The sequence below is a fragment of the Amblyomma mixtum genome, chromosome 2 (genome assembly GCF_055824585.1).
Source record: "Amblyomma mixtum isolate Tamu chromosome 2, ASM5582458v1, whole genome shotgun sequence".
NCBI lineage: Eukaryota > Metazoa > Arthropoda > Arachnida > Ixodida > Ixodidae > Amblyomma > Amblyomma mixtum.
In genome coordinates, this window is record NC_143013.1 from 7,607,742 (window position 1) to 7,716,994 (window position 109,253).

At 47.7% G+C, this 109,253-nt stretch overlaps 3 protein-coding genes across 7 annotated transcripts; 1 reads left to right on the forward strand and 2 right to left on the reverse strand.

The window, feature by feature from the left end:
• Positions 1-3,384: 3,384 nt before the first annotated feature.
• Positions 3,385-24,985, reverse strand: Ate1 (arginyltransferase 1). 4 transcript variants are annotated; one of them, XM_089570362.1, is made up of 14 exons: positions 24,655-24,985; positions 24,496-24,559; positions 24,317-24,379; positions 24,130-24,229; positions 23,937-24,060; positions 22,249-22,386; positions 20,679-20,794; positions 19,139-19,237; positions 15,243-15,404; positions 12,455-12,616; positions 8,327-8,499; positions 6,855-6,954; positions 6,415-6,535; positions 3,385-3,707 (listed from the first exon to the last, which is right to left on the reverse strand). In XM_089570362.1, the coding sequence occupies exons 1-14, from the start codon at positions 24,746-24,748 to the stop codon at positions 3,529-3,531; spliced, it is 1,695 nt and encodes a 564-aa protein (XP_089426488.1). In that variant the 5' UTR covers positions 24,749-24,985; the 3' UTR covers positions 3,385-3,528. The 4 variants fall into 4 exon arrangements, with proteins under 4 accessions (XP_089426488.1, XP_089426486.1, XP_089426485.1 ...); XM_089570360.1 differs by lacking the exon at positions 12,455-12,616; XM_089570359.1 differs by lacking the exon at positions 15,243-15,404 and having other exon boundaries at positions 24,655-24,984.
• A 344-nt stretch (positions 24,986-25,329) lies between these two features.
• Positions 25,330-102,679, forward strand: LOC149358316 (transmembrane protein 135-like). Of its 2 annotated transcripts, XM_089570363.1 has the most exons (11): positions 25,330-25,755; positions 76,063-76,190; positions 82,693-82,785; positions 83,847-83,880; positions 84,652-84,717; positions 94,188-94,559; positions 95,573-95,740; positions 98,845-98,985; positions 99,771-99,869; positions 100,739-100,806; positions 101,186-102,679. In XM_089570363.1, exons 1-11 carry the CDS (start codon positions 25,594-25,596, stop codon positions 101,325-101,327), a joined length of 1,473 nt encoding a protein of 490 aa, XP_089426489.1. In that variant the 5' UTR covers positions 25,330-25,593; the 3' UTR covers positions 101,328-102,679. The 2 variants fall into 2 exon arrangements, with proteins under 2 accessions (XP_089426489.1, XP_089426490.1); XM_089570364.1 differs by lacking the exon at positions 84,652-84,717.
• LOC149358317 (uncharacterized) lies at positions 67,573-71,487 on the reverse strand. Its single transcript, XM_089575273.1, has 4 exons — positions 71,221-71,487; positions 70,126-70,275; positions 68,832-69,036; positions 67,573-68,600 (listed from the first exon to the last, which is right to left on the reverse strand). Exons 1-4 carry the CDS (start codon positions 71,485-71,487, stop codon positions 67,573-67,575), a joined length of 1,650 nt encoding a protein of 549 aa, XP_089431399.1.
• Positions 102,680-109,253: the final 6,574 nt, after the last annotated feature.

Sequence of the window (109,253 nt, forward strand, 5' to 3'; positions counted from 1 at the left end):
CGATGCTTCAGGAGCGCACATAGCAGCGGGCTCGTGGCGCCATCTGGCGACGTCAAGGAGATTTGCGCATGCATTGGCTGCGCCTCAGTGATGCATGGTTTTTCGGTTCCTGGTGTTGCTAGAACCATTCGTTCTAGCAACACTGCTTTGTTCTATGATCTCATCACGCTTGTACTTGCGAGTTTGGCCTGTGGCGGTGATACCTGTATTTTGGTTCTTGCTCTTTTCTACGTTACAAGAGCTTTGTTGCCAGTATGAGTGGCGTTTTTGTAATCAGGAGCTGGTATTCTGTCGATACAAGCCAACTTCAATTTCTCCTCAGTGTCCCTTTAAAAAGGGACTCTAAAGGGAAATACTAAATGATGCTAGGCCAATAGGTTAATGTCATTTGATAGCAAATACTGTCGTTTGTACTGATTAAATCTTTGAGAATGCAGATTGCATAAACATCAAGAACATGTTGCCATATCCCTCACAGTTTCTTCCAACTGCGCCTGATGAATTAATTCATCGGCCATGATTGTTTCGTCACTTTCGATGGGCAATTAGCACGGAGAATGAATCTAAGAGTGTGAAGAGTTTCGTAATCAAAACGATGAATAACAGAAAGATGGCACAGACACGAGCACAGAGTGCTTGGCCTGCATGTAGCCCCTGTAGGCAGCAAGTTCAAAACTGGCAGTTCTCGACAGCATTCGCGCTCAAAAGCAATGCCTCTGATTACACATAACATAATGAACTCTTCTCAAATTTGGGGGACCGTGAATGTTAGAGGATATCGGAAATCTCTAGTGGTTTTCAGAGTAATGCAGCCCCTTCCACACAGAAAGAACGTGGTTCAGTTCCTGAGGAATCTGCCTGTCCATTTAGTCTTGCTTAGTTTACTGTTTTCCTTTAGTGTGACTTTTCAAGTTAGCATGCTTGCTTGAAGAGCATTTTGGGCATTTTTTTTTTTATTTCATATGACTTTTTTCACTGGAAAAATTGGAGCTCAAATTTAACAAGGCCTGTCAAAGCTGTGGCTTGAGGTTGCGTGCATGCATTTGATTAAGACCCACATTCTGCAAAGACCGTAGCATCAAAGTTCCCAGTGGTCTGGAAATAGTGGAATTTTAAACTTGGATCACGTATAAACATTAGGGGAAAGATCTCAGAAAATCCAGCACTGAATATTTCACTTTTTAAAACATAAGGGAAAAATGGCAGAGATGGCAAAGACTGCATGTAACATAATTGGTGTGCGGAAGTAAGTGAAAATGTGCTCAGCCTGGTAGGATTTAGCTCTTAAAGGCATCATTTATCACTTTGATCCAAAATAAATATTTTTCTGCCTGAACAGTAAATCTGGCCTCTAGGCAGTTGATTCGTTACTTTTCCAATAAAACAAAAATGGTTAACTTCTACAGGCACATACAAAATTTTTTACAAACTGTAAAAACAGTTACAAATTTGTGAAATTAACACCACAGGGATTGTGGAATCAATTTTACAAACGGTAAAGGCAGTTGGAAATTGTGAAATTAACACCCTAAGATTTGTGGAACCATTTTCTTTTTCGAAGAATTGAGATTTATACTGGTGGCAAAATCTGCAAAAAAGTGACGGCGAACGTACTACCATGCTCACCATTTTATGAAATATTTGCCACGTTCACTAGTTGGTAAAAGACACCCTATCTGCAATATTAAGGATGTTATATTGGCCTGAGCTCAGTTTCATACATCAGGTACAACGCTGCAAAAGGTACAGAAGTAGTCAGCATGAAAAAAATGAAGGGAAGCGTGTTACTCCGAACTTGTTTTGTGGCCGAGTGGTCCAAGGCTTGAGAAAGTATCAGCATATCATCAGTAGTAAGAGTGCATTTAATCAAGGTTATGACAAACTGATTTAGCATTTATTATTTTTCACTTGCCACAAGGAACACACTATTTTTTGATCAGAGATGTAGACAGTGCAAACAACAGCGCTAGCTTTGACAGTGTTGCACCTGATGTATAAAATGAAACATAGGTAAAGCATATTTCGAGAGTTTGCAATGTACACAGTTGTGTACAAAGTGTCTAAGCGGTTTAGAGGGAAGGTGTAACATCACCGTAATTTTTGTGATAAAGGAACAGCTGAGCATTGAAGAGACTGCTTAAAACTAAGCACACATAGAAAGTAGCATAACATATTGATGCAATTGTGAGAATAGCAGAAAAGGGTACATTCAATTGCCTAACAAGCAATGTTTATAATGTAAATATGGTGAACTTTGCAGAGTTGCAGGCAACCTTTGATGCAGTAGCTGAATTACCATATTTACTTGTGGAATGAACGCATTCCCCTACTTTAGCTACTAAAAAATGCAGATTTTTTTTTCCTTTGCATAATAAATGCACCCTTTCCTTTGGTGCGCAGTCTAATGATGATGATAATGAATGCTAGAAGGCACCCTTGTTGAAACGCCAAAAGAACTACGCAGTGCTGTAAAGCACTATCTGTCGAATGTGAAGACTACCTATATACCTCACCCTACAGGAAGAAGGCCCAATAAGAATGGTTTCATGGAGAATCCGAGAACCAATGGAAACCATGCCTGGTCACCAAGGGTTCCTTGTTTGATCTCCCATACTAAGGATTGTGTAGCAACTTGCAGCTGAGCTTCGCACTGAATGCTGTGTGTTGGACTAGAGTGAGCCCTAGTTGCACTGTCTTTGAACAGCATTAGGGGCTGCTATACAGGTTACAAATGCGGGTTTAAGATAACAGATAAAGATCAAAGTTGACTATGTTTTCAAGCACGGAAACCATACTGAAGCAGGCGTTTTGTTTTATTTAGAAGCTCAACCATACCGGGTGAAGTATTTCTTTTGCCTGCCTGCTTTTTATTCTTTTACCATTTCAAATGTTTCCTGACTATTTTACCTTGCAACGAATGCACCCTGCAAATATTCAAAGATTTTAAATATCCAATTCTGACTGAGAAGTACAACTGGAATGATGAAATATCTATAATCTAGATTGCCATATCCATGCACACATGCATGCAATTTATAAAAACGGCACAGAGGCAACAGGTTAGAGGAGACCAACACGTCACATCCAATCTAGGTGCTCTTTTCAAAATGTGATTTCACACTAGCCAATCTCCAAACCATTCACACATTGAGTCCGGATAGTGGCATTCAGCGGTCACCAGTGGTTTCAGCGCTTTTAAAAAGTTGTTAGGGCATTCACATAATGTGCTCCAAGTTAGGAAGAGACGAGAACGTGTTCACGGTTTCAGTCACACGACCACGCGCTATGATACCATCCTTTCATGCGGAGGGTGACCCCAAGAATACAGGGGGAGTTGTAACAGCCAGCGCTGTAAAAAAAAAAATGCACCAGAGTGAGCATAAGTGACAAGAGCTCTAATATGTCTTTATTAACATGCTGTTGCTTCAACAGTTGTGCTTAAGCAAATTAAAAGAATTGTCCAAGTATACTATCACACGAGCAGAAGAGTGCACTGCACACTGGTTGCAGTGTATGCACTGGCAGCCATCACGACTTGCGGTAGAGGAAGAGTCGCTTGATGCACCTCTTGCCAACAAGGTTGGCATACTCCTTCACCTCGGCCCTGTCGATGTTTCCTTTTAGCCGGACATACTTCTTGTATGGGATCACCGTCCTGTTGTAGAGGATGGCAACTTCGTCCAGGTCATGCACTGCATTTTCATCACCTGCCCACCGAAAAGCAACAAAAAGTTTGAGGGGACACTTTAAGCTCCACCTTAAGGGTACAACGCGATAGCTAGTGAGTTACCGCCCATATATACACAATTGGTCTTTTTCTTTTTTTTAAACATTCACAGGTCCCTGGGAGAGTCTCATACCACTCCTGGTGCGGTGTTGCCGTGGTTGTTAAGCGATGAGTCACTGTCCTGGGATGGCAGGTGCTGGCACTGGTGCGACTTGTGCGATCCATGTCGCTCTTCCTGAGCAACCTCTCGCGACCAATCATTAATTTAACTGCCACCTGGCTCGGTGCCCAGTTTGCTCACAATCCAGTGGGCAACTTGTGATGACGCCACAAAGTCACGTTACCTTGGTGGCCCAGCTCCTAGGTTGCTTCTTTCGGGATTTTTCGTGGATTTTTCATTCACGGTAAGCGATGCTGATGCCGATGACTACAACGCCAATTTTCTGCGACACAAACTCCGTAATGCTATCACGTTAAAATGCCAAGTACAGACTCAAATGTTACTATATTTACAGTGGAACCTCGATTATACGTCCCCCGGTCATGCGACGACCCGCATTTTACGACGAATTTGTGCGGTCCCGGCAAAACCCCCATAGAGACAATGCATTAAAAACCTCGGTTATACGACGCAATTTTAGAAGGACCCCGCTTCGTACGACGGCTGGCTCGTACCGTCCGTCAAAAAAGGTCGTCAGCAAACGCAGGCCGGGATGTGCCGTATTTTCGCGATTCTAAGCACCCCCCTATTTTCGGAAAAAAATTTCTGAAAAAAAAAAGACTGCATGCGAATCTAAGCACCCCCGTTTTTGCGCGGAAGAGAGCGTTGCCGAGGCCGCCAAGTGCACTTGCTCTCTTTTTCGTCGAGCCTGTGCAGTCGGAGTCCCAAGGAGGCGCGGCCTGCGTGCTGTTGTTGCGACTGAGAGAAGGATGAAAAGGAAAGCGCACGGGCCCGCCTACTGGCGTGAGCCAAGCCACCACCGCTGCTGAGAGGAGAGTTAAAAGATCAGAGGAAAGATAAAGAGAAAAGATAAGACGCGCGTCGGTCGCAGCAACAGATGCGTCCGCAGGAGCCGACGCTGATGAAAAAACAGATAAGCGGGCGAGGCCGCGCTCGCCCAAGCGAGGACAGCGGCGTCCACGGCGCTTTTTGTAATGGAAGTAATGGATGCTTGTGCCCCACGATAAAACTTCCGACGAAGAGGAAGTGGACAACGATGCAGAGGTTTGCGCTCCCATTCCTAGTTACGCGGACGTGTTGCAGAGCGTCGACAACATCCGGCGCTTTGCTTGCGCGCGCGACGATGTTGGCGACCTACTGCCGGACGTGGCAGCCCTTGAAAGAAAGTTGATGCGCCGAGGTTGGGCAAAGGTGCAAAAAAAAAAATTACCGATTTTTTTTAAACGGTAATAAAGATTTTTTTGCAAATCTGTTTCAAATAAATGCTGGGTTTTGCCTTTTTTAATCTGATTGGCGTACTTGCCGCGGGCTTGAAGCCGGTCAACAGTTTTCGGCGCAAGGCCAAGCGCCACTGGCCGCATTCTTTGATTTTTGATTATACGACACCCGGATTATACGACGGTTTCGCGCGGTCCCCTGAACGTCGTATAATCGAGGTTCCACTGTAATGTGTCAAGAGACTGTCATAGCGGTTTCTTCGCAAAATCAAAATATGCATTCTTCATTCATGTCTGCAATATAAACTCAACTTCAATACGTCTTAGTTTGTAGCCTCCACCTCAGTAATTAAACGTAAATACCTGTACAGAGGCTCTGCTTTAAATCCAAAAACTTCATAGTTGAGGGCTTGCCCTGAGGTTTTTTATCGTGGTGCAGGTTACAGCATTAATTAAGAATCTGAAGAAATCTATTCCAAATTGGGGTCACTTGGTTCATTAAGGCTAGAAGAGCACCTTTGGTGAATTTCTAAAGGTTTCAAAAATATGGCAACTCAATGAGGTAACCGACAGTGGGCATGCTATCTTGCCTGGCAATAACATCCTGCTGAGTAAATGGTTTGGTTTGGTTTATGGGGTTTAACGTCCCAAAGCGACTCAGGCTATGAGAGACACCGTAGTGAAGGGCTCCGGAAATTTCGACCACCTGGGGTTCTTTAACGTGCACTGACATCGCACAGTACACGGGCCTCTAGAATTTCTCCTCCAAAGAAATTCAACCTCCGCGGCCGGGACCGAACCCGCGTCTTTTGGGTCAGCAGCCGAGCACCATAACCACTGAGCCACCGCGGCAGCCCTGCTGAGTAAATAAAATGAGCAATTCTGCTGCTGCTATCTCTAGCAGTTGTTTGGCTCCTTCCTTCAATAACTTGACACCAGTTTGCCCACCTGGTTACACTTGCTCTTCCAAAATTCACATCTAGAGTTAACAGCAACCATCCATTTTATACCCCCTCACCCCACGCCTCCAACCCTGCTGCTGAAACGACGACACTATTCTCCTCGGACCTGCCCAAACAATCGAAACTATGGCCACTCTGTAGAAGTCTTGCAGGTTACAAGTATTGGTGAAAACAACAGGATATAATGTCTGCACAGTAAGTGAAAACTAACAAGTCGGCCAGTAAAGAGAAAACTTATTTAATATGCCAACTCTCTCGCAGCACTCTGTGCCTGCAACCATTTCCAAAAAAAGCTGTAGCCATGCTGTAAAATTATCCAGAAAATACCTTTCTTAGGATCCTGTTCAAAGCGAGAGTACTTGCTAGCGTCCAGAAGAGGCTTGCACTTCTCAATGGGGTGCCAAGTGTAAGTTTCAGGACAGAGCAGTCGAGACGGTAAGAAGTTCCCCTGAAAAGGCCACATGCACGATTTCCGTGAGCCCCACGATCACTCTGTTAACAATGAAACTGTAATGCAGGGAAGATAAATTCCACTTTGTGTGCCTTTTTAAGATACTTTTTAAAGCCCACAGACTCGTGGTACTAGCTACGACAAAAATGTAGCCATGTATAAATCCCAGAGGCTTTTGACTTTTTGCTAGAACACAACACATTACATGAAATTTACATTACATTAAATTACATCACATGTTTGACCATAATACACCAGTTGCAGTCAGATAAATACCACTTGGCGCTGGCACCAAACTGCTAGTGTATATGCCTACCTTGTATCTCATCTTGGGACAGGTGTGGATGTAGAAGCCCATGCAGTAGTCCTTGATGCTCGGACACACTTTGTGCAGCTCTCTTGCATAAGCTATCTCCCTGTAAGGCGGAAAAGCAGGGGACTTTTACAGACAAAGCATTTATAGCTTTCGTTTAGCCATACAGCCCTGCATTCTATCGTGGAGCTACAGTGTGGGCTGTGAGTGTGAATTAATTTAATTTAGCTTAATTAATTTAATTAAATGGCCACCAGCTGTGGCCGGTAAGCTTACCACAACAAATTTTTTTTCGGACCAGCCAAGCTTAGTCCTAATTGCGTAGAGAAGATAGCGTAGGAGTTCCAGCAAGCAATTTAAAATAATTCACTCTCCTAATCAACCATGCACCAGCTATAACGCTACTGACCATTCAGCATTACGAAAAATTTGAGTGTATACAACAATGATCACAGCTGGTTCACATGCTAAGCCAAACCACATGCCGATTTTCTCAGGATGCGTCGGCAGTTAGTGCACCACAAGTGGGTTTTCACTAAAGGCTGGTTCACATGCAAGCGGCGCGTCGCAGCGAAAATTTCCAACTTGTTGAAACCTCACCGCTCATCGCAGCGACTCAAAACGGGCTTTTCCATCGCGGCGGCAGGATTCGCTAGCATTTTCGCTTGCATGTGAAACAAGCTTAATCTGTGCGCACGTGTTGTGAAAAGTCGCATAACCACACAGAAGAAACCATGATTCACTGGTAAACCACGTGCACCCCAGCACCATTGCACTGTCTGTAGTGAAAGTCTGGAGCCATCATCTCCAACCTATGCACTCTTCTTATCGGGCTCTTTTCATTAAAGACAACCTCAATATATGTGCATGCAAGCATTGCTGCTCTTTTGAGGGTGCTTCTGGGTAACTGCTTTCTTGCAACTGTTTTTGTAAGAACTTTAATCGAGCAGACAACAATCTTTTGGCAATCACTTGCACCAGCCCGTCAGGCATTTTTGGTCAACCTACTCAATCCATTCCACTCGATCCCTACTTGACCCAATTCAAGCCTTTCACCGATTTCTGACAAATATCTTGGCAGTGGTTACTGACAGCCAAAGCCTTACACCAACCTCCTATCTTATTTTGTTATGCACTCGCAGATTCAATGCATCCTCACAAGAAACATTAGCTCCTCCATGGAATACTGATACTCATTGAAAGCTGGCACTTGCTCACTGTCTAAATGACTGACTCTATAAAGCCGGTGCAATATCTCACAACACTTAAAAAGATCACTGCAACGTCCCACACTCCTTATTTACATGATGTTGTCATACTTTTCCTCTTTATCATAAAATTTAGTTCTGAAATGTCAATATGTTTCTCCAACTTTTACCAAAATGACACAAAAAAAAAAAGTTGGGGGCTGCCTCTCAGCAGGAGTTTTATTTTCGCATCTGCATGGCCAATTTCTTGCGTTAGTGCAAGCTCACCTGAGTGATGCGTATGTCCCCAGAGACAGGAAACTGTAGTCTGGATCATAGTAGAGGTACACAGAGGAGAGGCACGTGGGCAAGATGTCAATGACGCCAACAGCAATCAGATTTCCGTCAAGCCAGTATTGCTGGTGGAATGAGCCCAGGCTGTAAGGGCCCTGGGGATCATACTGCATCAGTCGTTAGAAACAACCATACTTGATGTCACTGCGAAGCCTGGCCAGCACTATGTAAAAAATGCAGCGCTGCAGAAAAGTAACTTCATAGAAGCGAGCCCCTCAGTCACAAGATGCTTCTGCAAGCAGAGATTTGCTAGGGCAGGCTGCAGTTGGTAACGGTTAGAAGTCTGGCGACGGGCTCAAATACTCATTAGGCAGGCAGCATTTGAATGACCACAACATGCAACGGTACCAATTTACACAGACCATGAAAAGCAGTAGATAAGGTTTTATGATTTGACCTGAACGACCAAACAGTACCTCATCTGCATCAATAAGCTTCATACAGTATGTGGCCTATGCACAGCAGTGAGCTCAGTACACAATTATAATAAGCATTTGTTCAGGTCATGCCCTGCTCTCCACATATCATAGAACATATGATGTCATATCTGGCATGTGACTCCACAGAATCTATGCAATTAAGCATTCCTAGCAATACGACACTGTGCATGTTGCCGACTTACCAGGCAGCTCTAGTATGACCTTTAGATATGACTTAGCGCTAACATGAAAAGAAACTTGCCGACTTAGCAGGCGGCTCTAGTATGACCTTTAGATATGACTTAGCGCTAACATGAAAAGAAACACACGAAAGTGTTCAAGTAGTATGTCCTTCTTGTTGGCTTTCATGACTGTGCTAAATTCCTTTTTATCCAGGTCAACAGACAATAAACCTCAAGCCTGCAAAATATATCACGCGTAAGTTTGTGATATTATGAGGCTTTCAAATGCCACTTATCAACATGAAAACGCGCATATACACAGATCATGCTTGAGTTTCTGGTATTACACTATAAGACCTTTAAAGGTCACTAACACAGAGAATCACACGGGAGCATGCCCGAGTAAGTTCTCCTTCCTTTGCCTTTATGCCTGTGCAAAGATCCAACCGACACGTACTGTCTGATAGGCAGCAAAGTGCTCCCACACTGCACAAGAACCTTATTTAAGACAAGCAATGCAACACACTTGATCGCAATGTAAAACTCACCAACAATGTGCAGCCACAACAGCTACAGAAAAGGAGTCAACAACAAGCGTTAGAGAAGAACAGCCAACCTAAAAGCTGCTGTTAAAAAATTTAACAAAGCCAAGTTGTTCATGTATGAGTAGGGGAGGGACACTCTTTAACAGTGCTGCCAATTGCTTGTAATGCAGTTGAAAACCAGATGTATTGATTTAAAATGGGGCTGCAAAGCAGCTAGGTACATCAATAATTTGATACATCAACACTTCATGATGCAAGAGATAATTGCATGCTTTTGGCACCCCTGATGACTTCCTGCCTCAGCCATGGATTAAAAATTGCCTATTACTGGATGACAGATTCATCACCATCATCATTAGCCTGACTATGCCCACTGCAGGGCAAAGGCCTCTCCCATGTCTCTCCAATTAACCCTGTCCTTTGCCTGTTGCCACCATATCCCGCAAACTTCTTTATCTCATCTGCCCCCTGCTATGTTTGCCTTCTCTTGGAATACACTCCGTTACCCTTAAGGACCAGTGGTTATCTTGCCCAAGGTTCGAATCCCGGTGCCACGTCATTCTCCACCAGGTTTAAAAAAATAAAAAACTCCGCGTGTCGACGGAACTGCATAACCAAGCCTGGAGTGCGGCCTGATCTCGGTGACCAGAACCGACAACGCGCTTCCTCACCAGAACAGGATTTGGCCAACCTGGTGTAGTAACTTGGCCACAACCTTCTATGAACAAATCAAGAGACAGATTCACAAGGTATTTACTACTGTTGTCCATGTATTCAGAACACTTGCAGTAGTCACCACATGGCAAAAGTGAAAGCACTCTTCAGAGAATAAAAAGTACATACACAGCCGATCTGCAGAAATACTATACTATGAAAGCGCATCTTGTAGGGCTGTAGCATGGCACATTGTTTGATGAATTAAACGAGGCAGTGAATAAAAGTTCGGTATAGGTGTACAGTGCTCCTGTACTTTCATGCGGACTTTCGAGACAAAATTTATCACCGTTTCATGGAGACAACAATATGAAACATCCAGCTTCACTATCAATAGACTCAACTGCACTCAATGCGGTGATCACTGCGGTAGAGCACTGCACGGGCCTCAATCTGGGGCCCGAGCCCGGCCCGGGCCCGAGACCTGAAGCCCGAGCCCGGCCCAGGCCCGCTGCTTCAAGCCCGGGCCCGGCCCAGGCCCGCTAAATTATCGCTCCAGAGAGCCCGGCCCGGCCCGTGAATCCCGCAATGAAGCCCAGCCCGGGCCCGGCCCGGCCAGTTTCACAGTAACGCTTGAGGTACAGTGCTCACTCTGAGCAAGTAGACTGCTTCTATACCGATAAGGAACTGGCCGACAAAGGTTCTGAAACCACAGTTTGGTTTGCAGGAAGTTGGTTCTTTTTAACCCAGAAGGAAATGACTAAGAGTCGTGCTCGCCAGGCCCTCTTTTGGACAGTGATCTCGTGTAGGTGCGCAAAGATATACTCGGAAGTTCCGAAAGCGAAATAAAAAGGGCTGCATACGCGCGTAATAGACTACTTTGCATTCCCCCATGATTTTAATCGGTTATATTTTGCCGCCCCGTAGAATAAACAATAAAGCTGCTTAGCAAGCAGTGGGATGCCATTTTTTTAGTGAACGCGATCTCACAGGTTGAAATCGTAGCCGAACTGGTCGCCTTTCAGCAGAAACGAAAAGCTAAAAGACTTGAGTATTTCATGGTGTGTGTTTTGAAGACTATAAGCGTCCTAAACTTTGGGATGACGAATGATCAATGGCCAATTAAGACCGGTTGAATTTTACTCTTACTGGTGGAGCAGAAGATAACGTGCGAACGACGTGATAACAGGGCAAAACCCTTGTCATGACAACCAGGCTGAAGAAGGGAGGAGAGATAGATGTGCTTAATCGATGAGATTTACAAACTCTCGCGAGCTTTTGTGGCTATTTGCGAGTTTTGTGGCATTTACGAGACGTTCCGGACAGCTCATCAAAAAGAAAACGAAACGCGCTTTAGTCTGTGAATTTTCTCACATGAGAAAAATATAGCTATAAAATTAAAGCTATGTTTTTGGGGCTGAAGGGCCCAAGGGGAGTCAGGCTGTGAGAGATACCGAAGCAAAGGGCTCCGGATGATTTCGACCGCCTGGGTTTCCTCAACGAGCAATAATACTACAAAGTACATGGCTGTCATGCTTGCCGCCTAAATAGAAATGCAGCCGCTGAGGATAGGAGCAAACCCTGGTTCCCCGGCTCAGTAATCAAGCGCCTTGACCACTAAGCCACCACGGCGTGGAAATAAGGAAATAAATAAGTCAATGAATAAAGTTTAGTTTTTTCTCAGCGTGTACTATAACCCATAGCTCATCCGTGTCGCTGCTCCAATGTCGCAGTTATGTACTTCACTCTGCAATAGTGAATGAATAGTCGGACACCAGCCGTTTCTGCACGGACCCAAGCCCCACTCGCGTCCGCAGCTTTAAGCCCGGGCCCGGCCCGGGCCCGCAACTTCAGGCCCGGGCCCGGCCCAGGCCCGGCAAAACAGATCATGTCTCGGCCCGGCCCGGGCTTTCGGGCCGGCCCGAGCCCGTGCAGTGCACTACACTGCGGTAGTACTACCGTTACCCATCAGGAGCACCACGTACGATGTAGACCACCCCTTAATCGCCCATTACCGTCACTGAGATAGTTTCGAGATGCCGTGCCTATCCAATTCAAGGCAACTGACAAATGCCATAATAGGCTTGCACTGTGTGGCCGTGTCCTCACCGCTCAGTGCTCGAATGTCCGTCCCCTACAGCCACAATGCCACCACCGCACCCTTCACCAAGGCATGAACCACACACCAAGTAGCAAAAGGAGCAGAATGAGAGAGAGAGAGCACAGCTGTTGCAGCAAGCCACAGTTCTTTGGCTCCTTTACCTGCAGTGGCGAATTCACCAGAAACTGGCGATAGGACTGCCTGTCACACTGGCTGGCTGGCTCCTGGTGCACTTGCATCTGGTAGCGCTCGAAAAGCTTCCACGACATCCCAAAGGTCACCTCAAACTCTGGTGAGTGCCCGTTGGACAGAACTGTCTTCACCTTGCCATGCAACAACATGCAGATGGTTGACATACTAGTTCAGTAATGAACATAGGTGCAAAAGCATGTTCAATGATGCTGCCTGCTGTGTAGCTCACCAATCCTCTGTGGTGCAATCAAAGCTGAGCCACAAGAAAAAGTGGGTAATATCGGAGATGTGCAGAAACACTGCAGCAAAAGCAGGCCATGCTAAAGGCCTCACATCATCCGAAATGAATACATCCACATGTACCAGCCTGGCTGGACAAAGTTGAACACACCCATTACCACTGTACAGGAATCATGATGGCATGAGAAATGTGTTTTATTTCCTTCGGACTCCACTCTGACAGCGAGATTTAGATGTTTTTATGCAGCCGTGGCCACCTCCTGGGGAAGCAGCATGACATAAAGCACCTCCTTTCACAATGATACCCATATTTCTGTGTAATGTGAAAATGAATGAACGCGTATTCTCGCTCAGTGATAATGGATAAACTTCCCACTAACTTACTTGCTTCTATTCTTTATTAACCTGTTTATACAGTAGAACCCCACTATAGTAAAGTGACTCAGACCAGCAAAAATCTTTACTGTATCAAGGTCTTTACTAAATCAGTTGTTGGTGATGGAATGGCTCTACAGCTCATGCAGTACCGCCGCTTTCCTGTGCTTCACGCTTCCGTGCTGCGAATGTTCGCCCTTTTCCTCCCTTCAATTCATTTTTATTGTCTTTCCTTTCTAGCGACCCGCGCCTCCTCCTTTCTGCGTTCACAGCCTACTTTAATTTTTGTTTTGTTTTTCGTGCGCGCCTCGCGCTTTGCCGCACAGCACCATGGACTTCAAGAAGTTGGCTTCTCCTCACGGCTTTTAAGCTTAATGGTGAAGCTATCTCAAAAAAAAAAAAAAAACACCGGTTTATTGTTTTTGGTATGCATTTACCCCGCGCGGGTCGCGTTGTCATCATTCCGCCGGAGGTACGTCGCCATGGCCAGACCCTGTTTACTATAGCCGTTTTGTTTGAAAACAATCTTTACCATAACCAAACAAACGTAGTTATCTATGAGAGGTGAAGTGGGACCGTAGTTTCTTTTCTATATCCGAGTTTACTATAGTGGGGTTCTACTGCATTAGCTTCTGATCAGAAAGAGATGGTAATTTCAATGCTTTACATATTCCTTACTGTACCACAAAGCTCACCATGCTTTTGTGCCACAACCAAGTATGCAAATGTCCTTGGATTCTGCCAAAGCCTTTTTTTGCAAAAATTTTGTAAAATGAAATAAATGTATGCATGAACAAGATGTAAGCTACGTCTTGCAGCAAAATAAATGAGTGTACTGGAGGGTCCTGCAGTTACACTATTGACAGATCTTGCACTTATGAATAAGTTTCTGTCAAATGAAAGAATTGCGTGATAAGAGCTCAAAGCCGCTACTGGCTTTACTTCATCTTGTCATATACTACCGTCACAAAGATAGCTATAGTAGATGAAAATACAGCAAAACACTGTCCATGCTCCCCACAATTCCAAGCTGACTCTGCTGATGAAACTTGGAGACTAACAAAAAGTTCCTACAAGACACTAAGTTTGCTCACGCCTCTTTAAGAACAGCTCCTTACTACCTAGACCACAGGCTAGACGACAAAATTATGTCGCCATTCTATGCTGCTGAGGTATGAAAGAAAATGCTCTATTCAGTTAAATCATTAGCATTTATTGGTGAGTGCTGCAAAAATCAATACAATATATTTTTGCCAGCCAATGATACAACAAAACTGATTTATGTCTACTTGTTTGTTCACTGCACTTCTTCCTCTGTGAGATTTGTTACGATGAAGCTTTCATCACCTCCAAGAGTATCCCCACCAAAGTTGATGATGTTTCCATTCCTGACATTTTTTTTATCACAAGACTTCTCTTAACTGTTTCCAGAGTTCCTTCTGCATATATTCTTTCAAATGTTTGTCTTGAATAAATCCTGCTGTCTTCTGTATATTTCTCTCTCCTGCCTGTAAAGGATTGTCTTTGTAATGTCTAACAGGCTGAGCATTTTCGACTGACACAGACTACTACCTCTTCTGGTGAAACCCTTTCTCGGCACTACTGCTATTGCTACTGGCTGCAAATGTTTGTGAACTACAAGAGCCACGAAAATGCTCAATTACGTCATGGTGTAGGCAGGCAGCCTTAAACCCAGAAATTCAATCAGCAGATACGTTTGCTATCGATGCAATGCACCTCTCAATTCTTAAAGCTTTTCTCACGCAGCCTTAAACCCAGAAATTCAATCAGCAGATACGTTTGCTATCGATGCAATGCACCTCTCAATTCTTAAAGCTTTTCTCACGTCTCCCGCGACCTCTCAACTTTTGCAACTAACTGCATGTTCCCAAGCAAGACTGACATGACTTTGGGAAATAATGAGCATGAAAACAGCAGCAACAGCATTTGGAGAGAAACCAGTTCATTGGAAACATGCTACACCTGTTAGAGTAGTGCCTGCAAGGCCCCATGGAATGACAGTACGGGCGTGGTAAATCAAATGGTGCCACAGTTCACCTGTGGCTGGCTGTGCCAGCAGTGCTCTCTCTCTTGCACTAATTCAGGAGCAATGGCAGGCGAGCAGTGAATGAAAGTGACTACCTGGATTGGGCTATTGACTAGGAAGCGCCGGTAGCGCCTCTCGGTTAGTTTTTCCGGAGGGTCCTTGTGAATTTGCTGCTGGTATCGGAAGTAGAGGGCTAAGGTAGAACCAAAGGAGTTTGCAAACTCGGGACAATCGGGGCTACTCCGCACCAGGCGAACCTACACACATACACATACACAAACATGTGCACAGACAAGGCTAGGTGTGGATCGGCAAGCGCTTAATGAAACAGTGAAATGGCTCCCTGGGTGGTCACAAGAAAAAAAAGGCTTCCGATTGAACATGTGAATGCAATCACCAATAGCAAATAGGTTTACTCTATGCTACACACAAAATGCCCACATCGAATACAAATATACTGCCAAATACGAAAGTCTTTTCGAACCTTCAGTGCTGTTTCTGTTGTTGTGATGGTAATGTTTCTAGAAACATAATTGCCTACATAAATCTTGTAGGAGAGTAATCTGAAGAAGCGTGAAGTACTATTAGTTCCAATAGTTTTCTGTGGCACACAAGCACCAGAGAGGTTTCCAAGATATCATGTTTTATGTATTTTTTTGTAGTGAATGACAACAACTACACATTCGTGTTCAAGTGATGAGGATTTTTCCATAACACATTAGTCTACCAACGATAATTTGTAAACGCAGCAGTTGCAAAGTGTAAAAATGCCTTCTCTGGGGCAAAGAAAGCAAGTTTTTTTTTCTCCTAGAAAGAAACTTGCTGTGAAATGGTTACCGTATATTGTTGCATATAAGTAGACATTTTTTTTCCAGAAACAGCCATCTGAAATCGAGCAGTTGAGCTATACGCGGAGTCAACTCAACTGCAGTGTCTAGAGCAGTTTCGGCCGGGCCGTGTGCACGCGCCTCATGCCAGTGCTCACTCTTGGCCGAATGAATGCATGATGCACCACATGTCAAAAAAAAAAAAAAATGTTAATTGTGTCACTTTGACTGCGCTACGCAAATTTCAACTGCACGCCATTTACCAGCCTCGCCCACGGCGGTGGCCACTTTTCCCGATGAGCGATAGACAGCGTGCGAGCTAACTTCTGGTAGCCTCCAGAGCATATGGAGCATGATCCGGAGCGCATGCATTATGCCAGAATCCAAAACTGCAGAACCTTATGCAGTTTGATTTGCTGCTACTCAGCCGGTTGCATGCAAGCATGGAAGGCAGGATGGCGGGCAGTTACGTCGCCTTTGTTCATCTGCCTCCGGCTACTGGCCTTGCGACTGCATTGTTGCGCGTTTCTTGCCTTGAGCTGTGCATGCGCCACGACGGAAGGCGGGGTAAGCGCAGACTTAAGTCAACTTTTAAAAAATCTGCGAGGGCTGTGAGTTGGGGGGTCGACTTATATTCCGAGTCGATTTGCACGCGCCAATATACGGTACATGTCCTGAAACGTAGATTAGCATTTAGTAATCATACATTCAATGCGCATTTTGCAATGCGGATCACAGGAACAAGGTGTGGAAAGAGCAGGTACGTATCAAATTTGGCTACATACTACGCAGCTTGTATTTACCTTGAGAAGGTTTCAGTAGGTTCAAAATACGCTGTAGCCATTAAGTCTCAGAAAAAAAAAAAGAAACTACTACATCAACAAATGTAAGCATCAAACGCTTAGAGACAGAACTCTGAAGGTCCTGAAGAGCACATTATAAACTAAACTGAAACAATATTACCTGAGGAACTAAGAAAACTATCAACTTCAAAGGCTGAGGGCTGTGGAGTAGAAAATTTATGCACTGCAAGTTGGCTCAGAGAACTGAGCAGCTGAAGAAGCTTTAGCATGACAATGATGTCAGCTATAACCAGTGTTGTCGGTAACGCGTTACAAGTAACGGCGTTACCGGTAACACATTACTTTTTTCGGTAACCTAGTAATGTACTTGTTACCATTTCGGAACTGTAACGGGTAACATACTTACGTTAACATCTTCCGGTAACATGAGGTGTCACGTTACTAGTTACTTTTCATTTCAATTGTTCCCCTCCGCCTCTTTTTCAGAAAAAAAAAATGCCGAAAATGATGTTGCAAATAAACAAAATCTACAGGTGCTCTAGACGACCCTTGTTGCGGCTCGCATGCATGCCAGAAAACACCTGCCCTTGACGACGCTCTCAACTAAAAAAAAAAGTCAAGAACACGCATTCACACACTTGTCCACCCCCAAACCACTTACACACACAACTCTCTAAAGAGTGGACGCATGCTGAGCCACGAATGGACCATTTGCAGAAATCTGTAAGTCAGTTTCTCCGTAAGCTTGTTTTCCAGCCAAAAGATTTCGTTCCCAGGCGACACTCTCGCATTGTTTGTGGAAGCAGTTCCCTATTCTGAGTAAACTCAGGAATGTCGCCACTTTACTTCAAGATGGCCCCAAGAGAGCCGTCGAGAGAGTACAATAGTACAGCACAGAAAAGGGGATTGCAGTCAACCGGCTGTAGCACCGAAGTAGAGGAAAAAAGGAAATTGGCCTTTGTGCCTGTGCCGGCAGTAGTGAGCTACCTCATACTAAACTATCTAAAAATTTTCTGCTCAACTGCTCAACACTGGTGCTCTAACTTTCTCCCGTCATACACCCCCCCCCCCCCCCCCCCCGTTCTCCCCTAGCCAGAACAAGGAACAACGCACTCCCCACAGCACTGTGACAAAAGACGGCCTCCCTCCTTTTCCTGCCTAGACTCTGTGGCAAGCATAGTGCGACCATCCGGAGTTTCCATTCGCTTGAAGAATATGAGCATGTCGTCAGGGTTTAAGATCTTTTGGTTGGAAAACAAGCCTTGCACAAAAAAACGAGTTATAGGTTACAGTTACAGTGAAGACGCACTGATTAAAATTTATGGCCATGGAGTAACGGCAAAGTAACGTGCGATACTTATTTTCAGTAACGGTAACAATAACGCGTTACCTTTTTTTGTAGGTAACATAGGGTGGTAATGCATTTTTCTTTTAGCGTAATGAGTAACGCATTTAGTTTATTTTTTTCGGTAACGCCTACAACACTGGATATAACCTTCATTTCATACTTAGCTGAAATTGCTAAGCTAATGGGCATGTTTATCATTTTTGCCTCCTGGGTTATAACGACTAGTTAAGCAATGGAAGTGAAAGAAGCTACAATGAAAAAAAAAAAATCTGAAATAGCCTCTTCCCCAGCAGAACAATATTTTTCAAGGTACTAGTCCCCACCAGAAGTGACACACTTCCACCACCACAACACTATTATGTGCATGCCAACAGCTGAATGGAGCACTAGTCCCCATGTACCGTCACAGATGAACGAGGGCAGCTGTTTTGCTTTTTACAGCCCGGATCTTGTACCAATGAGCTTCTGGCCATTTTCAAGAATGATGAACCATCTGAAAAGTGTGCACTACACATTTTTTTTGAAGCAGTGTGCACTGCGACAGGTATGCACACAACAGTGCACCACTAGATTGCCAACAGCTGCCCCGATTCTCTTACGATGCCATGTTGAGATTATACATGAGAGTTGTCTACCTCCAAGAAAGAGGCCACTCCTAAATTTCATTTGAACAGAACATTTTTCAGATGCATCAGTAGAAATCACGCTGCAAGCACCTCAGGAGGCAACACTTAGTGAACAACTTTTGTAAAAAACTGCAGGTGCTTTACAATAGCAACTGCTGCTGGTACTAACAGTGCCTGGTGTTTTGCACATGGCCCAAAATAGCCACGTGCTTTCAAAGAGCACTGAGAGAACCCATGGGAGTTGTCTAGGCTCTATCAAGCACACCAGAAAAAAAAAGAATGAGTTTGTAAATAACACTTTACAGGACAAGAAATTCACTGGCCAGCAGTTTAGTGTTTGTGCTGTCACTTCCCTGAGTGAATTTGGCCCGGAGAATTAGTACTCACCTCGAGCTTGTGGGCAGCGTCTGGGGGAAGTGGTTCAAATAGGAAATCTTCCAAGGATTTTGGCTCATTCTTTGGTTTCTTTGAACACAACAGGGCAGCCTGTGGAAACAAAAAAACATCTTTGGCAAAACCAACTGCAGACTGAGCTCAAATCTGGTCTAAATAAAGATTTTCATTCAGCATAGCAATGTGTCACTGCCAATACAGGGCTACTGTTTAGAAATTTCTCAGAATATTATTTCACGATAGATTATTATGTGCCACAGAAATGGAAATGACTAATATATATTTGACTTCAACAAGGGAACAGTCCTAATTAGAACCTGTACCCATAGTCAGTAATGTTCCATTTAGAGAATTCTCCTTTTTCAGCGAATTTTCAATCTAAAATTGGACCTATAGGGAAAAAAGAACCTTCACGAGTTTGCAGGGAATTTTAAGAATAGAGAAATTAGGAAAATTTTTCTTGCTAAAGATACTAAGAGATCAAAATAAAGATCAAGGCCAGGGCAGGGTGCAAACCAGGCTACAAACGCAGAAAAGAAAGGGAGAGCATGGCGCAGTCAATGCTAGTGTAGAAAGTCTTTCCTCAATGCCATCTTCAACCATTTTTAAAAGTACGACAGTCGCTATCGCTGCTACTAAGTAAAGGTTTTACACGCTACCTTTTATAAAAGAGCCGTAAAAAACTATTCAAGATAAGGCCAATAAGCCAATCAGCACTGAGCCCCACCACGCTCTCGCCTCATCGATGGCACATTCACACTATCATCGCTTCGTTGTTTAATAAGTTACTTCCGTTAAATGTACAACCCTAGATGACACCAGAGAGGCTCAGGTTGTTGGCAGGACGTGAATAGAATGAAAAGAAGGCATTTTCCTGTCACTTCCCTCGTACTCCTACCATAACGCATCCTTATGTGCCACTTTGCCCTGGGTGCAGCATTATCTTGGCCATTGGGAGGCACATCACCTTAATCACATGTGGGTGGCTCAAGATTTTGTTGGACGACCTATCACTCTAACCCCAACTTTATTTTTTCTAACTGCCGAAGTCAATGTGTCAACCAGCAGTTCAGAACTGCCAATCTGGTAGTAAATACAACAGGTTGAGCTGACACCAGCTAGAGTTTTAAAAGTCCCATACGAGACATGAGTTCATGCTAGACGTATACCTATTTATTTCCTTTGCTTCCAGTAAGAAGTGCAATCTGACTATTCAGTCAGAATGCACTTCCTACTGGATGTATGAAAATGTTTTCTTATAACATGTAGCTTTAGTTGCTGGTCATGACAAATTTTTTCCATGGTTGCCCCTAATCGTACTACCAACAAGTAACACTAAATAAATTCCTACACTTTGGCCCTCATTCACAGAGACGAATAGCATGGATTATTGAACAAAAAGTACTATAACATAAAGCGAGAAAAAATGCTAGGATTTTTCACACTGTTTCAGGAAAAAAATGCTCAAAATAAGGACTTTTTTGGGCCTAAGCGAGGGATTTTTTTTTGTTATGACATGGAAACTGCCCATCACCTGAGCAGTGTCAGAGTTGAGTTCGTTGCCAGCTTTGCTCTGTTTTAAAAGCCATCTTTCGCGGCGGATGTCACGAGCTTTCCGGCACATTGGTTTGTTAGGGTCAGCGCCTAAACCTGGAAGAAAAACAGAAGGTGACAGGAATCCTTCACATCTCAATTGTAAGAGCTTTATAATTGCTCACGAACATTTGCTGTGCCATGCATTGCCATTCCGCTGTACATACACTACAACATACACAAAATGTTTTGTACAGTATGCTTTTCAGGAAGAACAAAGAACAGTTATCTGTAATTAATTCCAGAAAGATACACATTTTTGTGCACGAAAGATCATGAAATAGTAAAGCAATGGTGTTAGTCTGTTAAACATCAATTATACTAACACTTCACTGCAAACAAATTGGACATAACAAAAACTTTATGCCCACAAATCTGCATTCAAATGAAAACATTTGTTTGAATCATAAAACCTTTCTTTTCTGTTCAGTTTGGTATTGTAAGTAAGAAGTTTAAAGTTAACACATAAGAAGATCTCCCTAATTATATCTAAAAGAAATCTGGTCAAGGGAAATCACCATGATTTATTGGTTTAAGTGTCCGTAAACGCAATGTGTTTTGCATGACTTGAAGTAATGCATCTCGTCAAACTGCAACTATCATCCTGAAATTATCAGCGATCTTACTATCAACGTTCTATCAAAGACATCCTTTCCAAAATCTAACTGAACACCACTATAAAGACACTCTGTCAACTGCTTAGCTCCTTATGCGCTCACAAATTCACGCACGTATCTGCCACCCATGCGTGTTTTCATGCTGCTAACCTAAATACAAATTGCAATAACAAAACACAATAAGATTCAGATGAAATATTTCACCAAATCCAGGTTACAGGTTGGAAAGCCTGCTCATGAGTCACTCACCCAGCTAACTTTGATTCAAACTCAGCCACAAATCCAACCTGCAGTGGCAGATCAGTGTCTATGGTATTCCAGTAATGAGCACGAAGTCACAGGTTCAAACCTGACTACACCAGTCATATTTCAATGGAGACGAAACATAATAGCATGTAAGTACAGAACATGTTTAAGAACCCCAGGTGGTTAATAACAGAGTCCTCCACTACAGAATGCCTAACAGCACATAGCGCTGCCTTGACAAGCAAGAACCCACTCATCATTTTGTGCATGATTCAAAGTGAATTTTAGGCACGTAAGCCTGAATCCAAATGAGCCCGTGTGTGCCTAAACCCGTGTGAGTGCATTAGAGCGAGCCAAAAGAGTCAGAGTTAGTGTAAATCCACTGGGCCCTTGCAAATCCATTGCTTGGATCTTGCTTGGACCTGTTATAGCAGCATGACATGAAGCATGAACAAGACAACTGAAACATGAACAGCAAGGTACTTACCCAGTTGACCTTCACTTCAGAAAGGAAAAGATCACTCTTTAGTAGTGCTAATGAGCCTCGCATGTAATTCCGCTCCAGGAACTAATATGTTTATGTCTTTACATTCAGATTTCAATTGTCCTGCCTGTGTTTTATCTGACGCTGATGGCACATACACACACCTTTCTTTGGCACATGAGCTTCCTTCTTGGAACTGCTGTCCGTTTCTTCTTTGGGCAACTCAGGTGGGCCCCCTGGCTGCTGGTCCATAGGCTCACAGATGACAGTTTCTTTATTTTGAAGACTTGCCGCGGTTTCTTCTAGAATTTGAAAACACTTATCTGCAGGCTTTGCACACCAGTGGAGGACAACAAAGCTGTCTTCAAATTCGTTCAATCAAAACAATGCAACAGAGCTGCTGTAACAAACCACATGCTTTTATAACTATTCAAAGATATACCTTGAATGGTAATGCTAACATGTCCAACTACTAATTCTAGAGATACTAACAGATACTAAGGAAAACTAGGACGCCCAAACCATACTTTACATGACAAAGATAAAAGTTGACATACTATGGTCAACGCTCCTTACAGATATAAGCAGCATAGCAGTAAACAGTATGTAACAGTGCAACAAATTTTACACGCATGGACTTTACGGAAACATTTCGGGCATCCCTGCAGACAATCTACGTAATTTAACATATTTTAACATTTTGTTCTTCACTTTAACTATAGCCGCCGCGGTGGCTCAGCGGTTATGGTGCTCGGCTGCTGACCCAAAAGACGCGGGTTCGATCCCGGCCGTGGCGGCTGGAATTTCTTTGGAGGAGAAATTCTAGAGACCCGTGCACTGTGCGATGTCAGTACACGTTAAAGAACCCCAGGTGGTCGAAATTTCCGGAGCCCTCCACTACGGCGTCTCTCATAGCCTTAGTCGCTTTGGGACGTTAAACCCCATAAACCAAACCAACCACTTTAACTCTATTTTTTTGGCTGCATCGGACCATGTAAAAGCCAAAATGGGTAAGCTACAGCACTTGTCTACTGGTCAAACATACACTGTCTGCTGGATGTTACAATATATGCTTCACACAAAAGACTAAAAATGGCAGCCATGCTTCTTTGAGACATCACAAACAGCACTTACATGATGGCAAAGATGTAGTTCACTTAACTGTATTTTGCACAAAAAGCTATATGCACGAGCAGTACGTTCTTTGTTCTTTGTACGATAAACATCAGACTGAAAATCCATAAATCAAAAGTACATTAACCTCCGAGATTTTGGGACTAACTGCTGTCATTCTGCTGGTCAATTTGAACAGTTTTGATGCTCTCTTATTTTTCAAATTCCTAAAGCATTCAGCCTTGAAGTCATGTTAAACATGACTTCAAGGCTGGATGCCTGCAGTATGTGTTTATACAAACAAAGTGCATCATGAACACTGTAGTAGCTAGAATACTGAAAAAAAAAAAAAAAACAGTTTTAATGTGCACGCCAGACCTATTAACATTTTCTTCACTGGACTACTGAATACACAGATTAACTTAAGAATCTGTAGCAGACATAAGAGATTACAAGGGCACAAGCATACATTTTGCTTTTCATGACAACACAATTTCACCTACTGTTGCACTGTATTTTGCCACAGTAAGTTTTCAGCACTTCATAGGCTTAATATCTGGTTCACGACTCCATTCATTTGACACTACATTTCGCGCATTGTCAAATCTGCGTAAAGGTGAACATAAATCAGACCAATTGGGTAAGTGCAACAACAAACAAAAGGTGTGCTATCGCTGTCATCATATCAACTTTGGAAACCTGGTTAAGAGAAGTACCAGTAAGAGTAAAAACCAACTACCTGTGGACTTTAGGTCGCAGGCCTCTAGGTCAATTTGAACATTCGACTTCTTGTGCGAAAAGTCGGGCATTTCCATAACCCTGTCTCCTGATGACTCGGTGCAAAAATCGCCTTTCTCACCCGGCTAGAATAAACAAAACAGAAACGCCAGTTAACTACGCAGACACCGTATTGACGATGAAGGTGTCGTTACCTTATCACTTTCATTCCTTTTACCAGTAGCCAGAAACTTGTGCACCCTTTTCAAGAGCTTCTTCTGCGACTTCGACAGTTGGAAGTTTTCAACATCCAGCCTGAGTTGAGAAGACGAAAAACTATAGCAAACCAGCAATTTGCTCGTAACGGCAGCGCTTGCTAGTGAGGGAATTGACGAGCCTTACTTTATGGGGTACTGGCAGCAGCAGGTCTTTTGCATTATTGGTTTGTAACAGTACTCGCCCGACCTTCATGAAACAAATCAGAGAAAGTAGCACAAGCTCACGAGAGTGCAAGAGCATCACAGTCGGCACAAGTGGCCAGAACAGCACAATTAATGCTGATGATTCAAATAAATACCAACCTCCTCCAACCTCGGTTAAGAAGATCGTCATAAATTCCTGCTGTCAATCGATGAGCCCACATACCTGCATGAGGAACAGATCGTCAAAACCGGCTAAGCGAACACAAACTGGTCGCTGACGCAAGCGACAAAGACAGCTTATCTGGTTAAAGCACGTACCGCAACTTAGGCTTGTCGATTCCGATTTGCAGTAGCCGCACCTGTGGCTAGTGTGATCGTAAAAATATTCCACAATTCCATAGTCGTCATCCATGGACGCTGTTCGTAGTTCCTAGTCCCACCCAGTCAAAAACGCCGCGACGATGCGCTTTCGTTGGCGATCACTTGGCAAAGGAGCGCTCGAAAGGGTTCGCAACAAGGTACGGTATCTGTGTCGCGTCTGTGATAACAGTGGACAACGATAGCGGCGGTGTAAACTCGCTGCTATTTACGGAAGAGTAGAAAAACAACAGGACGCTGCCATCTTGTATTTTGCCATGTGACGCAACTGGCAGTAAAAGAAGTAGAAATCGTCACTTTCTTGATAAATAACACACGTACATAATATCAAAGTAAGAAATAATTGGTACTACGAATAGCATTGATGCTAATTAGTTATTCTATTTAACAACATTTCAAAAAACGTTGCTGACAGCCAAACAAAAACATATAATGGCGCTGTCTACACTCCTACTTCATATGTGTCGTTAGATTACTGACATCTACCATTCGTCCACCTTATTCGCTAAAACATTAAAAACGCAAAGCAAAACAGCGTGATGTCATCGCAGACGTCATTTTATAAAGACTAGCCAGCGCCCAATCAGATCGCCCCCTCCTCCTGTCACGCGCGCGCTCTCGCCGAGGAGCGGAACCCGACAGACGGCCGGCTGTTTTTCTCGCCGTTCGCGCCTGTAAAGCCGGCTGCGCTCGTCACCCGCTCCCTGCAGCAGCATCACTGCCGCACTTCGGAGCTCGGCGGCGAAGGTGCACTTACTAACTGTTCCTTTTCTCTTTTTTTCTTCATTGCGCTCTCGCCTGCCGCGGCGGCCGCGCTGCTCCTCCAAATGGTGCCGCGGCTATTTTGACTCGGAAGCAGCAGCGCGCGTCCGCAACGGCATGTCTGTGCTCAGCAAGTACGCTCCGCTCCTGGACTACCACCTGCCCTATAACTGCTACGAGATCGGCCACACGTGGACGCCGTACTGCGCCGAGGCCTCTGTTTACGTCGGCCTGCACGCGTTCAAGGAGTCGCTCAAGATCTACCTGCCTCTGTATGCGGTGAGTCGTTGACCCGGAAGACCCCCTCACATCCCGGGACCGATTGGTCGGTAGGTCGATCGGTCGGCGGATCTCGGTTATTATTGCCGGACGACTCTAGCCCTCCAGCGCGCGGGCGTGCGTCAGCTTCGGTCGCGCGTTCTTTTTATGCACCAGCTAGAACACGGCAGCAGTAAACGCACCACGCGCCGTATATCGAGCGGTGTCTGCCTCTTATTTCTTTGCGGTTGTGTCGTTTCGTCCACGAGCGTAACGCCGGTAGCAGCAGCAGCGCAGTGTCACGCCCCTGGCCCGGTGAGGTTGTCGACGAGAAAGCAGTATCTGGTTTGGGCGTTCGCGCGCCCTACTTTCTTCTTATTTTGAGAGGCGCGTGCGTGCGCGCGCGCGCACCGTGTTCATTGCGGTTCCCCTAATGGTCCTTTCTGGGGCGAGCCGCGCGTGAATGAACGCGTTTATTCAGCTAGAACATGCGTGTGGCTTGCTTTATTTTTCTTTTTTCGCCGCCTTCTTACTTTCTTTTCTTATTCTAGCGGATCTCTAGGGCGCTAAAAATGACCCCTATCGGAAACCTCTTGCATGACCTATGGCGCAGTTCGAAGCGCTCTCTTAAATGTGATATAGGCCAACATTACAAGTACTGAGTTATACTTACTTCGCCGATGTATCTCACTGTGATGAAAATCGAGCGTAGAAACGATCTGGAAAAGCTCGAATCAATTATATATTATCGCAGGTTAATAGGAGCGGGGGATCGGCTTCTATGCTAAAGCAAGAGTTTATTGCTCCGAGAGATTTAAAAAAATTGCTAGGGTATGGTAGACGCGGCTGGCACAGGAGATTATACTCATTGCAGGCAACAGGGAAAAACCGTAGGGGACTCAATCTTGCTCTTGATCATTATTTATCTTGATATTTATTTACCTAACCCTGCGATGTTCTTGTTTCAGTACAAAAATTTGCAAAAAAAAACAAAAAATCTAATGGCAGGATAAATCCTTCTCTGTTCGTACCTCTCACTCTGTGATGTATATATTCTGATAAGTTGTTGCTTATCACATAAAAGAGAAAAAGGCTTAAGCGCTCTAAAATACTAACGTCCATGTTACACAGAGGAGAAAACTTGGTTTGGTTTGGTTTATGGGGTTTAACGTCCCAAAGCGACTGAGGCTATGAGAGACGCCGTAGTGGAGGGCTCCGGAAATTTCGACCACCTGGGATTCTTTAACGTGCACTGACATCGCACAGTACACGGGCCTCTAGAATTTCTCCTTCAAAGAAATTCTAGCCGCCGCGGCCGGGATCGAACCCGCGTCTTTTGGGTCAGCAGCCGAGCACCATAACCACTGAGCCACCGCGGCGGCAGGAGAAAACTTGCGACCACTTGTAGTTTTGATAACGCGTATGCGGCGTCCTCCATCTTTTGTTTTCTTGAAGCCAGCGGTAGCGCAGCGGAAACGTGAAACGGGCATAATATATTATTAGTTCGTGGTCTTCACAGAACGTGCATACCGCACCACTCTGCCATTGTATTCGAACGGGCAGTTATTTTCTCGCGCTCTCCCGCCTGAGAAAGGGAACTTTTTGTCCTCTAAATAGCTGCCGTACGCGTCCCCATAAACAACGCCTGAACGGCTTCAGTTCGCGTAACAAGAGCACATATACGCGTTGAGTGTACTTACGCAACCACCACGTAGATGATCGACCTCCGACCTCTTCGGACAATAGAAACTCTTAGTTTTTCCTTCTTTCGTCAAGAATGGCGGGCAGATAAAATTATAAACAGCCGTTGGTGCTATTCTCACGAAGATGAAACAGTGGTATTTGTACAGTGTTAAAGTACAGTGGTGTTTGTGAACAATGTTTGGTTTGGTTTGGTTTGGTTTATGGGGTTTAACGTCCCAAAGCGACTAAGGCTATGAGAGACGCCGTAGTGGAGGGCTCCGGAAATTTCGACCACCTGGGGTTCTTTAACGTGCACTGACATCGCACAGTACACGGGCCTCTAGAATTTCTCCTCCAAAGAAATTCTAGCCGCCGCGGCCGGGATCGAACCCACGTCTTTCGGGTCAGCAGCCGAGCACCATAGCCACTGAGCCACCGCGGCGGCAATGTTCGTTCATTCTTCCCTCAGGAAAGACTAAGTGTGGTGAATAAGGTGCCTCCAATTAAATGCAGGAGGTGAAATGCGCGTAGGTATACAGGTCGTTGCTTGCATGAAGTCCCTGCATTTATTGTGAAAGATCGCGACCACCTAAACCTTCTGTCATTGCGAGGCTGTGGAAGGCCGAGAAATTAGCGAGAAATATATATATATATATATAGTAGTTGCAGGAGGTCTTGTCGTTCAATGGGCCAGGAAGACTTGTAGAAGAAGGGGTCACAACCTTGCAATTATCTTAATTTAATACCGACAGTTTCGGACGGAGGACCGTCCTTCCTCAGGGTATACACAGGGTATACACCCTGAGGAAGGACGGTCCTCCGTCCGAAACTGTCGGTATTAAATTAAGATAATTGCAAGGTTGTGACCCCTTCTTCTACATATATATATATATATATATATATATATATATATATATATATATATATATATATATATATATATATATATATATATATATATATATGGCTGGGCTTCGAGGAGGCGCTAGTGGAAGTCAACATATGTGAGGTAACACATTCTATGCGTACATTGTTTCAGTCGCGTGTGACGTCGATGGGGATGAAAACATTTTAATAGAACTAGGGGTGTGCGAATATTCGAAATTTTCGAATATAATTCGAATATCAGATTTTTGCTATTCGTATTCGATTCGAAATGTAAGTATTCGTGTTGTTTCGATTATTCGATCCCATGTGAATATTCGTATTTAGCCGAATATTTTATTGCGAGCACCGGCGTACATTTCGGTGCGCAAGTCCAGTCGACATAGGCATAACAACATGGCGACGTCCAGAGCCATGCGTAATGTTGGGCCATGCCGTAGCTGACTGTGCTTGTGAGCTTCTTTGTTGCTATACCTGCGAAGCTGGTATAGTCAAAGCTGTGCACGAAGTACCTCGCAATACCTGCCACTTCAGTGTCATGTGAGAGGGAATTACCTGTCTCTGGAGAAGTCGTTTCAGCTAGAAGGGAACGATGATGATGATGATGTCCTCAGGCTTAATGCCTGACCATGTGGAGCAGCTGGTTTTCCTTCACAACAACCTTTAATGCTCATCCCAGCAACGCGCTTTTGCGCTGATGGCATGCTAGATTCAATTAGCGCTGTGTACTATTTTGTGTGAAAATTCTACTCTTCTAAGAATAATGTTCTAGACTTCGATACATTCTGTGCAGGCACACACACCTTTTGTGTTCATTTACTTATTGATAGTTGAGCTGTGATGTTCTTTGATGCTCAAATAAATGTTTTGCAGTGGTTAAATGCGTCTTTCCTTGATTATTCGATATTCGATTCGATATTAGGAACTAAGTATTCGTATTCGATTCGTATTCGAAAAATTTGATATTCGCACACCCCTAAATGGAACTGATACTGGCGCGTGACCGATTCGGGAGCGGTCAGGCAGTATGCCTGCCTGTCTGAGGGCCGTATTCGCCAATGGTTTCCCGGATCTGGGTGAACCAAACACGTAATTAAATTAATAATAAAGTTTATTCTCTCTCTCTCCTTTCAGTTTTTTTTTTTTTTTTGCACGCCAGCGTACTGAGAACAGGGTAAAGCGTTGACGCGGTATGTAATTGGCGCTAGCAAACTCCGTGTCCGGAAATATCTTTTTATATTTTTCCTACCTTTTTATTTCGGTATAATGTTACTTTATTTATTTATTTTTTATTTTTGCTATCGATGAGGAAACCCACTTTTAAAGTTCCATGTTATGCATCTGTATACGCCAGAACAGAACAAGAAAAAAGAAAAAGAACTGCACATCAGAGACTGCACTCGGCTGAGTTAATAAGTGGAGTTGAGCGCTATCGCTGTAGCGACAGTGCTCAGTCTGCATCGTCGACCAGCAGAGCAGTTCATTCGAGCGAGAGCGATCAGAGCTCGGATGCCTCACATACAGGCGCTCGTTTGAGCATGCGCGAACTCGCCACGCAGTCGAGGCATGTCCGCAGGCTGTGACGCGAGGAATTCCACATCTCGCGATGTGCTTTGTCGCACGCGCTCCGTGTCAAAACGTTCTCTTTTATGTTTTTAGTATTTCGGTATTTAATTTCCATGTATCTAAAGCTGTTTAACAACTTGATTATCATATTTGACTGACTAATTATATTGGCAAATGATGCATTTAGGAAAAAAGTTGTAATATTCCTGTGTGCTCGAGGTTACCAGCAGCGATAACATTTCGGTTTCATTTCGGCAAGACGCATCATTTTTTTTTTGGTACAAAAATGAAACAGCTTGAGAAGCTAACTGTCACGTTGGGAACTTTGGCGTTTAAGAAAAATGAAAAATCTTTTAGATTTTAACACCAAAATAGGCACTTGACCCTGTGTTTGTAGCATGTTGGCCTACGTTGCTCATGCACCGTAACATCCAACACACCAATCTGTACGAACATTTCTCTCTCATCTGCCAGCTTAGCATGAAGCAGTCACTGCAGATTTACCCGCTCTACCCTCCGCTTAATAAAGCAGCTGCGGGCCATGCAGCTGTAAACCTTCCATATGCGCTTGTGAAACAGCCTTTCCTGCTATAGCACAGCCACAGGCGTGCGCAGGTCTCGCCATAAGGGCAGGCCAAAGTTTATGGTAGCGCTCGTTCACGTCTTGTGGGAAAATTTTCGCCCCCCCTTCCCGTTGTCTATTAAAAAAACTACTGCCCCCCCCCCCCCCCTTCCCTTTGCGCACGCCTATCACCACAGGTATACGATCCCCTTATTACACCAACCTCCCTCCTGCCCTTCTGCGGATGGGATTGTAGTTGATGGCCATCGCTTGCCAGTTGGCCACAGTCCCGGCGAAGGCTTGGCCTGAAAGCCATTTCTCCCTCTCCTGTTCAAAACGCGTACAACTCAAGAACGCAGCGGCTTTTCCTCTTCAAAGGACCTTCCAGGCCAATGGCGTCGGCCGATTCTCATGAACCTCCTAGCGTGCACAATGCTGGGAGTGGCAGATGAAATGGGATAGTCATCTACCCGCATTATCGGAGGATAGGCCCCTCCAGGCTACCCACTCTAGCAGGTTCTTGAGAATTGGCCGACGCCATTGGCTGGAAGGGGGTCCTTTGTCGGGGAAAAGCCACTGCGTTCTTGAGTTGTTGTATCTCACTAGGAAGGAATCGCGTTGCAGAGTGGCTTCGTCTCTGCAGGCAGAGGCACACAACCATGGAAATGTCTATGCGCAGTCGCGAGATGTTTCCGCAAACGCGTACGTACGTCCTTAAATAGCAGCTCCAGAAAGAAGCATTTTGAAGTGCGTGTCTATACGACGCCTCCTTTTCCTTGCTTATTATTTTGCAGAGGTGGAAAAAGTCGGCGTACATTTTAAAGAGGCCACGGCTTGCCTGACGGGGCGCTCTCGAACCGCGCGCTGTGTCGCGAAATCTCTGTGCGGTGGCTTCCGTTTGTGTCATGACGCACATCTGATAGTGAAGAGTCAAGTTGCGCGGCAGTTTTTGGGGCCGTCTATACTGTGACACAGTGCATAGTGCTGCGATTAAATGAAATAATGCTGATCAGTTAATCCCCTGTTATCCCTCACTGTGGGTGGGGAAAGCCCGAAGTACTACAGAGTTAACATTGCTGTCACGCTCTTACTCTCTCCCCCCCCCCCCCCCCCCCCTGGGATAAAGAAGGCACTGCAGAAAAGGGACATTACAAAAGTGTCGCCGCACGAGCCTTTCCTCTGAACATCCCGTTCCCGGTGCGATACGTCTGGCGCATTCCGCTCAAGAGAGAGAATGAAATCTATTGAAAAACTGGGGTTGAGAGTTGCTTGGCGATCAGATGGGTGGGCGTCCTCATTCCAGGACTCCAGCGGTCCGAGCTGCTTCACGAACCTTGTAGATGAGCTTTAGCTGATCTTCCAAGGATACGCTAGTCACTTGAGCCATCCACTGGTATGTGTCGTCTTAAAGGTTCAGGCTTGCCCGCACACCCCTACGAAACGTGGAAAAGTGTGGGACTTGCGTCGCACCAGGGGCAGACGTCAGGGTATTGAGTAGGATACATTTCGTTACATTTATTAATAGGTTTCGAAATGAGTTTGTATTTGGCGACAGGCTACAGCATCTGCCGTGATTAGCTTTTTGTGTGGTGGAGGGTATTTCCTGTGGTTAAGACGTAATGTTTCTAGTCGTTCGCCATATGTGGACGGAAGGGGTGTGAGGTGGGGATGGGAAGGACCCGGTAGGTTTATTAGCGCTCGAGCTAGGTTACGAGCCGCCTCGTTGCCCTCCAACCCAGGATGGCCCGGTGTCCAAGTAATTCGGTGATGTTCTTGCAAAGGGGTAGCAGCAAAGAGTTCTACTGCTATTTTGTGGGGTATACCGGCTGTATAATCACGGCAGGCTTGATGTGAGTCTGTGATAACGTGGGCCGTTTTACCGAGTCTGTCTTCGTGTTTAATAGCCATATGGCCACGGCTATGGCTTCAGCTGTGGCAGGGCTTTCTGCCCTAATGGAGGCTGCTACTGTAGTATGTAGGTTGTAAAAGTTGTCGACCGCGGCTATCACGAATACGCCCCCATCCTGATGCGGGTATCGCCTGTTTCTTTGTGCTCCCGCGTAAGAACAATTCAACTGCACGTTGGGAACAGCATATTCAAATTACCGTTTATATTTTATAGTGTCGCCGATCATCTGGTGCACCCGATCGTCTGGTGCCCCCCAGAATCTGGTGCTACGTGCCTCTGAATATTTAGTACCGTCCGGAGCCATCTTCACGTGCAATGGTGGCGGTTTGAGTAAACACTATGCTAATAGCAAGGCTGACGGTGGCTTGCCATTATAAACCGAATCACGTGATGTTCCACTACATCAAGCATGTTCTCCATCAATCTCCCTCCGATGCATTAGTATCAGCTCAGGTGCGGACATTTAAGCTTCCGTACCATGTCCTCTTGGAGCCGCTATGGAGGTAACGCTCGGCTCGAGTGGCGCATGAAAGCGCGCTGTCCGCGCGTTCTTTCACCCACGCCGTGACTCGGTCAGGTTGCGCAGCAGCGTTTTCCTAATGACCGCCTTATCTCGGGTCAGTCCGCACACACGCGAACTTCACTGGAGCGTTCATTTGAAAGTATGATATGACGGGGAGAAAGCGACCGCGCTGCCCGTGAAAACGCATGGCGTTGCGTAACGCGCCGTTACGTAATAACAGTGGTGGCAGGAAGGAGAATGTAATCGCATTACACATCCCGCATCGTTCGCCGTCCGAGCGCCTCGCTCGCGGTGAAATGTTTCGTGCAGTTGAGTTCGAGAGAGCGTCCTCGATCTCCCCGCCAGCCCTTATTCTTGTCCGCGCCTGCATCATTCCTGTACGACCTTTGTTATTGATTTACTTGGTTGCTTGAATTCATTCACGTCGGTGTGACCGGTGAAAGTAAGAGTACTTTTTTCAACAGCGCATGCTACACAAGGACACAAGACGAGGAAACACACACGCGAGCGCTGAACTGCAACTTTATTTGAGAAAAGGCGCCAACCCCTACATATATACCCTCAAGGAACCGCCCACTAGGTAAAACCTAAAATCACTGCACGTGTCAAGCTACAAGCAAGAAAAAATATTCAAGAGTTAAGCATACAATACAAGGGTGACCAAGACCGCAAAAAAGAAGAAAGATTACAAGAAGCAGCGAGAAGAAATGATTTCACTTGCCCTTTTTTTGCGTAACAAACAGTGGGCAGAAATCGTTCGTAAAAGTGGTAAAAGCACAAATCGCGGTAACTAAGCATGATGATGACCGAGGCGAAAAAACATCTGAAGTGCATGAGGGCCAACAACTAACACGGCTAAAAAAGTGGTCACAAATGAGATATAAAAAGTGCTAACACGAAGACTAAAAGAGATAAAACAGAGGTACAAAAAGGAGGGTAAAGACAAAAGTAAAAACGAAGGAAGAACTACCGGAAAAAACCAGGTCAAAATCACATAAAACCAGACAGGAACGCTATCTCTTTGTTTGACAGAGAAACAGAAGGCGTACTAACGCATTCACTCTTGAGGTTACAAATCTTGGCTGCTTCTATTATTTCTCGAGTCAGCTGGTAGGGGCATTTCTTCAGAATGGTTGTTCTTTTGAACATAGGGGTGCATTGTTCATTAGAACCTAGTTTAAGTTTGCAATTCTTGCAGTGCACTGGCAAGTTCCTGAGTGATGAACCAGATAGATCCCTACGATGTTCCATTAATCTTTCATTAATACATCGGCCTGTTTGGCCGATGTACGCCTTCCCACAAGAAAGAGGGATCGAGTAGACTACACCCTCAGCGCACGTGACCAAGGGATCTCTGTGCCGCGTGGTACAGGGTATATATGTAGGGGTTGGCGCCTTTTCTCAAATAAAGTTGCAGTTCAGCGCTCGTGTGTGTGTTTCCTCGTCTTGTGTCCTTGTGTAGCATGCGCTGTTGAAAAAAGTATTATGAATAACCAACTAGCCCGTGAGCTCACCCTGTGAAAGTAAGAGGCCTTGATGTTGACGGTACGTCTCAGGACGCACACAGTACGCGTCGTTGAACCGACTGGACTGACATCCTCGCGGACACAGTCTCTATATTTTCCATTTTCTGAAGGGCTCTTTCGTCTTTTTCGCGCAGAATTTGGTGCCGTGTATTTCCTACTCCCCCCCCACCCACCTTCTTTATTTTTTTGTTTAGGCAGCATGCTACGAGGTGCAGCCAATTAGTTTTGCCTATTGGGAGGCAACTAGAATTTAATTTCATTCATTTCAATTTAATAGTAGCTTGCTAACCGCGGCAGGTGGAAAAGTGGAGAGGAAAATTCTCTTCACGTTTAAGGGAGAGAAGGATAAGGTAAGTGCGAGAGAGGATGGGAGTCAACGGGGGGGCCCGACCAGATTTCGCTGATTCGCATGAGCACGGCTGGGCTTTCTCTTACAGCTGACGATGTAGATTCTACGGCTAAATGCGGGGATAAGTGGTTGTATACCAAAGGTATAACAGATTTGGCTGATTAATGCGCTAAGCCGGTAAGCAATTGGCTCTACAAATTCTTCAGTCAACGATGTCAGTCGAAACGAGAGCTTGCAATGTCCCCTTTACCAGAAGCACATCGCTTTTTGACGTTGTCCCAACCGGCTGTGATGCAGTTCTGACACCTGTGCACTAGATCCTGCGTGCCGTCCTAGAAAAATGAGGGCGGGTGCTGACGACCTCGACGGCTCCGTCGTGCGCGAAGAGCGTACTCGTCCTTTCCCAATGGTCATTGAAACTCCCTTGGACATTCCATGGACGTCCGAAACGTCCACAGGACATCCTAGGGAGTTTATTGCCCACTGAGTTCAACCTTGGAAACGGCTGTAATTCCAACGAGGCGAGGTCCGGGCTGTGAGGTCCGGACTTCTATTCCAAACAAAGGGAACGTCCAAACTTTCACTTGAACGGAACTTATTTCGATTCGATTGCTTCATAAAAAAAGTCACGGCCATGGGAGCTAACTCACTGAACACCCCTGATACCTGTATATGAGATCGTGTATATGCTACGGTGCCTTCTGTTTTCTGCAAGAACGATTCCGGGAACTGTTGCGCACTTTTTTTTTTTTTTATTGAAATGGAAATGGTGATATGGTGATACACCAGACAATACTTTTCTGAGCAAGCCGTTGTGAACGGCGCACGCATATTTCTCCGGTTTATACCCCCTTTATTTTCGTTTTCCCGCTCGAAATATCTATTCACACCCATGAATGAAAGTTTGTTGGATGCTGGTTCGCGGAAAAAAAAAAAATTCTAACGTTGCCTCGCTAGCCATTCAGGTGGGTACCCATTCCTGCGGATGGTGCACAATTGTCCCCTCACGCACATATACGCGCTTTTCACTGGCCTGCTTTGTATGATCGCGCTGAGATGCATTTTTACCACGAACCCCGAATCCCGCAAACTTTTGTCTATGATTGTACGTGCACGCTTGTATTTCTCGTACTGATGTGTGTATACTGTGTTCATGCTTTGTACTGCATGGAAAGAGTGTACACATAATCTGGCTGTCTTTTTTATTTTTTTTTTCTTCAAATTTAATCACGCCCTTTATAGCGCTGGGTAACGTCGGAACAAGTGCGCAAGTCCTCGAAAAAAAACACACAAATAATGCGCACTCATATGCGTAGAAAACATGTGTCGTGGAAACGGTCGAACAAACGCAAACGGACGCCGCTCGGGCACTTTTATACGCTTTGTATTTGAAGCCGTCGGGCGGCCCATTTCTAGGCTGGAGAAACGACACCCAACCATTTTGCTTTTGTGGGCTATTTTTGGAGCAGCCTTTCATAATAGCCACCTCTTACATCGTTCCGTTCCAAGTGTAATGGACGAGAAGCGGCACGCGGCTGACCCGCGCAAACGGAAGTATTCGTTACAGAGAGGAAATACGTACGCGCAGCTATACTAATGACCTCCCTTAGTTCTTTTTGTCTATTTATTCACCGTGATTCACGCTATGGAGGTTCACCTAAGCGTCGTCTTGTGTCAGAGGATGGAGAAAGCTTTCCTTATTTTGCCTTCACGAGAGAGGCCTATCCGGGAAAAACGGGTTAAGTGACCTGCTGTTTTGCCATCGAATGTGTACTTCGAAGACGTCGCAATTACCGAGGTCGCGCCGCACCCTGCAGGCTTTAAGGAGTTTGAGCGGGCGGCAGTGGGTAGTCTCTTATCATAGGACGTACGCATCTAGAAGCAACCTTTTAGGGCCTATCGTTTTCGGATAAAACCCAAATTTACTCGATTATGGCATCCCGAACATATTTCTTTAAAAAATCGGGTTGAACTTGATTTCTCCCCTAAAGTGAGCCTTCTAGATGATGTTTGTTTTCCAGTCCACAAAGCTGAAGGCACCGGAATAAAATTTGCGGATGTCTAGTGCTTGTTCCAGGGGAGTGTCTTCGGTCAATTAGGTATCTTAACACTTGTTTTCATGAGGGGTGAATTTGACGATAAGTTCGAAAAGGGCAATTTAGGTGTTAGAGGAGACAAAACATGCCTACCGATAAGACATTATCGGACTCTGATCCAAGGGCCTTCGCTATTTAAAATCATAGCTGTCATGTTGAATGTTTTTGCAGTGTGCAAATAAAGGCAAGTGGCGGTATTTCTAAGACGCACGAGTTCTTCGTAGAAGGCTGGTAAAGTGCGCGATGAAATATTTGTTACAGAAGAGGGAAAAAAAAAATCTTAATTGGTACACAATCTTTTTTAGTAGAACCTACGATTCTCATGTTGCTTATGAAATAATGAGCAAAAAATAAGGTTTTATGCCTAGCAGAAAAACGAACTATTATGGTAATGTCGTGTGCTGCAAAAAACGACCCGAAAAAAAAAAACACTCGTTCTATGGAATTTTTTTTTATAAATAGCCCGATTTTTACCCCCCCCCCCCCCCCCCCCCCCCCCGGAATCCGAGCACGAAAAATATCGCCCGGTTTTTACCACCCACTTACCGAAAAAATAAAACCCCGATATCATCAGCCTGACTACTTCCACTTCCACTTAGAATGTACCGAGTCCAGGACAGCCGTCCACCAGGACCCTTAACCGGGCTGACCTCCTGAGCGCCTGTCTGTCGCGGTACCTCCGCGAAATTTCGGTGCCACGCTGGGGCACGCGGAAGGAAGCAGCCGGTTTTTCATGCCGGGGGACTCTGCATGACCTGTCCACGGTGGCTCAATGAGCGCCTGCTGGTGTGTGTGGAAGCGAGAGAGGGAAGAGGAGTTTAAATGTTGTGTGCGCCTCGCTCTCTATGTGCGGTGTTTGCGGTCACTTGCTAAAACTTTGAGATCACTGCGGAGACCCGCATTGGAGCAATGCGAGAGCAAAGCTCCGACATACTATATCGACGTCCGTGGCTGTTCTGACGCCCATGTACTGTATCGACGTCCACGGCTATTTTGACGTCTAAGTGCATTTTTTTCGCGTTTTTATTAATCGACTAATTGCGCCTCATCGATGAAATTTTTCCCGCAGCAACATTTATCACATACTATCTGTCGCAATCACACTTTCACACCTTTATCTTCAGAGAACGACGTAATCGTGCGGACACGTTTTGCGGACGCTCTTTGCCGATGCGACAGAGCCGTATAATGCTCTCGCATTAATAAGTCGGCTGGACGGGCTCCGCACCGTGTTATCTTTGAGCGCGAATCTAAATCTCCCGAGTGTCAGACTGAATAAACGCTTCTACTTTCGTCGACTGACGTCTTCGGGTTAACGGACGCGTCTCGACGAGCCCATGGCGCGCTTGGATTACTCGTTTCGGAAACTATAGCTGTATACGAAAGCTGAGCCGCGGCTGCACGGGACCCGATCTCCTGGGTTGTAAAACGAGAAGACGTCATCTTGACCACCTCGCCACTGCTTGTCCATCGGGGTAGCTGACCTTTTCGGATATATCGCTCCGCGGAATATGAACAAAACATGGGCTGATAGACGAAGGCTGCATGCAGTATGGACAAAGACATCTGTATCTCGCATCATCACCATCATTCACGCCTAGGAACATTCCATGTAAGCGAATTCCTCGAGAGAGAGAGGAGAGAGAAATAACTTTCAGTCCGTCATGTGTGCCATAACGAGTACCTCTTTTCCCTTCACTTGTATGCTTTATTGACCACGGGACTTGGGACGCGTAAGTCCCTGGGTCCGCGCATGACCCCATTGCACTAAATGTCCATGAATTCATGGAGTTCCATGACGTGGGCGGCCCTGTCAGTGGTGATCTTCTACCTGGCCGGGTTAGTGTACATGCAAATCCCTGCTGCCGAAGGCGCGGTCACAACGAGTCACCAGTGTTCAAAGACCGTCTCCCAAAACCAAATGGTTCTGCCGTCTTCTTCCACCTTCTCATTCGTTCGGAACAGCAGTTACGGCCATGTCACCTTTGTCGGGAACACAAAACTTCGCATGTTCAAGGTCATCTCAAAAACTGTGAGTGTGAAGCATTTAAGTGAAGAATGCGTAAAGGTGCTTTTGTCTGTGTTAGACCGCTGTCCCTATGGAACCTTGTCCCCATTCGCTGGCTTGAGGACCTTCGAGCCTCCGCAGTATGCCCTCTTGACTCCTCTCTAGTCCTCGTGGGGTTTCTCTCGAGAGGTTTCCCTCTCCAACGCCCAAGGGGATCAGGCGAGGGTGGTGTTGGCGTAAATCGTTCAACTGTTCGACCGCCCTCTCTCCCAAAAGGGTAGTGGTCACAATTGGCTACCCACGCCCAGCCATACGGTTGCAGCGCAAATATACTCAGCTTTACATGTGAAAGCTCAGTCACCCAAACGGGATCACCCAAGCTCGTTGCCCTCTCGGTCAGCCGAGTACCTTTGCCAGCTGAAAAGCAGGTTGCGCTTCCGCTAACAAAAATTGCGCAACGTTGACACTCCCTGATAACGCAATCATTGATCTAATTTCACTCCACCGAGCTTCCCTGGAAGAGCCAGGAGTCTCAAATGCGTGGCCCGCCGGTCCTCCAGTTTGTATATTTTATTCCGAAAGCTCAAGCCAGCTTCACAAGTTCATCATTTCATCATTATTTATTTTACCCTTAAAGGCCTCTGTTGAGGCATTGCATAGGGGGGGCAAAGCAAATACAACTGAGAATAATACGTTAATACAACAAAACATAATGCAATACAATAAAATGAAAAACAATACATCACAATCAACGTTGGTCAATAATGAATGGCGAAAGGCTGAATTAGGCGGTAACAACAACAACAAGAAAAAGAATAAGTGTAACTGGGTGAAGTTTGAGACAAATGGGCAGTATCTTTTATTCAGTACAGTGATTAATTAATACCTGTCGAAATTTAGTAGCGTCGCGCTCGTTAACAATGTAGTCGGGTAGCAGGTTCCAATTTTCTATTGCAGTTGGAAGAAAAGATTTATTAAATGCCAAGGTCGATCCATGTATACGTTGAATGCTGAGGAGGTTAAACAGGCGGCGCGATGCTCTGATGAGAGCTAGTAATAATGTGTCACGAAGATCAGGAAAATTGTAGTATAAATTATGATAGAGGCAGAGTCGTGCGATTTTCCGTCGGAGTTCTAGTGGCTGGATGTTAAGTGCAGATTTAATCCTGGTGATACTGTTGTGTCTATTGTAATTTGAGGATATAAAACGGGCTGCTCGGTTTTTAATGGCTTCTAAGGTGTTAATTAAGTATTCTTGGTGAGGATTCCATATAGCCGCCGCATAATCAAGTATATGGCACAGGTGAATGTTTCGTATGCTAATTTTCGAACAGAACGAGGGGCTAGGCACAGGGATCTTCGGATGAGGCCAAGCGATTTTGATGCTCTAGATGCTAGATATAGGATGTGTTCCGACCAGGTTAATTTGCTGGAGATAGTGATTCCAAGGTACCGATATGTTTGGACTTGGGTTACCGTGTTTGACAGGAGTGAATGTGCGAATCTGATGTTGGAACGTTTTCGAGATACTTGCATGAATTGGCACTTTGAGACATTCAGCTTCATAAGCCAGTCGGAACACCACCGTTCTATTATGTGTAAGTTACTTTCACTACCACTCTTGCTTTCCAAATGAAACCGGCCAGAAAGTTACGTTCGCAGGTGGCGCTAAACCGCTAAACCGCTAAGCCCCTAAACCGAAAAACTAACCCACGGCACAGGGACAAAGGTCGTCCTCCGTCCCTTTCCTGCGTATATACCTTCGCTTCAGAGCGACCGAAAGTTGTCCGGGAGTGGACAGTTTCCACACCAGAGTCCGGAAGCTACTGCCTGCCTGCAGAGGTAGGAAGTTACTGCCTTTATTCTTCACTTTGAGTCATCAAGGTAGCAGTTTGGGCTTGTTGGTAACACATGTCAAACACATGTCAAACAAAGACAGTTTCGCGATGCACTAGTCACCTAGGCTAGCTATGGTTTCTGCTTCAACGATTTCACGGGTAAGTTTGCTAGGGTTCTTGGTGATGAGATTGCATGCTTCACAGATAGGCACACAATGTTCACATTTTCTGCAGTGTACATCAAGAAAACCACCTCTTTTTTCTGTTACGTTGTAACAATGCTTGCGAAGACGCTCGTTCCGGCACCTTCCACTCTGACCTATATATTTCTTTCCGCATGTCATCAACTTTCGTCTTGTACGATGCGAAAGTGTTGAGGTGGGAACAAAAGGCACGGACGGTGCACTTCCCGGTAGCCACGGCACAGGTAATCTCTAAAATGACCCATTACCCGTCTACCGGGGCGCTCCAGCAACAATGCTGTTTTTTTGAAATCGGTGAAATCGCATTCCGAATACGAAACTATCAACTACAGGCGTCTAATGAAAGATCTGAAGACGCTGAGGGCACACCTCGGATTGCACACAAAGCACGCCTGTATGTGTTCAGGCCGGAAGAGTTGCGTGTTATTTTTTGGCCGCGTTTATCGGGTTAGAATTGGCCGATGCTATTGGCTGGAAGGGGAGTCCTTTGACGGGGAAAAGCCGCTTGGCTCTTGAGTTGCACCCGAGTATAATACATAGCAGCGCAAGCGGGCGAACGCGAAGACAAAAATAAATGCATTCGTCGCGCGGAAATCTGAGGGGCGCTCCGTGAGAAACGCGAAACGCAATCAAGGACGCACCGAAAACGGCAACAACTGCATTACCATGATGCGTTGTGACGCACGCAAGACTTCTCAGAGGAAGGAGGCTATGTCGGACGCCCCGTTCTTTCTGTTTCCTTGGCCGCGAAACCTGTTCTGCGCGCGTAGTGTGTACTACATCTGCCTTTCTGACGCGTGCACGAGCGGCCTGTCAATCATCGGAGGTACGCACGGGGTCGCCGCGAACGGGCACACGTAATGCCGTACAAGCGCGGTCTGATATGGCAGATATGCGGGCGCAGGCTAGACGTACGAAGGCCCCGCTTCGTCTGGCAGACTCGAACAGGGTTGTGCGGCACACGTTCTTTGACGACCCGGAAGGAAATAGAGGGGCTGAGGCCTTCTTGGGAATCTCGGGACTGTCATCGTGTACCGACTGCCCTTCAACTTGCTTTTGAAACTATATGCGTTCGCCGAAAGAGCGCACTGAGCTAACTGCGACAAACTTCCGGGTCACAGTGTCATTCGTGTAAAAAAAAAAAAAGGAAGCTGGCTTTTGACTATGTGCTATTCCTTTAGAGGCAACAACAGCAACAACAATACCACGTGGCGCGATGAAACCTGTCACGACTTCATGTGGGGAGTTAAGGTTACGAAAATCGCTGGGATACGGTTTCTGCAGCTGGCCCAGGACAGGGATAATTGGAGACAATTGGGAGGTGCCCTTGTTCTGCATTGAACGTAGGCGGGTTGATGATGATAGTCGTGATAACGATGACAACGATGATATGGGATCGAACTCGTAATGAGTGCAACCCAAGAGCGAAGCTGCAAATGCCCCACAAAGGATGCCCTCCAACGAATGGCGTTGGTCTATGTCATGACGTCACGCTCCGTCGCCAAGTAAAATGCTGCATTAGAAGACGCAGAGGCGGTTGGCATTGACGTCATAACAATATAGGTCCACTTGCCTCCTTTGAGGGGCACCCGCCGCTTTGTTCTTGAATTGCATATTGGAGCAGAGTGGTTCTTCGTGCTAGCCTGATGCTTTTACGCTTTGAAAGAACGGAGTGCTGAGAGAAAGCAGGCAAAAATGCGTTTCTTGCTTGCGGTCTTTCATGGGCTGTTGTGTAGGAATTGTGGTTGTCGAGAGCAAAAAAAAAAAAAAACACAAAGCGCTAAGGCATAAAACGCATCGAGTCAACGTACGATTCGCAAAAGCGCTCTGGGGGGGGACGTTGGACTGACCACACGGAAACGCATGTGACGTCGCGCAGCCCCATTCTGGGAGAAGCGTGAATCCTTTCCATTTACTCCGCTGTCATTGAGGCGTTCGCTCAGTACCGAGTACGCATTTTTTCTATCAATTAATTTTTTTCAAAGAAGGTTGTGCAAACGGTGCAGTGCAAATTGAGAATCTCGTCGCTCGCGAAACAAGGAAGCCTTGCACGGAGCTCCGCTTCGCGCACGCGCGTCCTTTCGCGAAAAAGCAAAAAAAAAAAGGGGGGAAAAAAAACTCTCAAAGCCAAAGAAGAAACGTTCTTAACCGTGCGAGCAGAACGTATGCGTGCAAGCCTGTGTACTCTACTACTCAAACAAACGCCGGTCGTACCACGGTCTTCGTCTGCTCTCGCGCACCGTCTGCTCTTGGCTTCGTCTGCGCCTGGCTTCTCTGAGGGCGGCATCCTCCTTTCGCGCCGAGAGGCCGCGGAGCACGGAGTACAAGAAAAAGGAAAAGACAAGACAGGTGCGACCTCGACTTGAACGAACGCTTGACGCGCGGAGCGGTTCTGTTTGGCGCGTGGCGTTGCTGTTGCTTCAGCGTCGTGAGTGAGCGAGGCGGAGGCTTGCAGCTATATGAACGTTCCGCGACCGGCCTCCGTCACCGCATACAGCGCCCGCTAACCCAAACGAAGCCCGGGCCAACGTACTGGAACCGGCCGTTCCATGTGTGTCGGTTGACCCGGCACACCGCGTGTCGTCGTCTCCTCGGAGCTGCATGATGATGACGACGGCGCGTGCGAGAAAGGGCACCAGGCCGAGAGGCACCGGTCGGGGGCGGACACGCTTCGGTATTGTGTATGCCGGGCGTGTAGCTTGGCTTGACCTAGCTTGGTTCGTGCACCTCTCTCGTAGCGACGCGGTCAGATGGCTCAGGCCAGGTTCGTTGGGGTTGCGTGCTGACGCGGGCTGCGGGATTAAATGGGATCAGGACTGCTCGTGGCGCCCAATCACAGCTCGTTGTTATGGGAGGGTTCTAAGGGGTGAACTTCATTCTAAAAGTTGCTCGCCGTATTTTCCTGCAAAGCTTTGGGGGCAACGATTAGAGACAGAAGACGCGTCAGTCAATGCGAGCTAGGCATTTCCGGGTCTGACTGTCATGTTCAGGAGATCCGCAAAAGAAAAAGAACCTGACAAGCTCGATCTCGATGGAACTGCCGCCTACAGCTGCGCAGAAAAAAAAAAAAATTCAGGGGGCACTTTGACTGTCTAAAGTGGGTAGAGGCGGAAGCGTTTTCCGCACCACCTTCGCTGTTTCTGTGGCACTGGTTGGGCGTCACATATATTTGAGTACTAATTACTAAGTCATGGCAAATCACTAATTAATTGTTAATTACTGATTAATGCCTGAATGCTGATTAACTGCTAATTAATGACGCTTAAGCTTCGCATTTAGGAGTGGAACGCGACAGCGCGTTGTAGCGCTGCCAGGGAGTCCACGGAACGCCACCACCCGTTCGGGGCGCGATGCCTTGCCCTTTGAACGCAACGCTTTTTGAGGAAAGGAAATGGCGCAGTAATTCTCTGTCATCTCAGTGGACAACTGAACCGCACCGTTAGAGGAAGGGAGGTGGGAGTGAAAGAAGATAGATAAAGAGGAGCCGTAATGAAGAAAATGAAAATTGTATTTGAGGAAAGGAAATTACGCAGTAACTGTCTCACATATCTCGGTGGACACCAGTCAAAATTCAGTGGGGGGGGGGGGGGGGGGGGGGCACTTTTTTGACCTAAAGTGTGGTCACTGATGTGTGGTTAAGATGTTAAGCTTCGCCCCTAAGAGTGGAACGCGACAGCGTCTTGCAACGCTGCCAAGGAGTCCATAGAACGCCATCGCCCATTCGGTTCTATGCCTCGCTCGTCGGTAAATTGGTTTTTGAGGAAAGGAAATGTATCTGTCTCTCATTTGTCGGTGGACACCTAAACCTCGCTGGAAGGGAATGGAGGAGTATGAGAGTGAGTGAAGACACCGTATTCACTAGACGCGCCTTTGTTCATTCCAAATCATCGAGCTGGCATGGCGGAGTGGATAGCGTGCTCGTCTCTCACGCCGAAGACCGGGGTTCGATTCCTGAGCTCGACCAATTTCTTAATCGCTTTTATTTATTTATATGGCCTGACTAGTAAAGCTAATTAGGCTAATTGGGTAATTAAGCAATTAACTAAGCTCTGTCCCACTTACTTGGAGCATCACTATACGATCCCTTCTATTGGTTGTATAGTTACTAGCCAAAGTGCAATTGGCCCCGTTTGAAATTCGCGCACTGTGACGTCACGACCGTTTCCACCAATTGAAAAGCGTGACATTTTCTGTCGACAACTGCTGCTTACAACGATGAGACATTAAAGGCTTCCGCCTTAAAAGACGTTCTCATGATAGGCATGTGGGAAATACACGGATTTCCGTCAAACATGTTGAGAGTACCAGCGGAAGTTGACTCTCGCTTCGGGTCCAGCTATTCTTGTCTGGCACAGTAAACGAGCGGCTTTGTGACGCGACGCCCACGGGCGTTAGCTCGATGGAATGGAGAGCCGCGACATAACTAGAGGCACTATAGCGACTGTTGTCGTGGCGCTGGATCAAGGTATCAAGTAAATGGGCTGAGGCTCAACGGTCAGTCTCTGGCCCTGTTGTGCTCATGGGCTTATCCTCTGCACAGATGTGCCCATGGGAACACCTGACGTCGTTAAACTGGCCGGCTTCCCTGATATGGATAGCGGCGTAATAATGCGGAGACAACGATGTAAAACGCTCAGAGGACTTGCACTGTCAAGCCTCACCGTTAACCGCTTCGCCGGTCGCGGCGTACACGACCATCTGAGAGTTGAAGCTGAAATTATCCTCACCCTGTTGAAATTCGAAATCCGTACACGTAGGACCGCACGGCTACACCTGCCCGGTATAAGTTTTTTCCTCTCGCCAGTGCAGTTTTCCACCGTTGAACGAAAGTAATTTTTTTTTTCTTTTGACCACGAGTCAGAAGCATGAGCCTAACCATATAGCAAACCCTGGCGGCATTATTTCCGTTCATTTCGGTTGTTCGAAACAGCGATCGCCCTGTGTCGGCCAACCTAGAACTGAAGGAAACCTGCGCCCCCGAGTGAATGAGAGCATTTGCGATCCAGCTGATCTCGGCTCCTCGTAGAATGGCTTGCCCGCAGGTACAGATGGTGCGACGGGCGTAGAGAAAGCTCGGGCGTGCGGGAGACGAAAGTGTGTCGGGCGGACGGAACCAGCGCTCCGTTTCCGGCGGTGGCGGAAAAAGTGAGCTGCTGCAGGTTTCTGTACGCACAATAGGAGACTCGCGTCAGCAGGATGTAGGGTCTTAGACAAGCGCTCTATGGTGCTCTATCCGGACAACGCTAACGTAACATTAAGCACAAGTCACTCTTATCAGGAGCCCGTTTTTGTTCTTGCTTTTGGCTCTTTGATATTCGTGACACGCGAGAGACAAAGGCGGCGTAGACCCTTAAAAGGGATAGCGAAAAAATTCGCAATGGCTTCGCTCGGCTATGCCAGGATATACGTAGCGAAAGCTAAGTCAACCCTCCGACATGTTATCAGGCATGCGACACGGCTGGCGAAGCGAGCGGAGGCGAGTGCGACGACGAGGCAAGCGGTGTGACGTCATACCATACGGCGGTGACGGCTCCGCGGCGAGGCGCGCGGTGTGACGTCATGCCAGATGGCGCGACGAGCGCGCGGCGTCCGCCAGCTGCGGCGGTTGCTAGGCAACGGCTCAAGGTCGGTCTCTGTGCCTCCTCGGAGCACCGCCGCAGCGAAATCGCAAGTTCGTGGCGAATGTAGCTTTCGCTACAAAAAAGGGTTTAGTCCACTTACGTCTGTATACTATTTTTATTTAACGTGCTCTCTGCGGTTATGACTATAGCGGTGCCAGCTTCACGGTATGCTTCACGCCGTCACGATGCACTGTAGCAGGCGCTGTGCAAATATACCAGCGTATGCTCTCGTAATTTTTCCCGCGAGCGTTGCTCCTTACGTGAAACCCCCGTATTCTCTTATCAATTCTTTAGAGACGAAATTCAAATGATGTCACTGCGTAAAATCACGACAGCGGTCTTTATTCAGTGATGCTGGTATCGTCACTGAATATAGCAAGTTTCGACCTGCAGGGAGCTTCCACCGATTAAGGAAATAAACGTTATCGCACGTAGCTCGTAACATGTTTCCCATTTTTGATGTATTCGGTAACGTTCGTTGAGGAAAGATCGCTGACTGTCGCGGCTTTCCAAATCCGAGCCGTCTTTGATTTTTTTTTTGCACAGCGCATTCGTTTAGTTGCGTATTATGCGTCAACTAGGTTTAGTCCCCGTTACAGTGAACTAGTTTGAGAGCTGAGGGAGATTTAACCATTTATGCTGATACCCCCAAGTTCTAGGCGGCATGGAGGGCTGAAATCTGTTCTTTTTCGGATCCAACCTTACCATGGAAAACGAATGTGTCGAGCAATGGAGTCTAGTCGGTCGAGCCCGTTGAAGCTGTTGAAGCTCGGACAGGTTCTGCGTCGTCGGCGAAGTCCACCAGAACCTAGCACCGGCGGTGGAAGAAACTGTTAGGTGTTTTCACGCCGGCTCACTATAAAGCATGTGCCATAATTTCCGGAATACAATCCTCGGAATACAGGTGGGAGATATATTTTACACTATTTTGCTTTTGAGGACTGACCGCTGTAACCTGGCTATATAAGGTGTGCGGACTGTAGTCCTGAAATTCCGGTATTTCAATCGAATAATGGTGGACAAATAAAGAGGGGATATGCATTTCAAACGGTGACGAGTACGCGTATTGTTAAACACTTCCTTCGGGACTTTGTGCCAGTCTTGCAGGGAATAACGGAAAATCAAGTTACAATAAGTTAGAGAATATGGCATAAAGGACATAAAGAAACGTATGGCGCGGAATGACAAACGTGTGCAGCTCGTAGGTGTACGCTGCCTTCAGATTGCGCATATCCAACGCTCTCCGTTCTGCCGCTACTGCTTGTGTTCGTCGAAGACCTGCTGTCCAACATGCTTCTCGGAAATGCGAGCCTTAAGTCTTGACATTTACAGAATTTAATGCTGTCCTGCTGCTGTGTTACATGCATCAGTGCTCGGGCAATATCTTTACGTCAACTACTTTTTATAATTCTGCATACTTAACATACGCGTCCGCGCCTATGACATGATCCCAAAGGTGCACAATCGCAGCCTCTTTTCAGTGTGAAATTATCGTTTTCAAGAGCCGTTCTAGCGGATTCAGTTCCAAAGGAGTGTTCCAGAAAGAGGGTAGCTTTGTCAGCCCGTTACTGACGGCGGTGCCGTAAACTCGATAAAAGTGCGCTGAGGACCATTTTTCAAGCCCTGGAGACTTCTCTCGCAATAAGTAGGTAAAATCCGTGTGCACCACCCGCGATACGTTAGTGGTGCGGGAGACTCCCAACCTAGGGTCTCACTCTACTGTCCGTCTGTCCCTTTCCACTCTGAATTTGAGTTATTTTGCAGTCCAGGCTTGCGCGTAAAATGCCGCTTTATGAAAGTGAAATGATGCCAAGCAAGAACCGAAAGGCGCAGAATTGGTCATTAAAACTCGTATTCGATGACGAACAGTGAAAGGTGATTTGCCACATGTGTGCCATGGTAAGCCTATTTCCGCTCCCGCTATCTCGGAGTCTGCAGAGTACGACGCCGGCTCATATAACGGCTCCTGTGCATGTCGAATCGGAGAAGTTGGCAAATTCTATAAGTAAGTGCAAAGAAAAGACTCTTAGCATGTTTTTTACTGCAAAGACTCACAAAGAGGAGGTTCCGTTCCGGTGTATTGTTAGTGAGCGCTACACTTACCAAAGGCTTATTAGCCAATACCTGTTAAGGCATTTAAACTCGCTTGTCGTTGATGATCCCTTCTCTACGAAGAACTCGACGGAAATTATTGCTTTCTTTCAATCCTGCAAAGGCATTGGAAGTGTGTTTTCGGTAGATGCCAAGGACCTTTTCTATTCCATTCCACACAAAGAGTTGTTCTCAGCTGTTCAGACTTGCATTGAAAAGAAAGGTGTGTTGTTTCAAAATTCAGCGGGTATTTCAATGGAGAGTTTTCTTTCTTTGTTGGAATTCTACCTTAGTGCTACTGTGGTCGAGTTTGACAATCAGGTGTACATACAGAAGAAAGGAATTTGTATAGGGTCCTGTGTAGCGCCAGTGTTGAGTAATATTTTTCTCGCAGCAGTTGACAAAAATCTGGACGATAGGTTCGACAAAAGCAAAGTATTAAAGGTTTTCAGGTATGTCGACGATTTTTTAGTTGTATTAACCAAGCAAGACGCACCAGCTTACAGAGCCACTGTAAATGAAATTCTAGATGCATTTAATGAACTGAGCCATGGTTTGGAATTCACTTGTGAATTTCCACAAAACAACAAGTTACAGTTTTTGGACTTGGAACTCTCCTTGGAACGAGATAGATTCTGTTGGATGTACAAGCCTCGAAGTCAAAAAGAGCTGTTGTCCTACGAGTCAGCTCACTCAAAAACAGTTGAAAGAGCCATAGCCACATCAGGATTAGGATCTGCACTAAAAAAATCATGCGAGCATTGCATGCAAGAGAGCTTCCAACTGCAGACCGCACGGTTAATACAGGGAGGTTTTCCGCAGACTGTGATTTCGGCAGTGACTGAAGCTCTGCTTCAGAAAGTTAAAGGCAAGAAGAAAAACGTTACTCAGGAAAGCAATAGGAGGGTGAGGCCTGCCGTTATCCCGTATTCCCACCGGGTAGCACATAATTTGAAAAAGGTTGCAAATAAATATGAGATTCCCGTAGTCTTTTCTGCCCCTTGCAAGCTAGCTACGTTGTGTCACAGGATAAATAATGAAAAGCCAAGACAGCAAACCTGTGGCGTAAAGCATGCCAACATGTTCGTCAGGTGTAGGGAAGGTGTGATTTACCAGGTTCCGCTTACATGCGACAAAGTTTATATTGGTCAAACCGGAAGGTGCCTGAACGAACGTTTAAGGGAACATGAGCGCTCACTTGAAAAAGGCACTGGCTCTAATCTAGCGCTTCATTGCAAAGATTGTAAATGCATGCCTCGATTACGCGACACTATTGTTCTTGATAGGAGTAGAGACAGCGTAGCCCGGGAGTTGAAGGAGGCTTTCTTTATAAAAAGAAAGGGCTTGGAATGTGTCAGGGACGCGTCAAAATCATTGTACAGGAGTGAACGTGCCTTTTTGGAACAACATTGCTAAATTTTTATTGTTGACTACGCGTGTTTCAATCGTTGAGTGTCACTGTTTCATCGTTTTATTGTTAAGGTCTGTGCATGTTTTTAGCCATACGTTGTTACATTCAGTTAGTTTTTATTCTTTCCACAATTCCATTTCGTCATTTTTTATCGGTTTTACCCTTGTTACCTGCTATGGATGTTTTATCGGTTTTTATGGCTCTTTACACCTTGTGACATCAACTGTTTAAGTGATCATGTATTTTTTGTTACCATCCCCTTGATATTCTGCTGACTTTTAGCCTTTTCACCCTGTTATGTTTTTATCGCTTTTATGGCTCTTTACACCATTAACTGTGTATAGTCATTGAGTATAGTTTTCATTTTGTTACCATCCCTTTTGATATTCAGTTCACTGTTAGCTTTTTCACCTTGTTTTGTTTTTATCGCTTTTATGGCTCTTTGCACCATGTGATGTTGACTGCATCTGACTATCTTTGGCACTGCCTTCCTATATATTGCGCGAGTTTCGCTCAATAAATTCAGTTGTCAGTAAAATAGCGCTCTTTCCTGTCACTTCCTCGTTTCGCCTTCGGGCTTCTTCTTTCGCGCTGTTTTCACCAATGTCGAATCGATTCAGATGGGCGTTGACCGTGTCGGTTTTCGGAGTTTTCGGAGCTCTCTCATGAGCTCTAAAGGAAGTGAACAGAGACGTCTACAGTTGTCTTTGTAACTTTTTCGCACCGGAGGGGGAAGAAAAGATATTCTTTTTTCCTCTGAGGAACCTTCTTTCCGTCGAACCGTTGCTCCTTTGTATATGCCATAAAACCTGCACATCCGCTTCGCTAAACATCAACCCTATTCTCTCAAGCGTGCGCTCTGCCTATACCGGAAGGAAGTACTCATGAGGCATAAGGCGATTCAACTTATGCCTAATGGCACACTTCTCGAATAATAATAAAAAATAATACTCGAGAGTGTCCCTGTGGTACTGATCACTGATCGCGTCGATTGTTTTCCCAAATACTCCACAGGTGGCGCTACAATCATCGCACCGGACATCGACCTCGCCCCGGCGCTTTTTTCGCGCGGAGTGATAGAAAACGCCGAATATTCGCACGCGCGCTCGCGTGACCCGGTCGAGTACCAGAGAGGCGCCAAGGGGCTGCTGACCGGCGAGCGTGCGATAGGAAGCAGCAGCTCGGCTTCCGGGCCTACCAAGCGGGTCACTGAGATTGTTGGGAGCGCGCGTCGTTGCTTCGCGGCCCGGTAAGAAGGCGGTCGCGGCCCCTTCGGCGTGTTGGTCCACATCCGACCAGCGCCGCCCGCTGCCGATAGAGCGCGCGGCGGGCGTTTGCCGCGGAATATCTGGGCTAAGTGGCGCCGCCGCGGCTACCTGCTGCCGCGGGAGTCTCTCGCTGGTTCCAGGCTGCAGATGTGCTTGCGTGAGCTGATCGATGGCCGGCCACTGGGGGGCGACACTTTCACATTGGACCCTCCCGCTGGCGTGACCGCGACGACGCAGTGCGGACGTTGTGATTAAGACGATGTGCAGTTCCCGCCACAGTTAATGGGAACACGCACGATATTTTTCGAGTTCCGTCAAAGAGTCGGTTGGAGTTGGTCTATAATGATGGATTACCGCTCTCTTATGACGAAGGGGCTGATTTCGGAGAGGAAGGAAATTGCCGGAGCTATTATTAGCGAGAAAAGAGCGAAAAATTGAAGACCGATGTCTTCTTATTGCGACATCGTTAAAGGCCCTGTTCACCAGAAAATCCAGTGTTGGCGTTGTGAGCGAAAAATCACGGGCATGGCTTTGGCAGGTGGTCCCCAGAAAGCAGCCTAGGGGGCAGGTGTGCCACCTACATCATCCCGACCTGCCCAACAGATAGTGAATAAACTGCCCATCGTGGCAGGTGGCAGTTAAATTAAATATTGGTCACTCGGGAAACGCAACCTGGCCCTCGCAAGACCCACCGCTGGGAGCACCTGCCATCGCAGGGAAGTGGCGCATCGCTTAACCGCTGCACCACTGCGCCAGGAGGGGTGTGAGGATTCCCGAGAGATCTATGAACGTAAAGTAGAGAATGCCCTTCCGCATATATGGGAATTAACCCATCACACTATGACATCATAACCTTAAAGCGGAGCTTAAGGTGTCCCCTCCAAATTTTTTTTTGTAACTGTTGTAATCGATAAGCACAGTAATGAAGGACGCCACGGACTGTGACCTGTATTACCAAGTGCTGTTTCTTTTTTTTCTTTTTTTTTCAGGTTGTATCTACGAGTTTAGATCTCCGTTCAGTGATCGAGCTAGCGGTCTCGTGTTTTGTAGCAAAACCATAGCTGCTGTGCAGTGGAGACTACTGGCATTATAAAAATGTTTTTAGCCTATTTCAGCTTAATTTTTTTTTTGCATTCCCCTTTAAATCTCTAAATGTATTTTCACCCTAATGATATGGCATCTGATTATGAAGGAACACAGCCCTCCTCTCCTGTCCCGTTCTTTTGCACTGTGTTCCTTCATAATGTTCAATCAACAACCCGTCCAACAACGTGCGTTAATATGGCGTTTTTTTTTCGCGTTTATTTTCTTTACGATTTTTTGCGCTATTCTTTTTGTCGCCATCCTTCTCTTCCTAAACCCTAGCACTGCAACTACATTTTCTTTTTTAACTAAGAAGGCCAATCTTCCTCCCTCTCTTACGCTCGCTTGTTTTGAACTTAAGCAAGGACTCAGGCAGCTCAACCGCGCAACTTTAGTACGCACAGTTCCCTTACAATGTCTGCCATTATCATTAGCTGCGTAGCAGCGCGTTCCACTGAATGCAAAATTTCAAATTATTGCTCACCTTACAGCCCACTTTATAACATGAAATGGGTAGGTGAATTTAAAAAAAAAAATGTGACAGCAAGTGGCAGTGATACCATAGACTTATATTACCCTTTATTGTAAAACTCTCAAGAAATACATAAAAAATTCTAAACAAATAAATCTGAGAGAAAGCCCGCACCGACCCAGAGGTTACCGCAGGCAAAACCAATTAAAAAGAAAAGGGCCAACGCCCAAGAGAAAAATTTAAGAAAAGCCAGTTAGAAGAAGAAAAAAAAAAGGCACAAGGGCCGGGCAAAGGTGGTTTGTAGGGCAGAGAGGCCCCAAAAGGATTAATAATTATGAATGAGGAAAATAAGTGTGGTTGGAACCAGCGTGCCCAAGATCTTCAGACGTGCTCGCAGGTGCCGAGGAGGAGGGAATGGGCCGGGATCTGTAGGAAGGAAGGAAAAACGAGAACCTGAAACTCCTCAGAACGAGTGCGCTCGGCGCGAGCTCCTCGCTCTACAAGCAGGAAGTGCCTGACGAGCTCTCTCGCATCGGGCATTGACAGTGTAGTACAGGCACCTGTCATCGTACGCCTGAGGCTGCGTCTGAATCGGCCGTGACGGATGTGAATGACGTAACGAGGAGTGCGTGCCAATACTCTACGCACAGCCTTCGGGCTCGTCTCTAGATGAGTGCTCTATAGCAAGACTTCGACGTACAGCTGTGTAGTGCGCCATGCCTGTTCGACATCTAGTTATCGGCAGAAGCAGGACCGCCTACCTTTGCAGTCGCTTTTTTGAACGCGTGTGATGGTGGCGGCAAAATTGATGGCGTACGACAAGAATATGAGCCTTGTGTAGTGATACCAACTGGTTGCCGAATTTTGTGTATGTTCCATTTGACTTTCACTAACTTTTTTTGTTTGTGTGTGGTACGTAAAATACTTTTTTTGCTGCATTGAGAGCTGTTCTTGTCGAGCCTGACCCTGTGACTGCACCACCTCCGCTCATTTCTCGCGCCATCAGCTGAGAGATTTCGGTATACGTGACACATGATATGAAGCATGTTTTGGCGGTCATCCAGAAAAGTAGAACTAAATAAAAAAAAACTCAATCTGTTTTTCTGTTTTCACTTAATTCCGTGCACGGGGCATGGTACGATCCTTTCTCTTTATTTCCTTTAACCGTTAAGTTTACCTTCGTTCGCAGACGCGCCTGTATAGCCAATGGTCCAACTTGTTTATTGTCCTTGTGCCATCCTTGTTCATCAGCGTCGGCATCAACGACAACAACAGCTGCAGAATCAGGCGTACACGAGAAGGCGAGCTACTCAGATGGGAACGGTGTCGTTTTGAGTAGTGTCTTCACTGCTTCAAGATCATCCGTTCTCTCGACAGACGGGATTTTCCCTTTATCGGACTCCGATCCTCGACGACGGCACTCCTCGGCCGTCCGGCTTTCCACATACCGACGCTTATCGCATTCTGCGCAGCGTCCGCGACCAGGCTGATCGCTATAAGCGCCCGAGTTCAATCGCCCGTCTATTACACACACGAGGTCGCATGGATAGCACGGACATCGTATGCCGTTCTGTCAATGCTTCAGTGGTCTGTAAACGGCTCGGTGATGCGCCGCTTGACTGCACTGCCGCTCGGCCGTGCAAGTCCTGGGTCAGTCGCTCTGCGGACTGACATATGTGCCCTCCATTGTGGATCTCCGCCGGGCTTCTGTGACGCTCGGTACCTGTCATGGACTCCTGCATATAGCGACGGTCTAATTCTGCGCGCATTCGCTCCCTGACGCATACGATAAGAGGGGGACTGGATAGCCATTATGTGGACCCCTCTTCGGTCGTAATGAATGGCGCTAGCTTTGACAGAGGATTGGATGGAAAACTGGATCGGACGTACAGTGCGTACTTGCAATATATAGCTTGCTTTCGTGCACGAGAATGCCCTGCACTGTAATCGCGGCGCGCAGGCGGGCATGTCACATGGTATTTACTTTTGTAGTTTGCGGGCATCTGCAGTGAGCGAAAAAAATCCAATACCTAATAGACCGAAAGTCAGAAAGTATTCAATCGGACGTTTTGTGGACCCTTCTATAGCCTTCTCATTAGAACTTTTCGCCTATCTTATAGTTGCTTGCGAATTTTGTTAATTAATCTCGAATAATTATGAAATTAAGCGCAATAGAAAGATAGTGTGACTTGCTCCATACAGTAGCCAGCATTATGCATTTGGCCGCGTCGTCACAGAGTGCCGCGGCATATTTTTAAAACCTAGCTAAAGTTAGCTGGGACGCCCTGTGCGTGCGTGTGCGTGCGTTGCGATACCATGTAACTAGGAGAAGGCGTAACGGTTGCTACTTTGGCGCTTTCTCCTTCAGTTTCTTCATGGATGAGGCGCGGGCCGGGCCGGGCCGAGTTTGTCAACTCTTCGGGCCCGTTCACACCTGCCCAGAAATCCGGCGAGCGGAGCGGATTCGGCCGCTCTTGACGCCGACCAAGGCGGAAAGCGGCGCGGCGAGGTCGATCGGTCAGGACTGATTTCTGCTGCCAGAAAAATTCCGCGGCGACAAACATGGCGACTCCCTTCGAAACAGGACTCCTCGCCTCGATCTGAATTCGTCGTTGTTGCGACCTTTTCCAATGCGTTCACCGTCATAAATGGGGCACCGGTCTTTCACTTCGTCTCACCCCACCGATAAGGAAACGTATAAGTGATCAATTTGCTTTATCTTTTTATTTTGAGTGAAAATTCTGCCGCCACTAAGCTTAAAAGATATGTCGGTTTGATGACAACAGTGCTTCCGGTCCTGGCAAGCAGATGTTACCACTAGAAGAACTGCAGATTGGGCTAGTTGGTGTAGGTTCATAGTGATGGTGTCTGTGTGTGTTTGCGCTGTTGAACCATCACTATGTTACCACTAGGCTGGGCTTATCATTGAGTATCGGTACGAAACTACGAATACGCTGAACTAAGTGTGAATGTACCTCCGTTTAACTATGGTTTAACGAACGTAAGTGTGCACACCCTTATGGTACACAGACAGCGTCGAGATATGATCTTTTGTAACCATAACTGTTGTACGCCTTGAGCGATGTCGGGTGTGTGGAAAAGGATGAAACAGTAGCGGCGCGACGGTTCCGCCTCGCCCGGGCGTCAACAGATGGGAACAGGTCCTAGTTTTTCCGGCCAGCGAGTCCGCTTCGCTCTCCGAATTGCGGGATAAATGTGAACGAGCCCTTCGGCGTCGCCGTCAAGCCGCGTCCGATCATCCAGTCGATATAGCTTGCCGAGAGTGTGTACTGCGGAGGACGGGAGCTAACCCAGGTAGCACCGAAACGTTGCGATAATGTTACATTTTTGTTATGCTCAAATGTTATTTCGATGTACTTCATGTCCTTTTTTTCTAATGTTTTTGTAATGTTACATATAAATGTTCGAATAACCTTCCCCAAACATTCATGAAACATGTAAACAACATAAATGGAACTTTCTCGAAAATGATAAAGCAGCCCCGCACAAGCATGCAGGCCTGCCTGTGGTGACGGCACAGAACTTACAACACTTTGCAAGAACCAACAACAAGAGCGACACCTTCTCCACTACACTACAGCACAACATGCAACTCGTATTCACTCACCTCCAAACGGATATCATGCCGTCGAGCTTATATACTCGCTACTATACTCGCTACTGCGGGATGTACCACGAGTGATATAGTGGATAATGGGCAATAACTAAAGTTTTGTGACAAAATAATGGGGCTCTTCAGGTCATCTATGGCGAGTACTAGCTAAGAGACGTGGTTACAAGGTACTGTTAGTTGAAAAACATCTTTACTGTAAGAACAGTGAGAAAATGTCTGGAAATCCGTGCTCAAAATATAATTGCAATGCTGTTTTATAGTTGCGACTCTAACATTATAATAAAATTTAGAATATTACATTAAAACAATGTTTGTTTAGAACGTGAAAGTAACGTTTCCTATATAACTTTTAACGTTATATGTTAATTTTTAATGTTAATGTAAAGTTACAATGGAACATGTAACATTACTCCAACTTACATAACATTTTTATAACAGTATTCTAATGTTCGGTGCTACATGGGAAGCAAGCCGCGGAAACCGAGGTGCAACGAAAAGCTAGACTTGCGAAGCAACGGAAGTGAGACCGGGAGAGAAAGGCCACACGGTTAGCGACGGAGGCTGCCGCTGCTCAAGACTTAGTTCACCAAGCCATGCCGAGCTCTCGCTCTGTGTAACTAGGTTTAGCAGAGTTTAACCTCATCAATTTTTTTTTTCTGTTCGTGTCAGCTGTCCCATGTCTTGCTGCTGCTAGCTGAATAAGCTATGACGAAATCTCTGAGGATAATTACATTTCACATTGCGACAAAAGGTTTCGAACAAACATTTAACATGGCTGTAAACAAGACCATATAGAGGCCTATGTACGCTTTGACAGCTTCAGTGTATGAAAAGGGTAAATGAAATGGGAGAACGAGAGACAGAGAAGCGGGTAGCGGAAACAATACGAAAACGAGCTTTCCATCGTACTTCGCGGGTTTCGTTGCTTCAGCTGCGCTTCAGGTTCTAGAAAAGCAAAGAAAAAAAAAGTAGGACTGCCGGGCTGTTATTACACGCACCATATGCACGGACTCGAGCAGTTTTCAAAGCACGCAATGCGGGCATGGCTTGGCCGCCGTTCAGTTGTAGGTTGCGCGCACAGAGAGTTCGTGTGATGTAGATGCTGTCCCTCCCACCTCTCTCTCTCTCTTCGTCTCTCTCGCTCATCTTATTATTTTTTCTTTTTTCACCGTAGACGACCGTTGAGAGAAACAAAAAAAAAAAAAGAAACGGAAAGACAGCGGAAATCCTCGAAACGAGAGTAAACCGTAACAAGATGAACGCGCACGGAGTTCGCAGTTAGGGGCGAGGGTGTAAAGGCAAGTGGAATGCATGCGAAAGACTCCCTCTCTACCATTCTTTTTTTTTTTCTCTCTCTATGTATGCCGGCCGAGATTTCCTCGGCCCACTGCGCACGGCCTGTCGTGTACTGGAAGGCGGAGACGCTTCCCGCTTTCTGCGCACGGCTTGAGCGAGCTGTTTCGCTTTCTACAAGCCCCCTTCGCGAGATTTCCGCGTAAAAAAAAACACCCACAAAAAGGGGGTTTCGCGCCTGCACGCTTGCCTGCATATCTGCCAGGCTGAGCGCTGGCGACACGGGTGCGCGCAAAGGGTGTTCCTGTTGCCTTTTCGCGCTCGTGTGCTGTACAGGTCTTCCCCCTTCTCTCTCTCTCTCTCTCCGTCTGTGGGCTTTAGCGCTTCAGGGTCACTCTAGCGTAAATAATGTTCCCCCGGAGTACGAAGGCAGCGCGCCGGTTATCGTCAAACATGCCGCATATAGCGTCGTGTTATGTGTGCCCAGGAGCGTTGCTCATAACCTATAGGCCGAGGATTAAGCTTGCCTTTGTTTGTACAATGCTTTAGCGAATCCTGCTTTTAGATGGAATGCATGCGAAGGAATTAAACGAGGGAATAGCTGTATCAGTACTTCTGCCTTACTTTTTCTTGGGTCACAGGAGGAGGTTTCGGCAGAGTGTGCGGAGTTTAAACTACAGCTGGGACTTACTTACTGCGGTGAAAATTGATAAGTCTGTGACGTTTTGTGGGCAGGCGCATATTTTAGAGCGTGTGCTGCAGAACGTGAGCTATACACCGCTCACGTACGGCTCATGGAAGGCCGGAGAACGCTGAGTTAGCAGTGTTTATCCATTCGTCGATTTCACTTTCACTGACGTGTTACTCTCACCTCGTCGACTATGCCATCGACGAGCCTAAACCTGCAGGTGTAGCAGGGGCGTGGTCTCCGGCGACCCCTTGGACACGCCTGCCCTGTATATTGTGTATAACCGTGTTGCTAAACATGTGCGTCAATAATTAAAAAAGAAATAATGCCCAGGCTTAGCTTGGTTAAGCCAAGAATGCGTTGCATATTGCGCGGTCTTTTTGCGCGAGGTATTGCTTGGCGACACTCGATTTGCGTGTGGTGTGGGGGCTACGCCACAACGTACCACGCCACCTGGGGCTGCGAAAAAAGCCCTTTACTACCAAAGGTAAATAGCCCTAGTCTAGAGCAGTGGGAGGCCCTCCTGGCTGACTCCGACCCGAGCACACAGCTCATTCTGGTGACGAGGGCCAAGGCAGCGGCGGAGGCCAACGGGATCCTGGACTAGGGAAGACCGACCACTGTAGCTCCACATCTATCTATCCCCATCCCCCTACTCCCTAACTCTTCCTTTTGAAAAAAAAAATAAATAAATGTTTTTACTACTACTACTACTTCTCAGCAGCTTTTCCTCCGTGACGTATGGATGGATGGATGGATGGATAGGAGCGCCCCCTTTGAAACTGGGCGGTGGCAACCGCCACCATGCTCAGCCGTCCTTTTTTCATTATTTTTTCTTTTTTTCTGTTCTTTTTTTCGTGGTTTGGTGGCGTCACCAAACCACGTGACGTCACGTCACGTGGTTTTGTGGCTGCACGGCCGCGCCCAAGGGCTGAACTGAGTGATTGCAATATGCTACGCATACAAAAAGCGACGAGTAGAAAGGAACACCGTTTTCAAGCGCAGTTATGCGCCCAGGCGGACATAAAGTGAAACAATACTTGTTCCCGTTTACTTAACAAAAAAATCTCTGCCTCTCCCGTAACCGAGAGTAGAGTAAGCATGAAATGTTTACGGGCCTAATGTCATCTCGGTGGACACCTGAACCGCACCGTACAGGAAGGGAGGAACGCCACCACCCGTTCAGCGCGATGCCTTGCCATTTGAACGCAAGGTTTTTTGAGGAAAGGAAATGGCGCAGTAATTCTCTGCCATCTCGGTGGACACCCGAACCGCACCGTAAAGGAAGGGAGGAACGCCACCATCCGTTCGGCGCGATGCCTTGCCCTTTGAACGCAGCGCTTCTCCCCCGGGCCGCTGTGCGCCTGCGCGGCTTTGCTTCGATGCGCGATGCCCCTAAGAGATCACGTATGACAACGAAGTGTATCGTGGCATTTATGTGCTTTTTGCACGCGTTATTAGAAATCGGAATTTATAATTCCGTGCATTGTCAAACGCACAGCGACTGATATCTTGATAAACATTGAGAAGGCACTGGCAGCAGTTATTTTTTGTGACTCCTTTGGAGATAAACCGGCGGTTGCATGCCGGTCGCGTAGGAGGGCTTAGAGAGTCGTTAAATCTCGTTAAGCCTCGTACGGTGCCCGGATGTTCTCGTTTTAGAGCCCGGTTGACTGGAATTCAGTGCCCGGATGATGGCTCTCGGTCTCGGCGTGACGTCACCACACTGCCGACAACGGGGGCTAAAAGCATTTCATGCTTAAAAAAAGACGCTTTAGTCTGTGCTATTTGCGTGTAAGGGACGTCGCCATCTTGGACTATTCCTTTGAATGAAATTCTAATAACTGCACCCCGCTTCCGAGATGTCCTCCCAAATTGTAGCTCGATAGCATTAAGGCTGCCATTCCGCAGAGAATTCGGCGTCGTCGTCGGTGTTGTGAGCGAAAAATACCCGCCGAATCAACCTAGGCGGGTCACTTTGGTCACGTGACCTTGTGGCGTCATCACAAGCTGCCCACCGGATTGTGAGCAAACTGACCACAGTGGCAGGTGGCAGTTAAATTAATAGGTTGCTCGAGAAGAGCAAACTTACTCGAGCAACCGGGGTAGCACAAGCCCCACCGGTGGCAGCACCTGCCATCGCAGGGCAGGGGCGCATCGCTCAACCGCTGCACCACTGTGACAGGAGGGGTATATGAGGACTATCTATGAATGACTAAGGACTAGGATCTATGGATCTATGAATGTAAAGAGTAATTCCGCACATATGGCCGTTAACCCATTAACGCTACCGCACCATACCCTTAAGGCGGAGATTGTCTCCTTCAATATTTCAACTGTAATTACTTATATATATATATATATATATATATATATATATATATATATATATATATATATATATATATATATATATATATATATATATATATATATATATATATATATATATATATATATATATATATATATATATATATATATATATATATATATATATATATATTGTGACGAAGCTGGCAGTGGCGCGGGACGGAGCGCTCGCGCTAGGCCAGCGGCCATTAAAATCATCTCTTCCATCGTTCACCACGCCTCATTCTTCAGCTGGCCGCCACGTTACATTTGGTGTGAGGTGCTGGGGTCCCTTCATCGCCATCCTGGTCCCGGAGCTTCGGTGTCCTGCGCCTGCCGTGGACGTCGGCCGTGAGTGCCTGGTCCGCGCCGCCCGGCCGTGCCCCAGCCCGCCCGACCTGAACCGACCTCGCCGCTCACCCCAGCCCCGTCCCCCGCCCGGACCACAAGACCCGACCGACCCGAGACCCGACCGACCCGAGACCCGACCGACCCGAGACCCGACCGACCCGAGACCCGACCGACCCAAGACCCACACGTGATGACACCGCCCCCCTGCCCCTGCCGTCCGGTGCGTCCACGGACCTCGGCCGTCAGCTCCTGGCACCCTCCGGCCTGGATGCTTCGTGGACCGGGACTCATCCTTCGACCATCTCATCCACTGTGGCGGCCAGCACCTCACCATTTTCTCCTTTCCGTCCCACCATCCTCTGAAGCTCATCACCATTTTGCGCGTCTCTGTCACCGATCGGGACGATCGCTCGCTGGCCCTGGGAAGTGTGACGAAGACGACGAAGCTGGCAGTGACGCGGGACGGAGCGCTCGCGCTAGGCCAGCGGCCATTAAATCATCTCTTATCCATCGTTCATCACGCATCATTCTTCTGCTGGCCGCCACGCAACAATTATACATATATAAACAAAAAAAAACAAGCACAGGCCGCCGGTGGGAACCCACCGGCGGCGTGTGCTTGTTTTTCCTTCTGCTTTTCTAATCAATTATCTTTAGGCGATGAAATCTTGAGTAATATACTCCATTGATCAACACCACAAAATAAATAAATATAAAAAATCCCCTGTGTTCCTTGGTGCCTGTAGCTGTTGGCTCCTACGTAGAGGTTACATGTGGCGTATCATCTGGCAATGGTTTATAAAACAGCAGGTAAAACTTGGTAACGATTCCGCTCTTACGCCTATCGAAACTGCATAAACGCCGATCGCAACAGCTGCGTTACCGGGCGAAATTTTTGCACCGCTTGTACAATATGTGGATTCAGATCGAACTTAGTAGACAGATATCTCAAAATTTTCGCCCGGTCTACCAGTATTCTCCCGAAAGGAATAGCTAGATACATGCAAAATAACTGTATTATACGGAAAATTTAATGAGTTTAAAACCTTTCTTTAGCCTTCAAGGTTAAAGCCGTATAATGTACTTCAAAAAAAAAATTGTAAACTAATTGTAAACTCATCACTAATAAACATGATTAGTTTTCTTGTACCAATAACACTCTTCGGTTTCCCTATTTTCCGCAGTTTGCACGCGAACGGAATGAACTATACATCCGCGCATTATTGCGCAGCCAACGCCTGACAAATTTGTAGAACTTTCAGAGAAAACAGTTAATTCTTTTACTCGTTGTCGATAATGTTGCGTCTCTGCAGTTGTTTATGCTACTGCCCTTACGTATTTTTGTTGTCACAGATGTTGTTGCCTTGATGTTTTGTTGTCATAGAACTCTCAAATCACTCCTGCAATAACCCCTCTGGAAATAGCAAATTTTAAACCGTGTTATTACACAGTTGTAACCTGCAAATTACACTACGTCACCTTGATAAATAAATGCACAGTGGCTCATGTCAGCACAAGGGATATCCCGCACGCCTCCTGCACGAAGAAATAAGTCGTTTTGACAGACGTAGGTGAGGGTGAAGTCTAGGCGAAGAGTGTCATTAGGCCATCTTACGGTTTCAAGGTCGTTCCTATTCGTTAGGCCTGTCCGAAACAAGTCCCGCTGTGAAAGCATTATTAGTTGTCGTCACACCAAAACCCCGCCGATGTCCGAGATGAATTTCTCTGATTGGTCGAGATAGGTCGCGTGACCTTGAGCTGTCATTACAACCTGCCCATCGGAGTGTGGTCAAGCTAGTTTCTAGACAGAAGCCTAGAATCTAAAATTGCAAAGAAACTGACGAAAACACACACACAAGTTGCAACAGAAGCTGAGACAAATGTGAAGTCTAATGCTATCGAATCCGATTCTTAACCCCTTACTACATTATTTTTATTTTTTTCGCTAAAAAATTTAGTGAGCTCAATTTAGGCCGAAAGGACGCATATCAACCTTAGTTTTCCAAAAAATTATCTGGCTGCTGCGTTTCAGTAAAATATTGTCACGTATCATATATGATACTTACGCCATGCAGTTAGCGGTACTTTTTGTGAAAATATAAAACTTGATTTAAACAGCCATAGGTGTACAAGAATTACAATAATAAACCACACAATGTTTATTTTTTTAAAGAAAAGTAATTTTTCGAGATATCCAGCCAAACTAGCCCCTGAAACGCATGACTTTAACACTTGTGGTGCCCCTATGGCATTTGTTGCAATGCGCTTGCTCGTCCTATAGTCAAACCTAATCACGCGGCCACTGAAGGGCAAAAGCACAGACTCATGGGCGTGGTCTGCGGCGCACAGCGAATTCTTTTCACTAGGCGAAAGGGCAGATGGTCTCGTTGTCTAAGCCGGCCTTCAAAACCGGCAGTGGAACCAAGGGAGCAATGCGGTCGGTTACCTTGATGAGCACTCAGAGTTGATTAGTGCTGCTCGCTTTCTCTCATCGCATATTCATAGAGAAAGAACGGCGTATTCCGTTTCCACCTTGTCGAGGAATAGGCTCACGCAGATGGTTTGTTTTCTTGGCGCACCGTGTTTCAAGAGCGTGTCAGCTCTTACTACTTACGTTTGTCAAGGACGCGTCTGTCTGCAATGAATTGACCGAAACAGTAATCACGTGACCACACTATATCACATAGCACGCATAGCGCCTATATTGATACCTGTACTTTCGATCCGTTATATATGTGCCAGTACAGCGGCGATCGAAGTGGGACCCCCACCCCGGGACCACCATTTGCATAAAATTTGGGGGTCACCCGTTTGACGCAGAATGTTCGAAGTCGTGTCAAATGACTTGGCATGTTTCTGAGGATAAAATTACTAATTGAGATGAAGCCCCCAAAATATCTGTGGGATTCGCAACTACGATCTTTCTGCCCCCAAACCATGCATTCCGAAGACCTTCAGACGGCCATTACGGCAGATTCGTTTGTCGCAGGGTGTTCCGGATGTCGTCAAACGATTGGCCGTGTTGCTATGAACACGTTTACAAAATTTATTAAGTGACATAACGAGAAAATATACCGCATATAGCGAAGGTGGCTGTAAATCGCAATAGTAGTGCAAAATCCATGAGATAGATGGCGCTGCTTGCGTCTTAAAAGCGATCGATGATGTCTGGAAAGGAAACATCCGTCGATGTTTGGATTTGCTCTCCTCCGCGTTAACTGAGCACACCGATGTACATACGTGAAGCTGCCGTAGCTAACGCTCTTAAGTGGAACGCTAAGAAAGTGTTGGCGGAGAATTTTTTCCCGCGAAAATTTCTCGTTGTCTTACCTTCGATCGTCTTTGTCCTTACTCTGCAACGACCATGCACGTTCTGTCGCTCTTTACGTTACGTTACGCTTACGCTACGTGAACTTCAGAAAGTAATAATATAAGAAGGAAACGGTGGCATATGGAGGTCGAAAACACATCAAAGAGAGTGGGATGGTTGACGTTTTTACGCAGCGAAAGTAAAAGAGTGTAATGGTTATCCCGACCCTGCCCTCGTGTGTGGGAAGTAAGTCTCGATTTTCCTCTTGAGTAAGCGCGCCTCGCTACCGGAAAGTGATGACCCGATGAAGGAAATAAATGTGTTTACTGCTGGCAGGCGGAAACGAAATCTCCACTAGCGCTGCTACAAGGCAGAATAATCGTCGGGAGCATTGCGAGCCTTAATTACAGTGACATGGTGCAGCCTTCGTCGAAGGACGCCCGTGTTCGCTTGGCTTATGAACACCGCGTAGACGGAGGCATCTTTTATGCCTAATCCTTCCCTCTTGTCCACCGGCCACAGGGAAGACAAGTGGACGTGCGTGTCTACTAAGCTATGCGGTCATGAGAAAGTAACCCCACGCGAGAGAGAGAGAGGAAAACGAGGAGAAATTGCCTCCGTCAAACATCTCCTGGAGCTAAGGCAGTTAAAAAGCTGCATACGTCGTCGTCGCATTGTCCGCCGGTAACAATAGGCAGACGACAACGTCATGAATCAAGTGGAACTGAGTGTCATACCGAGTTTTTCAAGGCTTCCCTATGTGATAATATTGCATGACTCCCCCCCCCCCCCCCCCCCCCCCCCCCTGGAGAACCTGGGCCGCGGGGGAGGCGTAAATCGAGGCAGTTGTGTGAGGGCTATTTTCTTCTCCCCCCCTCCCCCCCCCCCCTCCCCTCCTTGGGAAGTACCGTCAGTGGGCACGCTGTACGAGACCTCGTTGGTCTTCGCAGTGGTCGCTGGCCAGCTTATCTTCCCATTGCTCCTCACTAAGGTTTTTTTATTATTGGTACTGCGTCTATTTTCTGGCACCCCCATGTTCTGTTATACATCGTGGGTCCGTCCCCACACCGCGGGCATGCGTTCCGGTATACCGTCGAGCTGATGATATGCCTTATATATAGATTCGGGTATGTTCAAGTTTGGAGTCTTCTACATATACCCGTTTCTTTGCTTAATTCTCTGTGTGCTGGGGCTTATCTTCTCGTAGTCCCTCTGTAGTGTTCGAGGACTACCTCGTACTCGCACGATACCGCGGCATAGGTTCCACGAGGCGGGCGCTCGGTATTTTACGTTCCTCGAGCTACCCGGTCTGCTTATTGGTTTCCTGTCATCCCCGCGTGTCCTGGCACCCATACTGTCCTATGCAGCGGAAACAATTGGAGCCCTGGAATTAGGGCACCAACGAGAGCTGCAGACACCAAAGAAGACGGAGTAAACCGCTAAAAAGAATATCAACCTTTAGAACAATAAAGTTACTCCACTGCACCTTCAGTGGGTCGTATTCAGGCGTGTTGGCTGGACATGGATGGTTCCTAAAAAAAAAATTGTAGCAGAAAATAAATTGTGCGTAGGAACAGTCTTGCGAGCAGCAACTTTGTAGTGCTTATTAATTTGCTAGATGCGAACTGCGAAGGCTGGATCTGGGCTAATCTGCTTAATAGGCTTGTCAGCTTGGGATTATGCAGTGCTGCGTAGTTCCATTGAGACAGATCTAGTGTGGCTTGTCCGGGTTTACTGCACTTACAGTAAGATACAACTTAAAAAGAAAAGCAGAATTTGGTGACGGTGGGTCTTGGTCCGCGGCGTCCTGTATTACTCCGCTGACAAATCACAGCAGTGCACGAATTCAGCAGTTTACTGTTTGACTATGTCAAACAATCCCTAGGCAACAAAATTTCTCAGCTTGGTTAGCTTGTATTTTAGAAAAACGATGGACTGCTTTCTTTTCGCGGGAGAATGCTATGCGGCTGTCCTGAATGTGGGCTGAGCTTCACTGCAGACTTAATTTGTATCCGACTGCAGTCCAGGTCACACGAGATGAGAAAGGAAGCAAAAAAAAAAAAACGCCGCTATATATAGCCTAAATTTGAAACACCTAAGGCACTCCGAGTATGAGTTGCCGTACCGTGACGTGTGGTGGCGCTGACGGCGCTAGCGCGCTAATGTTGTTGTCAGACGGGCACCGCCTCTATTATGCCGCTAAATAAAGGGAGCGGCTGGCGTCTACAAAAAACATACTTTTCCTGGATAGTCACACGGTGGCCAGACTTTTCGAGGTTCCAGCTTCAGGGCGTTTCTTTTTCCTTCTGTAATAAAACAAAAAATTAACAGAAAGGTTGAGAGAGGCCTATGTGCATGTACGCAGCTCTGCTGTCGGTCGACGGTCGCTGAAGGAGCACCATCGAGGCCTTGACAATCTGTTCGAGGTGAAGCCTCGTGGTATACGGTTTGGTCATTAGCTCAGGAAGATAAGCAACAAAAAGTCAGGTTACATTAAAAAAAGAAAGAGAGATCAAGTTGTTACATCCCCGTCCCGCCCGAGTGACATAAGGAAGTCGAAACGGAGCGGAGAGGGAAGCTTGCCTAGGAGTCCCACCCCTGTTCAATTATCCGCCCTCCGTCAGCGCTCTCAGATACGAGTTTTTTTGTTTTTTTCCAAATACTGTTAGCCCTTGCGGGCTGTTACAGGGTGGGAATGGTATAGTTAGTCAGTACAACACAGTTCCAGCTCTTTGCAAAAGTTTCAAGTGAACAAGTTTTGTTGAATACGTGTCGGTCAAGATTATTCAATTCTATAATTGTTTTAGGCAGAAACGAAAACTTATACACATCAACTCTCGGCAGTGCGGTTAATAAGAAAGTTCGCCGAGGAATACTGACGCGGGACGAAAAAGCTTCTCGCAATATTTGTATCCGCGTTGGAAAGAACGTGGCAACAGCATGATGTCCAGAACAAGAAGAACGTGTGTTTATTGAAGCGTGCCGATTATATAGCCCGCTAGTGATAACAGGCAGCTCGCACCGCGCATGTCAGCGACAGAGACGCACCGTCATATACATGCCTGATACATCTTTTCGCGGGAACAAACAAAAACAGTTGCAGCCACAGGGATTAGTTAAGCGCACTGATTAAATTCCTCGTCATAGCAAAGGCGTTGCGGGGCCCTCCTGTTCCGGTACGATCTCCTTAATGCTGGTGGCTGCACGGCACCCGGAGGCGAGCTTCCCGCTGTATTGGCAGCGCACGGCGGTTCCCCAGCAGTCCTTTGTGGCCCTCCCGAGGCCTGCGATGCGAGGCAGGTACCAGGCGACGAAGGCGAGGCAGGTACCCGGGGGTTATCGATTGGCCCACTTGTGTCGCCACCGTCGTCACTGCTCGTCTCGGCATACCGCTCTCGCGTCTCTGCGAGATGTCGCCGGTTACGTCGCAGAATTCTTCCATCTTCCGTTAGAAGCTGGTACGACCTTGGAGCCGGAGCGCTTACTACCCTCGCCTTCCGGGCCCACGTTGTAGTTCCTCGCAGCCTTACCACGTCGCCTCGAGAAAGCTTCGGCAACGGTTTGCCCTGCGTTTTCTGGCGATGCTTCTCTACCTTGCTGCGCGGCACTTCTTCAAAGTCGGGAAGGTTGGCTCGCAGGCGTCTCCCTTGCAAAAGTTCCCCCGGGGATCGGCCGTCTTCGAGTGGTGTTGATCGATAGGCCAACAGGCCTTGCCAGAAATCGTCCCCGGAATCCTGGGTTTTCTTCAAGATGCGTTTGACCACCTGCACACCTTTTTCAGCCAAACCATTTGACTGAGGGTAATGGGGACTCGAAGTCACATGTGTAAAGTCATAGTTCTGTGCAAACACGGCAAACTCGTGGCTCGAAAATTGAGGACCATTGTCCGTGCACACTTCTAGTGGCACGCCATATCTTGCGAAGATAGCGCTGAGTGCAGCAATTGTAGCCCTTGCACTAGTGTCCTGAAGTTGCTGCACCTCTGGGAAGTTAGAAAATGCATCGTAAGCAACCAGGTACGAGTCTGCAGCAAAGAAAAAGATGTCCACTCCCACCCGGTACCATGCACATCGAGGAGTTGGCCGCATGAGGAGCGGTTCTTTTGCGTGCGCGTAAGCGAATTTCCTGCAGGTTGGACAGCTAGCTGCCAGAGAAACAATCTCACTGTTAAGGCCCGGCCAGAAAACAAGACGACGTGCCCTCTCTTTACATTTTTGCATGCCAAGGTGTCCCGCATGAATTCTAGACAGAATTTTCTTTCGCATGCTCTTTGGTACGACCACTTTGGAGCCTTTAAAAACTATTCCATTAACCACAGAAAGGTCTTGTGTAAAAGGCTTGAGTTCACCCTCCACTGGTTGGCCCCTTGACAGACTTTGCACCACGGCTTGCAGACAGTCGTCGCACGCCGTTTCTCTCTGCAGTTCGCGCTGCGTCGTTGGCGTCACCATATAACCCAGGGATTCGACTGCGTGAATTTCCACTTCATTCATGCCAGTGTCTTGGCGGCTGCTGCTGTTGCCATCAGCCGTGGATCGTGATAACATATCTGCTAGAACCAAGTTCTTGCCGGGAATGTACTGCAAACAGAAGTCATACATAAACAAGCGCAAAAAAAATCTTTGCAGTCGAGGTGGCATGTCATCGATTGCCTTTTCCGCAATTGATAAGAGTGGCTTATGGTCAGTTTCTATTAGCAGTTGTCGCCCGTAGACAAACTGATGGAACTTTTCGCAACCAAAGCAAATGCCAAGGGCCTCCTTTTCAATTTGAGCATACCTCTGCTCTGCTTGTGTTAAAACACGGGACGCGTATGCCACGGGTCGCCATTCATCAGAATGACGTTGCAGAAGGGCCGCCCCTACCCCGTTCCGCGAAGCGTCGCATGTAATCTTTGTGTCCCTTCGAGCATCAAAGATTGCGAGCACGGGAGCGGTAGTCAAAACTTGCGTTACGCTTTTCCACTCTCTAGCGTGGTTTTCAGTCCATTGAAAATCGGAGCGACATTTGATAAGATCCCTTAATAACGCCGTTCTTTCCGACAGCCGCGGCACGAATTTCCCAAAATAGTTGAGGACACCCAGCATACGTTGAACCTCCACTTTGCTTGTTGGTTCTGGCATGTCAATCATTGTTTTAACGAGCTGTGCGTCAGGAGATATGCCATTTCCGGTTATTATGTCACCGAGGAACTTTACTTCGGTCACATTGAACTTGCACTTCTGCGCATTGAAAGTCAACCCCGCTTCTTCGACCGCTTTCAGGACAGCTACTAGTCTGTCATCGTGCTCTTGGCTCGTTGAGCCCCACACCAGAATGTCATCAATATATACTAGCACGCCTGGCAGCCTGTCTAGAACTTGCGTCATTGTTTGGTGAAACACTTCCGGTGCAGATGATATTCCAAACGGCAACCGCAAAAATCGGTACCTCCCAAAAGGTGACGAGAAAGTACATATCTTTGATGTTTCTTCGTCTAGCGGTATTTGGTGGTACCCCGAGTTAGCATCCAAGCAACTGAAGTACTTCGCGCCCGCCAACTTAGCTTCCAAGTCTTCTCGTCTCGGGAGGGGAAAATGCTGCCTCTTAATGTGCCGATTGATCTGCCTGGGATCCAAACAAACTCGCAAGCCGCCATCTTTTTTCTTGACGACAACCAGTGGACTTACCCAGTCAGTAGGCTCATTCACTTTCACAATGATGTTGGCTCGTTCCATTCTTTCGAGTTCCTTTTTGAGAGGCTCCTCCAGCGCCAAAGGCACCCGGCGGGCTGGCTGCACGACCGGTACTGCTCCAGGTTCCAGGACCATGTGATATGGCTGCTTCAAGCAACCAAGTCCTTCGAAAATATGCCTATAATTCTTGAAAGAACCATGTTTAGGAGGCGTATTTATAACATTCACGGCACGCTGAACCAGTCCCAAAGCTTCACTGGCGTCCAGTCCGAGTATAGGCTGACGACCGTTTTTCACAATGAAAAGCTTCACTACCGCGTGGGAATTTCCAACGCGTACAGTTGCCGACACTGTCCCAAAGCACGTAATAATGCCGCCGTTATATGCCCGTAGTACTGTGCTCGTCGGAGTTAGTGCTCCCGCTGATGGCAGTTTTCGATAGACTGAAAACGGTAAGAGGCTCGCTTGCGCCCCTGTGTCTATTTTGAAGGCAATTTCCTGACCGCCGACTTCAGCATTTACAGTCCACTCATTCGTGCCACTTTTAATTCCTACGTCTAGTACGTCAAAGTCGTTCTCCGGAAGTGTGTCGACTTCGCTCACTTCTTTTGACTTCCTACAGCAGACAGCAAAGTGGTGAAACCTACCACACACGTAGCACCTTTTACCAAATGCTGGGCATTGCTTCGGTTTGTGCTTGCGATTACACTTTCTACACTGCCATTGCTCCCCGTCGCATTTGGGCTCTTTACTCTGTGCATGCTGCAAGTCTGTGCGCCGCCTTGAAACAAAATCCACACAACTCTCTTCTTTACGCCACACCTCTTTTTGTTTTGCTACTGATTCTGCAATTTTGCACATCTCCTCCGCTTTTGCTAGCGTCAATACTTTCTCTTGAAGCATCTTCTCCCGTAATCTAGGACTGTTGGTACCAAAGACGATCTGGTCTCTTACCATTGAGTCGTGTAACGTCCCAAAGTTACATTGTGAAGCTTGCTTCTTCAGGTCACGTAAAAATTTTTCGAATGGCTCTCCTTCCGCTTGGTTCCTCGTGCGAAAAAGGTACCGCTCATGCACCTCGTTGCTCACCTCTGCGCAGTAGGCGTCGAACTTTCCTATCAAGGTGCTGTAGTCATCCTTGTTCTCGCCCGACTCGAACTTAAAATTGTTGAACACATCGGGTGCCTCGTCACCGGCGATGCTCAGCAGGAGCGCAGCTTTCGAAGCCTCACTTCTCGGTTGGTCCTTGACTGCCGACGCTTGCAGGAAAATCTCAAATTTCTGCTTGAAACGCTTCCATGATGCCGAGACACTCCCTGCCAGACGCAGCGGTTCCGGTGCGACCAGCCGTTCCATGCTTCGTCCGCCGTCGGTGTAGCTAGATCGTCTTAGCCACTTCTGACACCATGTATCCGCGTTGGAAAGAACGTGGCAACAGCATGATGTCCAGAACAAGAAGAACGTGTGTTTATTGAAGCGTGCCGATTATATAGCCCGCTAGTGATAACAGGCAGCTCGCACCGCGCATGTCAGCGACAGAGACGCACCGTCATATACATGCCTGATACAATATTAAGAAAAAGAAACGAGGAATAGTGAATTAGCAGTTTGATTTGTTGTTAGAAAGCTTAGTTAACGGAAGAGGGAGACGTGGTTACACAAAGTAAAACTTGTACGGAAAGGTTGTAAACACGGAGAAGGATCACTGGGATAACGCTCGAATCTGAACTGATTACATTTCGACCGACTTTCAGCTGGTTATATTTTCGCGATATTCTCCAAAATGTTTAGTCAGTCGAAAGTCCGGCGTCGTCGTGTGCTTTTCTCTGTTCGAGATCCTCCCGCTAGGTTTATTGTGAGTGGCTCATATTTCGGTGAATGACTTGAAGCGCTTCGCGTTGAAGCGCGCTAAGCATGCGTTCTAGTCCAGTGTCTTTAGGTGGTGCATGTTTTATTTTTTGAGGGAGTAATTAGTCATCAGTATCCACCTGAACGCAGCCGTTCGGCTGCGTTCTGTAAAAACCATTCGGTTTTTCCGAATACGGGGTTTCCGTAAAAACCATTCGGTTTTTCCGAATACGGGGTTTTCGAAAAAATAATTCGGATTTAAAAAAAAAACCATTCCATAAAAACCATTCGGTTTTTACGGAAACTTCGGGATTGAAGAAGGATTGGTCCTGTGTACCGTGCCGTGCATCTTTATCGTAGCTACTCAGATTTTCTCGCCTCAACCTCTGGCTCGTTTGCGATCAAGCTGCGTGCGCAGCTTGCAAATTGCGGTAACCTTTGCCTCGTTGTAAGTTTGAAAATGATGCTCGGTTCAGCCGCGCATAAGCCCATAATCGTCTGCGCCTCTGCAGACGACAAATTGCTAAAAGTCGCTGCGATAACTACGCACAGCTTAGTATACTACCCTGAGCATACAGTGATGCTTTCAACAAAACTGCCTCCCCCTGGAGTCTGCGCAGCCCCCGCCCCTCGCAAAAGACGTAATCTTTCATTTCGGATTCTTCTTTACATCTTTAAACGGTCAGCTCCAATTAAAAAAAAAAAAAAACTTCGATATCACTGAGGCGACCCGCATTGCAGCATTGCGAAAGCAAAACGTCCATATGCTATATCGACGTCTGGGGCTGTTCTGACGTCCATGTACTATATCGACATCCGTGGCTGTTATGACGATCATGTACTATATCGACGTCCGTGGCTGTTATGACGTCCATGTACTATATCGACGCCCACGGCTATTTTGACGTCTAAGAGTATTTGTCACGTTTTTTTAGCGTTTAATTAATAGAGTAACCTCATCAACAAAATTTTTCCCACGGCCACATTTTATCGCACACTGTCACAATCACACTTTCACACATGTATCTTCAAGAGAACGACGTGCGGACGAAATTTGCGGACACTGTTTGCTGACGCGACAGAGCAATATAATGCTCTCGCACTAAAGAGAGGGAGAAGGGAAACTCTCGGAAGGAAAAGAGCCAAGTGCGCACCAAAGACGTGAGCGACGCTGCGTGCACTCGCTAGCTCGTCAAGACGCCGCGCTGACAAGGCACGCACATGCTTCTCCATAAGTCGTTTCTTCCTTCCGCTCGTGCGTGTGGAAGTGTCGAAAGCGGAAAAAGAAGCGGCCGCACAAGGAGAAGCGAAGGCGACGCCTCCACGTACACGAGCGAGCGAGCGTAGCTGCGTGCTCACTCGTGTGTGGGTGCGAATACACGCGCGCCCGTTCTCGCCAGCGAAGGTGCCGAGCTTTCTGCACCGAGTGCTCCGGGCTGATTATACGCAAGCCGTGCGGAAAGTGCGGCGCTTCGGGGGAACGTGCGCCTTTTCCCGCGCCGAAGCAGGGGTTTCGGGCACTTCCTTCGCCCATCACTTCCGCCAGTTCCTCCCCTCTATGCGGCGGAGGCGGGTGATGTATGCCAGCGGTGGAAGTAGTGTTCAGCCGTCCGAGATGGGAATAACAATTGACGAAAGGCAGTGAGGTGCTGCCAATTGTATAGATGTGGGGCCGAGTGGTGTTAGGATACATACGGGGTGTTTCAGCGAACACTTTCAAAAATTTTCAATGAATAGGCTTTTTGGGGTAAAAATATGGCTTTTGCGGCAGAGTACTACCAGTTTCGGCGGACACCAAAACCGGTGGACCGTCTTAAGTAGTAGGCTGGTTAACTAATTTTTATTAACTAACCTTTTAACTAGTAGAGTTGGGCGCCTAGTTGCAATATATGGCTTTTGCGGCAGAGTATTAGCAATGTTGGCGGACACCGAAACCGGTGGACCGTCTTAAGTAGTAAGCTGGTTGACTAATTTTATTAACTTTTTAACTAGTAGAGTTGGGCGCCTAGTTGCAATATATGGCTTTTGTGGCAGAGTATTACCAATGTTGGCGGACACCAAAACCGGGAGACCGTCTTTAGTAATAAGCGGGTTAACTAATTTTTGATAACTTTTTAACTAGTAGAGTTAGGCGCCTATAGTTGCAATTAGAGATTTGTAGCCGGTCGCTAGTAACAACCGTATCAGTCTATAGAATTTCGAAAACGCGGTTACCTTCGTCGCTGTGGCTCGACAAAATTTGGCTGCATCGTGCGAGAATACATGCGCTTTCGAAAGCGTACAGGCAATGCAACCCCTCCATTGCACGTAGCTAGTCCAAAAAGCGAAATTTCTAGCTTTTACTCTGCCAGGCACAGCGCCCAGGTGTGGTGCACGGGTGTTTTGGTCTGGAAACTTTTTTTCTACAAATGGTAGCAACTTGCCTACAGGCTTCCATACCTTAACGCACTGCGGTACTTAATGTTTGCCTCACCTACGCGTATCGCTTTTTCCAGCTCCTTCGCTTTCGCTTTCGCATAGCGCTTTCGCAATAACTTTTTTCGTGTTCATTTTCGGTCGGCAGCTTTCCTCAAGTAAACGTTGGCCACTGTGTGGTGTCTTGACGATAGTTACGTGGCCGTGCGCTTTGCACTGAGTGCGCTAATGACTTAGATCTGTTTTTCGTCTTTTGTCACTCTATCTCTCCTCTTCACGTTTTCACGATCCGCTGAAATCTGTTTCTGCCATCACTCCAGTGTTTCTTCATTCTCCTCTGTGTAACAATTGCTCTTGCTCTCCTATTCCATACCTCTCAAGTGTCAATTATCTCGGTGTCCATTTCGATTCAAACATGTCCTGGAACACTCATTTGGCTAACGTTTGTGAAAGGCTGCGCAAAATAGCCTGCCTGCTATATTCTATTAAATCACTATGCCCAATTTACATAAGGAAAACAATAGCACATGCATTGGCGTACAGTGTGCTGCGATATGGAATCTGTTCTTTTTATTTCTGTTCAGTGTTTTGGCGCAACAAAGTTAATTCTTTACTAAAATCTATAATTCGGGCTGTGATGTATGGTGCGCACATTACTGATGATTCCAATCTTTTTTCATGCTCGCACATACCTTCGTTCAGGCTATTATTCAAAGAAACTATAATCCTTATGTATATATGGAACAATAACTTCTGCCTCCCGTATGTCCCCGCCAGAGCATACGTCCACGCGACCGCTTTACCTTGCCCAGAGTACGGACAAGATATGGTAAACGTGTCCGTGCCTTTTATGTACCAGATGTGTTGAACGACCTGCCAGATAATGTTTTATCTTTCAGCACTCGGAAAGAAGTCAAATCTGCTATCTTTGATTTGTATGTGTAATTTTGTTTGTCTTTTTATTTTCTCCTTTTTTTTTCTTCCCGTCCTTTCTTAATGCCTTTCCTTAGTTTTATTCTGATTCTGATTGACTGTGCCGTTCTCTGGATTGCTCCATTCTGCCGAGCACTGCCCCACAAGCTCATTGTTGGCTTGGGCAGGCTCGCATGTGTACAATGTAATTTTTCAAATAAATAATTTTTATTATTTATTGTTATTCCAATGATTGCGCTTGGAAAGAGTGCGTTCAATAGTTGTGGGCGTGCAATGTGATAACCGTCTCACGCGAATAGCCTTTTCCTTTTTTAAATTTTCACCAGTTGTGAAATAACGACAAGTCATTACAGCCTCTCCCATATTAGCGTCGTAGCTTCGAACTGACTCCTTGCCCTCAGTCTCTCCCCTCGTGCTGCAGGCAGACACGTTGTCCCTCGGTAAAGCAGAGGTGAACGTATGCTGTCGATTCAGACTCCACACTCTAAACAGAAATGGGTGAAAAGGGATTAAGGTCTCCTCTAGAGCACTCCCTTTTATAAAAGGGAGTGCTCTAGAGGAGACCTTAATTAATCTCTTTTTACACCCATATAGACGTATTCGTGTTTAGAATGCACCGGGGTCTATATTTATCCCGTACTAGATGTGGCGTTTTCGTGTGTATTTAACCGTATATGCGTGTTATTGCTTACACACAATTCCCCCCCCCCCTCCCCAAACCCTCTCTCATTGCAGGCCTCCCTGGTGTACAGCAAGCGCTACGATGGCACGAGCGTCAAGCGGACACTGCAGGCGGTGCTCATCTCCTCCTTCTTCCTGGGCTTCAACGCCTTCGCCTTCATCGCCGTCTTCTGCTCGCTCAGGTCGGTGGACCCAATTGAGCCGAAATTGGCGAAATTTATTTCTCTCCTGCACGTCGCTGACAGTATCTTTACGGAGTTAAAGGCCCTATAATTAGCCATGGTGAATTCAAGCGAACCCTATAAGGAGGACCGAGAGCCGTAAACGCAAGGGTTCCTTAATTTGTGAAGCCCAAGTGGCATCAAGGAGCCAAAGGGCAGTGAATACCCTGGATGCACTGTAATGACCAGGTGGCCTCTGATGGGCCCAAGGGCAGTGTAAACCATGCTTGCATTCTTAAGGCCCAAGTTACCTCTAAGGTGTCCTGACAAACCTGTGTTGTCCCCTCGTCTCTGAGGCTATTGTGCTGGCATCTACAGAAACATGCCCGTTGAGCACTGTAAACACGAGTACGCCTATATGAGAGTAAAGAGGGGGTAGGCTGTCCTCTAGCGCACTCCATCTTATAAGAGGGTGTTCGCTAGAGAAGATCTTACTCCCTTTTTACTCCTTTCTGTTCAGAGTGCTGCTCGTTAAACATTCGTCATTCTTGGCCAGCCATGCGTCAGCGCAGTTTCCATTTTTTTTCTCCCTATTTTCTCTTCGTACGCTAGGAAACATGCTCACCTTTATCTGTCTTGAAGTGGCCAAGTTGGCGCACTATTTTCGGTGAGGGTAGCAGAAGGACGAGTAAAGAAACACAGAAAGGGCCCAATAAGAGTGTATGCATGCATGAAGAGCGCATCCTGGACAATTTCGTGCTTCGTTGTTTCCGCTCGCTGTATACGGAACCCTGGGAGCTTGCGAAGACGTGTCCACTCGCTGATGCACAAAAAAAAAAAAAAGCAGCATTCACGACGTCACGATCGCCATTTTGGTGCGCAGCTTCAGCGCGGTGCAGGCTGGAGCTGGTGCTGATAAGCCGATTAGACATGGCGCGCTGCCTTTCGATGATATATCTATGTAAACCAGCACGGCGACCACTGAGGCTCGACTGTGTACCGATATGAAGTTGTTCAGCACTGTAGACAGAAAGGAGTAAAAAGTAGGTAAGCTGTCCTCTTGCACTTGTGCAGTGGAAGACAGCTTAATTGCCCCCTTTTGATTCCCATATTTATTTATTCACGTTGCCTCACAGGCTCCAAACATTGAGGGGTGGATTACATAAATAGGGGCAATAACAGGAGCATGAATGACATGATTATATAATGCTGATTGACTGTTAGTACTCATTAAACAATAAGAACATCATTAAACAATGCCAACTGACTGTTAGTACTCACCATAAAACAATAAGAATATCATTATACAATAGTTATTGGCGCGTCAGTAATTAGAAAAAATGGCTGTTATTTCGGTCCTAAAAGAAGCTGGATCACGAATATTGACGATGTGCTCCGGAAGACCATTCCAGTGAACAATAGCCTGCGGCAAAGCGGATGAATTGAATGCAACGGTTTTACCTGAAAGGCGTTGGAAGCTGAGATGGTTGTTTAAGCGGCGCGAGGTGCGGTGAGGTTGGGCAAGAGGGAGAGTCGAATGATTAGTGCTATAGACTATCTTGTGATATAAGCAGACAAAAGCAATTAATCTTCGTGATTGCAAGGTACAAAGAGAGAGCGATAATTTAATGTTTGTGACGCTTGAGTGACGGTCATAGTTTCTGGAGATGAAACGCGCAGCACGATTTTGGACTGATTCAAGGGAGTTGATTAAATAAGCCTGGTGAGGTGACCAAATGGATGATGCATACTCGAGTTGCGGACGAACAAATGTTTGATAGGCGAGCTTACGGGTAGTAGCAGGAGTTCCATGAAGATTCCGTTTTAGGTATCCTAAGGTCCGGGATGCTTTAGCTGTTATTTTCTGTATATTTTCTGCTGTTGTTTTCTGTATCCAGGCTCATTCGTATTTAGAGTGCGCCTGAAAAAAAACAAAGTTTGGAAGCTTCTGCGTCCAGAACGGCCATCTTCAGATATTACTGGCAGAAAAAGCAGAATGTGGGGAGGAAAGCGAGGTTGTCCGAAAGATCCATTGGCTCGAACGACTTTGACGCGTATTAGCGAAAAAGAAGAAACGTGGGGCTGTCGCAGTGGCAGTGTTTCGAAAAATTTTTACCCTCATAAGCGGACAGAAGGCAGCTTCGCCTCACGCACAAATACTCGGATAAGCGAAACACAGAGCGTATATTGCGAATTCGAAGCACCGTAACTGCTATACTGTTGAGCTTCACAGTAAAGGCAGGCTTACAGCATTAAAACTTCTAGGCGTTTTCGTTCGCTTTCTTACGTGTGAACCTGCTGCGCAACTCGGGGTATTTTTCGCTTCTGTGATTTTCACAATCTCACTATTCATTGCACCAGTTCGGGGCGTAGTACGCGAAAAAGTTAATGTAGATATTGTGGGGTTGAAATCGGGGAGATAAATCCGTTCTCCCCGTTTAACCGCGGCTGAGCCAGTTCAAAACCGCGCGGACCCCACCCCGTGGTCGCGTACGCTACCAGCGCACGCCGACCACGGCGGGCCTTGCTCTGCGGGAACAAAGGAACGACACACTGGCTCACACAAACAAGGCATTTATTGCTATAACAACAATAACGCCAGCTAACAACAAAATACACTGAGGAATCGAGGATGTCCGACTCACCAGCACGGCTACGAGCGAACGTTCGCCCACGGTAGGGCAAAGGGATCAACTCCGAGGCCCGACGGGACGGGCTCGGCGGGAGCAAGTTCCGACCAAGAGGCGCCCGTGGCGTAGAGCGGAGTCGCGAGCGAAACGTCCGCTTGCTTCCCGATCCCAGGGAGAAGAGAGTCAGCTATCCCCCGCGCGCGCGCAGCAAAACGCCATCCGTGGCGCTGGTGTCGCTGCGACGCGAGCGCCCTCCCCTGTTAGAGTAACCAAACTGAGAAGGGTGCGTTGCGGGAGAGAACTACAGGGAACTAGAGCGTTGAGGGAAAGCGAACGCAGGGGACGAAGGCGTCCCCACATCCCCCCAACCTTAAATAGACCCCCACGCCTGCAAGTTACATGCTATGGAGGAGTCTCCTGGTCTTCATGCACTTGAGGCAGGTCTTGCAGCGGAGGTCACGCCGACAGCGTGCACGCAGTCTTCCGCGGCATTCCGAAGGCGGCGTAAAGGTCTCCGCTGGGACGGCTCGCATGGCCCGCGGACTACGTGTCCGCAGGGCCGCGAAGAGTAGGGCCGGTTGACCACTGCAGGGCAGGATTCTGCAGTAGTCGCCAGGGTAACAGCAGCCAGAGGTGGCTGCTGTCTGGTCTCGCCACGGCTGCCCCGGATGGATGCGGCGAACAGGATACAAGCCGCTCCGTCGCAGCAGGCGGCAGCGAGACGATGTGCACACGACAGCAAGCCGGAGTGGCTCCACTGGATCTGCAAAATTTCCGAAACACACTCCGCATGCCTTTAACGTAGGTCACGGGAGGGGAAACGGCGTACACAAGGGCCTGGTGGCTCAATGCTCAACTCGCTAGCAAAACGTGTCGGGCGGCTGTGCAACGCAAAGTTCGAGTGAACAAAGCCCTTTCTTGAGTTGAACGAGAATGCTCAGTTCATGCGAGGTTAAAAAAAAACGGGCGGCCAGCAAAGTGCGCCCCCTCTCCGCACCACGGTCCGGTGGTCATGTCACTTTTGACAAGGTGCAGGCAGCTATGAATAGCCTTAAGGCCGGAATACATGGAGCGTTTTTACCGCGGCGAGTCGTCGATTTTCGCCCGACGGCGCAGATTTGACGCCCGGCGTCGAGAAAAACGCCCGCCGCCGCCGCCGAGATTTTGACGCGCGGCGTCCGGTGAGACCGGAAGCGGCGGCTGAAGCGAGCCAATAGCAGCGCAGTAAGCCCGCTCTTCCGGTCCTCTGCCTGCCGCCGCCAACATGGCCGCCATGGCCGTCGAGCTACGCCGTGTTTTCGGCACGGAAATGTTTTTATCGTGAAAATAAACGCTTCATCAGACTTGAAATGTCGCTTTTTTTGGAGAGCACGGCCGAATCTTGGATCGGAATACCTGCGCTCCCTCCCTGAAGCGAATGTGTCGAAGACAACCGCAGCCGCTGGTGTCCGCGGCCGAGCGGGCGTCCAAAGGTACGCAAAGGCATGCATTCGAGCACGCAAATCTTTATGGATACTTAAGCGCGCGTGCTAAAATTTGTACAGTGGTGTCGATGTGAAACTTTCCTGATTTTAACAGAATGGTTAGCGTCGCTGTTCTCACAGACCTCCTTACACAGTGGCGTTTGCCACTTGTTGATCACATTTGCTTTCGCGTCGAGGGATCGATACGCGGCGCCGCGCCGCCGCTTCAACGCTCCATGTATCTCCAGCCGGGCGTCGCGCCGCCGCGACGTTTTCTGCCGCGCGAATGTCGTCGAAAAAAGCGTCGCATGTATCCCGGCCTTTAGGCCTCACTACCATAGTGACGGTCGACGACCTCCAACAAAAGAAAGACCCGAAACGGGTTTCGTGCGCGCAGCCGCGAGGAGACATCAGCGTTGTGGGATGGTCCTCGCCGCTCACTGCACAAAGCAGCTTCTGAGCGATCGGCGCCCACCGTATCGGACGGTGTCGGAACGCCCGGTGCCGAGCTGCAATACCAGCGAGCTCGTCGCGGCACCCGTGGCTTCAGGCCACCCGGCTCCCGGAGCCGCGACTCCCAGAGTCGAAAAAGTGACAGCGAGAAAATATATACAGAAAACTCGGACCACCCACGCGGCTTCCGTACTCACTCGCTTCGGGCTCGGCAACTCCGCGGGCGCTAGGCCTCGCGCTCCCTCGATGCGGACCAAGTGGTTCTTGAAGAAACTCCAGGAAGAAAACTTCACAAAAAAAACATGCTGAGCATGTCGAAAAGTTCAAACATGCTGCAGCGCAATACACCTCGCACTCAAGAAAGCATGCCGCAGGTCCTAGCGATCAAAATTCACACTAGGCCTACCACTTGTCAAATCCGGACAAAGAGCGTTCCTCGAACCGAACAGACAGTCGTCCAATGTTCCAAAAGCAGGCCCCACGTTGGGCTGCCAGATGTGGGGTTGAAGTCGGGGAGATAAATCCGTTCTCCCCGTTTAACCGCGGCTGAGCCAGTTCAAAACCGCGCGGACCCCACCCCGTGGTCGCATACGCTACCGAGCGCACGCCGACCACGGCGGGCCTTGCTCTGCGGGAACAAAGGAACGACACACTGGCTGACACAAACAAGGCATTTATTGCTATAACAACAATAACGCCAGCTAGCAACAAAATACACTGAGGAATCGAGGATGTCCGACTCACCAGCACGGCTACGAGCGAACGTTCGCCCTCGGTAGGGCAAAGGGATAAACTCCGAGGCCCGACGGGACGGGCTCGGCGGGAGCAAGTTCCGACCAAGAGGCGCCCGCGGCGAAGAGCGGAGTCGCGAGCGAAACGTCCGCTTGCTTGCCGATCCCAGGGAGAAGAGAGCCAGCTATCCCCCGCGCGCGCGCAGCAAAACGCCATCCGTGGCGCTGGTGTCGCTGCGACGCGAGCGCCCTCCCCTGTTAATTAGAGTAACCAAACTGAGAAGGGTGCGTTGCGGGAGAGATAACTACAGGGAACTAGAGCGTTGAGGGAAAGCGAACGCAGGGGACGAAGGCGTCCCTACAATATGTACAAAAGAAACTTTGGCGCACTTTTGTCACGCTTCTTTCAACAAAGGGAGACCGTCGTTGTATGCGCGAAAACATATTAAAAAAAAAAAGCGGTTACATGGATGTCAACTTCACTGTGTCAGAATAAGCATGCAACCAATTTTCAGTTTTCAGTTGTTTTACGCGCATGTATACCACCGCATTAATGCAGACGAAGCAATGAGAGTCTAACGATGTCGACCATATTTATTGTTTAGTGTTAGCCACTGCACAGTCGCTGATTGATTGGATGAACACGTTATTGATTTGAAAGGTGATAAGGGGGTTAGAGGTTAGTCGCTGAGGTGCGACTTTTCGTCAACATGGCGCTTATTACTGGTTTTTGTAATGTCAGAACAGCAGGACAGCGTGGGAGCACCTAACGAATGCAAAAGACAAGGCGTTGCCGCCTGAAACGAACGCCTTGTTAGTCTAATACCTCCATTTCGTCCCCGCGATTGGCTTTGTTGTTCTCTCACAAGCTTTCACTGCACAGACGTCGCAAGCGTTCTGGTGAACATCTTCTGCCAGGAAAAAAAAAAAATGTCCGGACGTAGTCGCCTATAGGTTAGCGTCGTCAGTACGTGGTGGCTATATATAGTGTCATGCAAATCGTATATTCGGCTGTATTGCAAGAAGAGCCTCGTCCATACCGTGACGTCATATCGCCATCCGCGAGAGCAAGATTACGAGGAATCCTTCTCTCTTGTATAGTTGGACAAAACGCGGCCTTCAGGGTCTTCCGCTTGTAATCCGGAAGTTAGCTGTGAGGCAAAATCACGCCTGCAGCGCTTTTGAGTTGTTTTATCCTGGTCAGTATTAAACAAAATAAAATCCTCTTCGCTCCGTAACGACGCAGGAAGCTGGTGGGCCGGTTCAACTTCCTGAATGCGTCGTACCTGCCTGGCTTCCTGGCCAGCCTCATGGCCATCCTGCTGGAACGCAAAAGCAGGTGAGGCGGGCCGCGCCTTGGCGCCAATTTCAAGCGTAATCAGGGTAATTACGCGCCAATTATTGTGGCTTTATAATAAAAGGGTCTCTTCCTGGAGAGAAAGAGGAAAGGCGGAGAAGTTAACCGTATGAGGATTCCAGTTGACCGCTATGGACTGGGAAGAGAGGCGGATCATGTAAGGATGAAAAAAACTTGGGGCCTTCATAACCACATTCTTAATGAAGAAAATGCGATAGCATTTGAAAGTTCTCCCACCTCCAAATACCCCAAAGTACCCCCCCCCCCCCGCCCTATTAGATTTGGAAATAGGCCCACTCCAGAAAATGGATTAGGGTGTATAAGTGGGGATTGCTGGGTAGATTAAGCTGGAAGAGTGGGTGGAGTTGATATAATCCCATATGGTAATCCAATAGAAGGTAGTCGAACATTCTAGTCCTCAGATTTTCAAATTTGAGGGTGCCGATGACGACGCGACCCTCTGAATCAATCGGGCAATTTTGTTACAGAGAAACCGGGTGTTTTTTAAAAGACGACAACCTTAATGCTATCATGTAAACGGCGGGCTGTGAGGAGCGCGCATCACTGTCACAACACGTCGCTCGTGCACTACGACCGATCTTCGGGTCTGGTGTCCTCTCACCGTCCGAGCTCTCACTGCCGGAGTCTGATCGTGGCTTTGAGTGGGCAGTCAGTCTCCTGGCCCTAGGCAGAAGTATAATCTTAGCTGGGGGAATAATAACTCGACAAAACGCGAAAGAAATTGAAATGCATACTATTCTTTGTTTTTGTTTTCTTTACGTGTGTGCGTGCGCAGGGAGGTGGAGGGTGGAGGAGGTTTTGTAAAACTTCCCTCATGCGAAGCTTCCACGTGTAGGTATGGTGGTTTACGTAGCGAAAGACGTCCCTGCCCACCTTCCATCTGCCTGCCATAGCGTGTGTTTATATATCTTACTAATACACTGTGGAGGTACGAGTGATACCTCGATAGGCGAGGTTGATGATTTTGACAGTTAACCCGTTGACAAACTGCACTGATCTCATTTCATCGCTCTCTATCGCAGGAGACAAGCGCTGGCCATTTACGTCTGCAACATTGTGAGTAAAAGACTCTTGCAAACTTGGCTCTTCGTATCGTGCTAACACTGTGATTCAAGTGGACTAACCAAGCCGTGCTGGCATTCATTCAGAAGTTGTCGCTCACTTTTGCAGCTTTCTTTAAATATTCAGTGCATGTTCGTGTGAGGCGCAGAAACGTTGCCGAAGTCTAAAAAATGGTTTCCCTCCTCATGGTTATTAAACTTAGATGCTATGAGTTTTAATAACAATGCACTTATCGTTTGTATGTGACTCGGATGCCTACTACCGGGCACTGTCTCTCTCAAGTTTTTCACTTGCTGAGGCAGGCCCGTAAAGGGGACAAGAATTCCCCTACTGAAAAGTCCCATATGAGCCGCTCATATGGAATTATGGGAATACGGAGTCCATATGATCTGGAGATGTATATGGAAATCTATATGTTTGTTTTCCATTTGGTGTTTATAAACTTTCTATACCTTTTCTATATGATTTCCATACAGTGAGCATTACGTCATACTTAGTCCATATGTTTTCATACGCGCTGCCCATGAAGACTCCATGCGCCTTTTACGGACTCCGTATTAACTCATATGGAATATATACGGAATTATGGGACTCATCTTATTGGAAGTTGCAGCACGGTAATACGCACTTATCTTAGAAGTACCGCCTCAAGGTCATTTATGGCTAAAGCTTCCTCACGGGCCTCAAAGTGTCCAGTCGCGAACCTCCGGCTTGTCGTGCCAACGCCAGGGCGTCTCGTTCTCACGCCCCTCTCGTCTTACGCAGGCCTCGGAGACCATTTTCCGCATGAGGGTCTCCCGCAACGAGCTGCGGCCAGTCAAGCATGGCGAGGTGAGTGTCATCCGCCCGGGTCCCGTCGCTGATTGCCGCCGCTGTTGTTTCTCGGTGCGCCGCGATACATGGCTCGGGTCGGACACAAAGTGACCTGTCAGCCAATCAAGAAGCGGCATCCACTCGCCATGCATAGTGTATACGCTCAACGGGAGGGTGGGTGGCTGGGGATTAACGAATCTGCCGGAGGGGACGGTATGCAAAGAATGAAATAATAGGGCAAGGCACCCGGCTCGGTGCGATACGGCTTCGAACCATTAAGCGTCCATGGCCTCTCATTTGATTGCATTTTTGTTTCATCCTCAAAAGGCCGGCAGACAGCACAGCAAATCGGCCCAGTATTGGAAATGGATGGTCTCACTCTGGCCCTTTGCATACGCCCAGCCTTTGCCAGTACATTTCCAACATTGGGCCTTTGCTGCTTGGGGGGCCTTCTCAGGTACGTTGCTTGAGGAATGGTTAGAAAGTGCCAAGAAAACAGTAGCCATATTTTATTTCTTCTTTTGTAGATTTATTTATTTGTTTGTTATACTACCTTACACAGCCAGAAACGACAGTGAGTAAGGAGGACAAAAGAGTGAGAGGTGCACGCTTCGCGTTTGATGATGATGTCATACCGAAGCAGCGAGCCTTTGGCGTATCCAAAACTGCAATCATTCTCGAAAGACGACACGAAGATACGATACTGTACACAACCCGCTACGGAAGTGCATCGGCAAAACAAAACATTAAAACTACATATTCGACAAAACGCTTCAACAATACGTCTTTCAGTTCTATCGCATAACACACACAAGAAAAAAAAAAGCTTACGAGGCGACTCATTGAACACTCAAGCGACCGCGAAAGAAAGTAGCTTACACAATATACAATAGCACAGCAGTGTTTTACAACGGCCTAACGTATATCGACGACGTTGCTCCCCTCGTGCGGGGGGGGAGGGGGGGGGGGGGGGAGGGGCTTGATGGTACTTTATTTCCAGTGACGTAACTAGGGCCATCCTTGTGGAACAATTAAAAGCCGAAAAAGAATGCAGCCAACTGAAATGATCGAACGCATGAAGAGGTGAAGAACAGAGAGAGAGAGAGAGAACTTAATTGCGATGCAGCACTGTGTCGAGGATATCCTGTGCCAGTATATCACCAAGACCAGCTGGTCCGAGGCTAGCCAGGCAGGGGCCGCATTGATGGAAAGCAGTATGGTTACAGGTCAACTGCACCACTTTTTATAATTTCGCGATGTTCAAGGATTGACATCTATATAAGCTGTAGGTAAAGCATGCCCAGTCTTTTTGCACTAGCATTTAAAATGCTGATGTAATCGGCGATTGAATTTTTCGCTTCTTTTCAAAGCACCGGAGGAGTGCGGGGAAGTTGAGCGTGACGTCACGGAAGGTATGATTTTAAATTACCGCTGCCGTCAGCCACAGCCTGCCGTGCCTTGTTGGAAGCTGCCAAACAACGTTCGGCGGGCTTCGGTTTCTTTCTTTCAAAGCAGGCGTTTCTGCGTTAGAAATGTACCGATACCTTCGATGACGTCATCATACCCCCCCCCCCCCCACTTGGCGTTGTGCGCTGCGGAGAAACTTGAAGGCCGTCGCGATTTTAATAAGCGATTACGTCACAATTTAAAATGCTAGCCCAAAACAACTTCGCATGCTTTACCTGCAAGTTTCACACATCCAACCCTTTTAAGCTCGTCGATTTCTAAAACATATGCAGTTTCCCTTTAAGGGGGATAGGATGGCAACAGATAAGGATGCAAGGGGATGTTCCGGGTTAGCAAAGGGCACTGAGCAATCGAGGCATATAAGAGAATGACAACAGAGGAAAACACGGGTTGTAGTGAGGAGTGCATTGAAGTGGATTCCTTGGTCACGTTGTTATCTCAGACCATGAGGTGGTCCATCGTTTCGCCCGCGAACTTCAACTTCGGGCGTTCGGGATCCCCTTGCCGTATGCACCAAAGTGGGACACCAGTATTCAGTATAAACACGAAATACGACTGCTGTAATGGAGATAGGCAGAAATGCGCGGCCGTTCGTTGTTGTTGTTGTTGTCCTTTAAATAATGGCGCGTACCCACTGCGGGGGATTGGCTGTTCGTTCGAACAACTTGCTTTGATCTGCACGTTCTTCGTCGTCTTCCTTTGCTACTGCGCGTCCTCTTCGTCTTTTTAATTACTGATCCACACTCGGCCACCACTGCGACCTGAAAAAAAAAAAAAAAACAGGCGCCACCACATCAGTCTTGCCGGCGGACGACCCTTTCCTTTAAACCTGACGTATGCACAGCGGAATTGTTTCTCCTCCGTATGTCGGAGCCTGCCTGAAATTACGAAGTACCTACACACATGCACCCAGGTAGCTCACAACATCGGGCCAAGATTAGAAATCCGCTGGCAAAGCGGGGTCCTAAGTTGGCCCAGGATTGCCAATGTGTATCTGATATTGGCTGTGGGTGATATTGGCACTCATTAACACGTCCAGTGTTGGCCTGAACGCTCGGGTGACAACACTTGCACGTGTTGTCGCCCAAGCGTTCGCTGACAACGTAAGGCCCCTCGAATTTCGCGGTCATTCATGCCCCGGCGACTGGAGGCCCTGCTGCATTCAGACCTCGTCTCTCAACTTCGTAGCAAGGTGCTGGTTGAAGTGAGAGGTCGAAGTTACGCTTCTGCGCCTCCCGCGCACGACTCTATCCTAGGTTCATTGCTACGAGGCAGCGCGCAGAGACAACGGACAAGAAAAGACACACAGCAAGGCGCTAACTATCAACTGAATTTTATTCGGAAAAACATCTCTTAAATATCGCTCTTCTGCACGTCAAGCGATTGCACATCACGTGCAACTTCACGTGCAGCTTTCCGTCCGGAAAGCTGCCTGTCGTGGCACCGGGGTTCCCACGTTAATAGATGTTTCTAAGTTGCACACAACTGCAAATTGAGGCTGTGGACCATACATGAATTTATAAGGCGTTGCTTCAGCAGAACTTTGCAGGGAAGTGTTGACTGCTACTACCCGAAGATGCGCTGGTCTCAGTCCACCTCGCCATGTTTGTTATTGGTGCAGTGTAGGGAGCCAGTCGGGATTGAATTGTTTGATTCGTCCGCTCCGTGAGGCCATTCGCTTGCTGCTGGTACGAGGACGGAGAGTGGTGCTCAACTCCAGCCCGGCGTAGGTAGGCACGGAGTTGGCGACTCCGGAAGGTGGTTAAACGGTCCGATATTAAATTTCGGGGAAGGCCGTGTTTCCATTCGAAGCGATCTTGCAAAAAGTCGACGACGTACTTAGCAGCTAGAGAGGGCACGGTAGCAACCTCCGCAAATTTCGGAAGACAATCAACAGCCAGCAATATATACCGGTTGCCGGCTGCAGATGTAAATACAGTTCCGGGCAACGGAATGGGCGTGAGAAGAGCAGGCTGGCACCCCGGAAGTCGTTTTGCTGGCAGACTTCGCAGTTTGCAACGTACGCACGTACGCTGCTACCTATCTTGGACCACCAGAAGCGCTCCTGCGCCTTTCGCAACGTTGCTCGCTGACCGACGTGCCCTCGTGGATGGCGTAAGGACTTGCCCGCGCAGCGAAGCAGCTTCCTGCTTCTCTGCGCGGGCAGGTACCACCCCCCCCCCCCCCCCCCTCCCCGTTGCTCCCCGCGTCTGCGAGGGAAGCCACGATAAAAGACAAATCTCTCTGGACCTAGTTCGAGAGCAGCCGTCACCACTCGAGTTTCGTTACAATTCATTAGCAATGCGGTTAAGAGCACAGGCCCGGTGGCGGACATCATATGTATATTCTTGGAGCCGCATTATCTAATAGCGAGCGAACTTGTGCTTCAGATGGTGTTTTGTGAGCATCCTGGCGATGACGGAATTATCGGTTATGATGGTGAATTTCTGCTTGAAGAGATCGTGACGAAATTTGTCATCAGCACTCCATACTACCGCGAGGCATTCTAACTCGTTGGAGTGGTGTAACGGCTTTCGGCAGATGAGTTTGCGGCGATGTGTCCTGCGCCCTGTGGGCCGCGCTGGAGTAGAGACGCCCAGAGGCTGACCTGGCTGGCACCTGTGTGTGCAATTCCGTGTGCACGCAAGTGGGCGACAAATTTTGCGCAAATATAGGAAGCCATGCCAAGAAACGTCTCCAGCGGGATAGTTCGTGACAGCCGCTATATATCCGCTCCGGAAGCGGGTGAATGCCCTCTGAAGAAGTCTTCTAACCGAGATAAGAGATAAGAGGCCAAATTGACATTTCTCGTGGTTCAGCCGCGAGCCGGCTTTGAATAATCTTCCGAGGACGTTGTCTAGATTCCGGAGATGGTCATCCTCGTTCTCGTTGATGACTATAATATCATCCAGTTGTATTTAAGCACCACTTTCATGGAACGCTGGAAGGTTCTGAGTGCAGTGTGTGCAGCTCGAAAAGCATGCGCCTGAACTCGTATACAGCCCAGAAGGAGTGCGAAAAACCGTTTTTTTTTGTTTATCTTTTTCGGCGACGTCTGCCAGTATCTGCCAATATCCGATGTGTCAATATCCGTATAGCGCAGGTGAAAAGACGAAAAGAATTTGGCGTGTCGGACGGTGTCAATTTCCGTCGTCGATACGGGGAAGCGGGTCTGGAATCTTGTGCCGGCGTTCGTCGACTGCGACACTGTATAATGGAGATAAGCACAAACGCGCCCGCTCGTTCGAACACCTTGCTTTAACCTGCACGCTCTTCGTCGGCTTCCTTTGTTCCTGCATGTCCGCAATTCCTGCTGCCCACTGCGCTGCATGACAGCATCAGAGAATCTCTTCGTACCCTTGCCGTTCCTAACAAACCTCTCATCACCACCCAGCTATATGCGTTCTTCGGCGCGTCCATAGCGTTTCAGTGGTTGGCAGGGTACCGAAAATTACTTCGGTTTATGCAGAGTTCGAATTAAAGAACGCCTGATCGTGTTTAGTGCATGGCATGTTGGCTCTAAATCGTCACATCGAAAATTGCGAGGACACTTTGGCAACTAAAGTGTTGAGAGGCGAAAGCCGAGGACACTATGCCGTGACTACTTCCGGTGGATGTGACGTCACACCGTTCCCGTGGCTATATCTATACCTAGATTATACATCTTTCGGGAATCTTAAAAGTTAATTACGCTTAATTACACATTTTTCCATCTAATTTGACACAAATCCGACGTTTTTCCTGCCATTCGTTGACAATTTTCGCTATGCCGTGGCTACTTCTGGTGGAAGTGACGTTACACTGTTCGCGTGGCTATATCGAAGTCCGCGCTATTTTGACACAATTTCGACATTTTTGCGTATAATTAACTAATTATTCTACAGTCATCAAACTTGGCTTCTAGGTTCATTTTTTCCTCCTCTATCTGAAGTGACCATTGGTTTTATTCGATCTTTTTTTAGTTCCCGAGTTAAACGCGTGTGCCACGCTTTGTTAACGGACGGACGACAGTGTGAGCCATTAAAGGCTTAGCGGAAGTTCAAATAAACGAGATTCCACTAGCTATGTATTGATTGATTGCAAAACATTTTATTCGCCGGAAAGAGCTTGGTAAGAGGTCGCGTTAAGTGGTCGAGAGTACGCAGCCCTCGACGACTTTGTCAGCCCACTCCACCGCCAAAACTTGCGTTCTGGGGTTAGAGCTAGCCAGCACGGTCTCCCACCGCTCGAGATAAGGAGCGGTAACTAGATCACCCGGAGGTGGCTCTTTTTTGCAGTCCCACAGGATGTGATCATAGGTGGCTCGTTGGCCACAGTGTTTACAATTTGGGTTGTAAGTAACGAAAGGTGCACGCTCCAATCCATATTCTCCCGCGAGTGCACGCAGCCGCTTCGTGGCGTTTCAGTGACGTCACCGCGTGCGTGAAAATAACAGCGCAGCCCGCTTTCGGAGCCCGTCGTGGGCAACCATGTCATCTATCGAGCATGAAGGTGAGGCGTAAACACTCATCAGCGTCCAGAAATAAGGTGTGTACAGGAAGCGACGGTCGGGCCCCACACAAGAGATAAACTGCAGCGCTTACCGGCCCGCATTGAGATCGGCAATAGAACAACGGCAATGAAATATGGTGCCGGGAGCTTTTTGTGTCCATCGGCCACGTCGTTATAACGGGACTATTCCTCTTGCTGACCACTTTTCTTGCCACAGTGGCGCATTCCGACGCACCTGTGTACGCCGCGTGATGACCGTGCTGATTGCAGGGTGTACGGAAAACTCGGGATAATGTCCTCCGTCAGAGGGCGGGAGTAGTTCCCGATCAGGCGGTTAGATGATAGCCGTTCGTGCTCCCGTGGTAGGCGGTTAGATGATAGCCTGTTCGTGCTTACCCAATGCATAGAAATAGCTAAGGCGGAAAATAGACCTCTGTTTATAGCCTTTCTAGACATAAGCGGTGCATACGATAACGTGAACAGGGAACTCCTGTGGAGCATATTGAAAGATTTAGGTATTGGTGATGAGGTAATTGATTTTCTACAGGAAATCTACCGAGATAATGAAGTTGAAATTACATGGGAAGGGAAAAAAAGTACCACAACTGTAGGGGTGCACAAAGGATTAAGGCAAGGTTGCCCTCTATCACCGCTGCTGTTCATGCTTTACGTGATAAATATGGAAAGAAGGCTAGAAGAAAGTAATCTGGGTTATAATCTATCGTACAGATTAGGCGGAAATGTAGTTGAGCAGCGACTCCCGGGTTTAATGTATGCGGACGATATTGTACTGTTAGCAGATAGCCAGGAAGATTTACAAACTTTGGTTAATTGCTGTGGAGACGAAGGAGACGCTCTAGGATTCAGTTTTAGCGCAACTAAATCAGGTGTGATGATTTTTAACGATACAACTGATCAGGTGCTTACAATACAAGGCCACGAAATACCCAAAGTGGCCGAATACAAATACCTCGGGATATGGCTAAACGAAGGGCAGATATACACGGAAAAGCATGAACAGGCTCTTAGGGCAAAAGGACGAAGAGACGCCGGGATAATGAAACATAGGGCATTATGGGGGTACAACAAATATGAAGTACTAAGAGGTATTTGGAAAGGAATAATGGTGCCGGGACTTACTTTCGGCAATGCGGTTCTGTGCTTAAGGGCAGAAGTTCAGTCGAGATTAGACGTAAATCAGAGAGCTGTTGGAAGATTAGCACTAGGTGCCCACGGCAAAACCACAAACGAGGCAGTACAAGGGGATATGGGTTGGGCATCATTCGAGGCACGGGAAGCTAAGAGTAAAATACTATATGAGGAACGCCTGAGGAAATTGGACGATAACAGATGGGCAGCTAAGGTATTTAAATATTTATACAGAAAGAACGTTGACTCACAGTGGCGGAAAAGAACTAGAAAACTAACCAGTAAGTATGCCGGTCATGAGGACGGAGAAAGAAAGAGCATTAAACGACAGGTTAAAAACGCGGAAGTTAAAAATTGGATGAATTCAATGGAAAAGAAACATAGTGTAGAACTATATCGATTCTGGAAAAGGCAGATCAGGAAAGAATTTTTCTATGATAACTCAAGAGGCAGTGCCCTACTTTTTGAAGCTAGATCAGGGTGTCTTAGAACGCGCAGCTACAAAAAGAAATTTAACGAAGAAGATGACACATGTGCAGTGTGTGGTAGATCTGTGGAAACAATTGAACACCTCATAATCAAATGTGATGGTATCCATCCGGATGTCGATGCAGGCACAGTCACTCTTTCTGAGGCCCTAGGGTTTAAAGATAACAATGGTCATGTAAATAAATCTGCAGTGGAAGTCAGCAAAAAGCGATTGGAGGATTGGTGGCTGAAAAGCAGAGATGTGGCATAAGGTTAGAATAGTAGGAAACCGTAGGCAAAGTTGATGGAGAATCTTAATGAGAATTGCCAACACAGTAAACAAAAAAATAATAAATAAAGAAAAGCTGAGCATGGTGGCAATTGCCACCACCCCGTTTCAAAGGGGGCGCTCCTATCCATCCATCCATCCATCCACGAAGCGCTTCCATTCAAAGCGATCGGCTCCTTACCGCGTCGCCGCCGTTCGGGAATGGCGCTAAATTAAAGAACGAATTGAGTGTGTAACGACGACGATGCCGTTCATCCGCGTCGGAACTACAGAGTGTAGGGACGCCCTTCAGTGGCGTAAATGGACGGAATTCGCCAGGCTTTATTACATCGCAGTTTTTGCAGTTGATGCCATCGGGAGCGGACACAACCTGCACTACATATTTGATCCGAAGTCGACCGTTAGTCGACTTTCGCAACTGTAGAAGTATTCAGGGCTGTTTTACAGAATTTGTTCTGCTTCGGAAGCCCGTGGGAGATTCGGGCTTGGTGAGCCGCAAAGCGCGCACTTGTTTCGGTGGGGCACAGGTTTGAAACTATCTGGGTCAGTAGAAGCTGCTTACCTGGATTACGGTAAATGCGACCTCAATCAAAAATACTTCACCTCGGGAGCAACGAATTTCGTCTATTGGTGAACGCAGGTCAGAGATAACAGATTGACTGGAGCTTTTCAGGATCGGTCTGATGACGCACGGCAGTTAAAATGCACAGTGACCATAACCCTGTGCATAGCTATCATAGGCCTAAACATGTGGACCGAGAGAATACTAATCGGGGAATACGTAGGGCAAGGTGACACAATCTTTCCACTGATATTCGCTGACTTTTTTACTAGGGGCAATAAGAAGCTAGGTTTCGGGAGTTATAGGCATCAGTTTTGAGAAGAGCCAAACGTATGAGAGCGCTTTTAGAGGCATCCCAATGAAGAACCTTCTCCATGGTTAGACGGTGTCGATTTCAGCATAATTACGTAGTTATATGAGTGGGCGAGGGAACAAACGCGTGTTAGTGACATCCCAGTCGAAACCAAGAGGAAGAAGTGGGCTTGGGCAGGGCATGTGCTGCGAAGGCAAGTTAACCGCTGGTCCGCAACGGAGTGGATTCCAAGAGAAGGCAAGCCTAGCAGGGGGTTACGTGGGTGAATGAGATCAATAAGTTTGCGGGGATACGGTGACCGCAGCTGGCAAAGGACAAGGTTAATTGGAGAGACAGTGGGAGAGGCCTTTCCCCTGCAGTGGTCGTAGTGAGGCTGATTATTCATGATCCGTAAATTATTTCTCTCTGCGAACTCGACTAATAACCCTCCCCTTGCTATTCCTGGATCATGCCATAGTCGCCTACCGCCTGGCCTCCGGCCTGCTTCTTGCCTACCTTCGCCTTGAAGTCGCCGATTAATACAGTGTAATCTGACTTTAATTTGTCCATTGCCGATTCCACGTCTTCATAGAAGCTTTCTACAATATGGTCATCATGTCTTGATGTAGGCATGTAGGCCCGCACCACCTTTAGCCTGTCCCTCTTATTAAGCCTAATCATGATAGCTGCCACCCTCTCGATGTCGTAACCGCATTCAACAACTGCCGACCGGCGAGAATGCATCATCCGGGAGCCTCTCGCACGCGCAGGTGGTGCTGTTCAGCGTGGCCTCGGCGCTCTTCTTGTACGTGATCCGGCGCAGCGGCTTCTCCAACGACCCCGTGAGCCGGGCCTTCCAGTTCATCGTGGGTCGCGAGGAAGTGCTGGCGCCCAGCTCGTCCCCGCACACGCCCAGCTCGGCGGGCAGCTCGCCCACGCCGCCCGTGCTGCGGGACTGCGCGCCCGAGGAGCTCCAGCGGCAGCGCGAGGCCCAGGAGAAGGCCTGGCAGCTGGTCGACTACGCCTCCCGGCTGCTCGACGACCAGGGCTCATGGCTGCAGAAGAGGCTCGCCGCGCTGGGCCTCAACGCCCGTCACTGGTCCTGCGGACACAAGCGAGGATGCGTGACGCACGTCTTACAGGTGCGCTCTGTGTTTGTATAAAGCAGCCGGCAGTGAAGCGGCAAGTCATACAACCTAGCGGCTCGGTGATGAGGTTGCTATTTAGTCGCCTGTGGCGATGTCATAACACTTAGTATCAAGAGTGTTTGCTCGAAAACAGATTAAAGTCTACAGCTCACTACTTCAACTAGCGCTGAAATATTTCTGCACTTCTAAAGTTAGAACGTTGCAGGTCTTATTTTTTGCGAGTAGCAATTCCGTTGCAAAATCACTCATGATGGTACCAGTTAGAATCTCGCGGTCCGGAAAGATAGATGCTGCCAGCGCCCTCTGTTAGGTCCGCGTAGTAACAGTGGGCTGTCTAGAGGTGTTACCCCGTGATTTTTGCCGCCACTATTAACAAAAATACGGAGAGGGTGTGACTGAGAGGGCGGCTTCCACCGCTTTCACTCCTGTTAACCTTGTGGCGAACAGAAAATATTGCCTTGAGCAGAACGCGTGGCCGTTTTTAACGCCTTCCAGGCAGTGCATCGAGATATGCAGTGCCAGGATCCGCGATGTGCGAAGCCATACGTAGCGCACCTCCTACCAGTGTGGCCCTTGGCGTGGGCACTCTCCTACAGGGTAGGAGGTCGATGAGGTGTCGCTGTCCCTTCCCTGGTGTGCGGGCTAGGCATTTTTATTTTTATTTTGGGGAGAGCCCACCCTATATGTCCCTTCTCTCCCCATGGGAGGGAGCCATTTTTGCTTGAGGAGACATTTTTCTAGCGCTGAAGTGACGATACAGAGACAGAGGCAGGGCTTTCCATCAATTCCGTCATTCTAGCTCTAGAAAAAAAAAATGTACTTTGACGCCATTAACTAACTATATCAGCTGTCTGCGTTATCCTCTCTTCGTGGATTTCACGTTCTTCGAACTTTTCGTGTCGAGTGAACACGTTTTTAGCGAAGCATCCCACCAGGAGAGACATGCGAAGCAGACTCAGTAACAGTGTGCTCTCCCCACACATGCCTCGCTATACGTGGTGCTGCAGGGTTTTCTACGCCCCTTCCTGCTGGGTTGCGGCCTACGCGCGCTGTTCCGACTAGTGGCGGCACGGCGGCGACTGGCCCAGGACCTGAGCCGTGTCTATCCACTGCTGCTCCGGCGGGACAACCTCTGGCTGGGCGCCTTCCTCGGCTCATTCGCCGGCATCTACAGGGTAAGGTCGTGTCACTGGGTGGCACGTTCACACTCACAGCACACCCGAGATGAAAAGAATCTCGGCCACCTGGAATCCTTTAACTTTTCGCACAGCATACGGACGCCTTTGCATTTCGCTTCCACCTAAACGCGGCTGCCGCGGCCGGGATTTGATACCGCGTCCGCACTCAACCGAACGCTGCAACTACTATAATGATGGTAATAATATAGTCAGATACAACTCAAGACCGAAGCGGCAAATGCCCCTCAAAGAGGTCCCTCCAGAAAATGGGCTCGACCGATTTTTCCCTTTCACCGATTCTCCCCCTTTTCCCACTGACCGATCCCCTTGTGCTGGCTGGCCTGAAATCGCGGGGCGTGACAGATGAATCAGGAATGAGTGCTGCTTAATCGGCTTAACCGCGGCGTCATGAAAGTAGGTCGACGCTTTTAGCTGTAGGGCTGAGGGCCATCGGATGCATCGCTGTTGAGTTGCATCCGACTATAATAATGTTTATTGCCAACAGAGAATATAAATAAAATATACTGCGGGCCAGTCAATGCCTACATGCGCTTGTGTGACTAGGTCCGGAAACACCAGAAACTTGCTGGAACTTGGCTACGCTGTTCCAACTGTACATAAGCACCTACTGCAAAACTGCTTGCTAAGACACAATAGGATATTACGCATTTTCAGAACGTTACCGCATTAAAGAGCATAAAATTTAATTATCTTGCTCTCCGTCCAAGTGATTGCAAGCACCGAATGCTGTGTCGCTTAGACAGGGGAATGCTTCCGTCGGCTAAACCGCTGGTCTGCTCGCGCTCTAAGCAGGGTTCACCTCCACAGAACCGCAGAGACGAGATACCGTCAGCAAGGAAACGGCACGGCGCGGTCTACTGAGCCTAAGGATGCGGCTAAAAATTATCTGTTCGCGACAGTGCAATTTTTCCTGCAGAGATGGCTGTGGTTACAGCGTTCGGCTTCTGAAAAAAAAAAAATGGCAGTGGTTTAGCTCAGCTAGGCCAGGATATACTTAGCGAAAGCAGTTTCGTCTACTGGCATTTCGGTAGCGACGTCGCATTTCGGCTGGCGAAGCGAGCGGAGGCGAGCGCAGTGACGAGGCAAGCGGTGTGACGTCATACCAAACGGCAGCGGTGGCTCCGCGGCGAGGTGCGCGGTGTGACGTCATGTCAGATGGCGCTCGCTAGGCAACGGCTCAAGGTCGGCCTCTGTGCCTCCTCGGAGCACCGCCACAGCGAAATCGCTAGTTCGTAGCCAATGAAGCTTTCGGTACAAAAAAAAAAAAAAATGACGGTCGATTTGCGTAATTAGGCCAAATGCGAATTAGGTGCGCCAGCACTTCGGTTTTCACTTCGGTTGCGGTGTTCCGGTCCATTGTTCGCGGATGGAAGTTGTTCGTATAGCGTTAATGGGATAATGCCCATGTATACAGAATTGGTCATCCTCTCATTCATAGGTTTCTGGGAGTGTTCATACCACTACTGGCCCAGTGGTGTAGCGGTTAAGCGTCGTGCCATTGCCCTGCGATGGCAGGTGCTGCCACCGGTTGGGATTGTGAGACCCAGAGCAACCTGTCGCGCCCAAACAGTACCTTAGCTGCCACCTACCGTGATGGTCAGTTCGCTCACAATCCGGTGGGCAGGTTGTGGTGGCGCCACAAGGTCACGTGACCAAGGTGGCCCAACTTTGCAGCCGCAGCGGCCGGAGAAAACGGTCGCCAACGCCGGTCAGTTTTTTTCCCAAATGGGGATACCAACGCTCTCGCGTTAAAATGATTGGTTATCAGGAAATTAAAGGCGCGGTAACGGTCTTTCTTCTCGGTGGACACCCCTACCACGCCGTGAGGGAAGGGGAGAAGGTGGGAGTGAAAGAAAACAGAAAGAGGCGCCGTAGTGGAGGGCTCCGGAATAATTTCGACGACTTGGGGATCTTCAACGTGCACTGACATCGCACAGCACATGGGCGCCGCGTCCGGTTTCGCCTCCATCTAAACACTGCCGCCGCTGCCGGTTTCGCGAGTTTCGAAGTCCGAAATAGAGCTCGATAACTTGACAGCGCCGTGAGGGAAGGGGTGAAGATGGAAGAGAAAGAAGGAAGAGAGAAATAGGCGCCGTAGTGGAAGGCTGCGGGAAGAATGCGAAACGCAGGAGGCGCTCGTGTGCTGTGTGGTGTCAGTGCACGCGTAAGATCCGATCCCTAGGTGGTCAAATTTATTCCGGAGCCCTCTACTACGGCACCTTTTTGTCTTTCTTCTTTCACTCCCACTTTCCTTCCCTCACGGCGCGGTTGAGGCGTCTACCATGAAGTGATGCAGTTGCTGCTCATCTGTGGCCCTTTGGCGTGCACTGACATCGCACAGCACTCGGGCCCGTTTTTGTGTTTCGCCTTCATCGAAACGTGACTGCCATAGCCGGGACTGTATATCCGCGTCCTTGGGCTCAGCAGATCGCGCCGTCCCGTTTTCCTGCGAGCGCTATCCCGTCTCGATGGCTCCGTGCAGGTGAAGGCGCAGCCCTTCGGTACGAACTTTGAGCGCGAGCGATCCAGCGGTTTGGCCAAGGGAATCATTTTTGTCCAAGGGCGTCCGCAGAACTTTTTCCAGGGGGGTGCACCCGATGGCCGGTTATGGGGGAGGCGGTAGGTTCCAAAAAGGAACTATTTGTGTTTTAAACTGCGCACATGAAACGAAAATTAGAAGCAGCAAATTAGTGCTAGGCTTGGAGAACAAACATTAGAATTTATTAATTAACAAAGAATTGAACTCAATAAGCAAAATCCGATAAATTAATGTCACCTAAGCGTGCTAATCAAGCTGCGGAGTTGTTTTCTACTAGCGCATAAATAACATCCGTAATTCAAGGGGGGGGGGGGGGGGGGCAAGGACCCCCCCCCCCTCCCCCCCCCTTCCGGACGCTCATGTTTTTGGCGCCTCTCCGCGCAGCAATCGGCACTTTGCAATCGCTTGGGCGTAGCGACTATGAAAAGTAACGAAAACTGCCGCGTAGTACACACCGGTGCTAACACAGACGGACGAGTGCGTTTGCGTGGTAAGACCTCTGTTTTATTTCAGTGAAGGACATGCCGGCCGTTCTTTGCAGTTGGTGAGCTGCCTGCTACGCTGGAGCGGAGACGGCCGCAGTGACTGGCACGCCCTTCCTGCCGGCCTGTTGGCGGGACTCTCCATGTTCTGGTACCCCAGTCCCAGCATGGCCCTTTACCTAGTCTGGAAACTCGTCGAGGTGAGCTATCAGACGCTGCTGTGGCTGTGGGGACTGTGTTGCTTTGCGGCGATCGCGACGAGTGAGAAAAATTGTGGAGGGCACTTAAGATCGCTTACGTGCTTGAAGGGGAGCGCATTAAATTTTTAATTAATATTTTTCCTTACTTTCTAATAACACACTTACTCATTAGCATACATAAATTAGTGTGGGCAGAAAAAGAAAGAAAAATAAAATTTCTCAGCCTGCACCGCATGAAGCACATCATTGACATACAGTCGTAAGGATAGCGATCGATCAAGAAAGTTGGGCTAGTTGGTGCTGGGACACTGTCTGCGACATGTTAACTAGCTCGAATAAAACAGCGGACAGAGGCAGAGAAACAGACGGGGCACACGCTATGTGAGTAGGCTGGGAGAGCTGCGAAGTTTCTTTTTATTTTTAGGGTGGGGGAAGGGGAGGGGGCGTAGTGCCGGCAGCCCTTAAGTTCTCACCTCCTTACTGGAAGGAGGACAAAGGATGCCCATCTACCATTTATTTCTTGCCGGATCAAGCCAAGGTGAGAAAGGCTACAAGTATGGAGGGCTGCACAGCTGGTGGAGATGATTATCTACTGGTTTTAACAATTGGAAATCAAGGAATTCCAGGGAAGTGTTAAGGCTGTAGTGCTAAGCGCTTGCTGAGTATAAGTGCCTTTGAAACAATGTTGCAGCGGCTTCGCATGTGATGTTCGAATAAAAATAATGTACTTAGGAACTTGCCTTGTTTTAGCTTTCTTTGTTTGACTTATTTCTCTCCCCCCTTAGAACGTCTACATGGCCGGGATGGACAAGGGGGTCCTTCCGTGCATCCCCAACTCTCCCGTTCTCCTCTACTCAGTCTCGTGCGCAGTGCTCTTCTACGCGGTAAGTGCGCTTGTTTAAATGCTCTCATTAGGGTATGTTACAGAAGGCCGGGTTGAGTAACGAGGATGATTTCTTGGGATTGCAAATCGTGAAGGCGGCACAAGGGAAATCGCAAAAGGTGTGAAACCGTTTATAAATGCTTAACAGAAGAGGGCGAGAAACGTTTTGTTTCTACCTTGGCCAAAAAAAGTGTAAAAATACAAGGGTGCACTGATTTCCTGTAAAAATGTTCACGGGTGTATTCTACATTCCTACTTAGAACCTGGTAAAATGCAATAAACTCAAAAGGTGTGTTTTTTCACCCAGTGCACGAAGGGTGTACCTTTACTCCTTTGGTTGCATGCCTTTTAAATCGGGTTAGAGTAAGAATAAACTCCTAAACTCCACCCCCCTTCGGGGTGAAGAAGTGACCATAGCTGTGCCGCTCCCCTTCGCCCACTTCACGAAGGCTCCCACACATTGGCCAGCCCCACCTGGACCACGTGACCTATACTTGGTACTTTTCTGTAATGCTCTCGAGGGAGCAAACGGGGGAGTTTTCAGCGGCGTATGTATCGCCGCTGAAGACGGGGGCATTTTCTACCCGGGCTGAATTCCCATATGCAGTTGCTGCTGTATAAAGCGGACATGATAAGTTTACCCAGTCTTTTAATCTATCGATATACGGCTTTTGTTCGTTGCGTGCACCATGTTTTACCGTGCTCAACTATTTTCTATATTGAGCAGTCAAATTAAGCAACATGGAATTGACTCTGCACGTACTGCTTTTATGGTAATTACCTCGCCGTTGCAATTTTGTCTCCTCTAGTGCCATAAAAGTTCTGTGTAAGTTGACCTAGCCATAAATATTTTTTTTTTCTCCTCCGCAGGCTGTGTTCGAACCTCACAACCTCAGGCCAACCTACTGGGCTTTCCTCAACAGGATCTCGTCCGACAGGTACGCATGTCCGAAGCATAGCTGCCCATCTTCTAAACTTGAATTCGCGTTTTGCTTTGTGTTTTGTGGGTTTTGCTGCGAAATCTAAAGGCATAAATATTCTATTCTGTTTCAAGCTGTACATATGGTGCACGAAAAGGTATATGCGGGAGTGAAATTCAGAGCATTGGTCCTTAGGGAAGTCTCTAAGCAGGCTTCCAAATTGGAATCGGAAGTACTATAGTATAAATCGAGCTTCAGTCATTTCCACATGGATGGCACGCGAGCGATAATGAAAGAATTGTTTCACGTGAACTTCCCCGTAATGACAAAGGTATACAGTTCCCCTTATTTTGATGGTTCTCAGTAACTTCACAGATTTGTCTTTTTCGCACTGCAGGTTCTCTCTTCTGAACCGCCATGTGTACGACATGTTCGGCGTGCACTCGTCCAAGCTATTCGACGACTTCTGGCCGAAACTGGACCTCAAGTTCACGACGCGCAAATTTCAGGAGTCTGTACTCGTGTGGGTGCCGTTCTGACATTCGCAGAAAGCGCGTCTAGAGATAACAGTGTCATAAAAAAGCAGTTTCAGCTGGACCTGTATAGCAGCAAAATGACAGGTCGCCACAGGCTGCGTCTCCGTCGCCACTGATTGATGGAACGAAATAACATCCGTCCCACAATATAAAGTTGAGCGTTCCCGCCAAATTCCTACGGCTGTTAGCGTTTCGACAGCCAAGTGTGAGTTTTTGCATTTTTTTTTTCTTTGATGTTGGGTCGCTCAGCGTTGTGATGGTGCCAATAAAACGCATGCTCGCGCCTATACGCTGCTGGAGGCTTTTTGAATGGTTTTAAATGGCGCCTTCAGTGCTACCTTCTGAGGTGGCACTATTATCCGTTCCAAAGCCGCGAAGAAAGTGACCTGCGCTGCCGATTATTACTTCCAGAGTACCCCTCAACCGCAACTCAACACTCGCCTGAAAGCGACGAGATGGCGCTGCTGTAGCTTTTCTGGAAGCCTCAGGTCAAGAACCGTCCCTAATATATGTCAGTATCCCTCAAGCACGCACCCAATGCGTATTAGAACAGAGATGCCTTTTCTTGGGTGAGCTGCTTGTCACACAGTGAGCACTTGTGAACAGCGCACGGAGCTCAATTGCGGTTTGAGCGGCTCGGTTGTAATAGGCTTAACCCATGATGAGAAAGACTACCGTGGCTGTCACACAGTGAGCACTTGTGGATGCAGTGGACAGCGTACGGAGCTCAATTGTGGTTTGAACGGCTCGGTTGTAATAGGCTTAACCCATCATGAGAGAGACTACCGTGGCTGTCACACAGTGAGCACTTGTGGATGCAGTGGACAACGTACGGAGCTCAATTGTGGTTTGAACGGCTCGGTTGTAACAGGCTTAACCCATCATGAGAGACTACCGTGGCTGTCACACAGTGAGCACTTGTGGATGCAGTGGACATCGTACGGAGCTCAAATGCGGTTTGGACGGCTCGGTTGTAATAGGCTTAACCCGAGAAAGACTACCGTGGCTGTCACACAGTGAGCACTTGTGGATGCAGTGGACAGCGTACGGAGCTCAATTGTGGTTTGAACGGCTCGGTTGTAATAGGCTTAACCCATCATGAGAAAGACTACCGTGGCTGTCACACAGTGAGCACTTGTGGATGCAGTGGACAGCGCACGGAGCTCAATTCTGGTTTGAACGGCTCGGTTGTAACAGGCTTAACCCATCGTGAGCAAGACGACTGTCTTAAAACGGCAAGTGGAGAAGGAAGGGAAGTCTGGATGTAGAATACGGGTGGCTGTGTACATATATATTTTTATTGTTCAAGTTGAGACTATTGCTGATGCTGGAATAAATTGCTTTGATGTACAGTTGTTTCTTGTTGTGCGTTTAGAATTTTGTGTTTATGTGCTACCTTCGCCAACTACCTTGTTTTCGGTGCACGAGCCTGTACATATGTTCCTGCACTAAGAGGTTTGCAGTCGTCAAAAATGACTGCAGTTGCACAGGACTGCAGTCGGATACAACTCAAGAGCGAAGCGGCGAATGCCTTTCAAAGGAGGCCTTCGAGCCAATGGCGTCGACCGATTTTCATGATATCGACAGTAATCCTCTTGGACCATGCTAGTGTGGCATTGCAGGGTGCGGCAGATGAAAGGGGATTAAAGGTGCACTAAAGTGGATTCTGAGCTCGTCTTTTTACCACCGGAACTCGATCTACACGCTCCAAGCATTCTTAGAAATTGGAATTGTTGTCCTGTGCTTAAGATTTCCTTATTATATCGAATTAAACGTCCTTGCTCCCGCCATTTTTTTAACTGTCCTCCGAAAGTAGGAGGAGTTAACCAACGCGTGGAGTGCTTCTCAGCCAGTCGCGTGGCGGCTTGCCGCTCTGCCATCGGTGCAGTGATGCGTAAAGCAAATAATCCACGCGTATATTTATTTTCGTGAGCCTAATTTGTGGCTATGTTACCGTCGACTGAAACTTTATCCACGGAAACCAATAACAAAATAAGAGCAAAGCCGCCACGCGACTGGCTGACGCGTTGGTTTTCTGTGGGAAAGAAAATGAGCAGTATCTGTCTCGCATATCTCGGTGGACACCTGAACCGCGCCGTAAGGGAAGGGATAAAGGAGGGACTGAGAGAAAGGAAGGAAGAGATGCCGTATAGTGGAGGGTATCCAGAATAATTTCAACGACCTCGGGAACTTTACCGTGCACTGACATCCATCACACAGCACACGGGCGCCTTTTGCGTTTCGCCTCCATCGAAACGCTTCTAAGTCAAGTTTGAAGTCATGCGCCCCTATAGGATATGACGCGATAGCGTTAATGAGTTAATGCCCGCATATGCGGAATTGGTCATTCTCAACATTACAGTCATATATGTCACTGGGAGTCCTCGTACCACTCCTTGCGCAATGGTGCAGCGGTTAAGCGATGCGTCATTACTGCGATGGGTGCTGCCACTGAGGAGTCTTGTGTGACCCAAATTGCGCCTCCTAAGCAACCTCTAGAGATAAACCATTAATTTAACTACCACCTGCCAGGGTGGTTAGGTTGCTCACAATCCGGTGGAATACCCCACAAGGTCACGCGTGACCTATACTTCGTCTCACAAGTTGTTTGCAGCACTACGGAAGGCAGAGCTCTCTCGTCCAATCAGGGCTGCAGGAACGCAAGAAATAGTCCCTGTGAAAGGGGGATTTCTGCACAAGTACAACGGGGACGGAGCTCACGGCGGTCGACACAAAATGGGCGAGCAGAACGGCGGGCAGCGCAGAAGATGGCCAGTCCAGCCGAACCGATCTCGTGCAGCGCGGCGGCACTTCGTCTTCGTCGGCTATGCGTCAGTTATCTGCCCAGGCGGTATCAGGCGCGACCGTTGTGGTTCGCTACAATTGCCCCGGGAACGAAGAGGAGCCACCCTGGCGACTTAAGGCGAGGGCAAGAGGAGTGGGTCGTAGTATGTCTTCAGGCCAGCGCTGGATTAAGGGGGGGTCTAAGGGGGCTGCAGCCCAGGGCCTCACCTCCGACAGCAGGAGAAGGGGCCCATTTATTCTAACTTGCTTAGCATATGAAACCACGGGCAATGGAACTTTAAACCACACATGAAGTGAGACAACCAGAACGAGCAGGCGAGCCCCCGCTCCACCTTCAAACACAGCCACCGGTGTGGCTTGTGAGACCAAGGTCGCTCGTCCCGAGCAATGCGAGAAGGAATGGCTCCCGCAATTGGCCTCATTTTGGCACAGATAGTTCTTCGCGGGAGGCTGTATTTTGTAGCGAAAGCTACATTGGCCACGAACTTGCGATTTCGCTGTGGCGGTGCTCCTAGGAGGCACAGAGACTGACCTTGAGCCGTTGCCTAGCAACCACTGCAGCTGGCGGACGCCGCGCGCTCGTCGCGCCACCTGGCATGATGTCACACCGCGTGCCTCGCCGCGGAGCCGCCGTCGCCGTTTGGTATGACGTCACACCGCTTGCCTCGTCGTTGCGCTCGCTTTCGCTACGTATATTCTGGCACAGCCGAGCAAAGCCACCGCCAATTTTTTTGGATGTATAGGCCTGCTGTTGTTGTTTCATTCCCTTCTCAACGTCATTTTCTGTTTTGGTGAAGTATTCTTCGCACCCGCCGCGGTGGCTTAGCGGTTAGAGCGCTCGGCTACAGAGCTGGAGTACGCGGGTTCGATCGCGCCGGCAGCGTTTCGATGGAGGCGAAACGCAAAAGGCGCCCGAGTGCTGTGCGATGTCAGTGCACGTTAAAGATCCCCAGGTGGTCGAAATTATCCCGTAGCGCTCTACTACGACACCCCTTCCTTTCTTGCAGATATGTGAGGCAGATACTGCGCCAGTTACTCAAACACATCACCGATTACTACAAGGAGGAGCACCGGCGCTACCCGGCCCCTTGTAAGGGACTGGATCGCGCTGACGAGCGCCTCCTCATCAAAATTCTTACTAACACTGTACTGTGCCCACGGTACAAGAAATCTTCCGGCGACTATATTTAACCTGCACTGGCATCGCACAGCATAATGGGAGCCTTTAGCGTTTTGCCTCCATCAAAACATGGCCGCCGCTGCCGTAACTGGAACAAGAAATCTTCCGGCGACAATCTTTAACGTGCACTCACATCGCACAGCATAATGGGCGCAAACATTTCAACACATCCTTTGATGGCACGTGCCAGTTCTGTGGGGAGGTGGCTGACACCTTCCACATGGTTTGGGTGTGTCAATCAAACCCATCTATCCCCCCCCAACCCCAACCCCACCAGAGAGGACTGGGAGGCGGCCCTGCTCGACTGTCAGGTCCTAAAGACCCAAGGCCTGGTTCACCGGACGCGGGCGGCGTTGCTTGCCAATGGGGCCCCAGAATAGGGGCTCCACCTAGTATTGTTAGGGGAAAGGGCCAATAGGGCCTACCCCAATCACCTCTCTGTAAAAATATATTGCACGGTAAATGGTTTCCACCACCACCACCAGTTATTTTCCCAAAAACCGATTTAATTTAATTTTTTATCCTTCGCCCGGTGTCTCCCTTCTCTCCCCTACAAATGGAGAGGGGACGGGTAAAGGGTGACGGTTCACAGGTATCACAGGTTCGCCCGCTTCGGAATAAATGTATGCCACCGCTGGATTTTTCGACGCGATAGCTCGCTCAAATGGTAGCGGTTCGCTTTTATTTCGCACGCTCTCGCCCACGCGTAGAGGTATAAGCGATAACTAGCCCCAGTTTTTCAGATCATTTGTCGACTTTCAAGCTCTTAGGCCTAACTAAATGCCCTGTTTACCTCGCAACAACGACACCTGGCGAAGCAGTTGTCGTTCTGTTTGCGTAGTTTTTCTTCTTAGAATGAAAAAGGCTCGCAGTGCACCCACCCTAGTTATCAGTAATTACGGATGAAAATTTCTTCAACACAGCGTTGATGTGCTTTGGCGTCTTGTCACTAGATGGCGCTACCGCTCACGCGTGCACCTCCATGCGTGCACCTGAGGGACGCTACGGCACGGCCAGCTAAAAGTGTCGTGCTTGCACTATTTACAGCGTACGCAACGCAGTAAGCGATGCATGCGCGAGCTTACTGCGTACGTCTAATGGCTTTAATAACGCCATCACTTTAAAAGAGACCATTCTCGCCGAAAACTAAGCTTTAATAAGCTAAAAAAATTGGATGTGTTTTAGCTCTGGTTAAACCTGGTAGACGCAGCGTTCGGAGGCCGTGTGAGCGGACGCGCTTCACACGCGCTCCGCAAACTTTATCCTTTACGACCAGATTACCTCATCTCAGCAGTCTGAAGCTAGTATTATCAGCCTTTGCTTCTCTTGAGGAATCTGCCGATAACCTTTCCCGGTTTGGACTACCACATCAAGAGGCAAATCTATCTTTTCCTCACAGCGCTGCGCTAAGAAAGCCTCACGATGCAGCAGCCACCGTTACCGAACGCCGCTAGAGACGCAGCTTCGCGCTCGGACCACCGGCGCGTCGGCGCCTGTAAAAAAATATATATATATATATATACGGCGGCGTGGAACCCATTGTATATCTCCCTCGGAACTGGTTTGGTTTCGACCACCTGGGGTTCTTTAACGTGCACTGACATCGCACAGTACACGGGCCTCTAGAATTTCTAGAGGCCCTCGGAACTGACCTCTACCAACACAGCGAGGCGCGCGGCGGGCGCACCAGCTGCGTGCTTTGACGTCACTCCGCGCGTGCGCATGCGCACAGCTGGCGGAGCGCGGTGCCATGGCTCTGAACAGGCATATCGCATATACTATATATACATATATATATATATGTGTGTGTGTGTGTGTGTGTGTGTGTGTGTGTGTGTGTGTGTGTGTGTGTGTGTGTGTGTGTGTGTGTGTGTGTGCAAGTATGTGCAAGAATGTTCAACAGCCTAGCAAGGGAACAGCAGTTCGCAGGTTCGCAGTTGGTAGCGAGGTGCTGGAAGTAGTAAGAGTATGTCTACTAGGGCAGGCAGTGACCACAGAGGGGTGGAGCGCATATGGCAGGTTCTCTCAGATCATGAATGGCAGTTTACCAATATTCCTCAAGAGAAAAGTATCAAACAGCTGTATCTTACCGGTACTCACTTATGGGGTAGAAACGTGGGGGCTAGCAAAGAGGGTTCCGCTTAAGTTAAGGACAACGCAGCGAGCTATGGAAAGAAAAATGATAGGTGTAACCACGGTATATTTCTTACACCGTGGTTGTAACGTTACGAGATCGGAAGCGGGCGGAGTGGGTGAGGGAAAAAACGCGGGTTAATGATATCCTAGTTGAAATCAAGAGGAAAAAATGGGCTTGGGCAGGGCATGTAATGCGAAGGCAAGATAACCGCTGGTCCTACGGAGTGGATTCCAAGAGAAGGCAAGGCGTTCCGTGGACAACACGCTGTCGCGTTTCGCTGCAAAGATTAAGCGTCATTAATTGGCAGTAAATTAATGCACCAACAGAATGTGAATTGAACAATGGCGTAGCAGAATGCAGCTAAAGTTCCTCGTAATTTTATTCTCTCCGTCAGGCGTGACGTCATCACAGCGAGCGCCTCCTCGCGGCAGCGGCGCGCAGCTAAAGGTCAAACGTGGATCCGTCGGGACGACGCTGAAGGCTGAAAACCTAGCGCAGTATTGCTTTCGCAATAATAAGGCCTGCAAGCAAAATGACTTAAAATATTTAGCCCTGCAGAGCAAGCGTAACTTCGTTGTAGCTCGAGGTAAACTTGTATCCATTCGCCTGTGCACCTCTCTTAAAGCCAAGCGAACAAAAAGAGCATTTTTTTTAGGCATTAGCAGCAAAGCGAGACATTGACTAGTCCCTTCATTGAATGTCTATTTCATCAAGCAGAATAAAACATTTAAGTTCGCTGCGCACTCGACAAAGTTCCAAAGAACGGAAAGATCGCATTTGCATGACTTGAGTGTCCAGTAGTGTGCGGCGTTCTCCGCACTGAAGTGGCTCGACGAGAACAGGCATATCACGTAGGTTCGTCATGGGAAAAAGCTGCCGCACGTCGTGCATCCCGACGTCCTTCTTGCACTTAGCGATCGGCTATGCTCTATCGCCCCAAATGTTGGGGCTGCAGACCTGTGTACCTCGTGCTTTGTCGGTTTCATTCTGACAAGTCAACATAGTCGACAGAAGGAAGCCTATGCAGCGCTTCGCCAGATAATTCCGTCTGGCGAACAGGTTGCAAAAGTGCTGAACTGCTCTTCAGTCACCAACAGAAATGTTTCTAACCACACGCGACGCGCACGCTTTGAAATATGCGCGTACGCGAGTTGGTTTCGAAAGCAGCATCGCTTGGAGCGCGGTGGACATGCATGCTACGTTTTTGCCAAGCAAGTTTTATATATCCTCCTTGGTTTTTGCCAAGGTTTTTGCCTACACCCCGCGTCGCTGCCGACCGCAGCGATCGACGCACAGATAGCATACGACAGTCTTGTTTTTACCAAGTTTGGATGATGTATGCTTTCCTGATTTGATCGGAATTATTCATAAATCCACGGAGGAATCCTCCGTGCATATAAATCCCTGTCGTCTACATCATGCATGGCGACCCCCATAGCAGTTTTAGCATAGTGCGCGTTTAGCGTTGCAACAGTCTGTATGAAACAATTCATGACAGATGTTTTCTTACAATGCACTTCAACGTACGCATCGGTACGCATGACGCGCTGTCTTTGCCAAAAGTAGCCATACAGGAAATATGGTTTGCTTGTAAGCCGCATAGTGCCACACCTATAAAGACCAAAAGTTCTCTAAAAGTGAATAGGGTTCTTTCTAACTTTACACAGATTTAGAGCCGTAGGTGCTCCACTGCATGGCTATATAGGAAGCTAGCAACCACCGTTGCCTGGATACATTTGGCAAAGACGGTACGTATTGTTTTGGGATGAGGGTGTCCGTTTGGACCTTTTTAGGATGTCATCAGGAC

What these genes read in the sequence shown, in the direction of transcription:
- Ate1 (XM_089570362.1), bottom strand. Translation starts at nt 24,748, where the DNA reads ATGGATGACGACTATGGAATTGTGGAATATTTTTACGATCACACTAGC. An exon ending in AAAGGAATGAAAGTGATAAG is followed by an intron (nt 24,061 to 24,129) that starts GTAACGACACCT and finishes TGTTTATTCTAG; the next exon opens with CCGGGTGAGAAAGGCGATTT. An exon ending in AGCTCATGTGCCAAAGAAAG is followed by an intron (nt 20,795 to 22,248) that starts GTGTGTGTATGT and finishes TTTTTCTTCCAG; the next exon opens with GTTTAGGCGCTGACCCTAAC.
- LOC149358316 (XM_089570363.1), top strand. Translation starts at nt 25,594, where the DNA reads ATGTCTGTGCTCAGCAAGTACGCTCCGCTCCTGGACTACCACCTGCCC. An exon ending in GCCGTCTTCTGCTCGCTCAG is followed by an intron (nt 76,191 to 82,692) that starts GTCGGTGGACCC and finishes GTAACGACGCAG; the next exon opens with GAAGCTGGTGGGCCGGTTCA. An exon ending in CATTCGCCGGCATCTACAGG is followed by an intron (nt 95,741 to 98,844) that starts GTAAGGTCGTGT and finishes CGTTCTTTGCAG; the next exon opens with TTGGTGAGCTGCCTGCTACG.
- LOC149358317 (XM_089575273.1), bottom strand. Translation starts at nt 71,487, where the DNA reads ATGGAACGGCTGGTCGCACCGGAACCGCTGCGTCTGGCAGGGAGTGTC. An exon ending in TCGACGCCTACTGCGCAGAG is followed by an intron (nt 70,276 to 71,220) that starts GTGAGCAACGAG and finishes TGCTTGAAGCAG; the next exon opens with CCATATCACATGGTCCTGGA. An exon ending in TGAATGAGCCTACTGACTGG is followed by an intron (nt 69,037 to 70,125) that starts GTAAGTCCACTG and finishes TTCTGTTTGCAG; the next exon opens with TACATTCCCGGCAAGAACTT.